The sequence below is a fragment of the Mchenga conophoros genome, linkage group LG7, assembly GCF_057382185.1.
Source record: "Mchenga conophoros isolate Kocher_MC1m ecotype Shallow Benthic linkage group LG7, M_conophoros_male_GT1.1, whole genome shotgun sequence".
Taxonomy (NCBI): Eukaryota; Metazoa; Chordata; class Actinopteri; order Cichliformes; family Cichlidae; genus Mchenga; species Mchenga conophoros.
In genome coordinates, this window is record NC_140532.1 from 49765569 (window position 1) to 49869367 (window position 103799).

General features: G+C 41.8%; 4 protein-coding genes and 1 non-coding gene across 5 annotated transcripts; 1 reads left to right on the forward strand and 4 right to left on the reverse strand.

The window, feature by feature from the left end:
* Positions 1 to 1852: 1852 nt before the first annotated feature.
* Positions 1853 to 1924, reverse strand: trnae-uuc (transfer RNA glutamic acid (anticodon UUC)). Its single transcript has one exon. It is a non-coding gene; the product is annotated as a tRNA-Glu (tRNA).
* A 12746-nt stretch (positions 1925 to 14670) lies between these two features.
* mtrex (Mtr4 exosome RNA helicase) lies at positions 14671 to 30902 on the reverse strand. The gene is made up of 27 exons (XM_085279919.1): positions 30745 to 30902; positions 30314 to 30454; positions 28349 to 28415; positions 28171 to 28233; positions 27968 to 28080; positions 27389 to 27563; positions 27170 to 27260; positions 26334 to 26458; positions 26100 to 26198; positions 25758 to 25878; positions 25543 to 25674; positions 23743 to 23822; positions 23292 to 23402; positions 22402 to 22503; positions 21514 to 21639; positions 21191 to 21341; positions 20804 to 20976; positions 20656 to 20724; positions 20461 to 20586; positions 20266 to 20376; positions 19991 to 20179; positions 18404 to 18567; positions 17736 to 17841; positions 16127 to 16183; positions 15877 to 16039; positions 15551 to 15655; positions 14671 to 15213 (listed from the first exon to the last, which is right to left on the reverse strand). Exons 1-27 carry the CDS (start codon positions 30843 to 30845, stop codon positions 15161 to 15163), a joined length of 3114 nt encoding a protein of 1037 aa, XP_085136045.1. The 5' UTR covers positions 30846 to 30902; the 3' UTR covers positions 14671 to 15160.
* dhx29 (DEAH (Asp-Glu-Ala-His) box polypeptide 29) lies at positions 30899 to 44735 on the forward strand. Its single transcript, XM_085279918.1, has 28 exons — positions 30899 to 31184; positions 33233 to 33306; positions 33409 to 33522; positions 33615 to 33744; positions 33851 to 33993; positions 34074 to 34205; positions 34417 to 34543; positions 35541 to 35699; positions 36342 to 36510; positions 36591 to 36711; positions 36833 to 37222; positions 37296 to 37562; positions 37648 to 37791; positions 37879 to 38055; positions 38396 to 38536; positions 38671 to 38815; positions 38938 to 39058; positions 39146 to 39230; positions 40969 to 41057; positions 41572 to 41700; positions 41899 to 41974; positions 42058 to 42282; positions 42552 to 42688; positions 42951 to 43041; positions 43145 to 43447; positions 43548 to 43679; positions 44107 to 44203; positions 44474 to 44735. The coding sequence occupies exons 1-28, from the start codon at positions 31058 to 31060 to the stop codon at positions 44527 to 44529; spliced, it is 4101 nt and encodes a 1366-aa protein (XP_085136044.1). The 5' UTR covers positions 30899 to 31057; the 3' UTR covers positions 44530 to 44735.
* A 2-nt stretch (positions 44736 to 44737) lies between these two features.
* pstpip2 (proline-serine-threonine phosphatase interacting protein 2) lies at positions 44738 to 56942 on the reverse strand. Its single transcript, XM_085279920.1, has 14 exons — positions 56806 to 56942; positions 55919 to 56019; positions 54241 to 54315; positions 52466 to 52500; positions 52251 to 52357; positions 52104 to 52166; positions 51398 to 51496; positions 50654 to 50699; positions 50283 to 50362; positions 50102 to 50200; positions 49079 to 49175; positions 48892 to 48976; positions 47678 to 47715; positions 44738 to 46746 (listed from the first exon to the last, which is right to left on the reverse strand). The coding sequence occupies exons 1-14, from the start codon at positions 56839 to 56841 to the stop codon at positions 46691 to 46693; spliced, it is 1017 nt and encodes a 338-aa protein (XP_085136046.1). The 5' UTR covers positions 56842 to 56942; the 3' UTR covers positions 44738 to 46690.
* Positions 56943 to 65008: 8066 nt separating this feature from the next.
* Positions 65009 to 69290, reverse strand: LOC146571011 (Golgi phosphoprotein 3-like). Its single transcript, XM_085279921.1, has 5 exons — positions 68878 to 69290; positions 68259 to 68390; positions 67891 to 68005; positions 67122 to 67282; positions 65009 to 66346 (listed from the first exon to the last, which is right to left on the reverse strand). Exons 1-5 carry the CDS (start codon positions 69085 to 69087, stop codon positions 66083 to 66085), a joined length of 882 nt encoding a protein of 293 aa, XP_085136047.1. The 5' UTR covers positions 69088 to 69290; the 3' UTR covers positions 65009 to 66082.
* Positions 69291 to 103799: the final 34509 nt, after the last annotated feature.

Genomic DNA, 103799 nt, shown 5'->3' on the forward strand with positions numbered 1-103799 from the left:
AGAGCCTTCCATCAGCCATCAGATAAATATGGCAAAGTCCAAAGACCATTTGTTAGGCTGAACCCACATAAAAAAAATCCACCCACCTGAAGATGCCAAGAATGCAAAAGGAGCTCTAATGTGCGGGAACAGGAATAAAGTTGTTTATGTCAATGTTCGGGGAAGGATGAATATTTGTACGCTGAGTCAAAGGAATGACTTGTTTGTGTTCGTTTGCCCCCACGTTTTCCTGGAAGACAAAGCAGGACAGCGAGGCGGTGGCTTGATCAGCTGTCAGATCATTCAATTGTCAGAAACTGTTGGACATCATCTCAGTCAGCAGGAACTCATCAGGACTGGAAACATTTACTTTTATCTTCTTTTTTTTATCAAACATGAGCATTTAAAAAACAGGATCTCAGAGGAGGTGTGACGTGAGCTGCAGCAAACGTCAATCTTAATCTAAATTACAACTCTCTGACGGCATCGTGACTCAGACGATGCTCAGCATTTCACCATGTGAGGGTCCAGTTTCCTTGTCTCATCAGTAATAAATGAAAACAGGGATGTGAACCCTCTCTTGTAAAGCCTCTTGTGACAGTTTGATTATAGCACTACTGCTACTACTCAAACTACAGATTTGTACCATGAAAATAAAGGCCAAAAGCATCTTTTAACAGATTGTAAGATGCTTTAAAAAAAAAACCAGGGATTGAACCACCAACCTTCTGCTCTACCTCCTGAGCCCAACCCGATTTCTGTTTAGAAGCTGCTCCACCCAGCAGTTTGCCATCCACACTGTGGGGTGTGAGATTATTGTTTATGCCAAGCAACCTTTCTCATTTTTAACTTGTTGGACTTCTTTCGGGGTTCCTTACAAAGCTGTGCGATAAGTACCAGCTGTCTTGCACATGAGATCATTTCAAACACCACTTTAGCTGTCAGAGTGATGGAGAGGAATGTGAATGAAAACTGCGTGCTTATCTAGCACCAACAGTTTCATTTATCTGCTAAAAACCTCTAACCCTCATCGTTACGACACAAAGATTTCACCAGCGCAGCTGAAATCAAAGCTCTTAAATCTCAAGCTCAGCTTCTCTGTGCTGGTGGCCATGTCTGTGTTGGTAAAGAAAAGAGATCACACATGCACACTTAAAAAAAAAAGCATCTCAACTGCTCCGATACTCCTGACACGTACGGGATCACTACAGGTTTTCACTTGGGCAGCAGTTGTCCTTCTCTCCTGGAGCTTTCTTTAGGCGCCTTCCCAGCTTTGACAGAAGTCCAGCTGGGATAACCACATTTACTCAGGGTCTTCTTGATGTGATGTTCTGCTGTGTCTGTGGGGATGGTGTTTGCTCTGTGTTGTAGCGTCCTGATGACAGTGGATGATGAGAGTCAAACCTTAAATACTGATCCTTATGTGTAGGTTTACGGTACACAACAGCTTTTAAATGTCCCCCATTCCTGATGGAAATCTCACAGTCTAAGAAGGCTAACCTGCCACTTTTCATATCCTCCCTGGTGAATATGATGTGTCGGTCCACCGAGTTAATCTGATCTGTGAATTGCGGTAGGTCCTGAGATTTGATTTTCACACGTGTGTCATCCACATATCTGAACCAATGACTTGGTGGTGTTCCAGGGTAGGATAACAAAGCCCTCTTTTCCACTTCTTCCATGTACAAATTGGCCACGATGGGTGAAACTGGGAAAACCTGCAGTCAGCTGAGACTGAAGAAGTCACTTGGATGAGTGACAAAACGTTTCTCCCACTGATGAACAGTCAACTTTTGGATATTTACGTTATACTTTCCCACATTACTTCTGAATGGGAACCCATTTAAAATAACAAAGATACAAAAAGCAACATTTCCCATACCGGGAGTTGAACCCGGGCCACCTGGGTGAAAACCAGGAATCCTGACCACTAGACCATATGGGACCTCTTGGAGTGTTGGAGTATACCATGGTTGTTTTGCTTCTGATGTGACACAGAGTAAGTACAATGCAAACTTGTGACCATTTGGATGAGCCATTCTCATGATTTACATAGAAAGTTGCTTCCTGTTTGGTGCTTTCCCTGTGTGTGGGCAAAATAAGAGCCCACCAAAAAACAACAACAAAAAAAAAAAAAAAAAAAAAGATCAATGCAAGACTCATGCTACACAGCATGAAACAAAAGTCCCTTTCACTGAGCGTAATATTTCTGTGAGATGTGCAGTTCAGCCAGTGCTACCTGCTTTCCTAAACAAATGTGTAAAAAAATGTAAATCACCAACGGTGGCGTCTGTAAGGACTGGAGTGTAGAGAGACGAAAGAAGGACGATAAAGGATCGCAGCAGGAGTTTGAAGCTGTTAGGAAAAGTGGGTTAATCACCAGCCTACAAAGGAATCAGTTTAGTAATCCAGTTTGTGCTGGACTAGTTAGCTTAGCATTTCATTCAAACTTAACCTGGCTAATCCTCAGCACACTACAAACTTACTTTGGTTCCTTAAGTGTTGCTCATGCATTTCTTATTGAAGAAATCTTCGACTGTATAAGTAATTTTAGACCGTATTGTTCTGAACATGTGTAAAGACCTAGAGATACACAAACTGAAAGGACTCATGCAAATTACTTACAGTTTATATGTCAGCCTTTAAAGGCCATACAGGAGGAATTGTCCTTTTCTTTACAAATGCAGGGGGGATGGTGCGGTTGGGCTTGCAATAAATTGCTGGAACACAGCCTGATTTTTTTCTTTGTTTGTTTTTTTTAAACACAATGCAGTTAGACTTTTTGAACATAATGTACAGGATAAAATAAGATCTACTTACGATCATATTAGGAATTTTTCCCACCATGCCACCTATAGGAGTAGGAATAACGAATAACACCCTTGCTTTCTTCCTGTGTTTGTCAGTATGAGCATATTGGACCGTAACTGAAAAGCAAAATACAATAAAAGGTCACTGATTCTTATCTGACAAAAGGTAGGACTGTAGATAAACAGAGAAGGTTAAAAATGTATAATAATCTGGTGTTTAATGTCATCATAAGGCCTGACATTTACTCCTTGACTCCTGGATTTCTTTGCCTATATTGGCCAGCTGCTGCCTGATTTTAAAGCACGTGACGGTGTGGTGATTCATCCAGATAGATCTTACCCGACAACTTAATACTTAATATACTACAATATATACTTATAGATGCTATTAAAATCAGTGATTTACATACAAATTCTTATCTAATCTGCAGTGTGCACATATGAAAATGCTTACTCTCCACTACATCAGGCAAAGCCCTGTAGTGTTGGAACTGGTAGAAAGACTTGCATGCACTCTGAGTTGATCTCCTCCACATGCAGCAGGTTGAGCACCATGTTGTAGGTTCGTTAGAAGCTGCTGTTCAAAGGATCTGCAGAGCCCTGCACAGCAGGATGAAATCACAAAAACATCAACTGGACAAAAGTACAGCTGTGATAAATCATGTATTCTGATTAAAATGTCAGCTTTTTCCTAAAACGGGCCAAGAAATCTAAATAACTGCAGGCTGAAGTCATTTTCTCCACTTAAAATAGTGATTTTGTAATCACAACCTCTGAACCACAGACATCTTTCTCCAAGACTCAGTGCAAGTTCAGAGCTGTCACAGCGCCAACGAACAGTTTCAAATTAACACTACTTCTTTGAAAAGCTGGCCCGCTGCGTATTTATAGCAGCGCAGCTATAAATGTGTCAAATCAAAGGCAGGGGACAAAGACTCTCTGGCTTCTTTGTGACTCTGTGTTAAGGTTTGACAGCACACCAAGCGGCCTCATGACACACAGAACAACTTCAGAGTCACTGCTGACAACCTCTACTCAGTGGTTCACACAGATTCTTAGTAGGATTGTAATTTGTATGAATGACTAGAAATGCATCAAAGAGGAGTGTGTAGACAGCTGTGAGGTGGTCTGCAAGGACACGATTAGGAAGAAGACTAGAAGTTGAAAACTTCATGACTTGATGGTTAATAAGAAGGATACCAGATTATTCACAGCTGGGCACACCTTCTTATTCACCATGAAAAAACAGTCGCTCTGTCATCCGCTCCTCTCCTCCCAGCACACAAAGACATGTGGATATACTCTATTTCTGCATTGCTATAAATCTGCATCACTCATCTATGTTGTGATGTGGAGAGTGAAGCACTTTTCCAAAGGCCTCTGAGGACTGTGCATTGAATCACACATGGCACTGACTGAACTCCACATTTTTACCTCTTACCAAACTAAAAAAGTGTTCAAATGATCCAACTTTCAATCCAGGCATGCGATCAGCTTTTGACTTGGAAGAGAGATTTTTTAAAGAATGAAGGTGAAGTGCGAGTGCCTGCGTGGAGCTTTGGCACTATCGGAGGCAACAGATGTTCCTGATGAACCTCTTGGAGGGCAGTTTCACTCTCCCTCTCTCAATTTCTCCAGTCCTTAGAGCGCATAAGAGCCCCCAGCTTATAAACAATACGTGGCTGTTTATGTGGCAATGCAAGCTGCAGCGCTTGAAGACCTTATAAAGGCTTCAGAGCAACACGCTGCATAGTAACTGCATACTTCACAATTTATGAGGAGCTCTGCATTTTACTGGCCTCTAACAGAAGCCATAGAAAGACAGATTTCTTTCTGGAGAAATCTTTAAATTTTCCAAACATGCATATCTAAAGTAATACTGCTGCAGAGAAAATGATCTATTTACAGGACTTGACATTGCTAACCATGGCATGACTTTGCTGCCTACAGATGATTTATTATGCAAAACAAAGAAAGAAATAAAATAAAATAAAAGATCAATGTATGTGTCTGACTGTGTGCTCTTCCAACGCTGTGATTTTTGCCATCAATCTTGAATCAATTTTTGGCACCTTTCCCTCATTTCACAGTGTTACTGTCACTGACTGTTCATTACGCAGAAGTTAGCAGCAGCACAGTGCGACACTATGGCTAAAGTCAATCTGAAAACAGTAACATCTGGACCATTTGCAGAGCAGATGCTGCAACACTGTGCTTCCACTCTAATCAATGAATCTGGCTACACCACACCCAAGTTGTGGACACGAACCAGTTGTGGACACTGTTCTTTTTCCTAGGCAGGAGGACTGTGCAGCATAATTTTTAACAATTTTAAAAAAGCAAGATATGAGTGCATGATTTTATTTTGGATTTTCTCTATTCCATGCAGAGTCTGAAGTATACATATAGCCTCAAATATATACAAAGACTCATTTAAATCTTTTAATACGTTGTCCTGAAGGTTCCACAAAGTGTTTCAATTTGACAGGGTCTTTTGAGTTCGAATTAGTGAGAAAGGTTGATTACAGCAGGTAGTTTCTCTTCACAAAGATAAAAACGATTTGTTTGAAAGCACTCACTGGATTGACCAAAACTCGGCATAATAAGAAAGTCCATGGACCTCAGTGAAGATCTAAGGAGGAGAACTGCAGATTTATGATGGGAAAGTCTCTTGGAGCCATTTCTAAATAACTCCAGATTCCAAGATCATCAGTTTAAACAACAGTACACAAGTTATTAAAATGTGTTACCACACTCAATGGTCTGGAAGACAGACCCAACTCACCCTCAGATGAGAGGAAATTGTTCAGGAACAAACCAGAAGCCACCAAGGCTTTCTGGCCTGCCGTGAACTGGAAACTGCTGGAAAACCTGTGTCACTATCCAAAGTGAAGCTTGACTGAAATTTGAGGCTTATGGGCAAACCAAATGTCTTCTGGAGAAAGGTTTTATTCAGACAAGATAAAGACTGAGCTATTCGGTTACAATGACAACAGGTATGTCTAAAGGAGTGGAGATGAGGTTTTCAAGCCTAAAAACACTGCACCAACTGTCAAGCATGGTGGAGGCAGCGTTATGCTGGTATTTGTAGTAATCTTTTATTTTGAGTCCTACTAGTTTTTGCTCCATTCTTGCTGATAGTAGTTTGCATTGTATTCCTGTTTCACTTTATCCTGCCTTCCCTGTGTTTCCCATGTTTAGTTAATGTTTTGCCACTCTCTGTGTTCCCTTAGTATGTTGCCCTCCTCTGTCAAGTTGCTTGTATTAATTTCATTAAGGTGATTGTGTTTTCTCTGTTTAATTATTACTTCCTGTTTTACTTTGAAATAATTTGTGCTCCTTGTGCTTTGCTTTTAGTTTTGCTTCCTTTGTCTAGTCTGCTCTGATTTGGTTCACCTGTGTCTTGTTCTCCACAGCGGTCTCCACTTCCCCTAATCACCCACCTGTGTGTGTATTAGCTGTGTCCCAAAACGTTGGCTGCATCCTTTGGAGGACGCGGCCTTCGCAGTCTACGTGGGCCGGGTCCTTCGAAGACTAAGAAGGCCGGAAGTGCGAGGCTGTAAAATGGGACAGTCTAGCCTTCAGATTTGCGTCACCGCTGTCTTGGTGGAGTTTAATAAACTCAGCCGTCTGCTCCTTGCTATCTAAAATATAACAGGAAACTGGCATAAATTCTTGACCGTCTCATACTTCTGTTTAAGCAGTTTTCTGTTTGACGTTTATTCAGCTGTGTAAAAATCCTGGAGGAACCCGATGGATTAATAAAGTTTTATTTAACTCATTCACTGCCATTGACGTCTATAGCCGTCAATGGCAGTGAATGAGTCAATGGGTTTAACTCATTCACTGCCAATGGCTGGCAGTGAATGAGTTAATCTAATAATCTAATAACTTTGATCTCAGCCAAACCGATTTACTCCGGAACAAATAAAACACCGATAAAAGCCAAACAATTACATTTTTAAGTTATCTGAGTGACTTATATATCATGTTTAACCTGAGAAGCGAAAGACAGTGGAGGTCTGAAAACGATGAAGCTGGAAGTCCGCTGCTCTCGTCAGGTCGAGTGACCTTTGAACCCCCCGGCTAGCTATCGAGCTGGTGGGTAACAGACGTCTCCGAAAACATCGGCGCACTTTTGCAAATATGCGATGTCTTGATAAACCAAGCAGATATTTGTAATTTACACAGCTACTTTCTCGTCTGAAAATATGTTAAAAGTTTATTTTGTGACCCAGAAAGATTAATAAGAGTAATTTTAAAACTTAGTAGCGGCCGCCATTGTTGGAAACTAAAATAGGCTGGGCCTCGCTATGAATTCTGGGATATGGTAGGCCACGAAGGACACACCCGACCCATCCTTCAAATTCGGGGAAATGAAGGACGCATTTGTCGTCGCATTTGAAGGAGTCGATGAATTGGGACAGCCTTCGTCGGCCTGGCTGTGACGTAAGCGGCCTTCAAATGCGGCCTCCGGAGGATGCAGCCGACGTTTTGGGAGACAGCTTATTTTCTTACGCAAGGTGTTGTCCTAGAAACAAATTGGTCACAAATGGTTTTTCGTTTATTTTATTTGTCAAAAACACAGATAAAGTTTCATAGCACTGTAAAGTCGCTGAAGATAAAATATAATCCAAAACAAAAGCTCAACTTTTTGTTTTGCCTGTGACTCAAAAAGGCTTATACTGAAGGTGTGCTCCAGGTGTAACAAGTCATTCGCTTTGTGTATGATGTGTTCAGGGAATTCAATGCCTAGAAGTCACTGCAAGTATTTGTTCATGCATCATTACCCATAGTGTTTACTTTATGGGTCACCTTTATTAGTCATATTCATGTGAGCACAGACTCCCTCGATCAATGAAGCTCACTGACTTTTGGCAAATTAACTCTTAGTGCCGACTATTTATTAAATTTTTGTGAAAAATATTTTAATTCAAGCCTTTAAAAAAACTTTAAACTCTCTAAAAGATGAACATTTCCTAAATCTCAGTTACAAATAGTGCAGCAGTCCTGCAGAGATTGACCAATTTTCTTATTAAAGTTAGCATCACATAGGGTGCCTTCGGAGGAAAGCACCCTATGGTCTGTTTGGGGTTAGCAGTAGGCCTCCGTGATGAATCCCCCTCTATATCTCCCTCCTTAACAGTAGCTGTTAATCTCCTTACTCAGCAACAGTTCTGCTCACATGATCACAGCTGTCGAAACCAAGGAAACAGAGGATTGGAAAAGCATCCCCATCCCTCGTAGTGGAAAAGTGTGTTGTAGGATCAGGCTATAGTGGTCTACCCACAAACAGCTATGACCGCAACAGAGCTGGTTTTTATAACGTGACTCATCACAGCAGAGCAAAATAACAGGAGCACAGTGTTTGAGCCCGTGTTGACATTTTGTGTGCAGCTATTTAAATTAAGGCTGTCTTTTCTGAGCAGGAAAGGGACTCTGTGGACACGGAGAAGAGTTTCGATGAGGTTTTACAAGGTGTCAACGCCAGGTTCAGAAAACTGCTTCCTCTGGCGTGTAGAAACAACATCTCTGCTTAACTGACACAGTTTGTTGTCCTCGTCCGAACGACAGCCCGCTTTCTCAAGACATTTCTCGTCATCTGGAACAAACAAGCACTGCATTTTTTAAGATCCTACGCAGCTACTCGGTTCGTTTCTTACAGATTTGAGTCGTTTTAAAATGCTACAAACGCAATTAATCTTGGCATATGTGTGTTTAATGCTGGACAACGCAGAGAGGGGTTATTGTGGAACTGGCTCCAAGGAAACATCAAGCACTCAGGGACTGAGCAAGGCTCTCATGACTCTTTTGAGTTTTTGTGCTAAACACATTATAGTATTTGCTGTTGCCGCTGAGCCGTCTCTGTGTCCATCTCAGTCTATGTGGAAACTTAGTCACAGGTCTTTATTCATGAAACCATTCTGGGAAATGTTCCTTCTTATGAGGCTGTATTAATCATAACCTTGGGGCACCACAAAGTCTGACAGCTCAGTATTTACTTTTAAAATGTCAGGCGTCAGTGCCGGGGAGACTTATTTTACTTGTTTAATCATTAACAAATTTACTTTTAAAAAAGTCTAAAGCATGGGGGGAAAGTTCAAGTTAAGGCCTTTGCTTAACAGTTGTTGCACTGAGCAAAGTGCAGGAGGTGCCTGATGAGCTCAAAGGCACAACGTTGGCAAAGTTCAGCTCATTTGAACCTTGACCACTCCACACCATGATGAATGCTCACACAATTAGAAGACAAAAACAGAGCAATGCTGACTGCCAAACTCCCGCATCGAGCCATCAGGAGTAAAACGCTTTTTAATGGAAGCAGATTGCCATCCAATTAGTCATGTGGCTTGTTGATAGGTTAGATTTGTTAGCTGCCCTCCCATTGGCTCCACTGATGTGTTAAACTCTCATTTTAATTCAGGTAATGAGTAAAAGAGGAGCAGCTTTCGTTACTCCTTAATGCATGAAAGCATACCACAACCAAGATGGAGAAGAAATATAAGCTTTGTCATGGACTTAAAAAGGCCTTGAAGTTAGTAAAGGTTGAGATGCATCATGGATAAAATATAAGATTTGTTCTTGGAGTTTGCCCCACACCAGGGATTAATACTGTGTACATCTCAGCCTCGGTTGTTTCTATCTCGACTGATCTTTCAGTGTGATGCTACATTTCATGTCCGTAAATCAGAGGAATGCCCAAGGGTGAACAAAAGATCAGCGAGGTCAGCAGAATCATTAGGAACCATCCCCTGCAGACACAAAGATCCAAACAAAATTCACAGCTATGTAACCAGTCCATGCTGAAGCACTTGGCTGTGCAAACTTCATCAACCTCAGGCTCTGCCAACAGCAGGAAAAACATCTGCCATACTGCTCTGTGGCCAAAAACAATGGCCTTAACGCTGCGGGTCAGCCTCCCGAGCTAGATCAGTATCGAACTTATCTGTTTTTTGCTGCAATTGTGCTGTTTCCTTGACTCCAACATGGCCCTGTCACTCCACAAAAGCTGCCCAGAAAATGCGCAGTCACAAGTCACAGCAGGGTGGGAGAGGGGGGAACCCTGTCGTCAGGGTACAAGATTTTTTTTTTTTTTTTAAAGGGGGGAATTAAAAGCAAAAAAGACAGAAGAAGGGGAAGGAGGGGGCTGGGTGGAAAAGAGAAAAACCAGAAGAGCTACGTGGCTCCGTGTCCTCATCACAACCCACCTACACACACAAACAGAGGAACCTGTGTATACACACACACTGGTTAGACAATATAGTTTTCATCTGTGTGCTAGTCAGAACCGGCCCCTATGAGCTTGTAAATGACAGACAGCAACAGAAAACTTTAATGATATATTTAAAAAACTGCAAATTTACATTTGCCTCATATGTTATTTGATCTACATAGGGGTTTTTTTTCTGTAAAACATATTTGATATGTTAACCTGTAACTTTTTCTCCTTACTGCCGATGCTCGATCATTATCTTCCCATTTTTCAGGGAAAATCAGCTTTACCGAGAGAACTCTCAGAACACGAGCAACTTGTGAAAACGAGGAACTGTCTTTGGCACAGTGTCTCCATTTGTTTTGTGCAATACTGATAAATCATTGGCGATCTGCACGGAATTTCAGTGCTGGAAGAGCTCAGTGTGAAAACAAACCTTCTCATTTATAACAATGTCACCGGGCAGAAAAAACAAACTGAAATGGGGAAGGAAAAGATCTCCCACTTAAGATTTGATGAGCATGTTTGACTTGGAGCAGGTGGATGTGAGCCAAGCTCAGTCTGCTGCTGGACTGTCTCCAATCATGTGAGGATTTATTCTTATGAAGCAACTCCTCCACTTATCCACTGGACCAAACAGCAGCGCCAACGGTGAAGGCACAATAAGCCACACTGATGGTAATCGCTGGGTGAGGAGGATTAAATTACATTCCCTGCCAACGATTTAGCAATGTTGATTTATTTGCCTGATTTCATCTCCTTCCCCGACCTCCTCCCAGTCACTAAAACACATGATTTATGATGTTTCAGTGGGTAAGGACAATCTGTTTGTCATCTCCAGATTTAATCAACAATGAGCTCACTGACTGATCATTTGACCTTTATAGCTTTATACCTGACAGTTTCATTTGAGCTATTGCTCAAATGAAAGTACATAATCAATAACAAGAACTAAGATAAGCTCCTATTAAATGAATCACCAGTAATTATTACTTTGGGCAGTAATTGTGACCCAGAATGAATTCAGTATCGTTAGTTATGATTAAGCCTGTAGTTGTCTGTGAAACAGCTACAGGCACCAGCTGCTGATCACATCACAATTCTTAATGTCTAAGAAGATGAAATCGTGCCTGAGGCATCAATCCAGCGAGACCCATTCTGTGGAATCTAAAGGGCAAAGATTCAGCTGCTATTATAGTAGCTAGGCTCAGACGTGCACTCAATTGCCAGTTTACCAATCTAAAATTATCCACACTGATGAAAGTTAAAACAACAACAAATGTACGCCTGGCTGGGTGTAACACAACAATATATGAGACCACCAACACCCCCATAAAGTTGATTTATTACTGTTTTTAAACAGTTTTAAAAACTAAAGTGACATTTTATAGCCTTCGTGAGTATTAACAGAGGAACCTAACTCATTTAATAGCTGATAATAATGCAGATAAACCAAGAAATAAATGAATCATTCAGTCAACGTTAATATTGATTATTAACAGTATGTCATAAGGCAACTAGTAACTAGGCAGAGATGATATAAGCAGTTTTTAGAGGAAGAGCTCGCAGAAAATGCGTGGATAGATGTTTACGTGTGAAAAGAAACAACTGATGCGAAGTTTTCACTAGTTTTTATAAAAAGCTGAGTGATTTAACCCGAACAACCAAAAACTAAAGCTCTCAAAAAAGGACTATTACCATTTTAAGCTGAAAGACGGTGCTTTTTCACTCATTTTCAGTTTAGTCCTTGAAGCTGACCATTTTCAAAGAAATGTTTTTTGTTTGTATGTTAAGGCTCTTAACACTGGCCTATGAATAATTCAAGCAAAAGTAAGATACAAACATCAAGGGAGGAACCAGTGTTGTGTTTACACATAAATGTATTACACAGGAACTCAACTGAAAACCAGAAGCAGCAAGTTTTATGGAGTGATGACTTCAAATTTGAAAATTCTGGTCAATCCGGAGAAGGTCAGGAGAGACAACATGAGTGCTTACTGCAGTCTGTAAAACACAGTGGAGGCTCTGCCAGTTTGGTTAGATTTTGATTCATCGTGCAATACTATCAGGAGAGCATCAGGCTGGAAACAACTGGCCTCATTAGATCTCAGGACTCAACATTAGCAGTGTGGGATCATCTTGACAGAGAGCAGAACAAAAGGCAGCCAAAATCCAAAGAAGAGCTTTGAATGTCCTCCAAGAAGCCGCGAAAAATATTCCTGAAAACTTCTTAAAGAAATTACAGGAAAACTTACCTAAGAGAGTTCAGGATGGGTTGAAGAATGGAGATGATCATACCAAATATTGACTTTCACGTTCATAAAAATTGTGCAAACACTATTTTGCATTATATTTCCATTTGTGTTCGCATGTTTCAATAAATTGCTGCACCCATTTCCTATAAACTCTGAGATCAGCAGGTCTCAGTTCGCTTTTCAATCAACTCAGTAAGTGACTGTGTAAAAGACATGTTTACTGTTGTACAGTGGGGCAAAAAAGTATTTAGTCAGCCACCGATTGTGCAAGTTCCCCCACTTAAAAAGATGACAGAGGTCAGTAATTTGCACCAGAGGTACACTTCAACTGTGAGAGACAGAATGTGAAAGAAAAATCCATGAATCCACATGGTAGGATTTGTAAAGAATTTATTCGTAAATCAGGGTGGAAAATAAGTATTTGGTCAATAACAAAAATACAACTCAATACTTTGTAACATAACCTTTGTTGGCAATAACAGAGGTCAAACGTTTACTATAGGTCTTTACCAGGTTTGCACACACAGTAGCTGGTATTTTGGCCCATTCCTCCATGCAGATCTTCTCGAGAGCAGTGATGTTTTGGGGCTGTCGCCGAGCAACACGGACTTTCAACTCCCGCCACAGATTTTCTATGGGGTTGAGGTCTGGAGACTGGCTAGGCCACTCCAGGACTTTCAAATGCTTCTTACGGAGCCACTCCTTTGTTGCCCGGACGGTGTGTTTTGGATCATTGTCATGTTGGAAGACTCAGCCTCGTTTCATCTTCAAAGTTCTCGCTGATGGAAGGAGGTTTTGGCTCAAATCTCACGATACATGGCCCCATTCATTCTGTCCTTAACACGGATCAGTCGTCCTGTCCCCTTGGCAGAAAAACAGCCCCATAGCATGATGTTTCCACCCCCATGCTTCACAGTAGGTATGGTGTTCTTGGGATGCAACTCAGTATTCTTCGTCCTCCAAACACGACGAGTTGAGTTTATACCAAAAAGTTCTACTTTGGTTTCATCTGACCACATGACATTCTCCCAATCCTCTGCTGTATCATCCATGTGCTCTCTGGCAAACTTCAGACGGGCCTGGACATGCACTGGCTTCAGCAGCGGAACACGTCTGGCACTGCGGGATTTGATTCCCTGCCGTTGTAGTGTGTTACTGATGGTGACCTTTGTTACTTTGGTCCCAGCTCTCTGCAGGTCATTCACCAGGTCCCCCCGTGTGGTTCTGGGATCTTTGCTCACCGTTCTCATGATCATTTTGACTCCACGGGATGAGATCTTGCGTGGAGCCCCAGATCGAGGGAGATTATCAGTGGTCTTGTATGTCTTCCATTTTCTGATGATTGCTCCCACAGTTGATTTTTTCACACCAAGCTGCTTGCCTATTGTAGATTCACTCTTCCCAGTCTGGTGCAGGTCTACAATACTTTTCCTGGTGTCCTTCGAGAGCTCTTTGGTCTTGGCCATGGCAGAGTTTGGAGTCTGACTGTTTGAGGCTGTGGACAGGTGTCTTTTATACAGATGATGAGTTCAAACAGGTGCCATTCATACAGGTAACGAGTGGAGGACAGAAAAGTGTCTTACAGAAGACGTTACAGGTCTGTGAGAGCCAGAGATTTTCCATGTTTGAGGTGACCAAATACTTATTTTCCACCCTAATTTACAAATAAATTCTTTACAAATCCTACCATGTGAATTCATGGACTTTTTTTTCACATTCTGTCTCTCACAGTTGAAGTGTACCTCTGGTGCAAATTACTGACCTCTGTCATCATTTTAAGTGGGGGAACTTGCACAATCGGTGGCTGACTAAATACTTTTTTGCCCCACTGTAAATGTTTACTTTGACACGCAAAGCACAGCATACTGATGTTTATCAATGTTAAAGCTTCAGTTGCTTATTATTTTGCAGCTTCACTTCGTTTGTGTGGTAGTGGATTTGGAAGCGGGTTTTGAGCGCGTGAGCTGGGGTGTATCTGAATATCAAGAAACACCGCAACCTGCTGTTCAAACCAATGAACTTCCAGATGAATATTATAATGAAACATGTGATCCAATTCCAGCATATACACTTTATTAAAAACATCAGAAGCAGAGCCCCCCCCCCCCCCTAAATTTAAGAGCCCGATGGTGGTTGAGTTAGATTGCTGGCTCAGTGCTCACACAAATGAACTGGTGGGGTGTTTGAATCTCATGTACGTTTTATGTAGCACCGCCACCTGCTGTTCAAACCAATAAACTACCAGATGAGGTTGAATACATATATAAATAAAAACATTCAAGTGAAGAAGTTTCTACCATGTTTGGTGAGAGCACTGCAGAGTAGGCTGTCAGTTCAGGTCCTGTGTTGCTTGGCTGGACAGCTACTGTTATTACAACCTTCTGTTTAATATCAGCATCAAGTGAATGGACAACAGTTTGCTTTTTATATATAATCTGTATGTAAACAAATACAGACGTTTATTGAAAACTGTCAAATATGTACACACATGTAAAAATACGGAAAAATAAAGTGGGTTATTAACATCGACACAGGTATTTGATGTATTATGTCATGAGCTCTCCTCAGATCAAAGCACAAAATAATTATCAGTCTAATTATGCACATTTTTGCCATTTAAGCAAAAACAAAACATGCATATTCAATGAACTGTGAAAACAGACCATATATGATGCGCACAGTGAGGACAATGATTGGGAAACCTCAGCAGGATGAAAGTGTTTATGGAAGTTGCTGTGATTGCACAGTTAGCATTCCCAAAGAGCTTTCAGCTGGAGCCAATGGAATAATCACCAATTTAAGTTCACTAAGGCATTACACATTTTTTAAAAAAGGGTAAATAACAAAGCACATGACTTCTATAGTGAAACAAACAACCACAAAAGAGCAGGGTTCACTAAAAGACACTATAAGTAGAGACTGGCAGCAAAGACGATGTCTCTCTTGATCTTTGTTATTCCTGCAGGGAGAGAAACACAATTCAAACTCTGTCACAACTTTTACATGAACAATTACAGAATCTAGTTTTGGCTTCTTCATAAAACGTAAATGGTTTGTTAAAAACATGCACTAAATGCATGCACTAAATACATGTACTAAATGCATGCACTAAATAAAGTTTATGATGCACAGGTGTACTATCAATGTAGTTTTAACAATACAAAAATAAATCTAACAAAAACCAACAAAAAACAGTGAAAAATGTCCAACTTTTTAAGGATTTGTCATGTTAGACTACATTTAGAAAGGGAGCTAATATTCATTCAAATGAAAAATTGGTGCAATGTGTTTCCTACCTTCAGCAAACTTATTCTCCAGCTCTGTGTTGCCGATGGCTTTAGATGCAGAGCACATTTGTCTCAGGACCTCCTCCAGACGACGCATGCAACGGATGATGCTCCCTAAACAGAAATCCAGAGTGTAGATACATGTGTTAGAAATCTTTGATTATATATCTATCTATCTTTTTTTGAGAGTAAATGTGTTCACTTTGTATCAAATAACTCATCTGACCCACAAAATCTGCCTCAAATAGAAAATATTTCCTAATACTGGAGAAAGGAACCAATAAATTGTGATCTTAATAATTAAACACCTGCAGATTGTAAGAGAAGTAACAAACCTTCAAAGACGTCGGTCATTTTGCAGATTTGAGCAAACGTGGCCCCGTTGGCCCAGGCATAAACCACGTCCATTAGGTGGGGTTTAAATTGGTTCAGATAGCTCTCTTCGTCCACCTCCAGCTTGGCGTCTGCTGACACTTTGGCGATGCGCTTTGCACATTCCTGAACACAACAGAAACAGTGATGCTTTCATTTCTACTAAAGTTCACGCATTTAACAAGATACAGCTCCACTCTAATGCCGTCTCACCTGCATCTGTCTCAGCGGTGCAGCGAGCTGCTCAGTTAGTTTTGGCATCTCGCTGGCCTGGAGGAAAAAAAACACAACATCTAAATAATTAGTACAAGTACCATATAAATGTTAATGTTATTAAATCATAATACAGCATAACTCCTGCACGCATGTCTAAGTTTTTCAGAAAATACAGGAGGAATACAAGGAGGAAAGACATCAGTAATTATCTTAGCGAAGCATCAAATAAATTTGTGGAGGTTTATGAGGAAATTCCCAAACAATCTGAAGTCCATCCTTCTACAGTGAGGAAGATTATTCATTATCAAATGGAAAGACAGTTGCCAGGTGGGCATCCAAGCTAAATTCATAGCAAGGTCAGAATATGCAATGATCAGGGAAACTGCAAAAAATCCAAGAGCTGCATCTCACTCTATGGGAGTGTTGGCATGTTAAAGGCCCAAATTTCATGATAATTAAATTAGAAAAAGAATGAACAAGTATGCTTGTATGGAAGGACTACAAGGAGAAAGTGACTTCCCTTAGGAAGAACATGGCAGCATGGATAAGGTTTGCAAAGTTGCACAAAACAAAATGACTCATCAAGGAACCAAAGCATATCAGCAGCTCATATCACCTCTCACTAACTGGCAGGAGCGTAATGGAGGGGTCATGACTTTGCCTAATTTTACAGCCACTGTACCTGGGCACTTTGTAGTCATTGAATCAAGCACGATCTCCACTGTATATCGAAGTATCCTAGAATCAAATGTAAGTCTCCGTCTCACAACAATTTGAGATACTAATGTTATTTTCATCAGAAAGCTTAGGGCCTCCTAGGCTGCCGGTATCACTTTTATAAGCAGCCACATCTGCGCTTTAAATATTTATTGTGGTCTGGATTTTTATTTTTCAATACAGCAGTATTGAAGTCAGGTGGTATTTATACATATTCTAGTGTGCTATTTTGCATTCGAGCAGCTGTTTGGTCTGCAGATGCAAACTAATATTAACATGCACTTGATCTCAGTGAATATCTGTTTGGTGGCTCCTCTGAGAAGCTAATGTGCAGGATTAGAGGTATGTTCACGTCTGCAAGTTATCGAGAAGGTGATGAACTTGGCTCAATAAGTAACAAATGTACAATTTATTTTCAGGTGTTCTTCCGACCAACGCTGAAGTCCTTTAAAAACATGCTAATTGGCTAAAGTCCCCATCATCAACAGCTAAAATAGCAGCAGGTCGTCTTTAAAGACAACAGCTGTGCACTCACATGCGCACCGGATTTATTGGAAACATGACAGCTGCTTGTCATTATTCGCTGTGTAAACATTTGAAGCTGGCTAATAAGAGACAGTCCGATATGGGATTGAGGTCAGAATTTTCCCGTTCACAGGACTGGGCTAATGAGAAACCAATGAAAGTCTGTTTAAACATGTGCTGATGCTGGATCAACCTATTTTGAGAGTTTGGTGTTTGCTTTGACTGTAAAGCAGGAGAAGAAGCCAAGAATGTGAAAGCAGCTCGAACTTACAGGAATGGGAATAAGGTGTTTATTTTAGTGTTCGGGAAAAGATGAATCTTTGTACATCGAGTGAGTGATGCATTTGTGTTCGTTTGTCCCTACGTTTTCCTGGAAGACAAAGCAGGACAGCAGGGCGGTGGCTTGCTCAACTGTCAGATCATTGAAGAGACCGTTGAACATCATCTCAGTCAGCAGGAGCTCGTCGGCACTGGAGATATTTATACAGAAACTTAATTATATAATGACTTTGCTTCAATATCTTGATCTTTTCAAAACAGCAGCTATAAAAGAAATGTGAGGTGGAACACGGAGTAAGAATCTGCTTTTTTATGCTAAATATCTAATTGTAAGACATCAAAACAACAGCTAGGAATAGGAACTTTAGGTAACTCACGTAACCCCAGTTCTCAGGGTAGCATGAGTGAGATGCCCTTTTTGCTGGGGTGAAGTGAGAAAAACTGCTTATCTTTTTAAAAAAAAAAAAAAAAAAAAAAAAAAAATGGCCACATAGTAGTGCAAGCTTCATAAGGTTGGGTGGCTGTCCAACGTGGTCGTTTCAATCATCAGCCAATCAGGATTGTTGTAATGGAATAAGGCTTTTAAGGAATACGCAAGCAGGTGCATCCCATGCTGAGGCATCTCACTCATGCTGCTGTGAGAGCCGGGGTTACACAAGTAACCTGAAGTTTTCAGGTTCATCCATACAGACGCAGCTCAAACATTTTCTTCACTGTCCCAGCTTTGTGTGTGTGTGCCCCGCCCTCCCCTACCTGCTAATTTCACAGGCGACCCGCCCTTTCATCTCAATGACGTCAGAGGGACTGGCAAAGCCAAGTCTTCGAAGAACTCTCTTTCTGCACTTCAGCTGGTCCATCTGCAAGATGGTTCGCGCTTTTTTGAGGTCTCGCTTGGCTGTTCGAACATCTGCTGCGATCTGAAACACACACACACAGTTATGTTATGCAAATTTCTTCATTTTTAACTTGTTGAACTTTGATTTCAGGGTTTCTTAAAGTCTCAAAAAGCTGTGTGATAGGTTCCAGTTTAGCACATCAGAAAACTTCAAGCAACTTTAGCTGTCAGAGTGATGAAGAGGAATGTGAAAGACAATTGCATCAGATGTTCATGTGCATGCTTATCTCATACCAACTATTTAATTTATCCACTTCAACCTCTTCTACTGTGTTTAACACACACACACAAAGACTTCACCAGCACTGCTCATCGATCAAAGACAGAAGCAAAGACTTCTCTGTAATGGTGACTGGATGTGTTGGTAAAGATAAGTGACATCACAGGAACACTTAAAGCTAAAGCTAAGACTTTTTAGTGCTTGTGCATCTGTAAGATGTGCTGAGTTCAGCCAGTGCTACCTGTTTGGCTAAACAAATAATATAAATGAGACATCAGAAATGGTAGCATCTGTAAAAACCAATAAAAAGATGAACCTGAGGATTAGCAGCAGTTTTGTTTCATTTTGGTGTTCAAAGAAAGCAAAATTAAATTTACTGGACCTCTGAATGTAGGAATAACATTCACAAGCGGTCATTTTTCCTGTTTGCCTGTATGTACATATTTGACCACAACTGAACAGAAAAATCCAATAAAAAGAAATCAAGTCTCATCTAACAAAAGGTACTTTTTGTAGATAAACAGGAAAGTTCAAACATTGAGAAATTAGAGTGTTTAGCTGTTATTTGTTATAGTAACCTGTTGTGGTATAGACAATACACCCCAATATCAATCAAAGCTACCAATAAATAACCCTAACCAAAAGTGATGTTTTGTTCCAACACAAAGGTGATAGACAACTAAATACTTTGTTAGTACCTTGTTGCGATATACGGCCCCACAGGGTAGTAACAAAGTGTTCAACAGTGTAAGAACCTTTGAATTCACTGAAACAGTGCTCAGAGTCGCTTCCAGAGAAGCCATGATCAAAACCATTACCAAGTCAGAGAAAAAGCAAAGAACAACAGGTTATAAATAAAAATGGCAAACTGGAGACCAATACCCACACTCATTAACTCAGTCCTAGCCTTCAGGCAGCTAATTCTCACACTCTTTATTTTCACACTCTTGATCAGCGGTGTGATGAGGCAACTGGTTAAAACCAGCCACATAGTTGTTCCCGACCGCATAGCATTACTCACGCTTACTAGTTTACAGCTGACACAGTGGATACCCCAGTGACAGTGATGTTTACTTAAGCAAACATCACTTACCAGGCAAACACAAATGCAAATCATGCCACTACAAGCTAGGTTAGCCCAGTTTGCCACCATTTAGTTATGCTCTCATAAGGCCTGACAATTAGCAGGACATCCCATTGCTTGAAATTTGACAAAGTTTCTCACCAGAGCTTTCTTCTCACAGAGAGAATAGACAGATTCCAAGTTGGGGTCACTGTGCAGGGGATGGGTGTACATGCGGTGCTCAAAGGCCTCAATCTTCTGAATAACTTTCTTTAATGCAGGGTCTTTGATGCCCATGTCATCTATGGGGTCAAGCAGAGGAACACCATCTGGAAAACGTTTCTGTACCTCCTGTGGACAAAATGATTGGAGGGAAAAAAATGTAAATGATTCACACTAATATCTTCAACACCTTGAGAAATGGCTCTACTTTGTACCTGTATGGACTTGAGCATGAGCTGTCTGTTGTCGTAGGGCCTCAGGTCTTTGGGGATGTAAAGACGAACTGAGCTGACAGAAGTGAGGAGATGGAGCATCACTGGAACCACCTGGGCAGAAAAAGGTGATTTTAATTATGGCGCTCCCATTTGTGTATATGAAGTTATGTGTGTTCTTGCGATTGCTCCACCCACCTGCATCTCTCCAGTCTCCCCTGGAGCGGCAGGTTTAGCAGCTTCAGTTGCAGCATCTTTCACACTGTCCTTACTACAGTGGACCAAAACCTCCACAACATACAGCGGCTCTGAGTCTGTAGTCGTCTAAATGGGAAATGTGTGTTAGTCATAGCCACGGGACCTTGGATTCATCTACAGGTGCCACTAACTTACCTTAACATTAGTCTTCTTGCAAAAGTTTACAACCACTCCCCAGCCAAAGTCAGCATCCTCATTTTTTACCTGACAGATGAAAATACAGACTTGTTAAATGATGTGAAAATCTTCCATTATTACTGCTGGTCTAAGCGTAAAGCAGTACCTTGACAAGTCGCCCAGGCTGTAAGAAGGGCAAGCAGTATTTGGGTTTGTGGATGAACTCCTGGATTTCTTTACTCAGTTTGGCCAGCTGCTGTCTGATTTTAAAGTAAGTGACCACACTCTCTTCATTGGGAATCTCAATGGTGTGGTACTGCTCCTCCAACTTCTTAATTTCTGCACAAAAACAGTCATTTTAGATTCATCTTAGAACTAGATCACACGTAATTCATACCAGACAACTGAAGATGACACTGTAAACAGTCATCATACTACAAATATACATATACATGCTATTGAAGTCCGTGATTGCTATTTGTGTTCATATTTGTATGTCTGTCAGTTACTACCCAAGTGTGTAGTGTGAACAAGTGCATACAGAAATGCTTACTCTCCACTACACCAGGCAAAGCCCTGTAGTGTTGGAACTGGTAGAAAGACTTCTCCAGCATGTATTCTGGGTTGATCTCCTCCACACGCAGCAGGTTGAGCACCATGTTGTAGGTTAAGTGGAAGGCACTGTTCAAAGGATCTGCAGAGCCCTGCACAGCAGGATTAAAATGGTTAAAATGATTAAAATGTCAGCGATTCCTGACAAAGAACAACTTAAGAATCACTTTTAAAACTTTGGATTCAGTGGTTAAAATAATGCTAGGGACTAAAAAACCTGAAAGTGATGGTAAAAAGCATTTGCAGCAGCCTGGTTAACAGTACCTTGAGTAGCTGTTTACCCACAGCTGGGCTCATCTTCTCATCCACCATGAAAATAACAATCCCTCTGTCGTCCATTCCTCTCCTCCCAGCACGCCCAGACATCTGGATATACTCACCTGATGTTATCTAGACAAGGTGGGAAGATAAATTATATTATAGAACGTCTATGTACATGTGAAATATATGTACGACTGAGAAACTGGTTAAAACAGCATAAATGAAGGTGGTAAAAACAAAACACTGAACATCTGCACATTTATTCAATTACTGCCTAGGCAATTATCTGCATTGCTATGAATCTACATCACTCATCTACTGTTCATTGAATCACACATGGCACTGACTAAGCTCCACATTTTTACCTCTCTTTGCAAAAAAAAACCAAACAAGAGTTTAAATGATCAGATCTTCATTTCACACATTCTTGAGAGCAGCTCTTGAGTTGGAAGAGAGTTTTTTGAAGAATGAAGGTGAAGTGTGAGTGCCCGTGTGGAGTTTTGGCACCATCAGAGGCAACAGATGTTTCTGATGAACCTCTTGGAGGGCAGTTTCACTCTCTCTCGCTCATTCTCTTTAATCCCTAGAGCACCCCCTTGTAAACAATATGTGGCTATTTATGTGCCAATACAAGCTGCAACGCTTGAAGACCTTATAAAGGCTTCAGAGCAACATGCTACATAACAACTGCACACTTGACAGAGCAGCTTTAAAGCACAATTTATGGCGAGCTCTGCATTTTACTGGCCTCAAACAGAAGCCATAGACAGACAGATATCTTTCTGGAAGTGCAACTTTTCCAAACATCCATACTAATACTGCTGCTGAGAAAATTCTGTATTAAAGACATAAAAGAGGGGGAGACCATTGTGTTTGACTGCGTGAACTTACAAAGCGGTGATTCTTGCCATCAAACTTGCGTGCACTGGTGAAGAGCACAGTGCGAGCTGGCATGTTGATGCCCATGGCGAATGTCTCTGTGGCAAACAAGGCCTGCAATGGAAATAAGGAGCATTAAGCTCATCTCAATATTTACATTTTATCACTTACAAATAGACACTGATCCTCGAGGACTAATAAACATGTTCAAAGTGTTCCTCATAAAACATTTGGAAAGCCATTTTCTTTCAAGTGCAAAAAGATTGGAGCCGCCAAGAACAGCCGATCAGGCATAAATCTTAAAAAACAATCAAACAAAAAGAAAAACCAACACAAAAGCAGGATTTCCCGTAAAGTTTGGAAACTTGTCACAAACCATTTCTATTGGTTTGTGACAAGTTTCCAGTCTGCATTGACTAAATCTTAAAGTTGTGATAAAAAGCCTTTAATAATTACCTGACTTGTGTCTAAGTCTGGATTACAACACGCTGAAACATCTGCTTCTCCAGATGTAAGAGTATTTCTAATTATGTTCTTTTATTTGCCTCCATTTTAGCACATTTTCTTCATTTCACAGTGTTACTGCCATAACAACCAGAAATGACCAACAGCTAAAGTGTAACTCTGTAGTTAAAGTAAAAAGACTGAAGACAAGACTGAAGATAGGCACACATTATCATGAACTGGACGACTGGTTACTTTAAAGATTAGTTTTAATTACACTTGAACAGACTCTCTCAAGGATTCCATGTCAACATATTCATCAAATCCATTAATATGACTATGTACTAAACTTTTGCGCAAATTAAGTATTTCCCCTAAACGTCTGTTACAAACACACTTTTGAAATTTTCAGTCCTGCAGAGACAGACAAATCTCATTAAAGTTAGAATCACCAGTACCTTGAGGAGGCCTTCAGAAAAGAGGATCTCTATGGTCTCTTTCAGGATGGGCAGTAGGCCTCCATGATGGATCCCTATCCCCCTCTTTAACAGTGGCAGCACATGCTCGACCTGAAGAACACAAACAAGCTCATTACTGTTGAACTTCTCTCTCAGTGACCGTTTTGATCACAGCTGACGAAACCAAAACCAACATAACCCTTGTAATGGAAAAGTGTGTGGTAGGGTTGTGCTTTGCCGTTGCTCGTGTTGTACCCAATAACAGCTACTAACGCTGTTACTGGGTACAGGACTGATTTTAACAGGACTCATCACAGGAGGAAACAGTGAAGCTTTTTGCTAAGATTTTACAAGGTGTTAAGATCAGGTTCAAAAACCATGTTTAAATAAATAAATAAACCCTTGACAAGCTCAGAGAAAGCTGAGTGTGAGAGCATGTAGAAACACTTACCTGAGGCAGTTTCTTGTCCTCATCTGATAGACAGTCCACTGCATTGTTGAAAACCTCCTCCACCAGACGTTTCTCATCATCTGTAACAAAGAAAGGAGTCAAGTTTGAGTGATTTTAAAATATTATTCAACACATAATTAATCCTGGGAAATGTGGGGTTAACGTGGACCAATGGAGATAGGGGGTTTTGGGGAATTGCCTACAGAGAAACATCAACCACTCAGGAATTGTGCAAGTCTCTGTTGACTTTGGAGTTTTTGTGCCAAACACATTATAGTATTTGCTGTTGCTGGTGGGCGGTCTCTGTCCATCTCAGTCCATGTGGACTGGCCCTTATTCATGGAACCACTTCAAGTCCAATAATTACATTTGTAAGGGGATTTTGCTGTAGTTAAAGCATAAACAAATAAAATACTGAAAACTTCTTTCTTGCAAGTCTTGCAACATCAAAGGTGTTGACAACTTTATCTCCTTTTTCTGACGTCAGACTGTGTGCTGTGTTACTGTTTGTAGGCCTCTGGTTGGCCAGCATTTCTAGATGATCAGAGTTATATCACCACCTGTTGCTTCGGCATCAACAGCATGCCAAAAATGTTTTGCATTTTCATGTGGAGAGATATTTTTCAAAACAAACATGGAAAAAAACTCATTTTAAATAAGACCTGTATATATGTGGATATACCCTTTTTCTCCGATCTACTGAAATTATCTCAGTATCTACAATTTTTCTTAAGAAAAACAAAAAACAAAAGCTTTACTGAAACCACAAGAACACAAGAAACTTGTGAAAATGAGGAACTGTCTTTGGCACAGTGTCTCCATTTGTTTTGTGCAATACTGATAAATGTTTGGCGATCTGCACTGGATTTCAGTGCTGGAACAGCTCAGTGTGAAAACAAACCTTCTCATTTACAATAATGTCACTGGGCAGAAAAAACAAACTGAAATGGGGAAGGAAAAGATCTCCCACTTAAGATTTGATGAGCATGTTTGACTTGGAGCAGGTGGATGTGAGCCAAGCTCAGTCTGCTGCTGGACTGTCTCCAATCATGCGGAGATTTATTCTTATGAACCAACTCCTCCACTTATCCACTGGACCAAACAGCAGCACCAACGGTGAAGGCACAATAAGCTACACTGATGGCACTCACTGGGTGAGGAGGATAAAATTACATTCCCTGCCAACAATTTAGCAATGTTGATTTATTTGCCAAATCTCATCTTCTTCCCCCGCTCTCTGAACAGTTTGTCACAAAAACAGGTGGTGTTGATGTTTCAGTTGGCAAAGAAAATCCATTTGCCATCTCAAAAATCTGCTCACTGACTGGTCTTGTGACCTGACACCTCATAAGTGACAAATGCAGTGAAGCTATTGGTCAAAAAAAGCAACATCACTGTATAATAATATTCTCATGATCAAATTATAAAAAGTCAATCATTTCTATTCTTATTAGAGGAAAAAATAAGCTTTTAATCTGTAATATTCAGAACTTGACTGACAAAGAGTCTGACCTCACCTCATTCAGCACACAGAGCTACAAGCCAAATGCCAGAAACACATCCTTTGATATTAATCTATCAGCTTAGGTGTCAGCAGTAAACTTTCAATTATTCACACATTGCACTTATCAAACAGCACGTTTGCAAAGACCTTCTCAAAGTCTATCGGTGCTTTCATGACTGCAAACAACTTAACTTGACTGACTATACTGCTACTCTCACCAGAGACATGGCCGCACGCTTTCGTGGGGAAAATACTGACACACACACACAGATTAGAGTTTCCAGGAATGCACATACCTCTGTTAAAGTCCAGTTTAGCCACCTGCAGAGCGTAGGCCTCACACTCTTTCTTACTGAAGCTGAAAATAATCACTGGCTGGAAGTTCCTCTCCATGATCATCTTCACTATCTTGAACACGCTTGATGGGCCTGATTAAAGTACAAAGACATGCAATCTTATATGAATTACTGAATCAAAGATTTTTACATTAAAATCCAGCAAACCCACACACCTTTAGTGCCTCCTTTCCTTCCTTTTGGATCCCACTTGGCACCTCCGCTGCTGCCCCCAGAGTCCCCAGCATCTCTCAGCACCTGCATAGCTGTGTTGAAATTGTCCTCTCTGAATTCTCCCTGGAGAAAAATACAAACACAAAAAAACGTCCTGAATTATACATTACCTTATAGCAGCTGTTTCTAATTGGTGCATCCAGATTTAGAATACACAAATTGTTATTTTAGCCCCACTTGTGTAAAGCAGAATTATCAGTGAAGGAGATGAAGCCGAGTCCAAAGAGTTATTCATTCATTTCTTCTGAAAAGCCCTAATGAGTGTTGTTTCCACGTGTCCTTACATTTTCATCAACAACCAGGTGGAGTCCATCACCCCCTGCTGGAAAGATATAGTGTTGCAGTGGAGTGGGGCGGTAGTCTGTGTAGACCACATGGCATGGCTACAGGAGACATTAGAAAAGCATAAATCAATAAACAAGAAAAACTACCCTAAGTCACTCATTTAAACTGTCACCTTCTCACTTAGGGACATTATAAGAACTTTAATTATACTATGAGGCAGTACAACATCCCACCTGCTTGTGTAAGTGACAAATCCACTCAGCAAACTGTTTGGCATTGGGGATGGTGGCTGACAGGAAAACATAATGCACATTATCGGGAAGAAGAATGATGGTCTCCTCCCAAACCACGCCACGCTCTGAAATACACAGACCAGTGAGACGTGTTACCAACCAAAAGCCATCATGTGACATTTTTTTAACCACAGGGTTAAAATAAACTTTAATTCAACTGAGCCTTAAGTGCTGCTGTTGAGAAATCAGTAAATGAAAAGTCGACAAAGAAGGTATAAACACTGATTTTTCATGCAATTGTTTTACTTTGCTTCCATTTTCATTCACGGCCTCAACTGCACCAGACTGCAGGAAATAAATCGCTAGAAAACATGTTAACGTGTTTACTTTCCTGCGTTTTCTCTATTTCAAATATATATATTTAATTTGACAACATGCCATGTGCAATTTTTTTTCAACAGCGTATTAGTAATCTTAGAACATATATTGTATGGACAATTGAAAGCTGCGGGTCCACACCTAATCTTTGAATTCAGACATTTCTGGTGTTACTGCAGGTGTGTAAAATCATTCCTAAAGCCATGCAGTCTGCCTTTGTAGAAATAAAATGAAAGGGTTGTTCTAAAGGGCTCACTGAATTTGAATGTGATGCTGTAATAGAATGCTAATGTTGCAGCGAGTCACTGTGTGAGGGATCCAAGTCAAGTATCCATCCATAACTTACTCATGAATTCTGTTTGTACCCAGGAGAAAATCTATTTGATTCTTGGATGTTCAAAACACACTGATCTGTAATTTTACAGATCGTCTGCATCACTTTTCTATTTTATACCCACCCGTGTCTCTCATGTAATGGATCTCATCGAAGATGACCCACGCCACTTCCCTCATGATCTCAGAGCCTCGGTACAGCATGCTCCTCAGAATCTGGGAGAGAAGAAGTTTATCATTGACCGACCTCTGGATTGAGCAGCATCAAAAAACACTCTTCAATAAGGATATAACTAGCAAATGTAATAATGTCTCAACTCCACACAAAATTGTTTTTTTTTTACCTCTGTTGTCATGACGAGGCAAGAGGCAGTGGGGTTGATGGTGACGTCACCTGTCATCAGTCCTACATCTTGAAACTCTTCGTACATCTCTCTGTACTTCTGGTTGGAGAGAGCCTTGATGGGGCTGGTGAAGATCACTCTCTGCTTCTCCCTGAGAGCCAGCGCAATGGCATATCTGCAGAAAGATATCAGAGAAAGCCATTAAAAAATGTTTTTAAAGAACTATGAACACCTACTGAGCACAATTGCTGACCAGTCTTCATGTTTTAGTTCATATTAAATGAAAAATGTTTAGAATACCTGTTTTGTTTTGGTTCAGTGTTATGACCAATCAGTGGGCTATAAGGGTTCATAATATCTCTCAGTGCTGCTTTCCAGCGTGTCAGTACATTTACCAAGAAGGCACTGATACAGCACAACAGTGAGTATCATCTCTAGTCTCTATAAACTGTTAATGGTCAGCATCACATTTTCTGTAGTTTGAGTTTAAATTCTAAGCTGTATTTTAGCCAAATATAATCAACTGGAATGAGGAAAAATGTGATCGCTCAGTATAAATTGTTTACTGATGACACTTACTCAGCACAAACAGTCTTCCCTGCAGAGGTGTGTGCAGACACAAGCACAGACTGGTTGTTGTCAATACATAATATGGCCTCCCGCTGGAAGGGATCGAGAACGAAAGGGTACTCCTGCAAGACGAGTAAGATGTATCAGAACAAAAGGAAAGCAATCCCACGGTAATGTCAGTTCGTGAAAACTCAGACTAAGGCCCCTTATACCTTGGCTGCTTTTCCCACTCGTGGTTTCAGAGGTTTATATTCCTCACTGGCAGGAAGAGCAACCTGTCAGGGAAGTACAGAAATGGCAACAGTTATCATCACTATTTTTTCTGCTTGTTTATTTAAAAATGAATAAAATTCTTAAAAAACCAAACAAAAAACAACAGATTTTCTTTACCTCATGTGAACATCCTTCCACTGTTTCCACTTGCTCCACCTTCACCTGAGGCATAAATTCTGCAAGACTGAAAAAAGAAAGAAGAAATAGAACAAACTCTGATGTGAATGAACTCACATAATCAAAATGTTTATCAGAGGGAAAGTGTGATTCGTGTGGAAAACGACACTCAAACCTGACATTAACTGGCATAATGTGAGCTTATAACCAGCTCTTGTTGTTTAGCTGGGTCCTGTCAGCTGTCCGGAGACAGGAAGGTTCTATGTCTAATATGCTGACAATAACTGTGATGATATCAGGAATAATAAGCATAATTATGCACATTTTCATGTGTTAGAGCGCGCTCTTCGGAGCGCAGGTGAGGAGGAAGAGGATGACATTTTATCCAGTTGCAGGTTGCATTCTCTTTCCTTCACATTTTCACTTCATTGGTGTAGAGGAGACCTTCTCAGAGAACATCTGAAATAACATTTTGATGATGACACCTCCTATATTTCTAATTAGAATATGACAATCATATGTAAGCCCTGTGATAGACTGGTGATATGTGCAAGGGGTAACCCACATCTCTTCACCCTGTACACCTCTGACTTCTGCTACAACTCTGAATTATGCCACATTCAGAAGTTTGCAGACGACACAGCCATCATGGGGTGTATCTGGGATGATCAGGAAGAGGAGTACAGAAGTCTGGTGAGGAACTTTGTCGCATGGAGTCACACAAACCACCTGCAACTCAACACCTCAAAGACTAAGGAACTGGTTGTGGACTTCGGGAGGTCTAGAGCAGGTCCACTGCCGGTTCAGATAGAGGGGGAGGAGGTGGAGGTGGTCAACAAGTACAAGTACAAGTACCTCGGGCTGTGGGTGGACAATAAACTGGACTGGTCATGCAACACAGAGCACCTGTATAAAAAAGCCCAAAGCCGACTGTACTTCCTCAGGAGGCTGAGGTCTTTTAACATCTGCAGGAAGCTCCTGAGGATGTTTTACCAGTCGGTGGTTGCTGGAGTACTTTTCTATGCTGTGGTGTGCTGGGGGAGCAGCACAGCAAAGAAGGACTCATCCAGGCTGGAAAAACTGATCAGGAGGGCTAGCTCTGTGGTCGGGATGAAGCTGGACACTCTGGTGACAGTGGCAGAGAAAAGGACACTAAAGAAACTGATGGACATTATGGACAATGCCAGGCATCCTCTGCACACGGCCATTAACAACCAGAAGAGTCTGTTCAGTGACAGGTTGCTTCTCCCAAAGACAAGAACTAACAGACTTAAAAACTCCTTTGTCCCACACGCCATCAGACTGTTTAACCCCTCCCTGGAGGGGAGAGGGAGGGGAAACAGGAGGACAAAGGAGGGGGGAACAACTAAGCTGTAGTGCCTCTTCACCTCACTGTGCAATACCTTTTGTGCAATACTTTTGTAAATAGTCAACAGTGCAATAGACCTCAATACTTGAAATGTGCAATTCACTTGTATTTTTATTTTTTATTCCTATTTATTCTATTTATCCCCTTCGTATATTTTATTTATATTGTCTCTGTATTTATTTTTATATATATATATATATATATATATATATATATATATATATATGTGTGTGTGTGTGTGTGTGTGTGTGTGTGTGTGTATATATATATATATATATATATATATATATATATATATAATATTCTGTAACTCTGTAACTTCTGTCGGTGCTGTGCTTTTTTGGAAATCGAATTTCCCAGAGGACCCCACCCGAGGGATTAATAAAGTTCTATCTAATCTAATCTAATCTCATGCTATGAGACCTGGGATAAGCTGCTCGATGATAAATGCGTGGATAAACATTCACAAGCAGGGATAATTTAAATATTTCTAATAATATGAAGCTGGTTTTACATCACTTTTTTATGCTGCTGAGCATTTTAATAACTGTGTCCACTAACACCCTGCATGAACACAACAAAGCTTCCCTTCTTACTTCAGTTCATTCGCCGAAACTGCCTCATGTCGAGGTTTCTTCACAAACACCACTTCCTCTCCACCATCACTGTCTGCCTCTCTCTTGACTCGGGCAGACGGACCGACATCTCTGTCTGTTTCATTTTTGGCTGCAGCTTTCCTATAGAGAGCAGAAACACACGAGCTGTTAGCCAACATGCACGATTCACCAATGAAGGGCACACAAACACTTAGCTACAAACTCGTGTTCAAGAGAAATGGGCTCAGAGTTATATATGCCATAATATTGTTAACTTTAAGCCCAATAAGCCTTTTTTTGTCCGGTGTTTCTTTAACGAACCAATGGCTGTTACTATGACTGGCACGAGCACCCATGGCACTACCGTCCTCGCGGAGAAAAAAACTTTCCAAAACAAACACAAAATTTTTCTCCAGAAAATACATATTTACCCCGGTTCTGCCGCCACACTCGACGGTACTTTTTTATTTGTGGTATTTTGTTGTTCATCGTCAAACACGCTGAACAAACCGTCTCCAAAGGTGTCAGCCATGTTTGTTAGGGGCACACTTCCCACAATACAGCACGAGGTTGTTTTCGGGTAATACTTCCGCTACGGCAACTGTGCGGGGCAAAAGGGGAGAAAACGTTTTCTCAGGTTCGCTCTTGATTTGATATCTTTACATCTGTCCGGCAATTCGCCGATGTCTTCCCATCACTCAGGCACATAAAGGACTCAAAAGCGGGCAGCGTTTGGATGACCTAATGGGGGGGAAGAAGAAGAAATCGCCACCGCAAGCAAGTGCTCCAGCCGCACCGGGGAATGGAGTGGTCGAGGAGCCGAGGAAACAGGCAGCCACCAGCAAGCCGGCTAAAGACAGCAAATCTAAAGGTGAAAATCACTCACAGCGTGAACATTTCACTCCACGGTTAAGGCGTTTGCACTGTATTTTCACTCCAATTAATAAGATTTTAGTATGAATTTAGCAGGCAGAAATATGGAGCATGACATGGGTTAATCACACATATTTTCCTGTACTATTACTGGATTTACTTTTCTTAACATCAACAGGGGCGATTCTAGGTTCAAACTTTTAGGGGGGCTCAGCTCCCAATCATAATGTCATGCATGTAGTGCCTTGTAATTAATATTCATGGAATATGCTGTTTCCAAATGAAGTTAAAGAACCATTTGTGGCAAAACACATAAGATTAGAATCATGCACAGCATTATTTCAGTCTCTTAATCACATAGAGGCGGTCCACTAAATCATCAAGCACTTTACCTTCCTCTTGGGTTGGGATCGACACTGATCCATTTTTAGATTTTAAAAGCATAAAAGTGCCTTTTAAATTGGCTTATTACATGAAGCCTTTTTGACTTTGTCGGAATCTCTGTTTAAACAAAACAAAAGAAAATTTAATTTCACTAAATTACAAAAAGCTCTGGCGAAAATTATGACCTTTGTGTTGTTGGGGTCTGTTTCAACCCAGTTATAATATAAGACAATAAAACAATAATTAGTGCCAAAACGGAAATCATAAACACACTGTGAGCTCACTAACACAGTCAGAGAGAAGTTAGGGGCTTCTCTCTTTAACTGTTTGTCTCCTTCCCTGAACAAACAGCCCCCTTTATCCCCACTGCTTCCCGGACACAGTCACCCGGATGGAAATGGACAGATGTGTACAGAACAACTCAGTTTAGTCAGTTCCTGGCAGAATACACATCTCCGGTTTGCAGCACAGCAATATGGATGACCCTCATAGAAGGAGGACAGTATAGATTATCAACAGGAGGACAAAGATGCATCTGATCTTGAATGAAAAAGAAGTCCATGGTGACATTTAGAATGGCAGTGATGAGGAATAACTGGATGCCTGCACTGGTGTTCTTGTTGAAGTGTTGAGATCCTGCAATGAGACTGCTGATAGTCTTTAGGATGCTGACAAGCTTGCTCCCATCAGGGATGTCTGGGTGAGATGGGTGCAGCTCCTTTGTCTGATGCTCAGACCAGGGCCAGAGGTGACGTAAGATGAACGTTTTCCAACTTATACTCCTTCTGGCAATACATCCAGCAAGTCAGGTAAATACGACTTAATGTGAGGGATGCAAAAACCAGCTGTGCATGGAATCAAAGATGACTGGAGGATTTCGAAAGGCAAACCGGCGAGTGGTTAAAAAAACAAAGGAAAACATCTAGTCCTTGATTTGACTACTGAACTGCGGGGACACAGTATCACCTATGACAGTTTCTTTACCATCTCTGATCTTGAACAAGAACTTCTCAGGATGAAATGTACCATGGTGGGCACAATAAAACAAAACTTAACAAAACAAAAGAAACCTGACCTGCCCCATCAGCTTCGCAGGTAAAGGGGCCGAGCTCCACTTTCTTCAAAATATGCTTTTACAGACACTCCTGCAGCTGCTCCAAATTGTCCAAAAAAGAAAGAAAAAAACTTTTGAAAAAAGTTTTTTTTTTTTGCCCTTTTCTTGAGGTAAATATGTAAAATAAATAAATAAATAAAAATAAAAAACTTGACCTGTAAGACCACAAGTTTTACTGTAATTAATAATATAAAAATATAGTTTTTTTTAATTCTCTTGAGGTTCAAGTTACCGTTTTTGTTTTTGGGGTTTTTTTGGGGTTTTTTTAGATAACGTGAGGTATGCTGTAAAACGATAGGGTCTGGGGGCTATGCCAAAAAATTAAATCAATATTATCTTGGATAAGGTAACTGATAGGTAACAAACATATTGGAGGATGAAACAGTGTTTTCAGGGTATTTTGGGGGATATTTTCCAACCTGTAAAACAATAAACCTGTTAGTAAATCAATGACATGATTTATTTATTCATTTTAAACGTGAATAGTGGATTAACTTGAAGTCTGACGCAGTGGTGTCTGTTTGTTGCTCTGTCTGTCCTCACTCCAGCTCCGAAGACCTACAGTCTTACCAACACCGCCCAGGTGGACACTGGTGGGGTCTCCGATAAGTCCATTCTTAAAGTAAGTCAAAAAGCTTATTATATTGTGTCAAGTAGCTTTCACGTTTAAAAAAACAACTTGTATTATTATAACACTGGGTGTGATTTTTACCTTTCAATAAAGGTTGCTATCCAAGCTGACCTGGAGAAGAAGATTATCAAATTGATCAATGAGTTCAGACAGGAGAATGGCGACAAGGGGCCCATATCAGGAAGACTTACAAGCAAGAAGTTGCTGGTAAATACAAAACACTTTGGTTCCTTCCAGCTGACTCACACTGAGTTTTAGTGTTTTGCATCCCTGCTGTTTTTCTCCTGATGTGCTTTCAGGACCTGTACACAGCTCTACAGAAGTTTAACTTTAAAAGGGAGCACATTGAAGAGGCAATGAAGAGTAGCATCCTGTACGGAGGAGATCTCCATTCTGCTCTCGACTGGCTCTGCCTCAACCTTAAAGATGGTAATACGGCATCAGCAGGCATCCAAACATCATTATCGTCATCATCATCGTGGGAGTCCTTAAAGGTAGAAGAGTAACTTTCTGGATTTATGATCTGTTTTGCTAGAGGAGCTGCCAGATGGTTTTAGCCAGCAGATGCAGGAGGAGAGTCAGAAGAACCGGCCTCGATTTCAGCCTCCAGTCCAGCAGAAACCTGCAGCTCAGGACCCTAAAGTGTCAAACAACACCACCCGCAGAGAGATCACCAAGGTTTGTACAGAGAGGGTGTGTTCGACGAAAAGGAGGTGTTCTGTCAAATAGTTTCTAAGTGTGTGTGTGGTGCTTGGCAGGCCACAGAGAAGGATGAAGCTGCCAGCATGAAGGATTGGATCTTAAGGTATGCAGAACAAAGCAGTGAAGAGGAGGAAGAGGAAGGTGGGAAGAAGACATGCAATCCTGAACTGGAAGAGAAGTTTGATCCAGTAAGTACAATCAGAGCCACTGAATTCTGAGATTCTCTTCATTTACAATTATAAGAGAAAACAGACACATATTCCAAAATGTTAAACTAAGGCTATGAGATTTTCTTACCAGCCTTTGTATGATGTTAAAAATGTGATCGTCTTTTGAAGTAAATGTCATTTAGGAAGTTGATTTTTCATTAATATGTCTGTATTCTTTTTTGCTGTGTAGAATGACAGGTATTTGATACTGACTGCTCAGCTGTTTGACGCTAAAGAAATGGCAGCTGCTGCCAAGACCAAAGCAGACAAGGCGGGGCAGAGGATGGCACAGGACAGGATACGCATCATACAGCAAGGTGTGTGTGCGTGTACATAAAACTAAGACAAAGCTGTAAACTCATTTTGCAAAAGAAAGCGTTTACATACACTCACAGGCCACTTCATTAGGTACAGTTTGCTTGTATCAGGTTGGACCCCTTTTGCATCCAGAGCTGCCTTCTTCGTGGCATATATTCAGCCAGGTGCTGGAAACATTCCCCAGACATTTTATCCATATTGATATGACAGCATCACACAGTTGCTGCAGGAAGCTTCCATCACAAGATGGGCACACTGTGGTCATAAAGGGATGGACAACATGTGGTGTTTAAATGATGCTTAAATGGTACCACAGGGCTCAAAGTGTGGCAAGGAATTATCCCCACGCTATTACCATCACCAGCCTGAATCACTGACACAAGGCAGGATGGATCCATGCTTTTATGCTGTTTACTCCAACTTCTGAGCCTACCATCCGAATGTAGCAGAAGAAGTCAAGACTTATTAGGCTGGGTGATAATTAGGTGACAGGAGTGGAATCTGGTGTGGTCTTCCACTGCTGTAGTCCATCTGCTTCAAAGTTTGACATTTCGTGCTTTCCCAGATGATCTTCTGCATACCTTGGTTGTAACAAGTGTCTGTTTGAGGTACTCTTGTCTTTCTATCAGCGCAGAGCAGTTTCTGGCCATTCTACACTGACCTCTGACCTTTGGCATCAACATGGCATTTTCACCCAGAGGCCTGCTTCTCACTGGATCCTTTCAGTTTTTCAGATCATTCTCTGTAAGCCCTGAAGATGGTTGTGCACATGAGCAATCTGAATGATCAGATGGTACCAACATGCTCGCTTTGAACTCCAGGAAGGTGTTTTGACCATGTTTGAATTACTGCCATGTGATTGGCTGATGACATGTTTGTGTTAAGAAAGCAGTTGAACAGGTGTCCCTAATGAAGTGGCCTGTGAGTGTATACTATTTCCTGTGGGGATATTTAAGTTGTTTTTTTAAAATTGAACACGGTGTTTTTATTTTCTAGAAATGAAGCAGCTGGAGTCCCACCCTATGTTCAATCCAGCCATAAAAGTGGTGGACGCCCCTCAAAAAGAAAAGAAAATACTTCCTGCGAAGGAGGACAAAGAAGAGCTCGGCTTTAGTTTATTTGAACAAGCTGAGAAGGACCCGCCGGCTGAGAAAGGTACACGGGTACACTTTGTGAGCCAAACTGACACATAATAGAGGCTGTGCGTGTTTTATGCATCGTATATTAGCTTTAGGGAATGTCACAGTTCAGGAAATTGTGTGCAACTGCAAAAGCATGCTTTATGGATTTAAAAAAATCCATTCACAAAACTGAATACCGTAACATGTAAATGTGAGTTTGTCCTCAATGATGATCTCTGCTCATGGTTTGGGTGAATCGTAATAATCTGCACAGGTGGTCAAAGACGTTGAGGGAAAATGTCCTTCATTTGTGTAAGGTAGAAACGTGTAGGATGTTTATGTTGTTCACAAAGGTGCACAGAAGAGGAAACATTTTTTACACGTTATTCAAAGGGGACCTATTATGCTCAGTTTACTTTTTTTCACTTATGTGCTAATAGTGTGGCTTTGCAGGATTGATGGTTCATAATAATCCTTCTTTATCTTATACTGGACCTTAGTGCAACTGATCATTTCATCTGCAGTCTGAAAGAAGTCATTGTTGCCACGTTTAATCAGCATCCAGCGCGTTTAATGAACGCATCAGCTGATTTACTGTAAATAAGGACAAGCATTAAAATGTGCACTGTAAGATCCCTTTGAGAATCTGACCTTTTCTTACTTTTCTTTCTTGCAGTTGTGAAGAAGAATGAGCCCAAGGACATCCGCAACTTTGACTACACGGCTCGCAGCTGGACCGGAAAGTCTCCCAAACAGTTCCTTATTGACTGGGTCCGAAAGAACCTGCCAAAAAGCCCGCCGCCTGCTTTTCATAAGGTTGCTTGCGGCAGATACTGGAGATGCAAGTGAGTGTGTCTCCGTGCTTCTGGTTTTTGGTTCACGTACTTGGCTGTTTCACGTATTCCAAGTGATGTCTTTGCCCCAGAGTGCGTGTTCAGAGGCCAGATGATGTTCTGGAAGTTTGTCCCACCATCCTGACAGAGGACAGCATGCAAGCTCAACATCTGGGAGCCACTCTGGCACTCTACAACCTGGTTAAAGGACAGGTAGCAGTCACAGCGTACATGATGCAGTAGTTTTAGGGGTTTGGCCTGCTACATTTTGGCTTTGTTTTATTCGTCTTATGTGCGCGCAGTGAATTCTCTCCCCTGTTATTCTCTCACAAAGTCGGTGCACCAGCTGCTTCCTCCAACCTACAGAGATGTGTGGCTGGAGTGGAGAGACAGCGAGCAGCAGCAAGAGGAGGAGAGCCGCACTGCTGCCAACAAACCTCGAGACCAGTTCATCTCCCGCCTGCTGACCAGACTCAAACAGCAGCAGAACCAGAGCCAACGGCAGGAGTCTCAGTCCCAAGGTAAGCATGCATCGAGCGCAGATGGTGATGAAGAGCCAGAAGAATCATGGGAGAATTTGGCCGGTCTCGATATCGGGGAGAAAAGACAAGAGCAGGAGGACAAGAGTGAGAAAAGAGGTGGGAGGAGGGAGGTAGCTGATCTGGAGGCAGCCAGAGAGCTCTTATTAAAGCTGAAGAAGTCACCGCTCGCCCGCAAACTGCAGGTAAATACGCTTTAACTTCTCCACGTTTGTACTGAATGAAGCCGTGTTATTAAACGTGCGTCCCACCTTCAAGGCAGAGCGAGAGCAGCTTCCCGTCTTTCAGCACCGACATCGAGTCCTTGAGGCTTTGCAGCGCCACCCTGTGGTGGTGGTGGCCGGCGAGACTGGTAGTGGGAAGAGCACTCAGATTCCTCAGTTCCTCCTGGAGGACCTGTTGACCGGGGGAACAGCGGCACAGCCCTGCAACATCGTGGTGACTCAGCCACGCAGAATATCTGCCATGAGTCTGGCGTGCAGAGTCAGCCAGGAGCTAGGCTGTGAGGATGGACCAGGGTCAAAGGTGAAAATGCTTATTTTTTTCTTTTTTTCTACATGTTTATCACACCGTAGCCTGCCGTACTGACCCCGTTTCATCTTGAATTTAGTCGTCATTGTGCGGGTACCAGATCCGGATGGAGAATCAGTCCGGAGACTGGACGCGCCTGCTGTACTGTACCACTGGAGTTCTGCTGAGGAAGCTACAGCACGACCGGCACCTCACCTCTCTCACTCACATCATCGTAGACGAGGTACTTACTTACAGCTATGGATGCATTTCTTCTCATCCTCCTTCTTCTTCTTCTTCTAATTCAGCATATTAAACTCCATCCTCTCAGGTCCATGAGCGCAGTGTCCAGTCAGACTTCCTGCTAACCATCCTAAAGGATGTTGTGATGAAGAGATCTGATCTGCAGCTGATCCTCATGAGTGCCACGGTGGATTGTGACAAGTTCTCCAACTACTTCAACCGCTGCCCAGTGATCAGCATTCCTGGCAGGACCTTCCCAGTGGAGGTAAGACAAGCTTTACCAGTTTGTTTTCATTCAGCATCCAACCGTGGACTCCAGGGGTATAAGCACTGGAGGACTTTTCTTTTTTAAGTCCGTAAGTTATGAAGTTGTCTTGTTAGCCTATCCTTCCTGTTATTCTGCTGTCTGTCATTTCTGACCTTAGGCATGACCAGAGTATCTCTAAACTTTTAGTTGCTGTAAATCTTGAGGCTTTCAAAGATTTTTTTCTACTCTTGTCTCCGTTTAATGTCAGCGAGAGTGGATATCCTTACCATTTCAGTCCCACTCACCCGCTGCTCTAAAACGTTTGTTTACAAGGGGGAGTCTTTGTTTATTCCTTCAGGTGTTTCATTTGGAGGACATAGTGGAGCAGACGGGATACGTCTTAGAAAAGGACTCAGAGTACAGCCAGAAAATTCTTGAAGAAGAAGAGGAAGTGACAATCTCTGTCACACAAAAAGGTGGCAAGACTTTGCAGCACCAGGTAATGTCGGCTATCCTTACCATTTTGTCTTGTCCTTTTATGCCTCACCAGGACTCTGAAACAAGAGTGGACTGTCACTGTCCTGTAAATTATTCCTAAGTATGAGCTCATCAATGTGCACCCCGTTGTTCCAGGAAGTGATAGTGAGGGACTCGTCCTCGGGCTGGGACCTGGGTCCTGACCTCGACCACTTCAGCAGCCGGACCCGACATGTGCTGCAGTATATGAACCCTAATAAGATCAACATGGACTTGCTTGTTGACCTCATAGACTACCTAGGTACACAAACTGGCAGCATTTGTCACAGATTCATTCATGTTCTCTATATTAAATATGAAATATCCGGGGTTTGGTTTGTTTTTTAAAACTTTGTCCTGTTTTGCTGTTGGTGCCGCTGCCAGACAAAGCTCCACAGTTTGTGGATGTGGATGGAGCCATTCTCGTGTTCCTGCCAGGTTTGGCTCATATCCAGCAGCTGTTCGACCTGCTGTCCTCAGACAAGAGGTTTCGGGATAAAACCAGGTGGCGTGCACGCACTGATCAGTAATCTAAAAGAAGTGGTGACACAAACTTCCCCCTGCCTCACTGTCACGTTTGTCTGTCTTGAAGGTACCGGATTGTTGCTCTACACTCGACCCTCTCATCGAAGGATCAGGCCGCTGCCTTTACAGTGCCCCCTAGTGGGGTTAGAAAGGTACTTCAAAATGTTCTACAATCATAGAAACAGTCAAGGAAATACAGTGGGGCAAAAAAGTATTTAGTCAGCCACCGATTGTGCAAGTTCCCCCACCTAAAATGATGACAGAGGTCAGTAATTTGCACCAGAGGTACACTTCAACTGTGAGAGACAGAATGTGAAAAAAAAAATCCATGAATCCACATGGTAGGATTTGTAAAGAATTTATTCGTAAATCAGGGTGGAAAATAAGTATTTGGTCAATAACAAAAATACAACTCAAAACTTTGTAACATAACCTTTGTTGGCAATAACAGAGGTCAAACGTTTACTATAGGTCTTTACCAGGTTTGCACACACAGTAGCTGGTATTTTGGCCCATTCCTCCATGCAGATCTTCTCGAGAGCAGTGATGTTTTGGGGCTGTCGCCGAGCAACACGGACTTTCAACTCCCGCAACAGATTTTCTATGGGGTTGAGGTCTGGAGACTGGCTAGGCCACTCCAGGACTTTCAAATGCTTCTTACGGAGCCACTCCTTTGTTGCCCGGGCGGTGTGTTTTGGATCATTGTCATGTTGGAAGACCCAGCCTCGTTTCATCTTCAAAGTTCTCACTGATGGAAGGAGGTTTTGGCTCAAAATCTCACGATACATGGCCCCATTCATTCTGTCCTTAACACGGATCAGTCGTCCTGTCCCCTTGGCAGAAAAACAGCCCCATAGCATGATGTTTCCACCCCCATGCTTCACAGTAGGTATGGTGTTCTTGGGATGCAACTCAGTATTCTTCTTCCTCCAAACACGACGAGTTGAGTTTATACCAAAAAGTTCTACTTTGGTTTCATCTGACCACATGACATTCTCCCAATCCTCTGCTGTATCATCCATGTGCTCTCTGGCAAACTTCAGACGGGCCTGGACATGCACTGGCTTCAGCAGCGGAACACGTCTGGCACTGCGGGATTTGATTCCCTGCCGTTGTAGTGTGTTACTGATGGTGACCTTTGTTACTTTGGTCCCAGGTCTCTGCAGGTCATTCACCAGGTCCCCCCGTGTGGTTCTGGGATCTTTGCTCACCGTTCTCATGATCATTTTGACCCCACGGGATGAGATCTTGCGTGGAGCCCCAGATCGAGGGAGATTATCAGTGGTCTTGTATGTCTTCCATTTTCTGATGATTGCTCCCACAGTTGATTTTTTCACACCAAGATGCTTGCCTATTGTAGATTCACTCTTCCCAGTCTGGTGCAGGTCTACAATACTTTTCCTGGTGTCCTTTGAAAGCTCTTTGGTCTTGGCTATGGCGGAGTTTGGAGTCTGACTGTTTGAGGCTGTGGACAGGTGTCTTTTATACAGATGATGAGTTCAAACAGGTGCCATTCATACAGGTAACGAGTGGGGGACAGAAAAGCTTCTTACAGAAGACGTTACAGGTCTGTGAGAGCCAGAGATTTTCCTTGTTTGAGGTGACCAAATACTTATTTTCCACCCTAATTTACGAATAAATTCTTTACAAATCCTACCATGTGAATTCATGGATTTTTTTTTCACATTCTGTCTCTCACAGTTGAAGTGTACCTCTGGTGCAAATTACTGACCTCTGTCATCATTTTAGGTGGGGGAACTTGCACAATCGGTGGCTGACTAAATACTTTTTTGCCCCACTGTATTATGTGAATTGTATTTCGCATCATAACTGATCCTTCCATGTGTTAAACAGAACAAAAATCCTGTCTCTGCTTTGTGTCACTTTTAGATAGTGTTGTCGACTAACATTGCCGAGACAGGTGTGACGATTCCTGATGTTGTGTTCGTCATCGACACTGGGAAGACCAAAGAAAATAAGTAAGACCTCAAGAACAGCAACAGAAATGGATCTTGTCCAGTATGTTCAAGTCCACAAAAGTTGGAAAGTTGTGCAAAATGTAAAAAAATCACAAAAAAGAATGCAATGATTTACAAATCTCATAAAGCTGCAATTTTATTCACAATAGAACAGAGAAAACAAATGTTTAAATTGGAGAAATGTACCAACATTTGAAATCTTTTATACGGTCAAATATGAGATTTGCAGATCCTTGAATTCTGTTTTTTATTTAAATTTTACACAGAGTCCCAACGTTGTTGGAGTTTGGTTGTCTTTTTATTAGTGGGAAGACAATAAAGATATTGGACAGTTTTTGACCACGTGGCACTAGATAATAAACAAAAAAATTACCCCAAATCTCTCAACCAGATTTTATTGTATCATGTCATTTAGGAATTTTTAGGAAAAGATGACCCAAACATGAATAATAAGTACCTGCTTGTGTGTTACATGCATAGACATAACTAACTCCACTCTGTCGTCGTCTTTCAGGTATCACGAGAGCAGCCAGATGAGTTCCCTGGTGGAAACGTTTATTTCCAAAGCCAGCGCCCTCCAGAGGCAGGGAAGAGCAGGACGTGTCAGAAATGGCTTCTGCTTCAGGCTCTATCCAAAATACAGGTATGAAGCTCATCGTCCACTAATGCAGAGAGCTGGATGGAACCAAGTCCAGAAAGCAAGAAATACTTCCTTATATCATCTTATCAAGAATGCAGTCAGCAGAAAAGACAGTAAGCAAAACCTTTCCAGTTTTAGGTCATGTGCTAATTTGTTGTGCTCTTTTTTTTTTTTTTTTTTTTAACACCCTCCTAAATTTAGGTTTGATATCTTCATGGATTACTCCATTCCAGAGATTCTGCGGGTCCCACTTGAGGAGCTTTGTCTCCATATCATGGTATCTACACCGTTCTGATTCACACAGAAACAAAAATTCCCACACAGGGAAATCACTTGACTCCTCTTCCTCCTGTCCGGTAGAAATGTCAGTACGGCTCCCCGGAGGACTTTCTGAGCCGCGCCCTGGATGCTCCTCAGCCCCAGTCGGTCAGCAATGCTGTAAACCTGCTGAGGAAGATCGGAGCGTGTCACCCTGATGATCACATCCTCACCCCTCTTGGACACCATTTGGCGAGCCTGCCGGTTAACGTGAAGATCGGCAAGATGCTCATCTACGGAGCCATCCTGGGCTGCCTGGAGCCCATAGTAAGTCTAACTGTGCTGTGTGGTTGGTTCCAAGCGTGTGAGGATAACATCTTGTTTTGTTGAACTGTTTTAAAACGTCTTAATGCATTTTCAATCATCCAGGTAAATAAATCTCCAAAAGGTGATTCTGTTCATCTGGACGTAGCATTTTCAAGTGACTTATACGGGATATGACACATACGGGATCACCTGTAGTGATCCCGTATGTGTCAGGCTGAACTGTTTTGTTTCATATCTTCCAACTAATATTAACTAGAGACTTGTTTCAGGCAATCATCGCGGCAGCCATCACAGAGAAGTCTCCTTTCTTCACACCAATGAATAGAAAAGAAGAAGCGAACCTGGCCAAAGCTGCACTGGCAATAGCCAACTCCGATCACCTGACCATCTACAACGCATACCTGGGGTACGAACCAGTCTGAAGATTTTAAAAAGGCGTGGGTTTAATAATTTTATTAGAGGAAATGTTCGGGAATCATTTCCTTTCTTTGACAGTAACATTAGATATGCATTATTTTAGATTTCTTTGTGGTTGTGAGTCATCAGGAGACATTCTACATCTATTAAAAGAGCAGCCTGAAAAGAAGCCAGGAGGCCCATTACGATAAAAGTCAGGACATTCAGGAAGGCTATTTGTTACTTACTTGTGTCCATCATCATACTTTCAGGTGGAAGAACTCACAGACTGACGGCTCGAGAGGAGAAATGTCCTACTGTAGGAAACATTTTCTTAATCGAACGGCTCTCATTACAATAGAGGTAAAGATTCGAGTCCACTGCACGTTCATTACTTCATTTTTTATTAGGATTAGTTTTTCTTCTTCCATCTAATTCCATGTCGCTGACTCCATCTTCCCTGCAGGATGTGAAGCGCGAGCTGATGAAGATGATGGAGCAGGTGGGTTTCTGGTCGTCTCGCTCCTCGTCCTCCTCCAGCTTAAAGCCGCAGGCGGCCTCTATGTCCAAGCAGCAGATCTCTGTCCTGAATGCTGTGCTGACTGCTGGACTCTATGACAACGTGGCCCGGGTTTTATGTACCCCTTCTGTGGACGTGCTTGAGCGCGTGGCCTGCACAGTGGAGACGCCTCAGGGCAAGGCTCAGGTCCACTTTTCCTCTGTTAACCGCAACCTGCAGACGCACGGCTGGCTGCTGTACCAGGAGAAGGTATGGATGAAGAGTGTGTGTGTGTGTGCACGCGTGTGCGAAGGCCTTATCAGTGATTCACACTTGTGTTTAAAAACATGTTCGTATTTTTTATCCGCAGGTGAAATACACCAAGATCTACCTTCGAGACACCACTCTGATTTCTCCTTTCCCCATGCTGCTGTTTGGAGGCGACATTGATGTTCAGCACAGAGAGAGGCTCATCACCTTGGATGGATGGATTCATTTCCAGGTCAGAGGTCACGGGGATTACTTTAGGATTAGTTTAATATAGCTTCCATTTGAGGCAATTTGAGTAGAGTGAACTCATTGTCATGTTCAAGAAACCAGTTTGATGATTTGAGTTTTGTGACATGGTATGTTCAACAGAAGATGGTACACTGATGGTACAAAATATCCTCCACACCATCACATCACCACCATGCTTTGGTGTTGTTCGCACCAAATTTTGACCCTACCATCTGCAAAAGTAGAAATAGAAAAATGCTGCCCGTCTGTTCTCAATTTCTGCTGTTGCAAGCTTTTGTCTAATTTTGGTGAGATTGTGTGAACTGTTGCCTCAGTTTGTTGTTTCCCAGCAGTTTAGATCAGCAGATCTAAACTGTGTTACTGAAAAGTGCTGCAGAATTAAGTTCTCTTTGTGTCGCTCTCGTTAAAAGGCTCCTGTGCGGATCGGTGTGATCTTCAAACACTTGAGAAGGTTGATGGACTCTTTGCTTGAAAGGAAGCTGGAGAACCCGAGGATGAATTTGGAGGGTAAACCGACACATTCTATCACCAAAAAATGTCTTTGTCACCACATAATGTACATAGTACATAGGAAATGAGTCGTTATACTGAGATACAGACAAGTGTATTGTTGAATTTTGTCTTTTCATTTGAGTTTTCTTCACATATTGCTGTGTGGAAATGGAATTAAACTAGCAGTGACTAAAATTGTGCCCAAGCTGCTCTGGAAACATTTAATTGTTTAATCGCTTAGCTAAGCTACATACAGACAGATCTAACTCAGTGTTCTTGATGTAGGTGAGGCGACAATCCGGATAATTCTGGATCTGATCAAGTCAGAGTATGCTGCGTAACAACAAAGCAACTGAGGATCTGAACCCCACTCCACCATGCAGAATAAACACCGTTACGATGCGTAGCAGCCAGTGGACAGAGGAAGTGACCCTTCCCAGGAACTCTTTACTCACATTGAGGAGGACTGTACAATTTGAGATGCATAAAGTCATGTTGAAATGTACGGGAAAAAAAAGCAAACAAGACCACAAATAAAATAAAGCTGATTTGTTTTATATTTGAAATGGTTATTTTGTCATGGATGATGATCATGGGAAAATATTATAGCTAACATACAACCTGTATAAACACAGGGATCAGAAAGAGCCTCAATTTACAGTGCTGTGGAAAAGCCTTGAGCCACCTCTCATTTCTGTAGTCGAATCTACAAAAAATGCCAAAGAAAACACAGATTACCGGTAACAGGCATAAAATAGTGTTTTTGAACCCAAAGAGCTATTTGCTGAAAACTTGGCATATATAGAAAACTGTACAGAGGAGGACAAAAGCAGTTGCAGGTATAAAAACTATCTACAGCAGATTAACAGTATCTGAGAGTCATGTCCTTAGAATACGACAAGATCCAAAGAGCTGACACAGGAGACGAGAGGGATCTTCAGATGATTTATCTACTGTTTGCCAAAGCCCCATCAGGAATGGTCTTGGTGGCTGTCAAGAAGTCCTTCTTAAGGAAGGGAATGGGGAGAAAAGGCTGAGGTGTGCCAAACTGCACAAAAACTGGAATCAAGATGAGAGAGGTGGCTACAACCACCTGTATATCACAGTTGAGGGTCTGTCATCGTTGGAGCTGCATCTTTTAACCATTGTTAAAAAAAAAAATGCAAAAATTGACAGGATTAAAAATGTAGAAAAGTACAGTCAGATTTCAATAAATAACGCAATACTACATAAAGAGTGTGACAGCAATAGCTTCATCTCTTAGCATGACAAACACAACCACGTGATCCTAAACACACTGCCACTGAAGTGAAAGCATGCCTGGACATAAAAATGCCCACTAACAGTCATAGATTGGCCTCCCCAGAGCCTGTATCTCAACATTACTGAAGCAGTGTGGGATCATCCTGAGAGAGAACAGAAGAAAAGGCAGTGAACATTTGAAGAAGAGCTTTGAATGTCCTTCAAGAACCCTGGAGAACTGTTCCTGTAGACTACTTAAAGAAACTAGAAGCAATTTTGACTAAAAGAGTTCAGGCTTGTTGAATAAATGCCATTAGAATTGTACGCTTTATTTCCATGTTTGTTTGCACACGTTTAAATAAATTGTTGCACTTATTAAATGTAAAGAAATGAGGGGTGTCTGAAGATTTTTGTACAGTATTGTAAAAACACTGTTTAATGAATAAAAATGTCTCAAGAAGTGCAGTGAAGAACAATGTCTTTAACAAAAACCAACAGCAGAATCAAATGCTATCTATTTACTTTTTGCTACAAAAAGTCGTTAATATGGGCAGAAGAAGAAAAAAAAAACACAGTGAAACTATTACAATCCTCCTCCAATATTCAGAAATATTTTATAAATCATCATCACACACATTTTAATAACAGGAATGTTGGTTCAGAGCATAAAACCTTTAACCCTTGTCTGAAAAAGTGTTGGGTGCAGGTTGCACTTGACTAGGGTGTGTCTACTATGTGTGCATGAGGCTTTCTCGTATACCTGTCAGCTGACGTGACACTTTCATACTCAAGGGGAAATGAAACCTAGATTACACAGGATCTTATTGTGTTTGAAATATGAATAGACTATTTTTTTTTAAATAACTAAAAGTAAAATGTGACGCAGTCATGTAGAAGAAAGAACCTTGCGTGACACCAACACATTAAAAGGCTGTCTGTCAGCACAATGAGCCCCTACATTAATACAGGAATTCGACAATACAGCTGTAGATGTTTATCACTAACGTACTGCAAAAGCATCACCATTTAAGTCTGTTCTACTTTTAAAAACAGAATCAAGTACTCCAAAATAAAATGTTCACTATTACTTAAACCTAAAACTCTATGTGCATTTATGACACACGTTTTCCTCTTTGGTATGACCTTCTTTTTACAGGAAATCAAAAAAGAGGAAGTGAGGAGAAGTACAAAGTAACCCTGAGGTTTAACACAAAGAACAGTCCACAGTGTGTGCAGTAATGCCTCCTGCAGATATGTGTGCTAGTACTGGATAACACTGTAGCCTGCGTCCTCCACTGTTGAGTAGTGCGAATCATCTGCAATAAAAGCAAACATTAAAAAACATTTAACGTTTAAGTGTAAAAAGCAGAAGCATGGATCAAAGGAAATACACAAATATTCAGTTTCAAACATTCACAAATACATAAAATGCAAATAGAACATGTTTGGAAGATACCTGTATGATTTCCTGGTTATTATGACCTACAGTTTTCTGTGTGGAAGCTACACAACAACACAAGGTCAAAGTTCTAATTTCAGTGCTGACTGAGCATGCTCTACTCAAAGTAAAATGTGACTGGAATGCAGGCTTGGCCCTACATTTACGCCACACTAAAGCAGATGTCTTAACTGGCTGGTTTGGCACATTGATGTAAAAGCTGTGGCCTGTGAAGCTGTTGTGCTGCCCGATGAACACTGCAGCAGGTAAACTGTGCCCACAATGTGACCACATTTAGGTATTCCAAAACAAAAACCCTAAAGATTCACTATGCAGGCCTCAATTTTTAGGAATGTAGATGTTGTCGAGACAACCGACTGTGTGCTTAATAAAACAAGACCTTTCATTGGGCTTTTAACTATTTAAAAAAATATATATATTATGCTTGTAAAAATGACTGATGGTGCAATTTTCATTATTTCCCCAGGAACTCAGTACAACTGGCAACAGTTTGGAAAACTGTTTAACAATTTCTGAATGCTTGCTTGGACTCCAATTTCTGTGACCGTATGCTCTAAATTTAAGTTTGGCTGTGATCACACAAAAAGAACAACATTCGATAATTTTATATTAAATATTTGTTGACTGGAGCTTGGAGTACTTTCAGTAACTGAAACAAATCAATGTACATAGGCTCACATGATGAGTGAACCTGGGACCTTTGGGGTCTCTGGACAGTAGATAATTTTGAGGGTTGGTAGTCTACTTTGATAGTGCACTGTATTTAAATACAAATAAAGCAAACATACCATTACTGTTCTGTGTTGGCAGAGGTAATGGTCCCCTCCTGCAAAGTGAATATGAGCAAAAAAAGCAAAGAATCAGAGGTGTCCCAACAATGCTCTGCACATGTAGAAAAACAGGTTTCAGCGTGAGAGAGATAATTATTTGATCCCCTGCTGAATTTGTATGTTTGCTCACTTCCAAAGAAATGAAAAGTTTCTCATTTTTATGGAGAGATGCAGAATATCAACCAAAAAGCCAAAACCTCCCACTGTGTGTCAATGTGGCATACAGATTACAACCAAGCAACCAACTAATCAGTCAACTACAGATAATCCTGATCTCAACTACTTATGAGAATCAGTTTTATTCCATTCCAATCTCCCCACCACCATGACCAAGACCAAAGATCTGCCAAAGGACATCAGGGACAAGACTGTAGACCTGCACAAGGCTGGAATGGGCTACAAGACCAACAGCAAGCAGCTTAGTGAGTCGCCCTCGCTCTGAAACTCCATCCAAGATCTTGCCTCATGGGGTGAGGATGATGACGAGCAAGGTGGTGGATCGGCCCAAAACTACGTGGGAGAAGCTTGTTAACGATCTGAAGGCAATCACCAAGAAAACCACTAGTTACACACTACGCTGTAATGATTGAGATCTTACAGTGCAAAGTCTCCCTGTTGGAGAAGACGCATGTAGAGGCCTGTCCCGGTGAACATCTAAATGATTCAGAGATGGCTTGGGGAGAAATGACCCAGGGAACACCATCCCCACAGTCAAGCACTGATGTAGAAACATGCTTTGAGGCTGTTTTCCTGCTTAGGGTACACAATGACTTCACCTCATTGAGGAGCCAATGAATGCGACCATGTACCGAAAAACCTTGGACAAGAACCTCCTTCCCTCAGCCAGAACACTGAAGGCTGTGGATGGATTCCAGCGTGACAGTGACCCTAAACTTAAGGCCATAAAGAGGTAACCACCTCAATCCTACAGAAAATCTTTGGAGGAAGCTGAAGCTTTGAGCTGCTTTAGATTTAGATTTAGAGAGTGATGACCAACTACAAGAAACGTCTCCACTAAGTCATGTTTGCCTGTTGATAATGTGTCTCTCTCCATTAAAGTTACTACCACAAATTTTAAGTGAGCAAACAAATTCAGCAGAGGATCACAGAATTATTTCCCATGCTGTTAGGAGGCAGGCGGCACCCTTTGCTGGAATCCTTCTCTTTCATACCTGTTGACTGGTGGAGGCATTCGAAAGGATGGTGCTCCAGTTGGAGATCTCTGACCACTATAGAAGTTCTCATACACAACCGGAACTGTTAGAGAGGAAGATGGAAATTGGTGACATTTTGGTAACTCATGAGACTGTGCTGTTAGATAAGAAGCTCTTTAAATACAGTGCTGTCGTTGAGTCCTACCTGGTGGTTTATCACCAGTCTGTCTGAGGTTTACAAAGTGTTCAATATCTTCCTGGATGTCACACTGCTCTAGTGACTTCCTCACTTCCTCATAGAGCTATGCGAACATGCAAAAAAAGACAGTAAAACAAGCTCAGAGTCCAAGCAACTCACAACAAAGATATAAATATATGAAGTTGCCCAAGAACCTTAAACCGCAAATAACTGTGTTTTTTACACATACAGAGAGCAGAACATGGTATAAAATGCAAAACGGACTGTATAAATATAATGTGTTAAATGTCTGTGCTTATGCAGATACTAAGATTAGCGTATCTGTATAAGCAGATAACGGATTATGTCATGTCTTTTACAACAAGGAAGAAATAAGTACATATTGAGTCATTTTAATAGTTAAATTTAAGTAGTCCAGCTGTGATACTAAAGTGCAGCCTAAATTTGGGGTATTTTGGAGTATAAATACTGCTTAAGTGCTGGCGGCTTGTTCAGGGTGTTCCGTCTCTCGCCCTATAATAGCTGGAATACGCTCCAGTGATCCTGAATTGGATAAGTCCAAGAGAATGGACTGACGGATGGATGGATGGATAGATAGGTAATTTAGTGTTGGATAATTTCTTGTAAATTTTGCGGAAATTCAATCAATATTTTTCCATACATTGGAAGATGTATATTGTATTATACATCAGTGGATTAATCTTGCCAAACTTCCAGGTTACAGGAAAGGAGTCACTGCTTTCCTGTACAATCCTTTTGAAAGAAAAGGAGTGTCCAGAACAAAACAAAATTCCCCCCTTTCTTGGGTCATATTATAATGTGTGACCAAGTAGTACAGCTGAAAACAGTTGTTGGAGGTTCATAAAACCAGTGGGCTAAAGCCAAGACAGCGAAGTCACAAGCTGTAGAATCAAAAAAATGAGACGCTAAAGTGGCCTTATGACCAACCTCCCTGATATTTCCCACCATTCAACCCGCTCTTTATATAAAAATACTGATTATAGTGATCGTGGCAACTGGAAACTTTACCTCGTCACTGGTCACACATTGCTGGGATAACTGGTTGAGGTGAGTCCAGACTGTGTTTCTCAGAAAGTTGATCCGCTCCACTGACTGCTTCTCAAACATCTAAGGGGCCAACAAAAACAAAATCACTCGGCCCATTTCCATAATGTGTGCTTTTGTTAGAACTTGAAGGTTGTTGTCTCACCTCACAGGCTTTGATATGCTCCTTTATCCAGTCATCTCTAATCTTTCCCAGTGTAGTGACATTCTGCTGGTATAACCTGTCTGTAAATTGAAGACAGTATAAAAAGTATAAATGAGCAAACTCAGCGCATTAACTGAGAATATTTAAGCCACGTTCGGCTATGCTTCCAGTTATGTGAGGCTATACACTGGCACTATAGTGTAATGCTAAACTTAATCTCTCCATGCCAGCATGGTCACTATGAAGATGTTGCCATATTGAAGTTAAGCACACAGGGGTGACGTGACCAAGATGCTAGCATCATCACAGTGTGTGTGAATGGGTTACCGAAAGGCTAAGTCATTCCGTCCTGCTGTTGTTTGCTTTCTTACCTGCTTCTTCTGCGTTCTGTTTTGCCTGCTGTGCTTTTGCGTAGAGCTGAAACATGACAAAAAAGGAGGAATGAGATATTAAAAATGAGAAAAGCCCTCTACTGAAGGTCATACAGACATTATTCCTGTTTTTTTTGTACCAATGAGCTGATATAATAAACAGAAGTCTGAGGGTCAGAACCAGTAAGGGTATCTTTTTCTCACTAAACACTATTGTTTCATTTGCAACCATGTGTTCATCAGTCTGCATCTTCCTTGTTAAGTACTGAGGCTTTCTGAAGTACAGTTATATGTTTTGCTGACACCTTAAAAATGGGCATTAACAACAACACCTCTAAAACGGAAATAAGCACTCCAGTGGTAAATGTTTGGGACTTACACGGCTCTTTTCTACCCTGAAGGCTCAAGGCGTTTATTTACCACAAGCCACAACTACCCCCTCCCACTCACACATAGATTGCTTTATTGTACTCTGTTTCACACACAGACTTTTACTCCAATTGATGTCTCAGCGACTCAAAAAATAATAAAGCCTCTTGAAATTGTGACCAGTGATTTAAATAAGTGAAAGTCATAGCAGCAAATACAAGTACATATATATGTGTAAGAGTTCAAAGAGATTTCAAGGTTCAAAGTCCAAAACTGGGGCCAATAAATGATATAATGCCTTTAGCATTTATCCCTTCATTCATTTATATCACATTAGATACTGATCAGTGCAGGTGACTGCTGTTGTCACAGTACCTTTTCCATGTGCTTGGTGTTGTTGGTGTTGGTGTTTCGGTTCACGTTCTGATCCGCTTCTTCTTTGTCTCGACACTTCTGGTCATAAGTCTTCTTTGACTTGAGACAAAACCACAGTAGGTACTTTAATAGTGTATTTTGACACTTTGATGAAAAAAAAGAAATTCCCCAAATATATAAATAAAGTCAGTCTATAGAGACCATGTCTTTTGGTGCCACCATCTGATTTCTATTGTCACAGAGATGACAAGCACTTCTACTTTTGGAAAAGATTTTAATGGTTTTAAATGCTGCCCTGCTCCTCACTTCCCAGACTGGTAAACACAACTTCCCCCACCAAAGAGGAAGAACAGCAAAAGGATAAGAGCGGCATTTTCACAACACAATTGAAACTCATCTTACGTGACTCACCAATGGGAGATCTGCTTGGGGCCACATTGTTTAAATACTTCTGGTTTTCATTTTACTAAACACGGGACAGAACACGAGCTTAGGACTGCAGCTTTTGAACCTTAAAATTTGAATAAAGAAGTGTTTTTGACTTTGGTTTTGCAGACCAATCACCGCAGCTACTTCATGTGACTGAATCCACGAACTAATTATATCAAGCTATTGTTTTTGTTATCACAACTAAAAGAAGCAAAAATGTTCTTGCAGAAAAGTCATCAGTCCTGGTTGGTCTTTGAAGATTTTTATTTTTACTTACATCCATTGTCTTCTTGTACTGTGAGGACCTCTGTTTGTGGAGAGCATCCATTTGTTGTTCTACCTAAAATGACAAAGTTCAGCATCATCATTAATATATTACCTGAATGCATTCAACATCTCAGTGAATTGCAATGTGAATAAAAACCTTTTTCCTAGCTTCTTTCTGCTTTTCTTTGAAGTCTTCCAGTTTCTTGGCCTCCTCCCTCATGTTTTGGGCAAGTTGTAAATGTGACAGACTCACTTGTTCAGTCTCTGCAGGGCGAAAGCATACTTCAGATTGCAGTCATCATAGATTTTATAGTCAAGGATTAGGGTAATTAAGGAATCAGGCATGATTAAGGTAAGAAAAAAAGTGCTTACGTAATTTCAACATGTCCAGGGATCTCTTTAATGTGCTGAAAAAGCAGAAGAAGACATTATTCTGCACATTGAATTTTTGGTGTTGGAGCTTGCAAATACAAATCATGCATCCTGGACTATGATCAATGGTTTATCAAATATGGCATTCCTCAAGGATCCATTTTAGGACCTCTTCTTTTCTCATTATGCATGTCACCCTGTGGCTCTAGCATTGATAAAAACAATATTCACTTTTACATAGATGATACTAGCTACCTGACACACTTGACAGCCCAATGAAGAACCTCGGTGGTACTTAGAAACACTCATCCACAGCTCTATCATGTCTTGTGTAGAAAACACTGCAACTCTGAGTTTCTCAAGTTAACATAAAGATAAAACAGCAGTCCTGTTTTAATTCAGTTGACAGTACAATTGAATTGATTCTGAAATACAGGATTTATTTAAATATTCTTTATTCATTTTTAAAGCCCTCTGTGGATCAGCTTCACAATATATCACAAATGTCTTTATACCTCTAGGTCTTTGAGGTCCTCCTAAAGACAACCTGCTCTTTTCTGTTATTACTTTTGTTTTAAACATGCCATGCAAATAAAATAAACTTGATGTGGCTAATCTAAATGTATGCGTGTCTGTCCAATGCACCCACATAGTCTATTGGTGCATCTTGCAAGCAGAGATGTAGCATTTAGCATACCATCTTCTTGTCCAAATATAGTTACGTTTGACTCCAAAAAAGAAGAAGAAGAACTAAATAAGCTTTGCACAGGATTTAAAATATCACAATCTATGGTGCAAACAAGCAAGCAAACCTGAGAAAATAAAATGTTCACATTTTAAAAGAGGAAGGAAAAGTCTTGTGGAGGTTTTCTAAAAGAATTACTAAGTTTAATGAATTACTTTTAAATACATAATACATGTAATTTGATACCAGTCGTAGTTTGTGATATGACTGGTCTTAAAATAGTCTTATGAATTGTGTATTCTGTCTAAAAAGTTATAATTTGTTATTTTTCACTTGCCAAATAAGAATAACATTTTTCTCTATACAGTTCTTCCTTTTCACCCCCTAAAGTGAAACTGGCTGGCAGGCCTCTGAATCAGCGACATCTTTACTATTTTAATTATAGAAATGTGAGTCAGACAGTTCTGTCTGACTCTTAAAAAAACAACACCAATTCATTTGTCTAGAATAAATCAACTGAAATGCTGTAAATAACTATCAGAACAATGAAAGTACAACCTGACAGCACATCGATTCTGTCTCGTTCTAACTGATCTCAAGGTTGTTGTAAAAACATGGATGAAAAATGCCTTTAATGCAGTTCAAGTAAGTCCTTTGATAGGACATCTTTAAAAGATGAGTCTATCAATAATGCACTATGATTTCAAGAAGTAAATTATGTAGCTAAGTCGTTCCTTCCTATAATGAGTGCGAGCACTCATTAAACAGGAACTAGGCTTGCTAATAAAAGATCGTGGTAGTGGTGTCATATAAAATCTGACTACATCAACATTAAGAACCAAACTGTCAATTTTACAGAAGTTCAAACTTAATTTCGAAATTCAACTTGTGAAACAGACTGAGAACAACAACAAGAACCTTTGGTGACTAGACTCATTGTTTTCTTTGACCTTACTTTCTGCACTACACTTGAGTCCAGACTACAAGGTACTGTGTCAGTACTGCAGAAACCTACTCATGCATTAGAAGGGGTGAGGCTTCCTGTAAATACAGCACATAATAACAGCATATCAACACAGAGGTCGCTTACTTCATCTCACTGTGTCCACACACCTTCTTGGACAAACTAAGGAGTTCTTTGGCATACTTCTCTTCAACTGATGCCCTGAAAGAAACAACCAATTGAGAGTGAGGGCAGCGTAAAAGCATACATGCAAAGATTCGGCCAACAAACAGAGCAGTCTGCCGGCCAACAGACTGTATATGAATTTACATGCAAAACCCATACTAGACATCTCTGAAAGGTAATGCTTAATCACAAATTTACATTTATACATCCCTTAGGCTTCACTATCAGTATTTTTCAGAAGTTATAAATTTCCATATTAAATTATTAACTGATACAAAAAAGACAGGACAACATTTACATGTGTGGTGTTATAATTGGAGTCTGTTCTTTCCCTGAAGAGTTTTGACAGGCACATTTAAGCAATGTTGGAGAAGTAAATGGAAAATAATTAATCAATTCTAATATGCATTATACAATGATAAATATTAAAAAACATACATATAAATATACAACTGAATACAGTTTTACTATACAAATGCATGACAATGCTATAGTGCTGACCGCTTACAATTTGTTTAATTTGCTAAGCAATGCTAATAGGAGACTTAAAGTAAAATGCAACGCTAACACATCTCAAATATAATTACACAACAACAGATCAAGATATAGTTAAGGAGGGCGGGCTGTCGTGGCTGCTCTTTGGTGTCCTGAAGAATTTGCTTTTGCATAACTGAAAGCTGAAAGAATTCGATTGTTGCCGCCGTTTCCCACAAAACACCTCACTCTGACCGTGTTTCCTTACTCTACTTTTATTTTGGTAAATCTTCCCACAAATATTTTTTAAACCACTGCGGTTTAAAAATGGTGAGTCCCAAATTAGGAAACGTCCAGTTGTGTTGTGGCATAATATCCTCCTTTTTTCATAGCATTAACCTCACTAGGTCACGTTTCTGACTACACACTGGACTTTTATATGTGTGGGGTGTTTTTGTTTTTTTGCTGTGTGCATGTGTGTGTGGGAGAGCACGGACAGATTAATTATTATAAGAGGAATTAATGATTAGATGTGAAAGGTTATACGTCTCTATTATAAAACCTGATGCGTCACATCATTCCAGTGCGCAGAATTAACCTTGGAGTATTTTTAGAAAGCAGAATTGTACTACTTTTCTGGCATTTAATCATATAACCGCAGTAGTGCCCTTTGCACAAATTACAAGACGGTAGGACGTGTTTGTGTTTCCTCTTTGTTAAGACAACAATGCAAGTCACAATAATCCTCACTAATCAAAAACTCGTGCCATAACCTCTCTAAAGTTCCTCAAAAGCTTTTACACTGACTATATAATTCATAATCAAAATATGTATTCATCTGATTTTGTTTTCGATTATAGCAACAAAAATTTACTTTTTTAGGCAACTTTATTCGTTGTATTCCAGTACTGTCCTTAATCTCAAAATGCTGTCCTCCTCCACTACACTTGTCGTTCTCAGAGTTTATTTTCTTTTCACTCTCTTTATCATAATTGCATGCCTGCAGCCAAAACGTGCACTACATCTATCTATCTTGCAGTCAGTTATACATCGCTGGCAACAACTGGCCTGTAAATGTAAAGCTTGAACACAGTTTTGCAGACTTCGGTTAGAGCCAAACATCCCATCAGTTGTGCATTATTACATATAAGGATGACGACATTACCTGGCTTTCATAAAATCCTCCACCTCCTTGCATGTCCTCTTGCCATCATTGAGATACTGAATGATGGCATCATACCCGACAGTGGAGGTCAGGTCCGAGTTCTGTCAGCAAGATGCACAGACAGTATTACAGCAGACAGTTTTACAGCAAAACACATATCCTAAAAGAAACAGAGAGCTGTACCTCTGCTACCTCTTCTCCCACACCCAGGTCTTAACTGTAAGACAGCCAGACTGGCTAAACTTGTTTAAACATCCCTACAGACATAAACGAGCACTGTAGCTTCAGAATAATTGACTCTGAGTTTAATTAATGTTTGGGACTAGGCATCTCTGTAATTTAGTTAAGGTGAGGGCAACAGCTTGTAATCAACTTGCCAGACTTTTTATTGGTTTAAAATACACCATATCAGGCCGTATTTAGACAATGCAAAAAATCCTGTAGTGAAATTTAACTACACATATTTGCTTATGTTGCGTAGAAGCAAAGTTATTGGTACTCTCAGTATTTCCACTCTAATCTGCTGGATTATGAAGTTTACTCTTTACTCCACTAAAGGAAATGACATTTACACTATTTACACTGCAGAGAGAGAAACGTGATCTGATAAAATATCGGTCTGATTACACGTGAATGCTTATCAAAAACTCCCCAGCAGTTCATGTCAACTGTTTTTAATAGCTTAGTTTTGATGCTCCTGTTTCCATACTATTTTACAAACGTTAGATCCCTCAACAGGATTCCCGTTTCTAATAATTATTACAATACAAAAATACAATTTTTTTAATTAAACCATCTGAAGCTGAATCAAAAAATAAAATGTTTCTAATTCCAATCACGACTTCATAGAAAGACAAACAAACAAAAAGGACAAGAAAAAAACTCACCCAGAAGAAATCCTTAAAATGAAGGTTCTTCATCATGTAAATGGAGCAGGCAACAGACAGGTGCTTTATCGCAAACACACACTGACCATGTAAGAGAAAGAGCCGACTGTCAGGCAGCTACACGAAGCCCGTCAAAGTGGCGCACGCGCACTCACGTGACAACTGGAGCGCCAAAAACCTCTTGCGCTGAGCTTGATTTTTGCCGCCATCTGATGGCTGATGGGCGTACTTACAGTGTTTACAGATGGTATACACTGGTCCGATGATAGAGAATAATAATAATAATAATAATAATAATAATAATAATAATAATAATAATAATAATAATAATAATAATGATGAGGAGAAGAAGAAGAAGAACATCAACAAGAAAATACAACATGATTTGAGTAGTTGATTTGAGGGGGTTTATCCCTAACAACAAATAAAACAAAAGTAGTACACTGTAAGACAACATGAAATCCTAATTTGTAACGTAATCGGTAAATAGAGCTGTTAAATAAACACAATGTAGACAAACAGGAAAACCTTGCAGTACTGTAATACCAGCAGTAGCACAGTAATGGATTAACTGTCCATGAACCTGTCGCTGCTAAAGATCAAAAATAGCCCATGTTAATGAACAACCTCTTCAGCTTCATGGACAATTCATCATTGTCCCAAGGTGCAGGACTGAACCATCCCTTTAGATCCTTTATCTCGGTGGCTATTACACTGTGTAACTCCTAAATAACCAGAAACCAGATAGGAAATCATATTTATGATTTTATTTTATTTCATTGGTTTTATCTGTGTCGTGGTTTTTGTAGCTGGGCTTTATTCTGTTCTTGTGTCTTGTGCACATTAAAGGCACAAGAGTTCTTATCATTCTACATGTGCATGTGGAGTATAGGACGGGCCATCAGGCAAAAAGGACAAATATCCTCACCGTTTAAAAAGAAAGGAAAAAAAGAACTAATTATTTATCATTATTATCTGCCCATCACAAGGTGGCGTATTCACTTTGTTTCGTACAACTAACAGTCAACAACCAGAGGAACTTCAGTTATTAATTAATTTCATTTAATAAGTTAATCAGTTAGCTGAGTTGGCTTTAGTTTTACTTTTCAAAGGTTGTAAGGGTGCACTGATCATACGTAATTATATTAACTGTAGCGACACACAACTCTCGTTTATCATTTTCTTTTTAAACTACGTTGTACTTCAGGTCACGGACAGCAGAGGGCAACATTTCGCTTTTACGCAGATGCAGTTACTTTTTTTTTTTTTTTTAAATAAATGAACTTTACTGAACAAACAATGAATATACAACATACAAATAGATTAATTATACAAAAGAACAGAACATGAACACACAAAACCAGGGGTAAAAAATGTTTTTATATGAATACACGCAAAAATTCACATATACAGTATGTATCACAGCTGCAGTTACTGTTTACTTTGCACCAAGTCAGAACAGGTGGGTGAGCCTCTCCTCTTTCTACCTGAATACCTCTGAATATGTGACGATAGTAACTGAAGCAGACTTTACTGAAGTGTTTACACGAGTCTCAGTAAACGAGCTATGACGTCCTATTCTCATAAATTTTAAAACATGCCACTTCAGATTTTCCCCATCACATATATGCATACCTTTAGGTAAAGTCACATTTCCTAAGAATTTTTACATTAAATGATCTGAATTTACTTCAACCCAGATGGCATGAATGGCTTATTTAAAGAACAGCTTGACTATTAATGTCACATCTGTGTACTCTTCTTTTGTCAGTATTTACACAAACAAAGGTCAAAGCCTGTCAACTCCCTTTTTTGTTCACACAAGCTACCTGCTCCCATCACAAATAACACAAGCACCGACTTCAAACCTACCCATGAAAGCCCCAAAAAGCCAATGTTTATTTATTTATTTATTTACTTCCACCAAAGCAACGTCATTCACACACACCCCAACCATGAAGTGGAACATTAATGGGGTGATTTCCTCTCAGAGATGTTGCACAACAACAAAAAATTTCATACAAAAGGTCACAAGACTGCACAAGAGAGAAACCATGATAAGCCTGTTGATTTACATTCAAAACATATACCTTAAGGACACGGCAATAAAAGGCCAGTATATTTAACAATGCTGTTATCAGCAGCAGCGACACACCTGCTGTAACCATGTCACTTCTGAGCTCTGTGGACAACTAGCAGCATGTGTGAAATGTGCAGTGGTGCCACTTAGAGTTCCCCCATTTAAGTATGTTTACAGTAATAGTAGTGTAGTACAATAATAGTAGCGGTACAGTAATTAAAATATAAAGACATTTTCCATCTAACGTTTAAAATTGCTTTATTGCCATACAAGTATTATATATAGAGACATAAAAAATATACATAGAATTATACAAGTGTATACAAACTATATTACTATACTAATACATGCCTGTTTCTGCTATAAGCAGTGACATTAAAATGATGTGATGCTTTTAGGTGATTTTAGCCTGTTTTTAGGTAGCACGAGGACATTTTAATATACCATGTATAATTCGGCTTTTAATTCACCATAAATATATCGTACATAATTTTTCACTCTCTATATGTTTTTTTTTAATGCAGAAATGTAATTTAAAATTTGCTCTTAATCTAAATTTGCTCTTAATTACATGACCATTTAAAGGGAGGCCCACCATGTGTTTGGCAGCCACTTGGCTAAACTGCTGACTTATACTTAGCTGAAACTTCATTAGTTGCCTTCAGTGTGGCTTTATTGATTATTTGTGGCATAGAGGCTGGAAGCAGGATTAGAAGATTGGTACACTGTGGTCATCGAGACTCAGGCCAGGCAACAGTTTTCGAATATTCTGCTGTCTAATCATGGCAAGCCACTGGGAGTTGAGGCCGAAATTTCCTCTTTTGCTTTAAGCTGAGTGGATATTTTCTGTTTTTCTTACTAAAACTCCAGAGATGGTGGCGTGTGGGGAAATCCAAGTAGATCAACAGTGTCTGAAATTTCTTGGCCAGCCCGTCAGACACCAACAACCACGTCACGTTTAAAGTCACTTTAACTTTCTTCCTTACTCTGATACTCGCTTTGACCTTTCACAGGCAGTCTTGACCTTGTCTGCATGCGTAAATGCATGGTATTAACAGACCCAAGATGCCACATACATTAAACATTTATATTGTGGCACTTTCAATAATCTAAATTTCTTAATCTTAAAGTTTAGACTCAGTTCTCAAAAGTAAATACTTTTTCCTTAAATAAAGAAATAATACTGCAACTCTCTAAGCGTCGGTGGTCAGGTGATACGACTATCGTACTTCCCATTTCGTACGAAAGGAGAAGGTATGCCCAAACAAGTTCATGGTGCTTGTACTAAGCACAAATGCAAATAGTGCACTTTTAAGGAAGAAGCGCAATGCACATATCTTTGTCTTCCACGTCACCAAGTTTTTCATCACCGTCTAGTGTAAACAGGTCACGTGCCTGGTGTGTGTAACGTGATTAGAGTGGTGTTGGCCTTGTTTGTTTTTGCATTAATTCAGTCACGGAAACTTGCGTGACACCGGTTAATGCAAGGTTTTGATGTAAAAGAAACATTTTCTGCAGCTTGTTATTTTAAATATTCTGTGTTTGTGTTTATATAATACGTCCAATGATATCTGTCCTGTACATGGTGAAAAGAATACTGTTTTTAAATATCTAATCTTATCGGCCAGGTAGGACATAAAGTGTGGCTGTGAACTGTTGTCGTACAGTCTGTACTGTTTTCTTTATGGTTGGTTTGTGAGCTTTTTGCAGTCAACAAACTGGTCTGATGAAATGTTGCTTCGTGTGACACGGTGGAACTGGTTCAGATGTTGTTTTTCTTTCTATTTCATTTGGTTATGAGCTCATTCTGAGACTTCTGACTTTTTTAAAAACATATGTACGTGTCCATTTCTATTCTCTGTGTTATTCTTAAATGTACTTAAATGTGACTATCGGGAAAAAAAATAGGGCAGGGTATATATCTTTAGTAAAGTGCAAACATACTAAGTTTTAACCATTTTAACCTTTAACACTACTGATTGTAGACGCTCGTAAACAAAGTAGGAGGAGGAAGAAGTTGACTCGTGACCAACGGGGGATTTCTTTCTGAGCATGTGTGTGACGTATAGCATGCTTAAAAGGCAGTCTGGGCTATCAATAGGTCAAACCTGTTCCTGAACATCAAGTCTCAACACTGAAGAAGCAAAACGATCCCGTGAAGCGCTTCTCGTTTTCGGACTATTATCGTTGAGAAAATGGCCAGCAAAGGTGAATATATAAACCGATCTGATTGAGGAAGTTTTAGTTAAGCCCGATAGTTTACTAACAGATTGCGAGCAATCGACTGATATGATCTAACCGATGTCTTCTTCCCTCAGACAGACCCTCAGGAGCAGCTGCCGCTGTTGAACTCTGCGCACGCGAGCTTCGTAAAGCCGGTGATGAACTCTACTGGAAATACAAACTGCTGGAAATACTTATCAAGCACTACAAGACTGTCGCAAATGTCAAGTGAGACATGATGTGAGAGCTCATCAAGAGGAAGCGTGTACTGTAAATCTGACTGGCCGTGAGCCTAACATTAAAGACGGGTCTCATATATAGACTCATAACTGGTGGCAATATGGTAGCCGTAAGTGGGATGTACATATGTTTGTGGACACATCTTGCTGGAGTCGCTGGATTTGGACTGGCAGTGGACTCAAAAAGGAAGACGGGAGCTCTCCAGAGGAAAACTTGTGGGATGCTGTTGATCCGCTGATACAGATCGGTGACGAACTGGATCGAACAGGAGCTTCAGAATGGATGATATCTGCTAAAGATGATGATTGTCACATGTATATACACCGTATACTATCTGTGGACATTCATGCATGTTGGCTCTGTTATAGGTTAAGGTGTGACATTTAGACTAACTGACTTGGACCTAAAGGAAATGACACTTGTGAATCTATAAATTCTGTGAATCTACTTAAAATGCATTTAAAAAATGTCAGCATAAGTGGAAGTGTGTCATGAACAGTTCATTAAAAGATATACATTCAGTAAATGTATTACTTGGTCATGTGTAGTATCTGTTTGTATGGTGGCTATGACAGAAAGCAGTTTGTGAATGTAGTTAAGAATACAAACAATGCACATTTTTTATGATCAGAAAATGGTTAAAACTGAATTAGAAGGCTTACTGATGGTGGGTCTGTTATTAAATAGTATAAGCGTTGTGTTTTTAGTTACTTGAGACAGCTGGTGTCAGGTTCTGTAAGAGCAGCTGACGCCAAGCAAACTTATGACTAGATTAAAAAGGGTTTCTAACTCCACATCCACAGCTATTGTGCCCACAGCAGACATTCTGAATTGTGGTAGCAGGCATGAAAACAACGAGTGTAACACCAACTATCTAATTTCAGTGTTAGGCAGCAATCATGTGTCTCTCTGGGAACTAGTTCTGATCTAAGATTTAGGGGAAAAAACAAAACAAATTGGACATGATTATCTGCTTGCCAAGTGCTGCAAACCTAACTAATCTGGAAACATTAGGCGTTTAAAATCTTTTGGATTCCAAACATGTAGTCGTGGCTCATAAGGCTTTACAGGTGTTGGAGTACATCAGCAGGCAGCTGTCTTCCAGCCCAGGTTTAGGTCAAAGAGTAATGGATCTTGGCTGTACTTAACTGCAGACATTTTTAAAGAATTCATCCTGCTGGCATTCTTTCCGCCTTCAAATCTGTCTTATAACAATTTATTTACATGTCTAAGAACTAGCTGTATTTATATTTTTAACTTTACACAGCTCTGCTTTGCTGCTACCTCATTTTAAACTGAATTCCCACCAACAATGGATTCTGTTCATCTGGACGTAGTGTTTCCAGTGGACCAAGCGTACATCTTTCACCTTCTTACATCGCTGCCATTCCCCAACTCTCTGTGGATGGTACTCATAGCCATTGATCGATGGTCAGTGATCAATGGTGACGACAACTTGCATACTAACGATCATGAAACTGACCTCACAGGTCATTGTTGACTAGTGGTGATAGTTTCGGTCATCATGCAAATGTGCTGTTTGTAAGGCTGGGGAAACCTGCAGTCAGCTGACACTGAGGAAGTCACCTGGATGACTGAGGAAAACGCGACATCTACCTGAATGCAGAGAATTAACTTTTTGGGGTTTCCTTACCTGGATAATTGAGCATCTAGTAACACAATTAGGAAGGCCGGTGTTCTCCAACTTTGAGAATACGTTTGCTGTGAAATACATCGATCTGACAAAGTTCACATACACATTGTCAATATGGTACAAAATGGTGAAATTTCTGTTTAAAGCAGTGGTTCACAAACTTCTGGCCTCAAAGAAAGTTGACTACCCACTTATTAAAAAATTATATTTATTGTTAAAAATACAAACATAAAATGCATCCAAGTTTCATTGTATTTAAAGGTTAAATAGCTTCAGGGAACTCTTTGTGTGTGTGTTACTCTCCCCCCAATAAAACGATTCACCTTAGTTTCATTTCATGTTTTCACCTGCACATCCCAGAAATAATTTGCTTCCTGATAAGAGTTAGGCAAGAAGCCACTCCCATGTTTGTAATGGAAACTGTGTAGCTGAAGCGAAGAGTTCACAAAGAATGGTAAGGTAACATGAGATCCCTGTAAGAAGTTTAGTCTGATGGGAAATGCTGTCGCATACTATTTCTTGGTTGAGATCACTAAAAAACCCCAAACTGTTCCACAAAGGTAACAAATTGGCTCATGTTAGTTAATGAATTTCAGAGACTGATGTGTAGGCTTTTAAGTTAAAGAAAGAAACTGATCAACTTTCTGTCATAAATATAATTTCTACAACCTATTATCAATTATTTGTTACCTACTGATTATTAGAAGCACACTTCTACCACTGAAAACAAGTACCAACATTTTTTTCCCCTTTGATCACTGAACAAATCTTGCAAAGGTTTATATTCACTGAAGAGATTCATCTACCAACTAGTGCTAGAAGAATGCGAATCAGACGATCTACCTAAGGGATCAAAATCTTGATAAGAGCAAGCCCGTTTTTAACCATAAATTCTGAAAGAAAAACTGCAGCAAAACATTATAAATTCAGGCACTTAAAGGATCCTTAGTTTATTTTTTTGTGGTAATACAAAAAGCATACAGAATTATAGAGGATAGGAGAGATCCCTTTCACTGAATTCAATTAGACCGTACACATAAAATGATTAATAATTACATACAAGCCGTTTTCTCTGTAGCTACATCCACAAACATCCCAGCCCTCCACCGAGAACAAGCATGGTCTTGTTGCTGTAAACGTGTCTCAACAGTTCTTCATACCCACTGGTACTGTGCAGGTAGAAGAAAGGCAAAAATAAAACAGGCGATGTAACTTCATACACAGACCACATTGATCAGACGGTGTTTTTATAATCATAATTTTACAATGAAACAAGTTTTTCCCAGACCAAAGCGTGTTTGGAGTTCATTTCCTCTCCATTAGACGTTAAGATGTTTCAGTCATAAACAGGACCCCATGTAACCTCCGCCATCATTTCCATGTATCAAACCATACAACATGCCCACAGGGGCTGATTAAACAGAACAAAAAGAGCATGTAATCATGAAATGACAATTAAGCTGAGATACATGGAAAGTCTTGACTTTCCATAACTACACAACACATTTTCTCACTTACCTCTAAAAGTAACAACTGGAATAAATCACATGATCATGTCAGGACGATTTCTTCAGAGGAAATGCAAACAGGTTATGCTTGTCGATTAGTCATGTGTGGAAACTCCTACACAAGACTTGCCTCTAACTTTCTGTTTTGTTTTTGGGTTGTTTTTTTTTATACTAACTACGATGACAAAAGGAAATTCAACTAATATTTTTGTCAATTTTCAGGGAAATGAAAATATTGTTAAACCTAAATAGCACTTCTATGTCTACATACCACTAGTTTTAAGTGAGAAAATATGTTTTTGTAGTAACTAAAATAGCTAACCTGCTTGGCTAACAAATCCTTAATATGTATAAGTAAACACTAATGATCACAGTAAGTGTCACAGAGGGTTTTTTTTAAATATCCAAATTCGACCACTACTCTTTTCCCCCTGCATCTTTACATCTCGATTCACATTTAGAAATATAAGTAGCAGGAGCATTTTTTTTTTAAATCACCAAGGGAATTATTTATTTTGTTGTTTTTTTAATTTTTTATATTTATAGAGCTGGATTGAGATTTTTTGTTGTCGTTTTTTTCTCCTTTACCATAGTTTCTAAAGTTTATAATCATCAAATCCCTTTGTCACAAGTGGGTTACACAACCCGAGAAGACACCTATAAATACTAACCTACCTGCAGGGCTAGCAGCTGTGCAAAAAGTTAATTAATGGCAGGCTACTCCAAGCATCGATCAGCAACAGAAACAGAAACGGAAGACTAGCTGCGTTCTCTACACACAGAATGGACCCTTGAAAAACCAGTAAACTAATGAGAGCTTTGTTAGATTGCACATTTTAAATCTCTATAAGGGCCGAATGATCTCACACTTACTGGTGAAGGAACTGAACTTGTGTTTAGCCCCTCTTTCCCCCTCAAGAGGCATTGAGGGGAAAGGAGGAAAGAAAAATTAAAGCAAGGACAAAATGAATCTGACACAGTCAGGTAGTCTGTAATAATGGGAACCCAGAGATGTGTTCTTAACTCAAGTGGAAACGAACAGGTGGAAGCGGGAGACCTGCGAGAGCAGAAAGAGCGTTGCTCATCCTTTGTCCTCGCGTTAGCATGTGGCAGGGTATGGAGATCTTGAAGTGATGAAGAGATGACGTTTCCTCTGTGCTGAAGGGAAACTCGGCCCCAGTCAATATCTTCATATTCACCATGACTACTGTTGCCAGCTACTGTGCTCTCCGATGTCATCTAACGAATAGAAACCCACCTGTATGTAGTGTTGATGTTTGTATAAGTATATCCTTTGCAGTGGCAGATGATGTACCTCACTTGTGTGAAAGCAGCCAGTTGTTTCCATTTTAGAGAGTCATCTAGCCCGTCCCACTGTTAGCTTGGTGAAGCCCACCACCGATCAAGACTGTGTGTTAATATGGACTACCACCAAAATATCATCCAGAAGAGATGTCTAAACAAGCTCCCCAACCAAAACAGATTGTCTCATTAGAGTGAAGTCTGTCTCATTAAGTCCTTCAGCCAATTAAATAATACAGACCACCTTTCAGTCCAACCAATCAGGTGCTTTCATTTAGTAAAGGCGGCCACCACGGCCCACATTAGTTCATTGACATTGGGCTTAGCGCTCTCTTTCTCTGGCTCCAGCTCTAGCAGAGTGTGAACCCTCTTCATGGCGAGGTCGTACTGTTCGTCTTGGAGCGGGGCAAAGGCATTCTCAAGAACATCGGACGAGTGAGCCAGCAGAATCAGGGCCAGAACCCGCTTGTCCATGCGGTGGGGATCGTTGACCCACTTCTCCAAAACAGAGTCCTGGACCTTCTTGACAAGGCGCTGCAAGTAGTAACAGTAAATATTATAGAGTTTTATAGTTAGAATTAATGTGAATTAGATTCAATTAGATCATTACACTATTCAGGCTCTAACTCGGAATCTGTACCACACCATACCTTTATTATAAAGCACTTTAACATAAAGCCAAAGTTCACACAGTTCTGCACGTATACAAATATCATAAACAACAAAATAAATAATTAAATAACTAAAATAAAAACTTTTTTTTTTTTTAAAGTCACATTTGTAGCTTCATGTTTAGCAAGACTTTAACCCCCTTCAGCAGTCAGACAGGAAGTTTGCTTTAGCCTCTCGAGGCCGGAAACTAAACAGTTGGTTTTTTGCATAGAAGGTTATGTTACAGCTAACTAATAAGCATATATCGCTGCCAGACTTCTTGTCCTCCTATAGCTGCTTGTTTTAATGCTAGACCAAAATCAAGGTTGTTAACTATACAACCATGAAGTGAAAATGATTTGCCATCCAGTTAAAATATGAGAGAATATATAAGAGGGGAATATTACCCCTTTTGCACTAATACTTGTGCAGTTTGTCAACTCTACTTTAACTGAATCCAGTGAAGAAAAAAAAAAAAGTGCAAATATAGGTCAAACCTCTATCAAATGAAGTTGAGGGTGTGACTAACATGCTCCTAAATAGCTGACAGTTCCCGCACGCAAACTAAAAAACACAAACCTCCCCCACTAATGATATGCAATGATGCTTGAATCAAAATTTTGATCATGATTGCAGAACAAAGTGAACATTTGCATACCTGTTTAATGGTACTGTTGGTAAGCGGATGCGTGGTCATATCAAAAAGCAAGAAGTTCTGCTTCTCTGTGGTGAGGACACCTTTCTCCACCAGGTTTTTGGCCAGACGTTCTCTGACATTTCGCAGCTGATAGTGCAGCTTGAGCGGATTCCAGGTCTCGCCTACGTGACAACATTGAGATGGGCTTTCAGACGCAACAAAATAAATGACGTGCATGCCGAGGTCATTTTTCCCCTTTAAGGTTCTTAGCTGAGAACAGGAGCCAAAAATGCTTCCTGTGTTGCTTTTATAAAGGATGCACCCATTGTTATATTTTGTTACATTTTGCAGACTGTGACAGTGCACAAAATGTAAATGTATTTTAATTAAAAATAAATGTTTAAAGTGTAATAAATCTTCATCATTACACAGTCTTTTGATATTTATCCATCTTGGAAAAGTTTTGGGACTACAGATAAACGCTAACTACTGCCATTGGTGAATGTCATCTCACACAACGAACACCAAGACTGACATCTACTGACAGATTGGTGCATCCCTAATTATCTACTGCATTTCCAACAATTGCCACTTGGGGCACTACAAGGTATTTTTAAAACAATTTTAAAAATCAATTAATCCTGCTACTGACAAATGTGACATTACATTGCACATAAGCAACCAGTACTCCTCCGCCCCAACATTTTAGACACCTATGTGACCGAAAAGGTGAAACAATAAGCAGATCACCACTAGGTTTGGCTAACAAATACAGCAGTCCTTAGCTCACCACTCAGTAGCTCTATCCAGCTCTGGACATTCTCTGGAGGCTGAGTTTCTTTAATGTGTTTCAAGGCCTCATCCAGCAGCACGTCTCCTGTTGGAGCATCTGACTTGCAGATCACCTTGCCAGAGAAAGGTAAACATTTTAATAATGATGGCTGCTGTCTGTGGAATTGTGATGTAGACACATCCTGTGTGAGGAGGAATTACATAGATAACTAGGTGTAAATCTCCCGACAAAAAAAATGCTTCCTTCTTCGTCAGAAGAAAAGCAAACAGTGTCAAGTGTCCACTACGTCAAAGCATTTAACCGGACAAACTGGTCCTTTTCCCCCCTACACACACGCACAAACATCGCAATATAATAGTTCTCACCTTTCTTGCCAGCAGGCTTTTCCTTCGCACACCGGACGCCTCCAGCTGTAACCTCCCTCTGAGAGCCAGCTCTACAAGCATACAACCTCGAAGGCCGGAAGAAATACAGTCGTTCCAGAAAGACGTGTAGCCCTGGGTGGAGAAAAAAACACACTCGCTAACTTAGCTGACGTGTTGGAAGGAGCTGAAGCAAAGCGAGATGAAAAGGAAAGCGGTGACTCGCTGGCGAGTTGTCAAGTGAACGCTTGGAGAAACCCGAGCTAAGAAGCTCAACAAACCTGATAATTGTTTTCACTCTCCACCACCCCCCATTTTTTTCTGTAACCTTACGAGCCAACAACAAAACGCAGCGCAAAACATTTCGATGCGCTTAAATACAAGCTACATGACATCTGCTAGCAAGCTTAGCAACGACACACTGTGAATCAATACACTTCCAGATGTGCTACATGAACACAGCATTCCGGGAAACTTTTAACTAGCGCTTTAATAAACCAGAGTTGGCTTTGTTGACAACCACGACTGGTGACGCACAGTAAACTCTAACATTAGTTAATGTCAAGTGTAGCGACTAAGTTACTAGCCAGCCTGCTAAGCTGGACTGCAAAACAGCGCTCACCTCTCGGTCCTTGAGGCCCAAGAGCAACACTTCCTCCATTAGCGTCAGTCTGGTCTCCTTTGAGTCCCCTTTGTCGTCGTCTTCCTCCTCCCCGCGGCGCACTTCGTCCTCCTCACCGCCGGACTCCTTCTCCTTTTCGGCGGCGGCGCTGCGAATGGCCTCGGTCCGCCGCTGGACGAGGCCCGATGTTCTCTGCGTGAGAGTACTCATAGCTGATGCCGAAAAACGATAAAATCCGAAGAAAGGCGCCGACTTCGACCAGCAAGAGAGCCACGCAGCATGTAACCTGAAGGTTAGAGGTGAAAATCGGAAAGCGGTGGACCGATCGAGCGAAGCCGACGGCTAACGTTCAGCTGGGCTCGAGATTCCTGCAGACTCTGCCCACTTCCGGATCCAACATGGTGGCAGGTGACGTAAAAACGTGGCCTGGAGTGATCCGCGGACGCCTCCGGCCTCGTGCATACAACAGAGCACAGCGGGAAATATGTGCTACATAACCTCTGAGCTGCCCCATAAACTGATTACATTTAACGACAAAGGCTATGAATTATTCAGAGGAAATCTTGTTTTGTAGAGCCCTAATTTAAACAAAAACAATGGATGCTGAGTAAAGCGTTTTAGGAAGAAACTCAAAATACTTTAAAGATGCAAACAATTAGATAAAAATTTTAAAATGCCTGTCTTAATCATTACATTATTTAATCTCTGTAATGACGAGTAAAGGAAACCAAATAACACATGATAAAGGCGGGCTCAGTCTAGGAAAAAGTGTAAAAAATAGCCAGAGCTGGTCATCTATAAACTTTTACTGTATGAAGAATTAGCCTACTTCTATATTAGTGTTGTTGGTGGGGTTTAAAAATAAATAAATAAATAATGATATAAAAATTGGCATTTACGATCTATTCTCTTGTTATATACACTTAATTATTGCACCTTCAATAGATCACTTAAAAATAATTCTGACCTGGGAACAATTATATATGCTTAAATTAAAGTTCTATTGTATATACTTAATTAATTCATCTATTTCTTTACTTATTACCACAGCTGAGGTGCTTTGATGAGTTAAATTATTTAAATATTTGATCAAGCAGTGCTGGTAACTGCAGCTTTTAATTGTAATTTAATTGTAGCAAGACCCAAGCTAATTTTTAAACTGTAATATGCAACATGTATTGCAATTTGCACTACACATTAGTATTATATTTAGGGGGAAAAAATGCAAACTATACATTGGAGAGTTTACTTACGGTAGCTCGAACGCTATATGATTTAATATAGATTCTCAACACAAGGTGGCAGGCTATGCGTAGGAAACATGACCAGACTGATTATGTCCTCCCCCTGCTGACCTCAGCTTCTCTGTGTATGATGATGAACACTGATTGTTTTTCTTTCACATGAAAACGCACTGATACTAAATTTAGACTATGTGCATGATAAAAAAAATACTATAAACTAGGTTGTTATTATTATTCTGTTTACAAGTTATTTCCTATTTTCTTACCTATGTTGGCATCTTTAAGCATGAGGGTGATGACTGTTGCCTTTAGCAGCTGTATGTTGGTTATTATTGTTGTTACTCATCACTGGGAGAGATGCATCTTGGATTATAACCTTGCTCCACTCCCATTTACTGCACATAACTGCCCTCGGTGATGTAAGAGCGGCTAGACTATCATCTTTTTTATGGCATGTGTTGTGCCATATAGTGGAAAAGCCACATATGGAACTAATAATATAAATGAGCCCACATGCCCAAAACGTAAATAGAATGCAGACTTTATTCATGCTAGTTACACGTGTGACTTCCCAGCTATGAGGTCAAGAAGACATTATACAAATGACAACAAACAGACATATCTACTAGTCTAACTCCATTAAATAAAAGAACACCTTTTATATACTTGTAGCCGCTAAACTGGTGGACCTAAATCTTCACCACCACGTCTGTATACATACAAGCAGAAAGGGGAGTGAGTGGGTCAGCGCTCAGAGCACAGAAACTTAGCTGGCGTCAAACACATCATTTATTTTCCATAAAAAAAAAAAAAAAAAACCCACAGCCAGAGTCACAAATACAAGCTAAAATCCCCGTATAAAAATAGTGTTTGCAACCCGCTAAAAACCCGGCCGGCCGGAATGATTTAAACACTAAAAACACAAGGCTGAATGAATGTTTTTCCCTATGCTAAAAACTCCCCCCAGGGTCCTAATTCTCACAGTCCAGCAACACGCGGGCAAATTCTCCTGAGCTGAAAGAGACAGGAGAGGAACTCCTCTTCCGGGATGGGGAATCTCGCCAGCAGAAGACCAGGGAGGAGGCTCCTATCTCCACCTGACGGTGCGCGATCGTGCAGTCCAGCCACTCTCCACACCCGCGCACGGCCTCCCTCGTAGCTCCGCCCTGAAACAACAGACACGGGCCAGCAACGTTGTCGGCGCAGCCGCTGTCACCCTTCCCCGGCAAAGCTACTCCTAGCGCCCAACAGTGGGAAAGCGATACTCACAGATGCAGGCAGAGGCGTACCCCTGCCCTACTGTGGATTTCACGCGGCGCCCCACAGTCAGGCCGGAGGTCCTTCTGTTCATATGCTGGCTTGCACGCGTTTTGTTTCCAGCTCTTCACTTTTCGTGTGTCTCTCTTTCAGTCTTTGCGCTCACCATCTCCCTTAAGTCAGTTTGGCGGCTGATAGGCCACCTCGGGGAACGCCCCCACCTCACAGGTGCCTACAATTGTCCGCTTAATCCACAGTGGAATAAAAAAAACATATTGTTCAATCAACACTAAACACACACTATAAATATGGGGATAAAATCATGCAATAGGAATATCAATAAACAAACATGCAATATCACTATTACAATAAAATCATGCAAATAAAATCGACACTATGTACCAACACAGTCCAATCCAAAACAAAATATAAAAACACAATTTTCCACTGTGTGACATACTCTTGTATATTTTTCTACCTCCAGAATCAAGTAATTGTAGAAAAAAAATGAGTTGGAGGACTTTTTATATGGAAACACAAAAAGCATTAAAAAAGTCAAAAAAATCTATAGTGAAGTTTTATGCTGTAAGGTTAATGCCACTAAATTCACCTTCAGTAGCAATAACCTGAACTTCTTTCTGTAGGATTTTATCAGTCTGTCACATCACTGTGGAGGAATTTTGGCTCACTTTTCTTTACAGCCTTGCTTCAGTTCATTGATGTTTGTGATCATTTGTTTATGCACAGTTCTTTAAGCTCCCACCACAACAGTTCAGTCAGGCTGAGGTCTGAGCATTGACTGAACCATTGCAACATCTTGATATGTTTTTTTCCAACCTTTTTGGTTGTACATTCGATCCTTGGGATCATTGTCCTGTTGCATGACCCAGTTTCAGCCAAGCTTTAGAAGCCCTCATATTTGACTCTAGAATGCATTGGTATACAGTGGAGTTCATGGTTGACTCAGTGACTGCAAGAGCTCAGGTCCTCTAGATGCAAAACAACCCCAAATCATCACCACCAAACCACAGTGCTTGATGAGTTGTTCATGCTGATAGGCTGTGTTTTGTTTCGACCAAACCTGATGCTGTACGTTATGAGCAAACATCTCCATTTTGGTCCAATCTGTCGAAAGGATGTTGTTCAGAAGAAGCCTTTACACCTAAGCTGTGCTGTCAGGTTCTTTTTAGAGAGGCTTTTTCCTGGCAACCCTTGCATATAATCCATGCTTGTCTTTTTCTTTTTACATTGTCACAACCGGTAGCATTTAACATGCTAACTGAGGCCCGCAGAAACTGAGATGTAGCTCTTGGGTTTGTTTTGTTTGTTTGTTTTTTACAGCATTTCTTAGCATTATATGGTCTGATCTTGGGGGGAATTTTGCAGGGAAATCAACTACTGTAATAATTGATGCACTGTGTTAACACATACCTGAATGCCACAGCATACATTAATTCATGAATGGTACTTACATGATACTTATCTAATGATGATCAATTAATCATCAGTGATCAATTAATCAGGTTCACTGGACTGGATTCCCAACCTCTTTATTCCTATGGAAGGACTAAGTGTATACTTAGTTTTTCACTGGACTTGTTACAGTCCAATGAAAACCTGCTTTATATGTTGGGAAAAGGTTTTAATTACTTTCTTAAAAATCCCCTTTTTCAGTTAAAAAGCTTTATAAACTGTTTATACAAGTGCATATTAAGTTAAAAAAATGCCTTCATTTACTTTGGTGTTCAAAAAGGGTAATTTTGTATTTTAAAAAAGTAGCTTTAGAAGATGGACAAAACATGACTGAAAACATGATTCAAGCTCCTGAAAACAGGAAAGGTGTGAATATTTTTATAACATTGATTGGGCCTGATTGGGTTAAGATGAGGTCATTTAAAAAACATTCTTGAAAAGGCTCCCTTAGCTCTTATTTCATTAAGCGCCGTGATTATTATCAGAAAGAGTTCCCGAAAGGTAATGAGGAAAGCAAGCAATTCACTCTCTGGGCTGCATGTCTCATTAGGTTAGACGATTTATTCAGCCCAAGTTGCGTCAAATTCTGGATTGCTCATCTACAATCAGTGACACCCAGGGTTATCAAGAAGTGGTTTGTAAATATAGTACTTGTGAATCACATTCAGCAACAACAACAGGAGACAAAGAATACAATGGAATACAGTGGATGACTGGATATGTAAAGCGCTTTGGGGTCCTTACGGACTAGTAAAGCGCTATATAAATACAGGCCATTTACCATTTACAATTATCAGCTGTGGATTACTGTGAGGAAATTAGTCCACTGAGGAAACAACACTGATTCAGGGAAGTTGAACCAAACATATAGAACAAACACGTATTAATTAAAATAAGTAATAGAAGCAATATAAAAAAATCCCTCAAAAAAAAAAGAAGAAGCCTGTGGTAGAGATAACACGTGGCGTACATTTTTAAAGAGTAGTTTGCAAATGGAAACACTCAAATATAAAAATGATTAATACACTACTGAGTAATGGAAATAATAAAAGAACTGCTTGGCTTGTGGATAGGAAGAGCTGGGCATCTAACATAAGCTACTTTTACATCTAAGAAAAGCAAAAATGAATCAATTCTGACCATTACGAAAGTGACATGAAAAAGCTGCTTCACTAAAAAAGAAGTGTTTGAGAGTAAAATGAAAGTCAGGTTCAGGTGTATACGCACTCACACCTGTTCAGCTATTCATCAAGGCAAATAAGGCAAATATTGAAACAGCCGATCACATTGCAGGAGCATTTAGGAATTTAGACATTTTAAGTTACTCTGAATGTGGCATGGTTGTTAGTACCAGATTGGCTGGTCTGAGTATTTCAGAAGCTGTTGATCTTCTGGGATTTCCCCACAAAACCAAGTCTAGATTTTACAAACAAGAACTTCTCTGGTCAAAAATGTCTTGTTGATGGCAGAGATTAGAGGAGAATGGCCAGATTGCTTCAAGCTGATAGGAAAGCAACAACAACTCAAATAACCGTTAGTTATAAGCAGTGTTGGTCAAGTTACTTGAAAAAAGTAATCAGTAACTAATTACTGATTACTTCCCCCAAAAAGTAATCCCGTTACTTTACTGATTACTTATTTTCAAAAGTAGTTAATTACTTAGTTACTTAGTTACTTTTTAAAAACACGATTTACAACCTGAATAGGTGATAAAGAGATAGATCTTTCAGCCCAATTCTACTTTTTCTGCATAATCCATCATACTGTAAAGTGTAGAAGTAAACTTAAATCTAATTTGATATACAAAGAGGTGTTTACAAGGGTTATAAAGCTAGTTATGTAGCTATTTGGTGGTTACGTGTTTTGATATTTACATGTTTACATGTTTGAATGTTTAGACATGCATGTTCAAACCAGTAATAAGTGTGTGTTATATCTACCTGGTTGTTTTCCCTGTTTTGATCTGAGTTTAAGATTTCCTGGCTTCTGAGAGGTCAGTGAAGTATTCAAATTCAAATTTTTATTTCAAATTTTATTTGTCACACACACACAACCATACACAGTATGACATGGGGGTGAAATGCTTGTAGCTGTACAATGCCCAACCATTAAATGACAGAAGAAAAGTTTTACAATATTTACAATTTACAGTTTACTACAAAAATTTACAAATTAACTTAGGAATTTACAGTAAAGAATGTGCAAATAGCAGAAGAGATTATAAAGATAAGGATTATAAATTATAGGAATTATAGGATTATAGGAAATGTGTGGTAGTGCGTGTGGTGACGTGTGTGAGAGTCCAGTCTTATAGTGACGTGTTTGGGAGAGTCCAGTCCTACACCTGGTTCAGGCCCCGAATAGCCTGGGGGAAGAAGCTCCTCCTCATTCTCTCTGTTTTGGCCTTAAGGGAGCGGAAGCGCTTCCCAGACCTCAACAGTGAGAAGAGTCCATTGTTGGGATGGGAGAGGTCCATCATAATCTTCCTGGCTTTGGACTTGCACCACTTGGTGTAGATGGACAGCAGGTCAGGGAGCTCTGATTGAATGATGCGTTCTGCCGAGCGCACCACCCTTTGCAGGTCTCGTCTGTCCTGCTTGGTGCTGTTCCCAAACCAGGTGCAGATGTTTGCCGTCAGGACGCTCTCGATGGTGCAGGAGTAGAAGTTCTTGAGCACCTTCAGTGGCAGATGGAAGTCTCTAAGTCTTCTGAGGAAGAAGAGACGCTGACGGGCTTTCTTAACCAGGGTGTTGATGTGACAGGACCATGACAGGTCCTGAGTGATGTGGACACCCAGGTATCGGAAACTGTCCACTCTCTCCACTGGCGTGCCACTAATGATGAGGGGTTTGTAATTCCTCGCCTGCTTTGTAGTGAAGTCCACGATCAGCTCCTTAGTCTTGCTGATGTTTAGGAGGAGGTTATTCTCCTGGCACCAGGTCTCCAGGTTCCTAATCTCCTCCAGGTAGGCCGTCTCGATGTTGTCGGAGATCAGGCCCACAACAGCAGTGTCGTCAGCAAACTTGACAATGGAGGTGGTGTCGGATGTGGCTACACAGTCATAAGTGTACAGTGAGTACAGCAGGGGGCTTAAAACACAGCCCTGAGGCACTCCAGTGCTGAGTGAGATGGAGGGGGAGACTTGTTTTCCCACCCTCACTGATTGGGGTCTGTCTGTGAGGAAGTTGAGGATCCACTGACACAGTGATGAGCTGAGTCCTAGATCCGTCAACTTGGTGAAAAGCTTAGAGGGAATTATTGTGTTGAATGCTGAACTGTAGTCCACGAACAGCATCCTAACATAATTCCCTCTGCCAGTGTCCAGGTGACTCAGGGATGTGTGGAGCAGGTGAGATATGGCATCGTCTGTGGAACGATTAGTCCGGTAAGCAAACTGAAGTGAGTCGATGGTGGCAGGAAGTGAAGAAGTGATGTGATCTCTCATCAGTCTTTCAAAACACTTCATCGCAATTGAAGTCAGTGTTACTGGACGGTAGTCATTGTGGCAAGCGGGCTGTTGTTTCTTTGGAACAGGGACAATAATGGACTGTTTGAAGCACGTGGGAACCACAGCTTGGGCCAGGGAGAGGTTGAAGATCTCCGTGAACACCGGTGCTAGTTGATCAGCGCAGGCTCTAAGGACCCGGCCAGGGATTGCATCTGGTCCTGCTGCCTTCCTGGTGTTCACCCTCCTGAAGGTGTTCCTCACGGCATGCTCTGTGATGACGAATGCATTTTCTTCACTGGTGCACTCCGAGCGCGCGCAGCCGTTTGTTGTTTTAATTGCTGCGGCGTCGAAGCGAGCATAAAACGTGTTCAGCTCATCAGCCAGTGAAGCATCTGCATTCATCATTGAAGAAGCTGGTCGTTTATAGTCCGTTATAGTCCGCAGTCCTTTCCACAGGCTCCTAGAGTCGCACTGTCGTAGTTGTGACTCTAGTTTTTCCCTGTAGCTCCGCTTTGCCTTTCGGACCGCGCTGCGCACGTTGTAGGACGCAGCCTTGTATAGGTCCATATTACCGGAGACAAGCCCTTCATTGTAGGCAGCGGTGCGTGATCTCAGAGCGTCGCGGATGTTTTTATCCACCCACGGCTTCTGGTTGGGAAACGTTCGGATGATAGTTCTTTCTGCTGTGTCGTCCGCTAGTTTCCCGATAAATCCCACAACCGCTTCCGTAAACATGTTGATGTCATCAGAGCTGCGCCGAAACATGTCCCAGTCTGCGTCATCCAGTGCGTCCTGCAGCGCGGCCACCGATTGGTCCGTCCAGCGAGCGACCTCCCTCCTGATTGGTGGTTGCTGCTTTAGGCTTTGTTTGTAAGCAGGCATGAGGAAGATGGTGGAATGGTCCGATTTTCCAAATGCCGGCAGGGGCTGAGCCTTGTAACAGTTCTTGAACAGGGTGTAGCAGTGGTCTAATGTCCTCGTGCCCCGGGTGGGGCAGTTGATGTGCTGGTGAAGGTTGTGAAATGTCCGTTTGAGATTCACTCTGTTAAAATCTCCCATAACAATGAGTGCGGCATCTTGGTGAAGTGTTTGTTGATGTGTGAGAGCCTCATGTAGCTCACATAAGGCAGTGTCCGAGTCCGTGTGAGGCGGAATGTAAACAGTGCAGGCAATGACCGCAGTGAATTCCCGAGGGAGATAGAAAGGGCGACACTTAACGATCAAAAGCTCCAGATTGGGCGAGCAAGAGCGTGTGAGTGGGGAGATGCTTGTGCTGTCGCACCATCTGTTGTTCACCATCAAACACACTCCACCACCTCTTTTCTTCCCCGACTCCATTGTCCTGTCCATGCGGTAAACCGAAAAGAACCCCGTCGGCTGCACGGCGTGGTCTGGTATCGCTGGGTTCAGCCAAGTCTCGGTGAAGCAGAGGAGGTTGCAGTCCCGAATGTCTCTCTGGAACTTGATTCTGGCTCTGAGGTCATCAAGCTTGTTCTCGATGGATTGAACATTGGCTAGCAGGATACTGGGCATGGGTGCGCGGTGTGCGCGAGCCCGTAGCCTGTTCCTGATGCCGGCTCTTTTACCTCGAGGCCGTCGCTTAGGGTCGCGTCCTTTGTTCTCTCTCAGGATCTCCTTTGGCCAGGTTGGGTCCGGAGTTAAACATGGTGAAATGTTCGCGTATTGCAGACCAATAGAAACCAAAGTGTCTCTACTGTAGCGGATTTGTGTGTTTTGCATGATGCCAATGCAAGATTATCGCAGATATAGCAAAAAGTGACGAAAAACTGCAAAAAGTGGAGAAGTTAGGGCAGAGCATCCAGCACGGCAGCCGACCTCACCGGCGCCATTTTACATTTATTCATGAGGGCGGCACACAGGAAGTGTGGGTTGTTGTTGCGGTGTGCTGAGAGTAAAGTGGCTGCTAAAAAGTTATCCGTCTCCATCTTGCTGTTCCTAATTATTCAGAGAGATTCCAAACCATCTAGTGAACCCTCACGTTACATCTGGTGGCAGCGGTGGGATTTATTTTCTTGATGGATCTGTGTATTTGGTGAGTTTTACTCCCAAGCTGCGGATAAGATCGTTTTTTTTTCCCGCTGGGATTTATCCCTCTCTGTGAACAGCTGATGAACTGAAAATAATAACAGTAATAATTTTTGGAGATAGTAAGGATTGTTGCAGCTTTTCTCTCTGTTTTTGTGATTTTTGTGATTTTTTTTTTGAGCTGGATATTTGTTGGGAACATGTCAGCTGACGAGAGTGAATCTGTGCATGAGCTGCGCTCTTCTCCTGTGCCACATTCGAGGTCAGTGGATGCAATACGGACTATTGCTGCTCCCGCCCACCATACCGTTTCCAGTGCCCTGACAATAGATCTTCCACCTGTTTTTAAAGGAGATGGGACTGAATCTTTTACTAGTTGGTCTCGTCGCTTTGAAGTGTCAGTGCAAGCTATGACTCTGTTGCCCCCCTGGCTGTGACAGGTGCCTGGGAGGGGTGCGATCCTAGATCCTATAGCTGTGTATTGAAATAAAGAGGCACAGATCATGAACTTGTTTACGTTTCAACTGCAGGATTTATTCTGCAGATTTGCCTCCCAGAGGGGGGTTTACGCTCCTCCTGGCCGCTATGCGCCACCTAGTGGTATTTTTCAAGTGATGCCATGGAAGGTGTAAAGTGTAATTAGAAAAAATACTGATTTAACACTGAACGATATAACAAAGACCAAATTATAACTGGGGTGTTCCCTTTTTTCCTTGTATGAAGACATAAACTGAACTAACATCCCCATAAGTCTTTTTATCTCTTAACTTTTTAACTATTAGTGTAATCCAGATTTACCAGCCACACATTTCAACTTAAACACAGATGTTAACCTTTTACACTCTCCCCTTTTTTTTTATATATATATATGTCTCCTAACTTTTGTCATGTTAAGGGATGTATGTTTCTAGTTACTGTGGTTGAAGGTAACAGGTGTCCAGGTATGGATGTGGGTATGTGAAGTATGGGAGTGGAAGAGTACTAGGAATACCCTGGAGAGGGTATGTGGGCAGGAGAGAGTTCACCCCTGCATTCCATTGCTGGTATGATGGTTGTCCCAGGGTGTTATAGGTGAACATCTCTCTCGGCCTGGCAGTCCGCTGTGATCTCCTCGAAATCTCTATTTCTTCTGGTTGTTTATTCCCATCAACTGTTGGGTTAACTGGTGGCTTGGTACACAGGTCTGGCTCAGTGTGATGTTCGTATTCCAGGGTGGCATCCTCCAAAGCTCTGTAGTGCCTCTGTGGTACATTATCGCCCTGTTCTGGGAGGTTAGTTTCCTCCACGACAGCAGGGTGGAATTCATGAGCTGCGGCTCTTAGTCTTTGCTCAACCTGAGGATGGTGCACTGTCGGTGGTTGTTCTTTCTCTCTAAATCGCAGCCTGTAACATGGAATCTTTTGGTAAGAGTATTCTTCATCAGAACTGTCTGTGTTTTGGTCATGTGTGTCAACAACTGCCGTTTTCTGTTTTGTTACCTTGTACGGTCTCTCTTCAGGTTGTGAAAGAGGAGTTTCCTCCAGGGGCAGTTCATTTACTGGAAGCAGTAGGTTCCTGTGGAGTACTCGCACTGTTTTGGGACCCTTTTCAGGCTGTACTCGGTAAACCGGTCCATTGTCGACTCTTTCCACCACACGGTGCACTACCTGCTCCCAGTAAGCCCGCAGCTTGCCGGGTCCACCTCGTTCTGACAGGTTTCTCACGAGCACTCGGTCACCTGGACAGAGAACAACACCTCTCACTGCACGGTCATATTGTCTCTTGCCCTTAGCAGAGGATTTCTCACTGTTTTTTGCTGCCATTTCATATGCAAAACGCATCTTATTTTCCCATTTCTGTGCATATGACTGTCGATCCGATGTTTCAGGATTTCTTTTGGGCGGAAACAACAAGTCCACAGGCAAACGTGGAGATCGGCCATATAGAAGAAAAAATGGGGAGAACCCAGTGGCCTCATGCCTTGTACAATTATAGGCATGTATAACATGAGCCAGATGGTCTTTCCACTGAATCTTTTTCTCCTCCTCCAGAGTACGCAACATTTGAAGGAGGGTCCGGTTAAGTCTCTCTACTGGATTGCTTTGCGGGTGATATGGCGTTGTTCGTGAATGACCAATACCAGCCAGCCGTTCTAACCTGCTGAACAAGGTATTCTCAAACTCCCTCCCCTGATCGTGGTGGAGTTTCCCTGGGTATCCAAAGCGAGGGATAAAGTCATGGAATATTTTGTCAGCTGCGGTTTTCCCAGATTTATTCCTTGTTGGATACGCCTGGGCAAAGCGTGTAAAGTGGTCCACAAGAACAAGAATGTACTCATAGTCCTGACTTTGCTCTAGGTGTAGGTAGTCAATACAAAGCAACTCGAGAGGACTGCTGGTGGTGATATGTTCCATCGGAGCTCTTTGGGGAAGATTAGGACGTTTCTGTTTAATACAGACACACCTTTTGTTTACATAGTCCTCTATGTCATCCTGCATGTTGGGCCAGTAAAACCGTTCACGGGCAAGGTGTGTTACTTTATCGGCGCCAACATGACCCATGTCATTGTGAAGTGTTTTCAGCACCAGGGGCTTTAGCTTTTCAGGAAGCACAAGTTGTCGATGCTGACGATTCAGTCGATACAGTATTGCTTCCTCCACCACTAGCTTCTTCCATTCATAAAGCAGCCTTTTCGTTTGTTTGCTCATTTTTCTCTTATCTCTTTCATTAGGAGTCCAGTTTCTGAGCTTTAGCGAAAGCACCTCCTTTATGGCTGTATCATCCTGCTGTGCTGCCTGAATATCTGCAGATGTAATATTGGAAATACTCTCAGGTGGCACAGTGTCTGCATTTCCCCTATTCACCTGTAAAGCTGCTGCCCCGGGCACCTCATCTCCCTGCCTTACTTTGCTTCCTTGCCATGCTGTGGACACAACCTCTGATGACATAGTCTCTGTGTGATCTGCCATTCTGTCTTGGAGTTTTACTGGGTACCTTGACAGGGTGTCTGCATCTATATTCAGCTTCCCCGGTCTGTATTTGATGTCAAAGTGGAAGTCAGCTAGCTCACCAACCCACCTATGTCCAACGGCGTTTAGTCTGGCAGTGCTCAGAACGTATGTTAAGGGGTTGTTATCAGTGTAGACTGTGAATGTCGGGGCATAATACAAGTAGTCTCGAAACTTATCACAGATGGCCCACTTGAGTGCTAAGAACTCGAGCTTACCAGAGTGAAGGTGATAGTTTCTCTCAGCCGATGTCAGTGTTCTTGAGCCATATCCTATGACACGTAACTTGTTTTCCTGACTCTGGTACAGCACTGCACCTAATCCGTCACCTGATGCGTCTGTGTGTAGAATGAATGGGAGGTTGAAGTTTGGGTATGCTAGGGTGGGTGGAGTCGTCAGCACATCCACAAGTTTAGCCAAAACAGCCTGGTGCTCTGCTGCCCATCTGATGGGTGTTTTTGATGGCAGCTGTCCTTTTTCTTCCTTCTTAGCTCTGCTTTTGTTTCCATTTGTCTCATGTTGATTGTTGTTTTTACCAGATGTGTGGACTCGAGTCACATGACTTGGACTCGAGTCAGACTCGAGTCATTAATTTTATGACTTTAGACTTGACTTGAAAAAATGTTGTAAGACTTGTGACTTGACTTGGACTTTTACACCAATGACTTGGGACTTGAATTGGACTTGAACCGGTTTACTTGAAAAGACTTGATATTTTACCCCAAATATAAAATTTAACATGCATATTATATAGAGATTGAAAAATGTGACGTCATTCACGGGTAGAACCGCAAAGGATTCTGGGAACTCGTGGCAAGCGGTACTAGCGCACGCAGGCTTTCAATTAAAATCAGTCACACAGCGATAAAAAGAAACACAAAAATGTCAAGAAGCTGTTGTATTATTAACTGCAATAGCCGGTCGCATGACAGCCACGGGAAGCCGACGGGTAAAGAGATCGGTTGTTATCGGATTACGTCGTTGAAGAGAAATTGTTCGAGCCATGTTTCCGAAGTGACAAAGACGCGACGGGTGGCCTGGATTGCAGCCATTCAAAGATCAAATATAACGTCCCAGAACACTCCAGCTCACAGGTTAGTCTGCTCCAAGCATTTACACAAAGGTCAGTCTGCTGTTGTAGTTAACATAATTGGTGATATAGGTTACAAGCAAGTCTGGCGCTGAACAGAAATGGTCGCGCTATGCTCCTTTGTTTATTGTGCATAAATAGTGAATTGTCCTGACACAATATTGCGTTTCGCTTCTGTTATTATGGTACATTGACAAAAACATATACTTTTATTCACAGGATAAAACAGGTTTTTTGTATCACTAATTGCCCAGTACGATTACAGCATACAGTATTATTGTCACTGCTACATTTCTGTGATGCTACCAGAAATTATTTCCACTACTAATTAATTACCGTTGAGCTCAAAGGTCCTATTAATAAACGGTTAAGGAATGTGTATTTATGACAACAATTTGTGAGACTGGTAAACTTATGATACGTACGATGGTCTTTCGTTCTACACGGTGCATTTCAAGGTCCTGCACCCATCCGTCGGTAAACTGTACCTGGGCTTGTTGCAGTGACCGGAAGTTACTAAACTTCATGAGTGTATGCACTCACTCCAAGAACCGTATGATTATAAATATGCATATAAATATGCTACGATGAGATAGCTGACTTCATCTAACTAGCAAATGTTTTCCAGGCTACGTTGGTGATGCAGTTTTTTTTTAAATGATATTTAAAAAAAAAAAATCATTTATTTATGTATGATATTTTTGTCATGCGATTTCAAAGCCGGTCCTACAACCGCATCCAAGAATAACATGCAGCTTATCTCAGAACTGTCGGTGAAAATTATTCTTGGAGCTAGGTTTAATTGAGCTGCATTTTAAAGAGGTGCAATTTCACAATTTGTGTATATTTTCTAAGTTCACTATTTTGTCATGTGTTGAGAAAAACACAGATTAAAAAATTACATGGTCTAATATTTACATTTAGCATAACTGCAACATGCTTTTTTTCGTTTTTTTTTTAAAGACTCGAAAGGACTTGAAATTCAAAGTTTCAGACTTGTGACTTGACTCGGACTTTTACACCAGTGACTTGAGACTCGACTCTGACTTGCCTGACATTACTTGAGACTTGACTTGAGACTTGAGGATAAAGACTTGAGACTTACTTGAGACTTGCAAAACAATGACTTGGTCCCACCTCTGGTTTTTACCTTTGTCAGGATTGCTAGGTTTCTGGAGAAGTTCAAACAGTGGCTTGCCCAACCGGGAAAAGTCTTGAATGAAGGAGCGATAGTACCCCAGGAATCCCAGCAAGGATTCCTGGGCATCTCCAACAGTGTGAGGCACTTTATCTTTCAGAGCCATGACGGCCTCCAAGTCCTTTGGATCAATCTTAACTCCATCTCCTGATACTAAACGTCCAAGATAACGAACCTCTCTTTTGAACAACTCACACTTCGCGGGTCTCAGTTTGATTCCGTGTTCTCTCATGCGGCCCAGAACTTGTCTGAGATGGTTGACATGTGCCTCAAAGGATGTAGAATAACACAACACATCATCAAGATATGGAGCACAGCACTCATCTCTAATTCCGTCCAGCACTCCCTCCATACACCTTTGGAATGCTGCAGGTGCATTTGTCAAACCAAATGGGATTCGAATCCATTCATAAAGCCCCCACGGTGTGCTGAAAGCTGTAAGGTGTCTGGATTCCTCACTTACAAACCCTTGGTGATATGCGCTTCCTTGATCTAATATCGAGAACCATGTGTTACCACCCAGGTTGTCAAGTAAGTCCTGTATGCGCGGCAAGGGATGACGATCTGCGACTGTTTTTTTGTTCAGTCCCCTAAAGTCCACACATAGCCGCAAACTCTGGTCCTTCTTACGGGCACAGACAACTGGAGAAGAGTAAGAGGACACAGATTTGCGGACCCAACCTCTGTCTAGGAGATTCTTTACATAGTCTTTAACCTCCTGGTACAAAGGCTTAGGGATAGAGTTATAGCACTTTTGTACTGGATTGTTGTCGGTTACATTAATCTTCAGCTGCAAGTTGGGTATGCAACCTATGTCTCCCTCCCCTCTAGCAAACACATCAGATTCCTCAAAGAGCATCTGACGCACAACTTCCTGCTGCTGCTGATCAAGATGCTCTAAGTTAACAGGAGGATGCCATTTTTTTGATGTATAAGTCTCTGGGATACTGTTGTGACTGGCTTGGCTACCCTGCGTGGTACGTATATATGTATCAGTACTTGACTGCCCTGACTGCTGATAAGGGGGACCAAAATCTATTGGCCTGCTGTCTATGATTCCTTCTATGCAGCCCAAGGCCATCCTTGGTGGCAAGAAGATATCATGTTTGGTTGAATTGCAGACTGGGATTTTTACAGTCTTAGATGCACCAGGAGGCACATTAACTAAAGCAGGAAATAAATCCAGTCCATCTGGGACATCTCCTTTTAATGCTGGTTCAAATAACATTGTCCCCTCCTCAGGCCAACCCCTGATATGGCATTTCACTTGACATATTTGGCCACTAGGAACTGTGAGACCTCTCTTTCCTAATCTGATCATCTCATTCCTAGTTTGTTGGCCCGTTGGGGTTTCGCTGACAACAGAAACAATTGTTTCAGCAGTATCTCGATGGAGTTTTAATGCCTCTGCTAGCAAATCACTTAACATGACACTCCCTGATCTTTCCAGACTTTCAAGGATGAGCTCCTCTATCACATTGAAACCTAATAACAGACCATTCACACAGCTCTGACTCACTAGCATGGGTACATGTATGGCTATATGGCCATGTTTTTCACTTCTGATTTCCACAAGTACCTCAGCCCAACCCTCAAAGGGGACATCCGTCCCATTAGCTGCTGTTATTCTGAGTGGATCATTTGGCAAAAACTCTTCAAGCGACCTGACTTTTGTGTCTGGTAGGTGCTTCTCTAGCCACGACTTTGCCATTATCGTGACCTGAGCACCACTGTCCAGTAGCACCTCAGTTGGTACCCCATTAAGGTGACAGGTAAGCATACACCTTTTGCCTATCAGTCGAGCTACACGGTTTCCTTTCCCCGCTCTCTTCCTTAGGAGTGGCTGATTATCAGTTGGAGTCCTGCTCTCATGGTTTGTTACAATGGTTTGGGACCCTGGCTCTTGTCTGATCACTGGTGGTCCCTCCCCAGTGACCCTCTGATGTTTCCCGATTTGTTCTTGGACAGACAGCCCACCGCCCGGTGTCCCTCCTGGCCACACCGGAAACAGTGGTTACAACTGGCAATCCCTTGGGTTATACAGGGCCTGCATTTTCCTTTCACAGAGGACTTGGATGGTTGGGCAGTACTAAGTGAGCTGACCTGTGTGGACCCAGAGGGACTTCCCTCTGAAGTGAGAGCCTTCTCAATAGCCTTGGCCAAAACAGACACCTGTGCTGTTAGTTCATGCAGGGCTGCTCGTTGTGCCTGGACTTCAGCTTGGGTTTGCAGGACGGTGGCTTGGACCTCGGCTGGAGGCTGAGCTGCGGGTTGTCTTTCACCCTGCTGCATGGCACTAACTGTGACTGCTTTTGCTTTCTGTGTCTGACCTAGGCGAGTCTGTCTCTCAACTTCTTCACTAACTGACTTGGTCATTATCTCTAGAATAAAGTCATCAGCACAACTCATGTTAGAAATGAGAGGCCTTAGGTCTCTTCGGACATGAGCGTATTTCTCACTCATTCCCTGATACAATGAGTGAAGAAATACTCCTTGAATCAGTTGACTGGTATATTGGAACTCTGAGCTACTCTGCTGAGAAGCAAACATCACACGCTGTTTTAGCCCCATTAGCCGGTACATGTACTGATGTGGACTTTCTCTGTCCTGTTGTTTAGCATTGCTAAGCTCCTGAAATAGCTCTGCACTGCTCTTGTCTCTCAGGTGTGCTCTGAGGAACCGTTTGAGCTCAGCCACCGTTAATCCAGGTTTGGTCATTAGCATATCCTTAAATGTACCTGGTTTAATTATCTTTAGGACAGTTCGGATTATCTCTGCTTCTGTAAAATTCTCAGCTAGCCCTTCATCAATCTGTCTACACAGAGAGCTATAACTAACATCGGAATCTGAGTCAGAAATCTGTCCACTGTGGAGCTTGAATTCTCTACGAGGCAGGAGCGCTGCAACATCTGCCAGTTTTATAACATCAGTTACTTGACTGGTTACCATGCAGGTTCTATCTGCCTTCACACTAACTACTGAGGGTGTTACCACAGAGTCTGTTTCTGCACCCAGCTCACAGTCCTCATCTGCAGCCACCGGAGGTCGTTGCAGGTCAGTGATGAAGTCGTTGAATACTAGCAGGCGAGACATGCCTTGGTCCTCCTGACTTGCCAGCCGGTCACTTTTCAAAAAGTCCACAATGAAGTCATAGAGTTCCACCTCTGTTGCATCATCTCCTGGTAGGTCATCTTCCACCTCATCCTTGATGGTGTCTACAAGCTTGTACCACACCTCTGTCTTAGCAGTGTTAATAAGCTCATGAAGCTTTCTCTGTATTCCTCGTCGCAGCTCCTGCACAGCCGCCATTCTGGTACCACAGATGGAGCAGATGTAGCACGTTGGTCTTGGTTTATTACTTTATGATTAGCTGCCGTCAAGAGGAGGCACTAATCCCGGACGAGCCCCCACGATTGTTGCCCCCCTGGCTGTGACAGGTGCCCGGGAGGGGTGCGATCCTAGATCCTATAGCTGTGTATTGAAATAAAGAGGCACAGATCATGAACTTGTTTACGTTTCAACTGCAGGATTTATTCTGCAGATTTGCCTCCCAGAGGGGGGTTTACGCTCCTCCTGGCCGCTATGCGCCACCTAGTGGTATTTTTCAAGTGATGCCATGGAAGGTGTAAAGTGTAATTAGAAAAAATACTGATTTAACACTGAACGATATAACAAAGACCAAATTATAACTGGGGTGTTCCCTTTTTTCCTTGTATGAAGACATAAACTGAACTAACATCCCCATAAGTCTTTTTATCTCTTAACTTTTTAACTATTAGTGTAATCCAGATTTACCAGCCACACATTTCAACTTAAACACAGATGTTAACCTTTTACAACTCCACCTGAGGTAGATTTGCCAACTGTGATGTCCTCTGTTCTGCCTACTCGTCTAGCAGATGCTGCATTTTTGTACTGGGACAGTTTGCCTTCATCAGCCCAGAAAGACTATGATCTAGTGAAGGATAAGCTGAAAGAGGTTTTCGGTCCAAAATATTCTCTGCCATTCTTCCAGACACATGTGAATGCTCGCCCCCGGAAACCAGGTGAAAGTTTAGATGTGTACAGCGCAGATATTACCCGTCTTGTGCTTGAAGCTTTCCCTAACTATGACTACAATGCCTTGGAAGGTGAAAAATTTCGCCGTTTTGTTGCTGGGTTGGACCCCACCTTGCAATCTAAGATTCATGAGATGGGTGCAGAGGATCTCGACGGAGCCCTGCGCATTGCCAGCCGTTGTGAGAGAGCACGGGCAGCATTGCAACTTACAGCTGCAGGATCCTCTCATATTCCGTCTTCGGAACAGGTTGCTATGATACGTCCTCAGCCTACTGATGCTAAACTTCTTCAAGCGGTTGAGGAGCTCACGCTTACTGTAACCAGCCTGAAACATGAAGTACAGCAGTTACGGGAGAAACAGAGTTACCTTGCCCAACGTTTGGACTCCAGTCGGGATAGATCCTCCTCTTCCAATGTTCAGTACAGCACCCGCAGTGCGTCCCCGTCGCCTTATCATGCCAGACAACAGTCCAGAGACTATTGCTCGCCTGAGAGGCGTTATCATCGTGATCCAGAGTCTCACCGTGAACGTCCTTCTTCCCCTGTTCCCCAGAGGTTCAATGAGTGGGACGAATGTGAGAAACACGATCAACGCACATACCATTCCCAACAGCCCTCCCAGTATTCCAGGTACAATTACCCTGACAATAACAGATACCGACGCAGTCCCAGTCCTGCTCCACGTAGAGTTAGAGATGCTGGGTCCTACAGTAGGACCAGTGTTCGTTTCCAGTCCCTGGAAAGGCCTGCACATTTCACCTCCGGCCCACAGGGAAACTTTCATTAGCTGCTGTTGAGGGGCAAACATCGGCTACAGTATCAGAGCCCCAAAACCACATCCCCCAGTTCCCCTCAGAATCTGATGGATCAGTCTCCTCTAACATCTTGGCTATTGTCGAGGGCATTGAAGTGTGTGCTCTAATTGACTCTGGTTCCTTTGTCTCCCTTGTGAGTGAAGATTTTCGAAACTCTCATCCAGCTTTGAAAAAACGGCCTATGGTAGCATCCTCTGTGCCAGCTCGTTCAGTCAATGGAGAACGTCTGGAAATCTTAGGCAAGTTAACCGTTGGTATTAGGCTTGGGACTCAGGTATGGCAGCAGGACTTTGAAGTCCTCAGAGGTGCTTACCAGCCAGTCATTCTAGGTTGGGATTTTCTGCAGAGGCACCATGCTCTTCTCAACCTCAAAAATAAAGTGTTGCAACTGTGGGACATGAAAATTCCCCTGTTGCCCAAAGGACATGAGGTGGCTGCCTGCTGTAATGTTTCTGTGTTAGCGCCAACCAAAATTCCAGCTATGAGCGAAACTCTGATCACAGCCTGTGTGTCAGCAGCCACACCGGCTTCTCCTGTTCCAACAGACTACTACGGTGTCTTGATCCCTGATCCTACATGTGACATTGTTGTGGCTCACACTCTCAGTGAAGTTCAGAATGGTACTACAGTGGTTCGAATGCTTAATCCCTCCAGTGATGAAATCGAACTGTACCCTGGACAGCATCTTGGTGAATTTCATTCAGGCTCATCTGTTGATATCATCCCACTGGAGCAGACATGTTGTGCTACTTCACCTGTGTATGATTCGACTCTGCCGGTAGAAATCGATGAAACAAACTTGTCACACTCCCAGGTTCAGTCCCTGAAATCACTTCTCCAGAAGTATTCAGGAATCTTCAGTAAGCACTCAGAAGACAGGGGTCACACAGGCATAATTAAGCATCATATTCACACAGGTGATGCTACACCGATTAAACAAAGAGCCTATAGAGTGACACCTGAACAGAGAGCTGAAATACAGACTCAAGTTGACAACCTTTTAAAGGCAGGTGTCATCGAAGAAAGCTACAGCCCATGGGCCGCCCCAGTTGTTCTGGTGCGAAAGAAAAATGGTACATGGCGTTTCTGTCTCGACTATAGGAAACTCAATGCAGTGACAATCAAAGACTCTCATCCTCTTCCAAGGGTTGATGATGCACTGGATGCTCTGTCAGGTTCTGCCTGGTTCTCCACAATGGACCTTCAACATGGCTATTGGCAGGTTGAACTGGAAGAGAAGGATCGTGAGAAAACTGCTTTCACAACCGGCAGTGGACTTTACCACTTCACTGTTATGCCCATGGGACTCACAAACGCTCCAGCCACATGTCAGCGGTTAATGGAGATGGTACTTCGTGGCCTTCCCTGGAAAACCTGCTTAGTGTATTTGGATGATGTCCTCATTTACAGCCGCTCTTTCGCAGAACATCTCCAGCATCTGGAAGAAATATTCGGCAGATTCCAGGCAAGTGGCTTGAAGCTAAACCCCTCAAAATGCTGTTTTGCCAAAGATCAGGTACAATTTCTGGGCCACATTGTATCAAAACATGGCATCCAGCCTGACCCCAGAAATGTGAACAGTGTGCATGTCATGATCCTGGGTCCTTTTGACCCCAGCGTTTTGTGTTTTCTCTTCGCGATTTTGGTTCTGTTCTCTAATTGGTGTTTACCCTGTTCCCCCCGTGTGTTCCTGTTTTATTGTGAAGGTCTGCGTCTTATGTGGGTGTTTTCAGTTTGCCTCCCTGGTCTCGTCATGTTAATCACTCCCAGCTGTGTCTCCCACCTGTGTGTAATCTCCCTGTGTTCTGAGTGTATTTAAGTTGTATTTTCTGTCTTAGTAATCGCTGGTTCGTCTGTGTTGTTTCCCCTCGGTCTCCCTGCGTCTCCCCGTATGTATTTCTCCGGACCTCCCTGCATCCTCATTCTGGTTTGTCTTATTAGATTACCCAGTTTAGGTTTCCGGTTTCATGTTTTGTCGCCACCGCTGTTTGTACTTACACCCCTGTAAATAAACACTCACCTGCACCAGAGCTGCCGCCTTTTGGGTCCTTACTACAAATCCACACGGCTTGCCCCGCAAACCGTGACAGAACGAACCAGCCACCATGGACCCAGCGGCAGTCAATCCGTCCGAGGAGCTCCAGGATGACATCGGCTACAATGTGGAGATCCTCCTCGGGCTGTGGCTGGAGAATCCTCCGTACGAGCTTTGCCGCGCCGTGGAAGGTCGGCTACAACGTCTCTTTTCCGGCCTGCCATGGCTACTGAATTCACTTCCTCCGACCATACAGGCTTTTCTCCGGCACACACCTCACCTTCTCTCAGCCACTCCTGCCTCGCTGCCCGACTCGCCGGATGTGATCTTGCCCGGCCCGTCGGAGCCGTCTGCGGGGAGGAAACGCCGATCGCGCCGCAAGCGCGCCACCCCACAGCCGGACGTTCGGGCTTCTAAATCGCCGGCTGTGGTGAGTGAGGACTCTTTTTCATTTTCAGACTGCATGACTGTTCATTCAGGGGCTGCGTTTTGTGTGGCGGATGTCAACGCGAGCTGCTTATCGCCTGTGCAGCTGCCGGCAGCTCAGTTAGCTCCCCCGCAGCCACTCTCAGCTCGGTTAGCTCCCCCGCAGCCACTCTCAGCTCGGTTAGCTCCCCCGCAGCCACTCTCAGCTCGGTTAGCTCCCCCGCAGCCACTCTCAGCTCGGTTAGCTCCCCCGCAGCTCCTCTCAGCTCAGTCTCCTGTGCCTCCTTCAGCTCAGTCTCCTGTGCCTCCTTCAGCTCAGTCTCCTGTGCCTCCTTCAGCTCAGTCTCCAGTGTCCCCTTCAGTTCAGTCTCCAGTGCCCCCTTCAGTTCAGTCTCCAGTGCCCCCTTCAGTTCAGTCTCCAGTGTCCCCCTCAGTTCAGTCTCCAGTGCCCCCCTCAGTTCAGTCTCCAGTGCCGCCTGTAGCGCAGGCCCCAGTAGCTCCAGTGCCGCCTGTAGCGCAGGCCCCAGTAGCTCCAGTGCCCCCGCTACCCGTAGCTCTGGCTCCAGCAGTACCGGTTCCACTCATTCACTCCATGCAGGGAGAAAATTTAAGGTCCAGTCAGGGAGTTTCTCGCGCTTTAGCTGCTTCAGGCACCGTTCTGCACTCCAGGGCTTCCCCAGAGGCTAGGTCTCAGTCCCCAGCTGATTCTGGACCCCTGAAGATTAAGCAGCCCTCAGAGAACAACTCCGTGTCAGTGCTGTCTGAGCAGGGCCAGTGCTCAGCACAGCACCCATTGCCTTCATGTCTGCCAGAGGACTCCATGCCTGCTGGCTTTGTGATGGCTTCTGCTGGAGGGTCCAAGGGGCCCGTCCAGCCTTCGTCTTGTGTCTCCGCTGGAGGGTCCGAGGGACCGCTCCGGCCTTCGTCCCCTGTCTCTGCTGGAGGGTCCGAGGGACCGCTCCGGCCTTTGTTTTCTGTTTCCGCTGGAGGGTCCGAGGGACCGCTCCGGCCTTTGTTTCCTGTTTCCGCTGGAGGGTCCGAGGGACCGCTCCGGCCGTTGTCTCCGCTGGGGGGCCCGAGGAGCCCGTTCAGCCACCTGTCTCAGCTGGAGGGCCCGAGGAGCCCGTCCAGCCACCTGCTGCAGCTTCATCATCATCCTCGCCGGCTGCAGCATCATCATCATCAGCCTCGCCGGCTGCAGCCTCAGAGCCTTCAGCCTCGTCTGGTCCAGCCTCAGAGCCTTCAGCCTCGTCTGGTCCAGCCTCAGAGCCTTCATCCTCGCCTGGTCCAGCCTCATCCGAGTCTTCATCCTCGCCTGGTCCAGCCTCATCCGAGTCTTCATCCTCGCCTGGTCCAGCCTCATCCGAGTCTTCATCCTCGCCTGGTCCAGCTTCATCCGAGTCTTCATCCTCGCCTGGTCCGGATCACCATCGCCTGAGTGGCCGCCGTTGCCTTCCGCACGGCCGGCCCCCGGACCGCCATCGCCTGAGTGGCCGCCGTTGCCTTCCGCACGGCCAGCCCCCGGACCGCCATCGCCTGAGTGTTAGTTTTAGTCTTTTAACTTTATGCATCAAGCAAAAATTTAATTATATGCACCATTCTCTGACTGGAAGAAATTTGTTTAACATTTAAACCTATTTTCTGCACATTCCAGCACATGAAATAAAATATTTTTTTTGTTGTTTACACTCACTCTTTCCAATAGATGCAAGTAAAACACAGCAGAAAATAAATAAAGTCAAAGACTAGTGGTCCTTTTGCTCTATTATCACCTGTAAAGCAGGAGTGGGATAGTAGGCGGAAGTTTACCCTGGTAAAAATATAGAAATATAACAAAATGAAAATATACAGGCACAATCACCCAAAAAACTTCAGTGGAGTGCGTAAGCTCTGTGTTTGCATCATCCAACCTGAATAAAACATCGCTGCTTTGTTCACATTTTATTGTGTCTGCTAAGAGAATCATAACATGCCCCCTTTCGTGACGCTGAAGTCTTAAGTATGGCCCTAAATTAGATTTAGCAGATGGTTGGAAATATGCTCTGTGTAAACAACCATCACGGCCGAGATAGTTGTCAGATACTCTGACCATCTTAGTAGCATATTTGCACACAGTCCAAGATGACATGATAAACATCTAGCATTAGGTCTGGAAAAAGTCTGAAGTAGAATATATCTTCATGTTCGAGTCTGTGAACAGGTGTTGCTATTGAAAGCTACACATAAATCCACCAGTAGCACAAACACATGTTAAAAGACTCTAACAGAACGTAATCTGATAGAAAAGACGGCTCTAATGGAAAATAATCTGGTCTTACATGACGATAAAGACAAGAAGCTAGCAGAGGTTTGAGGTGTATCTGTCAGGGAGAAAAAGCAGCATTTTTTACATATGTTAACATTAAACTTGACATAAATTTTTCTTGACATATCAGCTCATTGCTCGCTGCCCCACTGACACTGTTAATAAACCCCTGACTCTCGGTGAAGCCCACCAGAGATCGACGGTTTCAAATGGCCCAAATGAAACATCTGTATTTTTCACTTTGTACATTTGTGCTCCCTGATCTTAGAGTTCTGGCCCTGACAAGGAGCCTAAATCACTCCCAAAAGCGTTCAAGGAAGCCCATATTGGAGCCATTTCCTGTCTCTGGAGTGGGCACATGGGTGACCCTTAGTGACCCTCATTCCCCAATATAAATGCGCATGAGCGCTCTCACATATACAAATGCGTGTGCTCTTTAACGACAGCACCCCCACAGCCTGTTGCAGTGTAGTAAGCAATTCATATAATATCTCAGTTGCCTGATGTAATAAATACATCTCACTGGAGAGCAGTGCCAGAGAAAATATAATTACATTTAATGGCTTGTGATATGCCTGAGAGTGGCTTGAGATAAAACAGAGTCACAATTTTGGGATCTGATGCGAATGGCTTGAAAATGAAGCTTCTATCATTTTTCTCACAGTTTGTTTCCATAAAAAGGAAACCAGATCAGACAAGAAGGCCACACTGTATGGAAATAAATGGAGGGTAAAAGGTCAAATACCAAATTTCTTGCTAATTCTTCCCTTTTTGGGGGGGAGTCTGCTGTGAACTTGAACAGCGGGTGAAACAGAAGCTCGCTGCAAATCATTGCAATTGCAATGGCAGCACATCCCTAGCTCGGAGGCTAAGGTGAGTGAAATAAGGCTAAAGAAAACAAAAAAGAAATAATGAGATGAAAGAATAATGAGGCGAGCGAAAGAAAGCAGCAAAAACGATGTCAGTTTCAACATCTGCTCCATATCCGCACAATTACAGGAAGCGCTACGCTTTTGCCCCATTCACAGTGACACGAATAATAAACATAACAATGAGGTAATCCATCTACAACTTATTATGCAGTTGACCAAAGAGCAACTTCACTCCGGTACAGAGGCTTGAATGCATGTACTGAAAGTCTGTGTTATCACATCCACTCAGTTGAATCAAGTCATTTGTTGCAGGATCGGCCAGATACAGAAAACGTAGCAGTGGAAGGAAGAAACTACAGAAATGATAGCATCTATTTTTAAAGTCACGCAAAATCAAGTGTTTAAGGCGAAAGTGAGAAACCTGCAGAGGAGGATTACTCAGATCTGAAGCTTTATGGACAGTAAGATCATTGTTTACCCTCAAAGTCCACAAATTTACTGTTTTAGTTCACTTTCTCATCTCTCAGGTAGTTTCTGTATTTAGATCCTGTTTCTGCACTGAGCTGCAGACAGACACATGTGAAGGCGCATTTTTCATTAGCTGAATTAGACAAAAGCTAGAGTTAAGAGATACTTGTAGAACTACTACGCCAGATCAAGAAGAAAAATCTTGGTGCATCTTACTGCTTGCTAATTTACATTTTCTAGCTGTAAAAAAAAAGTCCTTGTGGATTACAGCTGAAAGTGTTCTTTTTCTATTTAACCTCCATATTTTTGTGATCCTCCCTTTCCTCTGCTCGCCCTGCTGGATTTCTGCAGGAAGTCTTTAACAATAGGACCCCTCCAGAGATTCTGAAGCCCAGCTGTAAGAAACTCCACACAAATACACACAGTGACGAGGCACATGTGACTATCTTTATGTTTGCACGTATACACACATTAACACACACAGAGTAACTCACAACCACTCATTTAGTTGAACATTAAATAGGAGCTCCTGCTGTTTGTGTGACGAAACAGCAGACTTTGACAGGATACTCACATGACTCACTCTGCCACCTAATTAGCAGGAACAGCTGATGAATCAGCAACACAGCTGACCTCAGTTTATTTACTCCGCAGATGTGGGGTTAAGTAAAATGGTAAATGGCCTGTATTTGTATAGTGCTTTACTAGTCCCTAAGGACCCCAAAGCGCTTTACACATCCAGTCATCCACCCATTCACACACACACACTGGTGATGGCAAGCTACATTGTAGCCACAGCCACCCTGGGGCGCACTGACAGAGGCGAGGCTGCCGGATACTGGCGCCACCGGGCCCTCTGACCAGTAGGCAACGGGTGAAGTGTCTTGCCCAAGGACACGACAACTGAGACTGTCCAAACTGGGGCTCAAATTGCAAGGCAAACTTCCCAATTCTTACGCCACGATCGATTGAGCCAGTAGTGGGTCAAGGTTGCCTCACCCAGTGGCAGAAAGTAAATATAAATGGCAGTTTCAGTTTTAAAGGAATTAAAGGAATTAAAGGAATTATCCTCCATTTGTATCACTTAGATCGTCCTGTACTTGACTACATTTTAGAGGGACTATAATCAGTTTATAGTCAGTTTATTTTCACAGATCTAAATTGCTTTTAAGGTTAAGATTTTACATGTTTTACATACAGTGCTGTGTAGTCTTGAGGCAGGCTTCACTCATATGGAAAAGAAATAGTAAAAACATATATGATTTAGTCATGAAAGTGGCCACTTTCTCATTACTTTCATATTTTTTTTAGTAAGTATACAAAACATACAAGTTTCATTATATAATTTTTCAAGGGATCTTATATGTGTTTTCACTCTTGTATGCTTTTCATACAAGTTTCATACAAGACAGATAAAAACTTTATAAGATTTATATATATCTTTTCCATATGAGCAGTTTTTCATATTTTCCTAGAAAATGAAAAATAGGTGATGCAATTTACTGAAACATTTGCAGATATACATGGAAGTATAGTGTATAAGGCAAAATTAAAGTTTGTTCTATACTAACAAGCTTAAAAGTCCATATTTTAGCATGACCACCTTTATTCTTCAGCACAGCCTGAGCTCTCTTTGGCAAGCTTTTGTGTAATTTCTCTAAGTAGTCTTCAGGAATAGTTCTCCAAGTTTCTTGAAGGACATTCAAAGCTCTTTTTTAAATATTGGCTGATTTTTTTTCCGATCTCTGTCAAAAAGATTCCACAGTGCTTCACTAATGCTGAGGTCCAGGCTCTGGTCAGGCCAGTCAATGACTGACAGTGTTCCTCTGTGTTTTTCACACAGTGAAAGCATACCTGGTTTGCAATCATTGTCACGCTGAAGAATTAAGCTATTGCCAACTAGATGCTTTCCTGATGGTTTATTGGGTAGACCAAAATGTGAGGGTACTTTTCTGTGTTCATAATTACATCAGTGTTGACAAGACCAGCAAATCCGACTGTATTTTAATGTGTTCCACCAATTTTGATGAGATCCTCAACACCACAAGCTGAAATGCAGCCCCAAACTATGACACAGTCTCCACCCTGTTTTACAGATGCCTGTAGAAACTCACTGTACCAATCCTCCATATATATACTGAACCAATAATTTCAAATGTGCGCTTTGACAGATCTGTGACAGATCAAAGTAAAAAAAAACAACAAATCTGGACGTAGCGTTTTCATTGGGAGAAACGTTTCATCACCCATCCAAGTGACTTGTTCAGTCTGAGCTGACTGCAGGTTTCCCCAACCTTATAAACAGTACCTTTGCACAATAACTGAAACTAGCCCACTGAATGAACAATGGGCTGTGAGGCCAGTTCCTTGACCATTAATATGCAAATTGTCGTCACCATTGATCAACAACCACTGATCAGAGTACCATTTTCCACGTTTCTCCCACTGAGAACGCTACGTCCAGATGAACAGAATCAACCTTTTGGGATTTACTTACCTGGATGATTGAGCACGCATCAAGACAATTATGTGTTGCTTTGAAAGGCTGCTAGTGACAGAGCGCCTAAAGATATGTAAGACTGGTCGTTTGCTAAGCTGCCTGTTATGTTTAGACACTACACTGGTTCATCCCATGTGTTCTTTTTGCGCGCTTGAATGATTCATAGGCCCATTTCAGTTGATTAATAAATAAAAAATCATTCCTCTAAAAATGGTTATGAAGAAGGACAAAACATAACTTGTGATGTTTTTCGTGGAAGACATCACAGAATGTGGAAAACGAAAATGAAATGAAATACCGCTTTACTTTGAGTACAACCTAAATGTGTCTAAAGAGTTTCAAATATGCTGGTTGACTGACGTTTCAGCCAGTACCAGCTGATAATCCTGACCAGATGACTCCTCATGCAGTTTTCTAGTTGTGGTCAGAGGCCAACCCCCAAAACATGAGATTTGTGGACGAAAAAGCCAAGCAAAAGTGAACACGATGAGGCGGCATGGAGACCTTATGATCTTAATCATCATCTGGTTGCACAGCGGGAGGCTGAGTGTAGCAGGGTCAAACACATGAGTATGCCTACACACACACACACACACACACACACACACACACACACACACACACACACACACACACACACACTCGATTCCCTCTGGGCGCACAGATTAAACCTGAGATGATGTGGCTCCCTGAGGCCATGAACTGAAGCATTTGCACTCTTCTCAGCCTCTAAATCAATGTCCACCACAGGAAGCCTGTCAACATGACCAGAGCTGAATCTGTCAAAGTTAAACTTTTTCGTTGTTATGACACGAGAATTCACAAACAAAAAGTTCAACTACCGGTAAAGTTAAACGGCTAAGACGACGACTCTTGTCACTAACGGCTGAGCTCTTGCTCAGAGAGCAACAGAACATCTGTTTACTGTTTTTCTGTGTTTTACTTGTACTTATGATGTCATGTTCCTAATGAGGGTGTGTTACGAATATTTTGCTGACAGAGCATTGAAATCTCTGACTCTAGCTGGAGAGCCTCTGGTTTTCATTGAGAGCAATGCAGTCACAGTGAGGAGCATGAGGTGCAGCAGTAGACCGGCTGGTGGCTTGAAGGTCGTTCTGGCCTGCTGTGAGAAGTCTGAGCAGAGATATTTCAGTAAACAGAAGCGAGGTGATGGGCCTTTCAGAAACTACACATAAGCCAAAACTCACTCGCTTTCATATATAATGTATGCTCTCGCAACAATGTTCGTATGTCCGCAACAATGTTTGAGCCAAATGTTTTCATTTGTAATCTTCTATACCAAATGAGCATAGTGGTATCGCTATTTACCAACAATGGATATCATATTTATGTCATGTTAATAACACACATAATATGTTGTAGAGAGGCTGTTCTTGTACAGTGAGTGTGTAGAGTGATGAACAGAGACTCCCCTTTTGCCTCGTTTCTCTGTTGTTTTTTCCGCCTTGTAATTGGAAGTTTGCCGGTTTGAGCCCCGGCTCTGACAGTCTCGGTCGTTGTGTCCTTGGGCAAGACACTTCACCCGTTGCCTACTGGTGGTGGTCAGAGGGCCCGATGGCGCCAGTGTCCGGCAGCCTCGCCTCTGTCAGTGCGCCCCAGGGTGGCTGTGGCTACAATGTAGCTTGCCATGACCAGTGTGTGACTGTGTGTGTGAATGGGTGGATGACTGGATGTGTAAAGCGCTTTGGGGTCCTTAGGGACTAGTAAAGCGCTATACAAATACAGGCCATTTACCATTTAAAGTGAATTCCTTCTGTGACAAATATTACTTAGAGAAAATTTTATACTGTGACAGGTGTAATCAGCACATGGGGTTAGGCTGAATAATTAGCAGTCTGTTGACACGTGTGTGTGTGTGTGTGTTTGCGTACAGCGCCCTGCGATGGATCAAGTCTCAGACTAAATTGCTGTTTCAGTCCAACCATAATAACAGTCATTATAGTATTACACTGAAACCTAATGCAAATACCATAAACTTACTGCTTAGCAGCTACAACAGAAGAGCAAGTTACCTAGCGACAGCGTTATTGCATTTACCATACTCTCCACACACACATCAATGCAACAACTGCAAACAACCAGTTTCAAATATTTATCTTCCTTATAGAGGGTGAAACTGATTTTATGTAAATAACAGTAAGCATGGAACTAAATGAACATGTTAAAAGGTCATTTTTGACCTAGAGCTTTTCCTTATTTGTTTGCATGCATGTCATTCTGTTTGTAAGCGCAATACCTTCAAAAGTTTTAAATGATATTTATTGATAAAAATGTAAACAAATTTATTAAATGATGAAATATACACAAAATTATGTCAACAGGGTAAATAACCTGAAATTTACACTTGTTTTTATTGCACTACAAAATTCTTAATGTACTTTTTAAAAGCACGCAGAAAAAAAAGGAATATAGTGAGATGCCTTTACAGCTTCTTGTTGTGGTGTCTGCACCGTGTGTTGATTATGTGGGTGCAGTATGATTAAAACTTCCATTATACTTACTTATAACTTACACATTACCAACATTTAAAGGGTTTTAGCTGTTGAAAAGAAATCTTCTATGGTTGGCGTCAATATAACAGACACATTTGTGGTTCTTTAAAGAAATGTGTTCAAAGTTTAATTAAAACTAAAGCTAATTTACACTAACTGGACATTTCATTAGGTGCACTTTGCTGGGTTGGACTGGGTTTTGTCCTCAGGGCTGGTGCTGAAAACATTCGTCAGAGGTTTTGGTCTACATTCACATGCTAGCAGTTGCTGCAGATTTGTCAGCTGCACATCCGTGAAGCCCATTCCACCGCCTCCCAAAGGCAGCTCATTGGATTGGGATCTGCTGACTGTGGAAGCCATTTGAGAAGAATGATCTCTCTGTTATGTTCGAGAAACCAGTTTGAGATGAAATACTCAGTCTGGTCCATTTGGCACCAACAAACATACTGCATCCAAAGTCACCTAAAACACCTAGAAAACCATGGACTGAAACTGAAGTAACTCAAGTAGCTTCCATTTTTGCAAAATGTCCTTTATTATCTTGTTGTCTTTTCTCTAAAACTTCTGTGGAACTTTGTTAATCATTTCAAGTTCATGAAGGTCTGTTTGTGGGTGGGCTGTACTGGGCTGCTGTACAAAGCTGCTTTCTGCTTGTTAAAAATGTGGAGTTCATAGATCAGCCTTAACTCTAAACCACAACTGGATACATGTTGCTTGAATTACAGCCCTTCCACAACCTGTCTTGTGTTAAATTATGAACAGAAGTTTTGCCCCCCCACCCCCACCCTGCACACACACACACACACACACACACACACACACACACACACACACACACCCTGGTCAGTCCTCTCCGTCTCTTCCCATGATTGCCATCCTGTCATGTCAGATGTAACGCCAAGAAGTGACGGCACTCTAAGCAGAATACGATATCCTCCAAATCACAATAGCTGTGCGACATGCCAGGAATGTGATGTCACATGCTTGAAACAACTGTGCGTGCACACATGTGTAAATGCAGCCTGTTTGCATTCAGGTGAGTTTGCTGGAACAAAGGGGATTCCTAAACAGCACATCCTCACAGCAACACTGCGTGCTGCAGATTCTTTAAGGGGCAATCAGTGTGAAGCTGTCTTTAGGGGCTGACTGTAGTCTTTTTATTTTTTTATGTTTTCTTGGAGCTCATCATCCTATAAACAATCCATTCCAGTGAGCGAAGCTCCATCAAATTTCCTGTGTACTTACACTAAGGTCTGGGGACAAACTTTGACGGAAATCACATTCCTGTCATTGTTGGGCAGTTGCAGGAATAAGAACATAGAAACACACACAACAATATCACATAATGACTTCTTACTTTTGCCCCTACTTCTATAACAACACTCCAAGGATACAACAAAAAAACAAGGCTGACTCAACAGGCAAGCCAACAGCTCTGTGAGGCCTCCTGCTTTGAGCAAACGTCAGCATGATAGCATGCCAACGAAAGCAAAGTGCTATCACAACAGCAGCTTCAGCTTCAGCTTGTTTAACGTGTTCACAGTGTTGCACATTAAGTTAGTTGATTCTAAATTTGCTTTAGGTGCGATAGTGACTATAGACCTGCTTTTTCTGTTGTAGTGGGGGAATTCCTACACTAGTTTGCCAATCATAGCTAGATTATAAGGGGCACCTGTGGCCCATCCTTAAGTTCGTCTGGGCTTTTTGAGATTACTGTTGGCACACATTTAGTGTTAGAGACTGATCTGAGAGGCAGTGGGTAGCACCCCTGAGCACTCCTCAGTGTAGTGGCCCCCATTTATTTGTACTGATTAGTTAATTTAGTTGGGCTGCCATTGTAACTAATAAACTATTGACACTAAACTATCACAACTCTGCCTTGCCAGTAACAAGTCTGTTTGCTTTTACGAATAATGTGATTTAAAAAACAAATGCTTTTTTCCTCCCTAAATTAACCATTTTCAAAGGTAACAGCACTGAGACTCATTTACAAGAGAGAAAACTGTTTCATGAACTAATTTCTGTTTGTTTGCACTCACTAACCACAAACAGGATACCCCAGTTCACAAGTCCAAAAAAGGATGCTAATGCATAGATAAGAACCTGACGTGACACAGCCAGTGAGGCATTCAGGAACAGCAGGACTATCCAACATTTGACCGACTTGAAATATCTCTCAAACCTGTGAAAACCTGAAAACTGTAGCGTATTGAGCGTGTCTGATGCTCAATACGCTCTGAGGGGGAAGACTCAAAGGAAGCATCATCTTCAAGTCATAATGGTTTACACACAATTTTGGTTTTTAATTCATCCAGTTGCTCTTCATATTTGGTCCCAGCTAGCTAACAGTGCGAGTTTTATCACAAACTTTTGGCCAGTAGAAATGCTTTTATTAAAGTTACATGAAGTCAAGTTTAAATGGATTTCTAAAGCCTAACATTTTTTTGCATACAAACATGCAAAGGGATTCTCTGTCATTGTAAAGACGGCAGGGGTGTCCACTAAGCGTGTGTGTGTGTTTATTTGTGTAAGAGAGAGACAAAACCAGCAGTCAGGCGGTAACTAAAGCTCCACAGCTGAGTGTTGACAGAGTCAGAAGGTTTTGACCTTGTATGGACCTTCTGAAGAGTGACAGGAAGCTTCAGAAAATCAGCAAAAGATAAAGCCCCACAATGCGGCAGACTTAAGAGAGATCTCATTGGTGCACACACACGTGTGATTCTTATCAGGAACAATGCACAGGAAGGATGACAGGTTTACTTTCAAATGAACGTGCTAATTGAAACGTTTGTGCTACTACTCAAGCATCTGAATTAAGGCATGAAGTTCAATAAGCTTTTAACTACTCTAGTTCATGTTTCCTGGTCACAGCAGAAAGGCAGTACAAACACAGTGAGTATACAAGAAAAAACAAAAGAAATGATAGTGAACAAGAATTCCTGAGGTGAGGTAACCTCTAAACTCAAGATACTTCTATTTGCTCTCCTTTGTCTGCTTAATGTTAGAGCTCAAAAAGGAGTGAGAAGCTCCTCTCGTTACAAAGGAATCAGTGAGGATGGATCTGCTTTCCTTCACGCTGAGCTGTCACCAGACTGGCTATGTGCAAAGTCACGCTAAAGAGCAACAGAGCTAAAGGAGCTGTGAAGTCACGCTGCAAAACAATGAGAAACTCCTCTTATCTTCCACGTTCAGTGCTTTCACTGTTTGTGGAAGATTAAAAAAAAAATACAAGCAAGAAGTCATCCTCTACAGAGGTCAGCATGTCCTTATATAGCTGTGGACTGATGGGCTTCTTCTGATGAATATGGTGTGTGGCCACAGATGCAAACTTTGAGAAAATTGAGTTTTGCTCATTTTGAACATGTTTCTTCTCGTATCTTTATGTATGTTGTACTTACTCTGCAACTAGTGTCTAAAATTAGCCTTATAGGAACAGCAGAGGTGGCAAAGTTACAGACTTGACTCAAGCAGATGTACAGATAACCGTGTTAAAAATACTCCAGTAAAAGCTGAAGTAGTGAAGCAACTTCTTAATTCTACTGAATGTGCTTAGTTTGAATCTGCTGTGTAAAACAACTGCAGTGAAAGGGATCTTGAAAAAGAGGGTAGCGGGTGACAGTAAAATGAGTAGAGTCAAGGTGGGATTGACTCAGTGGGATTCAGCAGGAGGGGGAAGCCTAAGCGCTGTGAAGTGGCTCAATCATAGTTCACAATACTTTCTAATTTGAGCTTCAGCAGGTGTAGTGCAGGCTGTGATCAGCTGACCTGCTGCTGTTTCTGGGCTTGTGGACTGTGGAATTCAACAAGATGTGCAAAATTTGACAAGCTCTCTTGGCTGATATCCATCCCCTACACTGACACTACACTGTTTACTGTCTTCTTGCTAGACAGTATACAGTTTGTATAAAGTTAAAATTCAGTGAATGAATCAAAGCATCATCAGCTTTGATGCAAATGTATCTCTACTATGCTAGATGTAACCTAAATCTGACCATGAGCACCACAGAGGTTACTTTGTTACCTCTGGTGAACTGCAGCTTTCTTTTATGTTTTATGCAGCATCAGGTTGGACTTACACACTGCACCAATACAAGAAAGTGAAGAAAGTTACCGCACTGGTCCGTATTAGTAAAACCTTTTCCACAGTTCTTACACTAAACATGATGACAGCTTGAGAGAGAGAGTA

Excerpts from the sequence above, each read along its gene's own strand:
- LOC146571011 (XM_085279921.1), bottom strand. The coding sequence starts at position 69,087 with ATGAGTACTCTCACGCAGAGAACATCGGGCCTCGTCCAGCGGCGGACC. Across the intron at positions 67,283-67,890 it reads CTGGATAGAGCTACTGAGTG|GCGAGACCTGGAATCCGCTC; the intron begins GTGAGCTAAGGA and ends GTTGTCACGTAG. Across the intron at positions 66,347-67,121 it reads CCAACAGTACCATTAAACAG|CGCCTTGTCAAGAAGGTCCA; the intron begins GTATGCAAATGT and ends TACTACTTGCAG.
- dhx29 (XM_085279918.1), top strand. The coding sequence starts at position 31,058 with ATGGGGGGGAAGAAGAAGAAATCGCCACCGCAAGCAAGTGCTCCAGCC. Across the intron at positions 33,307-33,408 it reads CCGATAAGTCCATTCTTAAA|GTTGCTATCCAAGCTGACCT; the intron begins GTAAGTCAAAAA and ends CTTTCAATAAAG. Across the intron at positions 39,231-40,968 it reads CCCCTAGTGGGGTTAGAAAG|ATAGTGTTGTCGACTAACAT; the intron begins GTACTTCAAAAT and ends TGTCACTTTTAG.
- mtrex (XM_085279919.1), bottom strand. The coding sequence starts at position 30,845 with ATGGCTGACACCTTTGGAGACGGTTTGTTCAGCGTGTTTGACGATGAA. Across the intron at positions 26,459-27,169 it reads CCATTACATGAGAGACACGG|AGCGTGGCGTGGTTTGGGAG; the intron begins GTGGGTATAAAA and ends TGTGTATTTCAG. Across the intron at positions 20,377-20,460 it reads GGGAGACTGGAGAGATGCAG|GTGGTTCCAGTGATGCTCCA; the intron begins GTGGGTGGAGCA and ends TTTTCTGCCCAG.
- pstpip2 (XM_085279920.1), bottom strand. The coding sequence starts at position 56,841 with ATGATGAAGAACCTTCATTTTAAGGATTTCTTCTGG. Across the intron at positions 51,497-52,103 it reads AGTACAAGAAGACAATGGAT|TCAAAGAAGACTTATGACCA; the intron begins GTAAGTAAAAAT and ends TTTTGTCTCAAG. Across the intron at positions 48,977-49,078 it reads GACTGGTGATAAACCACCAG|TTCCGGTTGTGTATGAGAAC; the intron begins GTAGGACTCAAC and ends CCTCTCTAACAG.